The sequence below is a fragment of the Engystomops pustulosus genome, chromosome 7 (assembly GCF_040894005.1).
Source record: "Engystomops pustulosus chromosome 7, aEngPut4.maternal, whole genome shotgun sequence".
In the NCBI taxonomy this organism is placed as follows: Eukaryota; Metazoa; Chordata; class Amphibia; order Anura; family Leptodactylidae; genus Engystomops; species Engystomops pustulosus.
Genome location: NC_092417.1, coordinates 2787118 through 2931296, shown reverse-complemented (window position 1 = coordinate 2931296; position 144179 = coordinate 2787118). Strand labels below are relative to the sequence as shown.

General features: G+C 47.8%; 1 protein-coding gene across 3 annotated transcripts; it reads right to left on the bottom strand.

Moving 5' to 3' along the window:
• Positions 1–34817: 34817 nt before the first annotated feature.
• LOC140069124 (protein S100-A1-like) lies at positions 34818–111723 on the bottom strand. 3 transcript variants are annotated; one of them, XM_072114488.1, is made up of 3 exons: positions 111584–111647; positions 45710–45863; positions 34818–36738 (listed from the first exon to the last, which is right to left on the bottom strand). In XM_072114488.1, exons 2-3 carry the CDS (start codon positions 45845–45847, stop codon positions 36511–36513), a joined length of 366 nt encoding a protein of 121 aa, XP_071970589.1. In that variant the 5' UTR covers positions 45848–45863; positions 111584–111647; the 3' UTR covers positions 34818–36510. The 3 variants fall into 3 exon arrangements, with proteins under 3 accessions (XP_071970589.1, XP_071970588.1, XP_071970590.1); XM_072114487.1 differs by lacking the exon at positions 111584–111647 and adding an exon at positions 55499–55628; XM_072114489.1 differs by lacking the exons at positions 34818–36738; positions 45710–45863 and adding exons at positions 78296–80282; positions 90580–90733 and having other exon boundaries at positions 111584–111723.
• Between the last annotated feature and the right edge of the window lie 32456 nt (positions 111724–144179).

The window sequence follows — 144179 nt, the reverse complement described above, 5'->3', positions numbered from 1 at the left end:
ACAGGGGGGGGGATAGAAGATACAGGATACTGCAGATAGAGATGATACTGGGGGGGGGATAGAAGATACAGGATACAGCAGATAGAGATGATACAGGGGGGATAGAAGATACAGGAGACGGCAGATAGAGATGATACTGGGGGGGATAGAAGATACAGGATACGGCAGATAGAGATGATACAGTGGGGGATAGAAAATACAGGATACGGCAGATAGAGATGATACAGGGGGGGGTAGAAGATACAGGATACGGCAGATAGAGATGATACAGGGGGGGATAGAAGATACAGGATACGGCAGATAGAGATGATACAGGGGGGGATAGAAGATACAGGATACAGCAGATAGAGATGATACAGGGGGGGATAGAAGATACAGGATACGGCAGATAGAGATGATATAGGGGGGGATAGAAGATACAGGATACGGCAGATAGAGATGAAACAGGGGGGGATGGAAGATACAGGATACAGCAGATAGAGATGATACAGGGGGGGGATAGAAGATACAGGATACGGCAGATAGAGATGATACAGGGGGGGGATAGAAGATACAGGATACGGCAGATAGAGATGATACAGGGGGGGATAGAAGATACAGGATACAGCAGATAGAGATGATACAGGGGGGGGATAGAAGATACAGGATACGGCAGATAGAGATGATACAGGGGGGGATAGAAGATACAGGATACGGCAGATAGAGATGATACAGGGGGGGATAGAAGATACAGGATACGGCAGATAGAGATGATACAGGGGGGGATAGAAGATACAGGATACAGCAGATAGAGATGATACAGGGGGGGATAGAAGATACAGGATAGGGCAGATAGAGATGATACAGGGGGGGGGATAGAAGATACAGGATACTGCAGATAGAGATGATACTGGGGGGGGATAGAAGATACAGGATACAGCAGATAGAGATGATACAGGGGGGATAGAAGATACAGGATACGGCAGATAGAGATGATACTGGGGGGGATAGAAGATACAGGATACGGCAGATAGAGATGATACAGTGGGGGATAGAAGATACAGGATACGGCAGATAGAGATGATACAGGGGGGGATAGAAGATACAGGATACGGCAGATAGAGATGAGAGATGATACAGGGGGGGATAGAAGATACAGCAGATAGAGATGATACAGGGGGAGGATGGAAGATACAGGATACGGCAGATAGAGATGATACAGGGGGGGATAGAAGATACAGGATACGGCAGATAGAGATGATACAGGGGGGGATAGAAGATACAGGATACGGCAGATAGAGATGAGAGATGATACAGGGGGGGATAGAAGATACAGGATACGGCAGATAGAGATGATACAGGGGGAGGATGGAAGATACAGGATACGGCAGATAGAGATGATACAGGGGGGGATAGAAGATATAGGAAACGGCAGATAGAGATGATACAGGGGGGATAGAAGATACAGGATACGGCAGATAGAGATGATACAGGGGGGGGTAGAAGATACAGGATACGGCAGATAGAGATGATACAGGGGGGGATAGAAGATACAGGATACGGCAGATAGAGATGATACAGGGGGGGATAGAAGATACAGGATACAGCAGATAGAGATGATACAGGGGGGGATAGAAGATACAGGATACGGCAGATAGAGATGATATAGGGGGGGATAGAAGATACAGGATACGGCAGATAGAGATGATACAGGGGGGGATAGAAGATACAGGATACGGCAGATAGAGATGATACAGGGGGGGATAGAAGATACAGGATACGGCAGATAGAGATGATACAGGGGGGGATAGAAGATACAGGATACGGCAGATAGAGATGATACAGGAGGGGATAGAAGATACAGGATACAGCAGATAGAGATGATACAGGGGGGATAGAAGATACAGGATACAGCAGATAGAGATGATACAGGGGGGGATAGAAGATACAGGATACAGCAGATAGAGATGATACAGGGGGAATAGAAGATACAGGATACGGCAGATAGAGATGATACTGGGGGGGATAGAAGATACAGGATACAGCAGATAGAGATGATACAGGGGTGGATAGAAGATACTGGATACGGCAGATAGAGATGATACAGGGGGGGATGTAAGATACAGGATACAGCAGATAGAGATGATACAGGGGGAGATAGAAGATACAGGATACGGCAGATAGAGATGATACAGGGGGGGGATAGAAGATACAGGATACAGCAGATAGAGATGATACAGGGGGGGATAGAAGATACAGGATACGGCAGATAGAGATGATACAGGGGGGGATAGAAGATACAGGATACGGCAGATAGAGATGATACAGGGGGGGATAGAAGATACAGGATACGGCAGATAGAGATGATACAGGGGGGGATAGAAGATACAGGATACGGCAGATAGAGATGATACAGGGGGGGATAGAAGATACAGGATACGGCAGATAGAGATGATACAGGGGGGGATAGAAGATACAGGATACGGCAGATAGAGATGATACAGGGGGGGATAGAAGATACAGTATACGGCAGATAGAGATGATACAGGGGGGGATAGAAGATACAGGATACGGCAGATAGAGATGATACAGGGGGGGATAGAAGATACAGGATACGGCAGATAGGGATGATACAGGGGGGGATAGAAGATACAGGATACGGCAGATAGAGATGATACAGGGGGGGATAGAAGATACAGGATACAGCAGATAGAGATGATACAGGGGGGGGGATAGAAGATACAGGATACGGCAGATAGAGATGATACAGGGGGGGATAGAAGATACAGGATACGGCAGATAGAGATGATACAGGGGGGATAGAAGATACAGGATACGGCAGATAGAGATGATACAGGGGGGATAGAAGATACAGGATACGGCAGATAGAGATGATACAGGGGGGGATAGAAGATACAGGATACGGCAGATAGAGATGATACAGGGGGGGATAGAAGATACAGGATACAGCAGATAGAGATGATACAGGGGGGGATAGAAGATACAGGATACGGCAGATAGAGATGATACAGGGGGGGATAGAAGATACAGGATACGGCAGATAGAGATGATACAGGGGGGATAGAAGATACAGGATACGGCAGATAGAGATGATACAGGAGGGGATAGAAGATACAGGATACAGCAGATAGAGATGATACAGGGGGGATAGAAGATACAGGATACAGCAGATAGAGATGATACAGGGGGGATAGAAGATACAGGATACGGCAGATAGAGATGATACAGGGGGGATAGAAGATACAGGATACGGCAGATAGAGATGATACTGGGGGGGATAGAAGATACAGGATACAGCAGATAGAGATGATACAGGGGTGGATAGAAGATACTGGATACGGCAGATAGAGATGATACAGGGGGGGATGTAAGATACAGGATACAGCAGATAGAGATGATACAGGGGGAGATAGAAGATACAGGATACGGCAGATAGAGATGATACAGGGGGGGGATAGAAGATACAGGATACAGCAGATAGAGATGATACAGGGGGGGGATAGAAGATACAGGATACGGCAGATAGAGATGATACAGGGGGGGATAGAAGATACAGGATACGGCAGATAGAGATGATACAGGGGGGGATAGAAGATACAGGATACGGCAGATAGAGATGATACAGGGGGGGATAGAAGATACAGGATACGGCAGATAGAGATGATACAGGGGGGGATAGAAGATACAGGATACGGCAGATAGAGATGATACAGGGGGGGATAGAAGATACAGGATACGGCAGATAGAGATGATACAGGGGGGGATAGAAGATACAGTATACGGCAGATAGAGATGATACAGGGGGGGATAGAAGATACAGGATACGGCAGATAGAGATGATACAGGGGGGGATAGAAGATACAGGATACGGCAGATAGGGATGATACAGGGGGGATAGAAGATACAGGATACGGCAGATAGAGATGATACAGGGGGGGATAGAAGATACAGGATACGGCAGATAGAGATGATACAGGGGGGGATAGAAGATACAGGATACGGCAGATAGAGATGATACAGGGGGGATAGAAGATACAGGATACGGCAGATAGAGATGATACAGGGGGGATAGAAGATACAGGATACGGCAGATAGAGATGATACAGGGGGGGATAGAAGATACAGGATACGGCAGATAGAGATGATACAGGGGGGGATAGAAGATACAGGATACGGCAGATAGAGATGATACAGGGGGGATAGAAGATACAGGATACGGCAGTTAGAGATGATACAGGGGGGGATAGAAGATACAGGAAACGGCAGATAGAGATGATACAGGTGGGGATAGAAGATACAGAATACGGCAGATAGAGATGATACAGGGGGGGATAGAAGATACAGAATACGGCAGATAGAGATGATACAGGGGGGGATAGAAGATACAGGATACGGCAGATAGAGATGATACAGGGGGGATAGAAGATACAGGATACGGCAGATAGAGATGATACAGGGGGGGATAGAAGATACAGGATACAGCAGATAGACATGATACAGGGGGTGGATAGAAGATACAGGATACGGCAGATAGAGATGATACAGGGGGGGATAGAAGATACAGGATACGGCAGATAGAGATGATACAGGGGGGGATAGAAGATACAGGATACGGCAGATAGAGATGATACAGGGGGGGGATAGAAGATACAGGATACGGCAGATAGAGATGATACAGGGGGGGATAGAAGATACAGGATACGGCAGATAGAGATGATACAGGGGGGGATAGAAGATACAGGATACGGCAGATAGAGATGATACAGGGGGGGATAGAAGATACAGGATACGGCAGATAGAGATGATACAGGGGGGGATAGAAGATACAGGATACGGCAGATAGAGATGATACAGGGGGGATAGAAGATACAGGATACGGCAGTTAGAGATGATACAGGGGGGGATAGAAGATACAGGAAACGGCAGATAGAGATGATACAGGTGGGGATAGAAGATACAGAATACGGCAGATAGAGATGATACAGGGGGGGATAGAAGATACAGAATACGGCAGATAGAGATGATACAGGGGGGGATAGAAGATACAGGATACGGCAGATAGAGATGATACAGGGGGGGATAGAAGATACAGGATACGGCAGATAGAGATGATACAGGGGGGGATAGAAGATACAGGATACAGCAGATAGACATGATACAGGGGGTGGATAGAAGATACAGGATACGGCAGATAGAGATGATACAGGGGGGGATAGAAGATACAGGATACGGCAGATAGAGATGATACAGGGGGGGATAGAAGATACAGGATAGAGCAGATAGAGATGATACAGGGGGGGGATAGAAGATACAGGATACGGCAGATAGAGATGATACAGGGGGGATAGAAGATACAGGATACAGCAGATAGAGATGATACAGGGGGGGATCGAAGATACAGGATACGGCAGATAGAGATGATACAGGGAGGGGTAGACAATACAGGATACGGCAGATAGAGATGATACAGGGGGGATAGAAGATACAGGATACGGCAGATAGAGATGATACAGGAGGGGATAGAAGATACAGGATACAGCAGATAGAGATGATACTGGGGGGATAGAAGATACAGGATAAAGCAGATAGAGATGATACAGGAGGGGATAGAAGATACAGGATACAGCAGATAGAGATGATACAGGGGGGGATAGAAGATACAGGATACGGCAGATAGAGATGATACAGGGGGGATAGAAGATACAGGATACGGCAGATAGAGATGATACAGGGGGGATAGAAGATACAGGATACGGCAGATAGAGATGATACAGAGGGGGGTAGACAATACAGGATACGGCAGATAGAGATGATACAGGGGGGGATAGAAGATACAGCATACGGCAGATAGAGATGATACAGGAGGGGATAGAAGATACAGGATACAGCAGATAGAGATGATACAGGGGGGGATGGAAGATACAGGATACGGCAGATAGAGATGATACAGGGGGGATAGAAGATACAGGATACGGCAGATAGAGATGATACAGGGGGGATAGAAGATACAGGATACGGCAGATAGAGATGATACAGGGGGGGGTAGACAATACAGGATACGGCAGATAGAGATGATACAGGGGGGGATAGAAGATACAGCATACGGCAGATAGAGATGATACTGGGGGGGATAGAAGATACAGCATACGGCAGATAGAGATGATACAGGGGGGGGATAGAAGATACAGGATACAGGAGATAGAGATGATACTGGGGGGGATAGAAGATACAGGATACAGCAGATAGAGATGATACAGGAGGGGATAGAAGATACAGGATACAGCAGATAGAGATGATACTGGGGGGGATAGAAGATAGAGCATACGGCAGATAGAGATGATACTGGGGGGGATAGAAGATACAGGATACGGCAGATAGAGATGATACAGGGGGGATAGAAGATACAGGATACAGCAGATAGAGATGATACAGGGGGGGATAGAAGATACAGGATACAGCAGATAGAGATGATACAGGGGGGGGATAGAAGATACAGGATACGGCAGATAGAGATGATACTGGGGGGGATAGAAGATACAGGATACGGCAGATAGAGATGATACAGGGGGGGATAGAAGATATAGGATACGGCACATAGAGATAATACTGGGGGGGATAGAAGATACAGGATACGGCAGATAGAGATGATACAGGGGGGGGGATAGAAGATACAGGATACAGCAGATAGAGATGATACAGGGGGGGATAGAAGATACAGGATACAGCAGATAGAGATGATACAGGGGGGGATAGAAGATACAGGATACGGCAGATAGAGATGATACAGAGGGGGGATAGAAGATACAGGATACGGCAGATAGAGATGATACAGGGGGGGATAGAAGATACAGGATACAGCAGATAGAGATGATACAGGGGGGGATAGAAGATACAGGATACAGCAGATAGAGATTATACAGGGGGGGATAGAAGATACAGGATACGGCAGATAGAGATGATACAGGAGGGGATAGAAGATACAGGATACGGCAGATAGAGATGATACAGGAGGGGATAGAAGATACAGGATATGGCAGATAGAGATGATACTGGGGGGGATAGAAGATACAGGATACAGCAGATAGAGATGATACAGGGGGGGATAGAAGATACAGGATACGGCAGATAGAGATGATACAGGGGGGGATAGAAGATACAGGATACAGCAGATAGAGATGATACAGGGGGGGGATAGAAGATACAGGATACGGCAGATAGAGATGATACAGGGGGGGATGGAAGATACAGGATACAGCAGATAGAGATGATACAGGGGGGGGATAGAAGATACAGGATACGGCAGATAGAGATGATACAGGGGGGGGATAGAAGATACAGGATACGGCAGATAGAGATGATACAGGGGGGGATAGAAGATACAGCATACGGCAGATAGAGATGATACTGGGGGGGATAGAAGATACAGGATACAGCAGATAGAGATGATACTGGGGGGGATAGAAGATACAGGATACAGCAGATAGAGATGATACAGGAGGGGATAGAAGATACAGGATACAGCAGATAGAGATGATACTGGGGGGGATAGAAGATACAGCATACGGCAGATAGAGATGATACTGGGGGGGATAGAAGATACAGGATACGGCAGATAGAGATGATACAGGGGGGATAGAAGATACAGGATACAGCAGATAGAGATGATACAGGGGGGGATAGAAGATACAGGATACAGCAGATAGAGATGATACAGGGGGGGGATAGAAGATACAGGATACGGCAGATAGAGATGATACTGGGGGGGATAGAAGATACAGGATACGGCAGATAGAGATGATACAGGGGGGGGATAGAAGATACAGGATACGGCACATAGAGATAATACTGGGGGGATAGAAGATACAGGATACGGCAGATAGAGATGATACAGGGGGGGATAGAAGATACAGGATACAGCAGATAGAGATGATACAGGGGGGGATAGAAGATACAGGATACAGCAGATAGAGATGATACAGGGGGGGATAGAAGATACAGGATACGGCAGATAGAGATGATACAGGGGGGGGATAGAAGATACAGGATACGGCAGATAGAGATGATACAGGGGGGGATAGAAGATACAGGATACAGCAGATAGAGATGATACAGGGGGGGATAGAAGATACAGGATACAGCAGATAGAGATTATACAGGGGGGGATAGAAGATACAGGATACGGCAGATAGAGATGATACAGGGGGGGATAGAAGATACAGGATACAGCAGATAGAGATGATACAGGGGGGGATAGAAGATACAGGATACAGCAGATAGAGATTATACAGGGGGGGATAGAAGATACAGGATACGGCAGATAGAGATGATACAGGAGGGGATAGAAGATACAGGATACGGCAGATAGAGATGATACAGGAGGGGATAGAAGATACAGGATATGGCAGATAGAGATGATACTGGGGGGGATAGAAGATACAGGATACAGCAGATAGAGATGATACAGGGGGGGATAGAAGATACAGGATACGGCAGATAGAGATGATACAGGGGGGGATAGAAGATACAGGATACAGCAGATAGAGAGGATACAGGGGGGGGATAGAAGATACAGGATACGGCAGATAGAGATGATACAGGGGGGGATGGATGATACAGGATACAGCAGATAGAGATGATACAGGGGGGGGGATAGAAGATACAGGATACGGCAGATAGAGATGATACAGGGGGGGGATAGAAGATACAGGATACGGCAGATAGAGATGATACAGGGGGGGATAGAAGGTACAGGATACAGCAGATAGAGATGATACAGGGGGGGATAGAAGATACAGGATACAGCAGATAGAGATTATACAGGGGGGGATAGAAGATACAGGATACGGCAGATAGAGATGATACGGGGGGGGATAGAAGATACAGGATACAGCAGATAGAGATTATACAGGGGGGGATAGAAGATACAGGATACGGCAGATAGAGATGATATGGGGGGGATAGAAGATACAGGATACGGCAGATAGAGATGTTACAGGGGGGGATAGAAGATACAGGATACGGCAGATAGAGATGATACAGGGGGGGGGATAGAAGATACAGGATACGGCAGATAAAGATGTTACAGGGGGGGATAGAAGATACAGGATACGGCAGATAGAGATGATACAGGGGGGGATAGAAGATACAGGATACGGCAGATAGAGATGATACTGGGGGGGATAGAAGATACAGGATACGGCAGATAGAGATGATACAGGGGGGGATAGAAGATACAGGATACAGCAGATAGAGATTATACAGGGGGGGATAGAATATACAGGATACGGCAGATAGAGATGATACAGGAGGGGATAGAAGATACAGGATACGGCAGATAGAGATGATACAGGAGGGGATAGAAGATACAGGATATGGCAGATAGAGATGATACTGGGGGGGATAGAAGATACAGGATACAGCAGATAGAGATGATACAGGGGGGGATAGAAGATACAGGATACGGCAGATAGAGATGATACAGGGGGGTATAGAAGATACAGGATACAGCAGATAGAGATGATACAGGGGGGGGATAGAAGATACAGGATACGGCAGATAGAGATGATACAGGGGGGGATAGAAGATACAGGATACAGCAGATAGAGATGATACAGGGGGGGGGATAGAAGATACAGGATACAGCAGATAGAGATGATACTGGGGGGGATAGAAGATACAGGATACAGCAGATAGAGATGATACTGGGGGGGATAGAAGATACAGGATACAGCAGATAGAGATGATACAGGAGGGGATAGAAGATACAGGATACAGCAGATAGAGATGATACTGGGGGGGATAGAAGATACAGCATACGGCAGATAGAGATGATACTGGGGGGGATAGAAGATACAGGATACGGCAGATAGAGATGATACAGGGGGGATAGAAGATACAGGATACAGCAGATAGAGATGATACAGGGGGGGATAGAAGATACAGGATACAGCAGATAGAGATGATACAGGGGGGGATAGAAGATACAGGATACGGCAGATAGAGATGATACAGGGGGGGATAGAAGATACAGGATACGGCAGATAGAGATGATACAGGGGGGATAGTAGATACAGGATACGGCAGATAGAGATGATACAGGGGGGATAGTAGATACAGGATATGGCAGATAGAGATGATACAGGGGGTGGATAGTAGATACAGGATACGGCAGATAGAGATGATACAGGGGGGATAGTAGATACAGGATACAGCAGATAGAGATGATACAGGGGGGGATAGAAGATACAGGATATGGCAGATAGAGATGATACAGGGGGGGATAGAAGATACAGGATACGGCAGATAGAGATGATACAGGGGGGGATAGAAGATACAGGATACAGCAGATAGAGATGATACAGGGGGGGATAGAAGATACAGGATACGGCAGATAGAGATGATACAGGGGGGGATAGAAGATACAGGATACGGCAGATAGAGATGATACAGGGGGGGGATAGAAGATACAGGATACGGCAGATAGAGATGATACAGGGGGGGATAGAAGATACAGGATACGGCAGATAGAGATGATACAGGGGGGATAGAAGATACAGGATACGGCAGATAGAGATGATACAGGGGGGATAGTAGATACAGGATACGGCAGATAGAGATGATACAGAGGGGATAGTAGATACAGGATACGGCAGATAGAGATGATACAGGGGGGATAGTAGATACAGGATATGGCAGATAGAGATGATACAGGGGGGATAGAAGATACAGGATACGGCAGATAGAGATGATACAGGGGGGGGGGATAGAAACCCAAGAACTTGGGTCGAAACCCATTAGCAATCGGGAGAAACCCTTGCACCCGCATTATGTAAGTAGTAACATGAGTTCTGCATCGTCATTCATTATTACCCACCATAACGGCCGATGTCGCTGCAGGTGGTTTATGCCTTTTTATGCCCTTTCCAACATGTCACAAAGCTGCATAAATTTCAGGTAAGTACATGAAACGCGATGGCGGCACTCAAGTGATGGTAACACATGGGTGCCCCCATCTGGGATCTGGGTGGCGCCCCCTCTGATGTGTTGCTATGACAGCTTGAACCCTAACACAGGGTCCACACATGCAGTCAATGTACAGTACACTGCAATCCTGCTGCAGTATATTGTATAAGTGATCAGACTCCCTAGGGTTAAATACCCCAGGGAGTCTAGAAATACAGTAAAAAAAAATATAAAACTAAAAGTTCAAATTATCCTTTTCGCTAGAACGCAGAGGACGCAGAGGGTCTCAGTTAAGGTCGGATAAGAGATAATATGGGGGTGTCGGGGTGCAGAGCACATAGAGGGTCTCATTTAAGGTCAGATAAGATGGAGGTAAGTTGGGGGTCGGGGGTCAGAGGATGCAGAGGGTCTCAGTTAAGGTCAGATAAGAGATAAGATGGAGGTAAGTTGGGGGTCGGGGGGCAGAGGATGCAGAGGGTCTCAGTTAAGGTCGGATAAGAGATAAGATGGAGGTAAGTTGGGGGTCGGGGGTCAGAGCATGTAGAGGGTCTCAGTTAAGGTCGGATAAGAGATAAGATGGAGGTAAGTTGGGGGTCGGGGGTCAGAGGATGCAGAGGGTCTCGGCACTGCTCAGTGATTACGGGGGATTTTCATGATCAGTTATCATCTAGATTTTACTATGGAAAAGAATAACCAGTTGTCTCCCCGTCTGCTGCTGCAGTTTGGTGCAGATCCCTCAGCGTCTATAGGTGATGTGACTGCTGCAGCCCCCACCCCAGGACCGGGACATGAGCGACTTACCTGTGCAGGTATCTGCAGGTCTACGTGGAGCAGGTGAGGCAGAGGCAGCAGAGTGCTGAGCAGGGAGGGTGTCCTCATGTTATAAACACCGGAGGACCCAGGTGACACCCTGCACCTCCCCGTCCTGTAGGGACCTAACTATCAGCCGGGCCATGGGGTCACGCCCTGCCTGAATAACTCAATATCAGATCTGTAAGTCACTGCCCTCTGATCACAATGAAGAACCTCCATCCCCTGCTGCAGTCTAATCCCCGCAGCAGTGAATCATGACACAGAGTCATCAGCTTCTACCTGTGATCCCTACAAGAAGACCCTCTGACCCTCTCCTCCATGGAGCCCACCTGCTGCAGGATGGAGGACACTACTCCAACATGGAGGACCACCATGTCCTGACAGCTGAGACTCTCGGGTCACCAGAGAACCTGTTGTGGATCCGTTGTTGTCAATTATCAGTTGTTACTGTAACGCAGGGTCTGGGAACGGAGTAATGACACAGCTTGTGGGTCCTGATGCTAAACCCAGAGCCCAGCTTTCCCTACCTGTTTGCCTCACATACCCTAAACAGTAAGAGGACAACTAGGTGACATTCCCTTCATGCGCTGAAGTGCAAAACGCAGAGAAGAAGACAGGACAGGACGAGCTAATGTCACAACAAATCTATAGTCAGCGCTGAACTATGAGCAGATGATTTATGTGATACCAGAGTCCTGGCCCCAGGAATGATTGGAGCAAAGCTCTGTCTGCCACAGCGGGTTAACTGTTAATGAGCCGGAGCAGAGCTGCATAAGGAGATTAGTGTGTGGTGCAATTCAATACAAAATCAGCAATGCCAAGCCGTGTTCACACTGACAATGTACAAGAGAGACATAAGGACACAATCGGCGCCTCCTCAGATGCATTGCACGGACAGAGCGGTTACACTGTGATCCATTAGACCCCAATTATGGTGGAATCCAGAAAACTACTGATGTGTGTGATGCTTCTAGTCGATTTACAAACTTTGCATTTCTGCAACAAGGACGTCCTCCGACCTATGTCAATGAGGATTCTGATAAAATGTAACTTTTATTAATCATTTATTTCAACCATAAGGAATATTTTCCCAGTGTGTAGAAACAAAAGAAAAACTAAAAGTTGGAACGGTGGGAAAAGAAGTAGATTTTTCCTTCGGAGCAAGGAGAGGAACGTGAGGAGTTTGAGATGAGTTAACGTTTTAAGTGTGGAATAGGGAGTTAGGAACCCACAGGTAGGTATTGAGGGGTTTCGCTATGTTGCACACAGGTAGGTATTGTAGGGTTCGCTATGTTGCACACAGGTAGGTATTGAGGGGTTCGCTATGTTGCACACAGGTAGGTATAGAAAGGTTCGCTGTGCTGCGTGCGCTCTTTTTAGTATGGTTAGAGGCTACACAGTGATAGATTAGATAGCAAGTCCTGGCCACATCTGTATCAGGGGGAATATGGACTATTAGGAGTGTAATCCACGCTCTCAGACTACCCTCTCACTCCGGGGGGTATTTCCATATAATTTCCCAGGCTGCAGTCACTTGCTATGTGTGCGCAGTGTTTTATAGTGCTATCTTAGCCAGACGTGATAACATGCCATACCCTAAAGGTGGATCTATGCTAAACACTAGCTTTCTGTTTGGAGCAGGTAGGTGGCCCTGCAGTAAAATGGAATAGATTGAGTGCCTGTATGTGGCACTCACAAAAATTGTTTCAAACAGAGGACCGGGTAGGTGGCCCTGCAGAAAAATTAAATGCATGAAGTACTATAGCAAGAGCCAGTGGGCCCTGTCAAAAAATAGCCATTTTCCTCTGCTTTACTGTACAAAGAGGAGGAGAAGGAGGAAAATGAGGAGGAGGAGGAGTGGATCAATTATTCAGGTTGAGCTTCCTTCACCTGGTGGAGATTGGAAATTCTGAGAAATCCAGCCTTTATTCATTTTAATAAGCGTCAGCCTGTCAGCGCTGTCAGTCGACAGGCGTGTACGCTTATCGGTGATGATGCCACCAGCTGCACTGAAAACCCGCTCGGACAAGACGCTAGCGGCAGGGCAGGCAAGAACCTCCAAGGCGTACAGCGCCAGTTCGTGCCACATGTCCAGCTTTGAAACCCAGTAGTTGTAGGGAGCTGTGTGATCATTTAGGACGATGGTATGGTCAGCTACGTACTCCCTCACCATCTTTCTGTAAAGATCAGCCCTACTCTGCCGAGACTGGGGACAGGTGACAGTGTCTTGCTGGGGTGACATAAAGCTGGCAAAAGCCTTGTAAAGCGTACCCTTGCCAGTGCTGGACAAGCTGCCTGCTCGCCTACTCTCCCTCGCTACTTGTCCCGCAGAACTACGCACTCTGCCGCTAGCGCTGTCAGAAGGGAAATACTGTTTCAGCTTGTGCACCAGGGCCTGCTGGTATTCATGCATTCTCACACTCCTTTCCTCTCCAGGGATGAGAGTGGGAAGATTTTGCTTGTACCGTGGGTCCAGGAGAGTGAACACCCAGTAATCGGTGCTGGAATAAATTCTTTGAACGCGAGGGTCACGGGATAGGCAGCCTAGCATGAAATCTGCCATATGCGCCAGAGTACCAACGCGTAAGAATTCACTCCCCTCACTGGCCTGACTGTCCATTTCCTCCTCCTCCAACTCCTCCAACTCCTCTTCTTCTGCCCATACACGCTGAACAGTGAAGGACTCAACAATGGTCCCCTCTTGTGTCTCGCCAACATTCTCCTCCTCTTCCTCCTCATCCTCCTCCACCTCCACCTCCTCCGATATGCGCTGAGAAACAGACCTCAGGGTGCTTTGGCTATCAACAAGGGAATATTCTTCCCCCGTCTCTTGTGACGAGCGCAAAGCTTCCGACTTCATGCTGACCAGAGAGTTTTTCAACAGGCCAAGCAGCGGGATGGTGAGGCTGATGATGGCGGCATCGCCACTGACCATCTGTGTTGACTCCTCAAAGTTACTCAGCACCTGACAGATATCAGACATCCACGTCCACTCCTCATTGTAGACTTGAGGAAGCTGACTGACCTGACTACCAGTTCTGGTGGAAGTTGACATCTGGCAGTCTACAATCGCTCTGCGCTGCTGGTAAACTCTGGATAACATGGTCAGTGTTGAATTCCACCTCGTGGGCACGTCGCACAACAGTCGGTGAGCGGGCAGTTGGAGGCGGCGCTGCGCTGCCCTGAGAGTGGCAGCATCTGGGCTGGACTTCCTGAAATGCGCACAGATGCGGCGCACCTTCGTGAGCAAATCAGACAGATTGGGGTATGTCTTGAGGAAACGCTGCACTATCAGATTTAACACATGGGCCAGGCATGGCACATGTGTCAGTCTGCCGAGTTGCAGAGCCGCCACCAGGTTACGGCCGTTGTCACACACAACCATTCCCGGCTTGAGGTTCAGCGGTGCCAGCCACAGATCAGTCTGCGCCGTGATGCCCTGTAATAGCTCTTGGGCGGTGTGCCTTTTGTCGCCTAGGCTCAGCAGTTTGAGCACCGCCTGCTGTCGCTTAGCGACGGCACTGCTGCTGTGCCTAGAGCTACCGACTGATGGCGCCGTGCCCACGGATGGTAGTTCGGAGGAGGAGGTGGAGGAGGGGTGGGAGGAGGAGGAGGCATAGTAGGCCTGAAACACCTGGACCGAGGTAGGCCCCGCAATCCTCGGCGTCGGCAGTATATGAGCAGCCCCAGTGTCAGACTCGGTCCCAGCCTCCACCAAGTTAACCCAATGTGCCGTCAGCGATATATAGTGGCCCTGCCCGGCAGCACTCGTCCACGTGTCCGTGGTCAGGTGGACCTTGTCAGAAACGGCGTTGGTCAGGGCACGGATGATGTTGTCTGACACGTGCTGGTGCAGGGCTGGGACGGCACATCGGGAAAAGTAGTGGCGGCTGGGGACCGAATACCGAGGGGCGGCCGCCGCCATGAGGTTGCGAAAGGCCTCGGTCTCTACTAGCCTATAGGGCAGCATCTCCAGGCTAAGCAATCTGGAGATGTGCACATTAAGGGCTTGGGCGTGCGGGTGGGTTGCACTATATTTGCGTTTCCGCTCCAGCGTCTGGGGTATGGAGAGCTGAACGCTGGTGGATGCTGTGGAGGATCGTGGAGGCGACGATGGGGTTTTTGTGGCAGGGTCCTGGGCAGGGGGCTGACTAGCAGCTGACACAGGGGAAGGAGCAGTGGTGTGCACGGCCGGAGGTGAACGGGCTTGTTGCCACTGAGTGGGGTGTTTAGCATTCATATGCCTGCGCATACTGGTGGTAGTTAAGCTAGTAGTGGTGGAACCCCTGCTGAGCCTGGTTTGGCAAATGTTGCACACCACAGTCCGTCGGTCATCCGGTGTTTCCTTAAAGAACCTCCAGACTTCTGAAGATCTAGCCCTCGCCGCAGGAGCCCTCGCCACGGGAGCTTCACTAGTTGACACATTTGGCGCTGATGCACCAGCTCTGGCCCTGCCTCTCCGTCTGGCCCCACCACTGCCTCTTCCAACCTGTTCTGGTCGAGGACTCTCCTCCGTCTCAGAAGCACTGTGTTCACCCGGCCTCTCAACCCAGCTTGGGTCTGTCACCTCATCATCCTCCGATCCCTCAGTCTGCTCCCCCCTCGGACTTCCTGCCCTGACAACAACTTCCCCACTGTCTGACAACCGTGTCTCCTCATCGTCGGACACCTCTTTACACACTTCCACTACGTCAAGAAGGTCATCATCACCCACAGACTGTGACTGGTGGAAAACCTGGGCATCGGAAAATTGCTCAGCAGCAACCGGACAAGTGGTTTGTGACTGTGGGAAGGGTCCAGAAAACAGTTCCTCAGAGTATGCCGGTTCAAATGCCAAATTTTCCTGGGAGGGGGCAGACTGGGGGGGAGGAGGCTGAGGTGCAGGAGCTGGAGGAGTGGCGATTTCGGTGACATGGGTGGACTGCGTGGAAGACTGACTGGTGGTGGACAAATTGCTCGAAGCATTGTCAGCAATCCACGACATCACCTGTTCGCACTGTTCTGGCCTCAACAGTGCTCTACCACGAGTCCCAGTAACTTCAGACATGAACCTAGGGAGTGTAGCTCTGCGGCGTTCCCCTGCTCCCTCATCAGCAGGTGGTGTCTCACCCCGCCCAGGACCACGGCCTCTGACCCCTGCAGTAGTTGGACGCCCACGTCCCCGCCCTCGTCCTCTACCCCTAGCCCTCGGGTTAAACATTTTTAAAATGAGAGTTATAACTTTATTTTTTTTTTTACTTTTTTTTGTTTTTTTTTGTGTGTTTTTTTTTTTTTGTGTTTTTTGTTTTTTTTTGAGTTTTTAAAACCAAACAATGCTATCCTATTGCTATGGCTATTTTCTAGCCAAGTATCAAAGGAAGCACACTACTATGCCAGATGAGATGACACTGAGTTAGTGCCTAATTGAAATCCAACCCCTACTAAATTTTCCCACTTCGGTCTTTGCTATGGATATGTGCGTCACTAAGCGCAGAACACAGCGGTCGCAAGTCTCACTACAAATTGCTCAGAATTGGCTAGTACATGCACTGCAGAAAGTACAGCCACCAGCAGATCAACCAGAAATCAAATATATAGAACGCTACTGTATGCGTAAGTAAGCTCTTTGTATTCTCCTATGGCTATTTTCTAGCCAAGTATCAAAGCACACTACTATGCCAGATGAGATGACACTGAGTTAGTGCCTAATTGAAATCCAACCCCTACTAAATTTTCCCACTTCGGTCTTTGCTATGGATATGTGTGCCACTAAGCGCAGAACACAACGGTAGCAAGTCCCCCTGCTAATTCCTCACAAAATGGTACTAGATGCAAATTAAAATAAAAAAAGTAGAACGTTATTGTAGCCCTAAGAAGGGCTGTTGGGTTCTTTGAGAATCACTCCTGCCTAACAGTAAGCTAATAGAACACCCTAACGCTTTCCCTGAGCAGCAGCAGCTCTCTCCCTAGCGGCATCCAGACACAGAATGATCCGAGCAGCGCGGGCAGCGGCTAGTCTATCCCAGGGTCACCTGATCTGGCCAGCCAACCACTGCTATCGACGTGTAAGGGTACCACGTCATGCTGGGTGGAGTGCAGAGTCTCCTGGCTTGTGATTGGCTCTGTTTCTGGCCGCCAAAAAGCAAAACGGCGGGAGCTGCCATTTTCTCGAGCGGGCAAAGTATTCGTCCGAGCAACGAGCAGTTTCGAGTACCCTAATGCTCGACCGAGCATCAAGCTCGGACGAGCATGTTCGCTCATCTCTAATCACAGTGTAACTGCTCTGTCCGTGCAATGCATCTGAGGAGGCGCCGATTGTGTCCTTACGTCTCTCTTGTACATTGTCAGTGTGAACACGGGCTTGGGATTGCTGATTTTCGCTCATCTCTAGTCATTAAGAAATTGTTGGAAGAGTGTAGGAGCATGACACAACCCAAAGGGCGTCACCAGGTCTTCAACATGTCCTTCTGGGGTGATAAATGTCATCTGTCCCTCCTCCCTTTCTCTGATCCGGACTGTAGGCCCCGCAGAGTTTACTCTTACAGAACCAGTTCTCAGCCACTACCTGATCTGGAATCCAGAGAAAGTGGATGTGGAAGTTCATGATCATCTACACATGGTCTGGCTCCTCATCCTTCTTCTACAAGGTGGAAACCTGCCTCTATAGGAGAGTTAGAGGGGCGGATGTGTCCCCTTCTGTGGTCTCCCCTGGATCTATACATGCTGTCATCTTCTGGGGGAGACAACTTGATTTATCCTCCCCTTGGGATAGTCAGATACTCAGGTGAGGCAGAGGCGGCAGAGTGCGGAGCAGGGAGGGTGTCCTCGTGTGACACACTGCACCTCCCTGTCCAAAAAGTGCAAAACACAGAGAAGAAGACAGAACAGGACGAGCTAATGTCACAACAAATCTATAGTCAGCGCTGAACTATGAGCAGATGATTTATGTGATACCAGAGTCCTGGCCCCAGGAATGATTGGAGCAAAGCTCTGTCTGTCACAGCGGGTTAACTGTTAATGAGCCGGAGCAGAGCTGCATAAGGAGATTAGTGTGTGGTGCAATTCAATACAAAATCAGCAATCCCAAGCCCGTGTTCACACTGACAATGTACAAGAGAGACATAAGGACACAATCGGCGCCTCCTCAGATGCATTGCACGGACAGAGCAGTTACACTGTGATCAGGGCCGGTTCTAGACAAAGTGGGGCCCTGGGCAAAACTAAAAGTGGGGCCCCAAAATAAAACTATTTTATGACCAGTCACAGTCAGCAAGAGGCTCCTTTAGTCTGGTAAAACAAACTGTAATATGGGAGAATTTTATAGGAGATAGATAGATGATAGGGAGATTTATGGGAAGCATGGTGGCTCCGTGATAAGCACTACAGCCTTGCAGCGCTGGTCAACATCTGCAAAGATTTTGTATGTTTCTGCGTGGGTTTCATCCGGGTCCTCCGGTTTCCTCCCACACTCCAAAAAATTTGGGGAGGGGGACCGATATTTTCTGAAAGCAGACACTTGCCCCATTTTCAAAATTGCATGAAAAATTTTATAGACATAGGCGCCTTCATGCAATTTTGATTCAAATTGAAACATTTTATTAAAAATACTTAAAATTTGACTTTGATGGCAAAAAATTTGATCCAAACAGAAAATATTTACCTTCACATCTCCTAAATGTAATACATGGACATTTGTAGAGTTCACAAATGTGCCCTATTGATATGTTCACATGAATAAATCCACATAATAGCACTAAAACTGTAATAACTAGATATCTGCTTTTCAGCTAGACATTTTCCGACAGTCAAAACCTGCAAAATATATCAATAAAACAGAATAAAAAGTAAAGGCGCCATAAAACCTATAGAATTTTGAAAGCAGACAACCAGGCGATGCATTTGGCAATTAACATTCAAAATTTCCTCTAAAATATGTACAAATCCAGATACTTATATAAAGAAAATCTACTTTCCTAAACCAGTAAGATGTGAGGAGATCATACATACCCCACATGTGTATATTCACCAAAATATGCAGCAAAGGGAACTGCAGAAAATTCACACAGATCTATCATTGTCTGTTCCTTACACAATGGTCACCCAAATAAATAATTATATGTCCATAAACCCCTCTAATGAGATAATAAAAGTCACTATTAGATGTCGCCATTGTATTAGCCGCACAATAACAGAACCCTCCGCGCTTCATAAGAATGAGAGTGAGAACGTCATAACATCGGTGTAAGTAATGGAGGATGATGGGAAATAAACACTTTATTCCAGGACATGTCTGTGTGTTTGGTGTTACATATAACTTTATGGACATGTCCTGGTCGCGGTGTAGTCACATTAGGCGAAGAGGATTGAATGTTCATCGTATCAGTCAATTTTCCCAACAAAAAATAACTATCACAAAATAAAAGGGAATAAGAGAGAAAGGGCCACATTTATCACTTTTGTGCGCCTAAGTGTAGTAGTTGCGCCTAAATTCTGGCGCACTGTTTTCCCGAATTATCACAAGCTACAACCATCTGTGATAAGGTAATTTCCTGCCTCTTATTAATCACTTTACTTTAACTCAGTTTAGGCGCAATTTTGGCGCAGTTTTGGCGTAATGTTCCTCCTCTCTGCTTCTCCCACAGCCCAGAATGAAGATAACACTCACAGCAGCACCCAGGTGTGTGACACCCAGCACCCAGTGACCTCCTCAGCAGCACCCAGGTGTGTGACACCCTGCACCCAGTGACCTCCTCAGCAGCACCCAGGTGTGTGACACCCAGCACCCAGTGACCTCCTCAGCAGCACCCAGGTGTGTGACACCCTGCACCCAGTGACCTCCTCAGCAGGGGCTTCTCCTGGAGGGGATCCCCCAGTGCTGGTCTCCTGCTGCACCCCTGTAATCCTGCACAGTATCCCCCTCAGACACACTGGTGATACTGTGCAGAATGACATGGGGGACACTTGTCAGTACTATGTGCAACATTCTGTTACGTTCTCTTCTCTCTTGCTGTGAGCTCAGCGTTTTGCAGAATGTTTTGTAAATAGAAGGTGATGAAGTGTAAATAGAGTCTGCAGCTCCTGTCTGTAATGTATCTAATGTATCTATTATATGTACTAGTGTCTGCAGAGTATCTCATGTCTGTATGGTCTGTTCTAGTGTCTGCAGAGTATCTCATGTCTGTATGATCTGTTCTAGTGTCTGCAGAGTATCTCATGTCTGTATGATCTGTTCTAGTGTCTGCAGAGTATCTCATGTCTGTATGATCTGTTCTAGTGTCTGCAGAGTATCTCATGTCTGTATTATATGTTCTAGTGTCTGCAGTGTCTGGTTGAGCTTTTCTGCTAGAAATGAGCTCTTCTGCAAAGGGGCTCAGTGCTTTCTTCTCAGTTAACGCCAGCTCCGGGCTGGAGTGTTTTTGCGCCCATTTTTGCGCCTAAATGAAAAGTCGCAAGTGATGAATATCATTAGGCGCATCAAAACATCTGGATTGCTAGGATAAATGAGGGAAAGCTGGTTATTTTTTGCTGCGCAGCTAGCATTTAGTCACATTTAGTTGCAAATATGGCACAAAAAACGGTGCGCCTGAATGAAAAGGCGCAAAAACAACAGAAAAAAACGATTGATACATGTGGCCCAAAGTGTGTTCTTAGATTTGCATAGAGAAGGGTTAAAAACATGAATATTAGTTGATATTATTCCTTATCAGAATGTAGTAAGATATAAAGTGACTATTTCCATTATCTGTGAGGTGCAGCAGCTCCTGTGTGCAGCAAATGCTCCCGCAGCCTGATGGCTAAGAATCTGGAGGGGGGGGGGTGCACTTCAGGGGGCTGTATCTCTGGCTCTGTAACACATAGAACCTCACTTATTTCCTATGAAAGAAGAGAGTCTCCTCTTTTATATGAATCTAAATTTGTGTTTCTAGAATGCAGAAAAACGGAGATATAAACTGTTAAACTGCCGTCAGAAGTGATATTTATATATAAAAATGGCACCTGATATTCTCACTTTAAACCTGAATATCTCTGGATCCATAGCACCTAGAGACAAAATTCAAGATTCATTTGAAAGAAGAGATTCTCCCCTTTCTCCCTGGGGGCCCTGGGCAATTGCCACCTTTGCCTACCCATAGCGCCGGCCCTGACTGTGATCCATTAGACCCCAATTATTGTGGAATCCAGAAAACTACGGATGTGTGTGATGCTTCTAGTCAGACACCATCAATACTTTTCCTAGGTAGAGGTCATCAATAGTCACAGAATTTTCCAAAGAAACGCAGCAGAAAACAATGAGGCATAAAAGGTCTGACCTCTTGTATCTGTCCTCCGTGCAGGTCCACCAGGAACGTTACAAAGAGACCTGAGGAAACGTCCTCCAAGAACTTTGCCTCCCTGACATCAACTTCATGTAATCTGCCTCCGGTAAGAAGCAGGAGATCGACAGACCAGGGCCACCGTGCCCCTAAATTCCTACATTTTTAGAGACCCCTAAACTTGTAACTGGTTCCCTTCTGTTGACAAAACGTTTCCATAATCCGGTCCCTATCCTCCCCTCTGCCCCGATGTCCCATGTGTTACCCCCAGATGTGGTCCTGGTGCTTGTACTACGCTGCTGCCTGTGGGGTGTATGGAGGATGGTATATCGCTCTACGTTCTCCTCCGTGTCGTGTGGTTGATGTATAATTGTGGGTGGATGGAGGATGGTACATCGCTCTCCGTTCTCCTCCGTGTCGTGTGGTTGATGTATAATTGTGGGTGGATGTGAGGATCTGGCAGTGGAGGATGATCTATCCTGTATGTGAGGCTGTAAGAGTATTACATGACATGTCCAGACAGAATGTTATCCATTGTCCTGGATCTCTGCACGGCTCCGGAGTTCTGCACTGCGATGTCTGGAAGTGTCCAAATAGAGGACAATATAGTATTAGGTATACAGTATAGGATTATGTACAGACTGTACCACACAGACACACGTGGTAGGATTAGATACACAGCAGACAGTATCACACGAGGTAGGATTAGATACACAGCAGACAGTATCACACGAGGTAGGATTAGATACACAGCAGACAGTATCACACGAGGTAGGATTAGATACACAGCAGACAGTATCGCACATGATGTGTAGGCCTCTGGATGTTGAGGACAATGAGATACTTGTGTGTGACACGCACCTTGTTACTCAGCAGTATTATATGAGTAATGACCGGAGCTTACACTCAGGACAATGGCTGCTGTCACACTGTAATCTCCTCCAGGATCGACGCCTCCGGATCAGAACTTTCTCACTACTTTGTTGTAACTTGTGTCCTATCCACTGACTACAACAAGTGCAAGTCTGAGCATCCTGGGGGGATCCGGGGCAGCATCCTCATCTCTTACCCTCCATCAGCCCCTCTGCCTCTCTCGGTGGTGGTCTCGGACCCAGCCTTGTGCAGTATCCCCACAGGTCTAACGGCTCATACACTGATAGCAGAGGCCACTGTTCTCTTCTGTGGCTCACCCCACACACCTTCATGCTAGTACCACGCTCTGGTATGGGCCTCCTATACCCCGTCCTGCCGGATGTTATGGCTACTTGTGTCTTCTTCATGATATAATTCTCATCCAATCCTCTGACTTCAGGCTCAATACCAAATCTATACCAGATCCCGACTACAGCACAATGTATAACAATGTTCCTTAAGGTTTTAAGACAGTTTTTTAAAATCACATTATCACATTATTACTTTAATTATTAGAGGGGCGGATGTGTCCCTTCTGTAGACTCTCCTGGATCTATACCTGGTGTCATCTTCTGGGGGAGACAACTCGAATATCCTCCCCTGGGATACTCCGATCCTGGACGGAGATCAATCCTGACAGATATTTTATCAAAATGCAGAAGCAAAATCCAAGCTGTTCTCAGGGTCTTATCCTCCACACTCAGACACAAGTAATGAAGTGCAAAGAGATGAGCACTTAGGTATCCAGCTCTCCAATCAAAGACCGGGTGATGTGACGCTGATCATGGGAGACCCAAAATGACACCAGAGGGAAGGTTATTCAACACCAAATACTTTTACTGTATTGATCCGACCTGCCTAGAAATCTGGGGGAATTCTACCCCCTCTCCATTTAATCACTGAGATTAGTTACGGACTCGCAATCTATCAGGTCCAGACACAGACTTATCCCCAACACACAGAGAAAGCGAGAATAGAATCTCAGTAACCGACTCAGAAGAGACCTGATTGTCCGGGTGACTCTGCCGGGGGTCTGGTGGGACAATTTACTTCAGTCACTGCAGTAGAGACATAGAGACAACCTGTAGACGATGTTCTCCTCCGGCTTTACAGAACACAATGGCCGCGGTCCTTGACAGCAGGAGAAGGGACCGAGTTCTTAGGGGATAGAAGAGTAACATGGAGAGACGATTGGGGTCTGCTCCATCCTTGCATCTATCTCTGAGCCATCAGGATTAGCTGCCAGGGCCAGAATCAGACTCATCATCAGAATCATAGCTCCCAATCGTCCCGATTTTGCCGGGACAGTCCCGTTTTTCTTACCTCTGCCCCGCGTCACGGGCAACTGTCAGATTGTCATGGATTTTCCCTCCCGGCTCTGTAAATACTTTCAAAGCCTGAATTAATATTACTGAATGGTTTCTACAGACATTGGGCAGGGAATCCTTTTGAGAGATGTGTCGGGTTAGCGGAGAGCAGGGACCACGTCATCAGGTTCAGATCAGCATCTGTCCATATATGGTCTCCAGGTCTTCCCCAGACACAAGCTCTTTTTTTAGTTAAATTAAATACATTTTTGCCCAGTCTGGGATTCAGACCCCAGGCCCTCTGCATTAGAGATAGGAGCCTCTACCCACTGAGCTATGAGCCCAGTGATTACATAACTAAGGATTTTTTTTAACTAGGAAATGTTATCTGCTACTGTTACACTGTGACACAGACTTAATGCCCTGATATATAGAGAGGGATCTTCTCAGAGATTATTATTGTAATTATGGAGACTATTATTATTCTGAATTGTATTATTTTATTATTATGGAGACAATTATTAATAATAGTAAAAATAATAATAATCATCGCTATAATTATATTTATAGTTATAATTGTCTCAATAATTACAATAATAATCTCTGAGAAGATCCCTCTCTATATACCAAGGCATTAAATCTGTGTCACAGTGTAACAGTAGCAGTAACAGTTCTTAGTTACCATAATAGATGGAGGAAGCCACAGCACCCGGTACGGTTCAGTTCCAAATAGTCTTTATTATAACATCATCCAAGCATAAAAATTGCAACGTTTCGATTCCAGTTGAATCTTTCTCAAGCATGCTTGAGTAAGATTCAACTGGAATCGAAACGTTGGCTTCAGTTCTTAGTTACCAAAATTCCTCGTCTAGATCTTTTCTGGGCTCTTAGCTCAGTTGCTAGAGGTGCTGTGTCATTATCATCCATGGACACTGCAGGTTCTAGGTTCAAATCCCAATAAGGATAAAAAAAAAAAATTTATTATTGAGATAAATTTTATTATTGTTATATGGTTAAAATTTGGGGCGTGCCAGGGAGTGATTGGGGGGGGGGCCTAGGGGGATCACTACGCGTGCCGCCATTTTGTCCCTCTTTCCCTTTCACAAATGTTGGGAGGTATGGACAATCCCCATTAATGATGATCTTCATGGAAGGTTCACACCACTCACACATTGTATCGGGGATCTCCATGGGAAACTTCTTAGCAGAGCATTTACCTTGGAGAAAAAGGAGATAAGACTCCACCAGCACAATGTGATCTAGAAAGGGACCCCAAGGATTGGAAATGGGGGTTTCTCTGCCATCATCTCTGCTGGGAGGGAGGAGATTCCAAGAGAGGTTAAAGGTAAGTGATTTTCTGTGACTTGTTGTTCTTGTGCATCATCCATTGAGCGCCCAGACCTTGTGTCACTGCAGATCACAGGGAATCCAAGTATGTGCTGCCACTTACATTACTGAAAGTGGACGCAGACCTGGAGATGGGAAGAGGCTGCACAAAGTCCAGCAGGGGGCATCAAGGATTTCCTAATGTTGTGATGTAATTGTGAGGCTCATCCACCAGAGGGAACCGCTGCAGCTATGAGATATTCCTAAAATCACACACCCACACATCCTGTAGGAGAAGATATAACCTCCAGGAGAACATACAACCGCCAGGAGAACATACAACCTCCAGGAGAACACACAACCTCCAGGAGAACATACAACCTCCAGGAGAACATACAACCTCCCGGAGAACATACAACCTCCAGGAGAACATACAACCTCCAGGAGAACATACAACCTCCAAGAGAACATATAACCTCCAGGAGAACATACAACCTCCCAGAGAACATACAACCTCCAGGAGAACATATAACCTCCAGGAGAACATATAACCTCCAGGAGAACATACAACCTCCAGGAGAACATACAACCTCCAGGAGAACATACAACCTCCAAGAGAACATATAACCTCTAGGAGAACATACAACCTCCAGGAGAACATATAACCTCCAGGAGAACATACAACCTCCAGGAGAACATACAACCTCCAAGAGAACATATAACCTCTAGGACAACATACAACCTCCAGGAGAACATACAACCTCCAGGAGAACATATAACCTCCAGGAGAACATATAACCTCCAGGAGAACATATAACCTCCCGGATAACATACAATCTCCAGGAGAACATACAACCTCCAGGAGAACACACAACCTCCAGGAGAACATATAACCTCCCAGAGAACATACAACTTCCAGGAGAACACACAACCTCCAGGAGAACATATAACCTCCAGGAGAACACACAACCTCCAGGAGAACATATAACCTCCCAGAGAACATACAACTTCCAGGAGAACACACAACCTCCAGGAGAACATATAACCTCCAGGAGAACACACAACCTCCAGGAGAACATATAACCTCCAGGAGAACATACAACCTCCAGGAGAACATATAACCTCCCGGAGAACATACAACCTCCAGGAGAACATATAACCTCCCGGAGAACATACAACCTCCAGGAGAACATATAACCTCCCAGAGAACATACAACCTCCAGGAGAACACACAACCTCCAGGAGAACATACAACCTCCCGAATACCATACAACTTCCCAAATAACATACAACCTCCCGAATAACACACAACCTCCCGAATAACATACAACCTCCAGGAGAACATATAACCTTCCGAAGAACATACAACCTCCCGAATAACATACAACCTCCTGAACGACATACAACCTCCCGAATAACACACAACCTCCCGAATAACATACAAACTCCAGGAGAACATATAACCTCCAGGAGAACATATAACCTCCCGAATAACATACAACCTCCAGGAGAACATATAACCTCCAGGAGAACATATAACCTCCAGGAGAACATACAACCTCCAGAAGAACATATAACCTCCCGAATAAAATACAACCTCCAGGAGAACATACAACCTCCAGGAGAACATACAACCTCCGGGAGAACATACAACCTCCAGGAGAACATACAACCTCCAGGAGAACATACAACCTTCAGGATAACATACAACCTCCAGGAGAACATACAACCTCCCGAATAACATACAACCTCCTGAACGACATACAACCTCCCGAATAACATACAACCTCCTGAACGACATACAACCTCCAGGAGAACATATAACTTCCAGGAGAACTATTTACCTCTCGAATAACATACAACCTCCAGGAGAACATATAACCTGCAGAATAACATACAACCTCCCGGAGAACACACAACCTCTAGAAGAACATACAACCTCCCGAATAACACACAACCTCCCGAATAACATACAACCTCCAGGAGAACATACAACCTCCAGGAGAACATACAATCTCCACGAGAACATACAACCTCCAGGAGAACATACAACCTCCAGGAGAACATACAACCTCTAGGAGAACATATAAATTCAAGGAGAACATATAATCTCCCGAATAACAAATAACCTCCAGGAGAACATACAACCTCCCGAATAACATATAACCTCCCGAATAACATACAACCTCCAGGAGAACATACAACCTCCCCAATAACATACGACCTCCAGGAGAACATACAACCACCAGGAGAACATATAACCTCCAGGAGAAAATATAACCTCGAGGAGAACATACAACCTCCAGGAGAACATACAACCTCCAGGAGAACATATAACCTCCAAAATTACATACAACCTCCAGGAGAACATATAACCTCCAGGAGAACATATAACCTCCAGGAGAACATACAACCTCCAGGAGAACTTTTTACTTCTCGAATAACATACAACCTCCAGGAGAACATATAACCTGCCGAATAACATACAACCTCCCGGAGAACACACAACCTCTAGGAGAACACACAATCTCCAGAAGAACATACAACCTCCCCAATAACATACAACCTCTAGGAGAACATACAACCTCCAGGAGAACATACAACCTCTAGGAGAACATATAAATTCAAGGAGAACATACAACCTCCAGGAGAACATATAACCTCCAGGAGAACATATAACCTCCCGAATAACATACAACCTCCAGGAGAACATATAACCTCCAGGAGAACATATAACCTCCCGAATAACATATAACCTCCAGGAGAACATACAACCTCCAGGAGAACATACAACCTCCAGGAGAACATATAACCTCCCGAATAACAAATAACCTCCAGGAGAACATACAACCTCCCGAATAACATACAACCTCCAGGAGAACATATAACCTCCAGGAGAACATATAACCTCCCGAATAACATATAACCTCCAGGAGAACATACAACCTCCAGGAGAACATACAACCTCCAGGAGAACATATAACCTCCCGAATAACATATAACCTCCAGGAGAACATATAACCTCCAGGAGAACATATAACCTCCAGGAGAACATACAACCTCCCAAATAACATACAACCTCCAGGAGAACATACAACCTCCCGAATAACATATAACCTCCCGAATAACATACAACCTCCAGGAGAACATATCCTCCAGGAGAACATATAACCTCCAAAATAACATACAACCTCCAGGAGAACTTTTTACTTCTCGAATAACATACAACCTCCAGGAGAAAAGTAACCTGCCGAATAACATACAACCTCCCGGAGAACACACAACCTCTAGGAGAACACACAACCTCCAGAAGAACATACAACCTCCCCAATAACATATAACCTCCAGGAGAACTTTTTACCTCTTGAATAACATACAACCTACAGGAGAACAGAAAACCTCTAGGAGAACATATAACCTGCCGAATAACATACAACCTCCAGGAGAACATATAACCTAAAGGAGAACCTATAACCTCCAGGAGAACATATAACCTCCAGGAGAACATACAACCTCCCGTATAACATATAACCTCCAGGAGAACATACAACCTCCCGTATAACATATAACCTCCAGGAGAACATATAACCTCCAGGAGAACATATAACCTCCAGGAGAACTTTTTACCTATGGAATAACATACAACCTCCAGGAGAACACACAACCTCTAGGAGAACATATAACCTCCCGAATAACATACAACCTCCACGAGAACATATAACCTCCCGAATAACATACAACCTCCACGAGAACATATAACCTCCTGAATAACATACAACCTCTAGGAGAACATACAACCTCCAGGAGAACATATAACCTCTAGGAGAACATATAACCTCCAGGAGAACATATAACCTCCAGGAGAACATACAACCTCCAGGAGAACATACAACCTCCAGGAGAACATACAACCTCCAGGAGAACATATAACCTCTAGGAGAACATATAACCTCCAGGAGAACATATAACTTCCAGGAGAACATACAACCTCCAGGAGAACATATAACTTCCAGGAGAACATACAACCTCCAGGAGAACCTATAACCTCCAGGAGAACATACAACCTCCAGGAGAACATATAACCTCCAGGAGAACATACAACCTCCAGGAGAACATAACATTTCCACCATTCTGCCCTCCACTGATGCCCAGTCTACCTTAGCAACATCAAAGACCAGATTTAAGGGATAACAATACCCCTGCCAGCATACAGGCAGTCCAGACCTCATGCTCCTTCTCAGGAGTCTGTCCTTCAAAGTCTGTCAGCAGTCCAGACTACAGGAGTCTGAGAGTGAAGAGATAGTGGGGAGCACACCTTCAGTGCTAATACAGAAACCAATTTCGGGAACAAAGTCAGGAGACTCTAATCCAGAGCTGCAGCTTCCACAGTTTGGACACAGCTCCATCTCAATTATCCCAGCACCTACTGCCAGGCTGGAGCACTATTTCTGCGGACCACTCTCCACGACCACTCCAGTATCTGAATCTAGATCTTCTGTTTCACCGTTCTGGCCAGTTGGCTGCTACCTGTTCAATAAAGAACCGTGAGTTGATTTGCACAACGTTGCCTCCGTCTGATCCCTGGATACGGCTGTTACCACCACAGGCTCCCCATCCATCACCCAGGGACATATCTTACAGACACCACCTGCTGGAGACCTGCCAGGCTGTAGGACAGCCCTCCAGTCCCCATACTAAGCACCATGACCACAGCGCACCCTTGGCCGCCAGCCACTCCGGTATTCTGGGCCCCGGCGGCCTCCTCTGGATTCCAGATCCCAAGAGAAACGCCTACAAGGATCTGTACAATGAGGATTCCTGGCTGCATCTTTCATCTGTTCCCCAATCTGCAGTGCCCCAAATAGTGACCCCTGTGAGTGCCCCGTCTACCGCCATCATGAGCACAGGCCCCAATGCCATCCATGGACCAGGACTGGTCCAGGAAAACACTCTCCAGTTGCAAGTATGTGCGGCTCTCAAGGGTCTTCCATGGCCAAAGAAGCCGCTGAGGATGAAGCAGATCCAGAAGTTCCGGTGAGGGTTGACCTTCCAGCGATTCCTTCTCAGTGGGGTGATGACCCGGCTCCAGAAGAGTTGGAGGCTACAGATGGAGCAATGGCGCTAGCTCGAGGGCCCATCTACTTGTTCTTAGATCCGTCCATGAGGATGGGCTCTACAGATTCACCGGCTGATGAGGCTGATTCCCCCGGAGCTCAGCACAACTACCCCTGAGCCACTAAAAATGTAAAACCTCTTTCAGATAACGTACAGAACAGTTTCAACAAAGAAAACCAGCAGTTCAGTGTTCACCCAGCTTCATTAGCACTTAAACGATGAAGCAAAGGCTTCTTTCCCACTGTAGGCGATACATGGTGTGCCTTGCAACCCGAGGTAGCCGTGCTGCTTCCAGTAACGTCATGGTAACGTTTTAAAGGAAACCTACCAGTTAGAATGGTAGGGGTAAGCAGTAAGTACCGAGCACCAGCTCAGGGTGAGCTCAGGGTGAGCTGGTGCCGGTACTTACTTTCATTTGTGTTATTAACTGCTGTATCGCGGTTTTAACACTTTTTAAACTTTAGAGCAGAAGAGGCTTCGGCGCTGGGCGTGACCGTGCGCGTGCAATATCTCCAGCATTTCCTATGTAGGCGTGCCACGCAGCGCCGAAGCCTTTTCTGCTCTAAAGTTTAAAAAGTGTTAAAACCCTGATACAGCAGTTAATAACACATATGGAAGTGCACCCATTGGGCTGGTAAAGCCACTGTGATTGCTGTTTTTGCATATAACCTCTTTCTTTAGACTTAGCAGGGATGTAGCCAAGACTGTGTCAGAACGTCTTTATGTCAAACTCCACAGGCTTGCGCCTAAAACCTAGACGTCATACAGGAGGGTAAGACAGTCAGATGGCAGGTATACCGTATGTATTATACCTACCTGTTCAATAAAGATCCATAAGTTGATTTGCACAACGTTACCTCCATCTGAGGCCCTTGATACGGCTGTTACCACCACGGGCTCCCCATCCATTACCCAGGGATTCATCCTACAGACACTCAGGGGTTGCCCCAGGGAGATTCAGTACCTCAGCCTCTCCCTCCATATTTCTTGCACACACCACCTGCTGGAGAGCTGCCAGGCTGTAGGACAGGCCTCCGGTCCCCATACCAAGCACCGTGACCACAGCGTGCCCTAGGCCGCAACCGCCAGTCACTCCAGTATTCTGGGCCCCGGCTGCCTCCAGGCCCCAAGAAAAGGCCCCGGTGGGGGATGTTGCAGATGGCACTCAGGGCATGCGCCTTGGGACGTCGCCACTACAATGGGAATGGGGTCTCAAGAAGAGGTGCAAGATTGAACATATCAGCCTGCACCACCCTGGGTTCAGAGGCTACATCAGTCCCTAATGAAGCAAAAACAGAGCGGGCAGCTACTGTGTACATTTTAGTGGTAGAGATTATACTACACTGAGGACAGACTGGTGGTGATACTAAACTGAGGAACAATTGGTGGTAGTGATTATATGACACTGAGGACCGACTGGTGGTAGTGATGATACTAGACTGAGGACTAACTGATGGTAGCGATGATACTAGACTGAGGACTGACTGGTGGTAGTGTTCACACTACAATGAGGAGTGACTGGTGGTGATACTTAACTGAAGACCAATTGGTGGCAGTGATTATATAACACTAAGGACTGACTGGTGGTAGTGATGATACTAGACTGAGGACTGACTGGTGGTAGCGATGATACTAGACTGAGGACTGACTGGTGACTGTGATTATACTAGACTGAGAACTGACTGGTGACAGTGATAATACTAGACTGAGGACTGACTGGTGACTGTGATTATACTAGACTGAGGACTGACTGGTGACAGTGATTATACTAGACTGAGAACTGACTGGTGACAGTGATAATACTAGACTGAGGACTGACTGGTGACTGTGATTATACTAGACTGAGGACTGACTGGTGACAGTGATTATACTAGTCTGAGGACTGACTGGTGACTGTGATTAAACTAGACTGAGGACTGACTGGTGACAGTGATTATACTAGTCTGAGGACTGACTGGTGACTGTGATTATACTAGACTGAGGACTGACTGGTGACAGTGATTATACTAGTCTGAGGACTGACTGGTGACTGTGATTAAACTAGACTGAGGACTGACTGGTGGTAGTGATTAAACTAGACTGTGGACTGACTGGTGGAAGTGATTAAACTAGACTGAAGACTGACTGGTGGTAGCGATGATACTAGACTGAGGACTGACTGGTGGTAGTGATTATACTAGACTGAGGACTGACTGATGGTAGCGATGATACTAGACTGAGGACTGACTGGTGGGAGTGATTATACTAGACTGAGGACTGACTGGTGGCAGTGATTATACTAGACTGAGGACTGACTGGTAACAGTGATTATACTAGACTGAGGACTGACTGGTGACAGTGATTATACTAGACTGAGGACTGACTGGTGACAGTGATTATTTCACAATGAGGACTGACTGGTGGTAGAGATCACACTACACCAAGGAGTGACTGGTGGTGATACTAAACTGAGGACCAATTGATGGTAGTGATTATATATCACTGAGGACCGACTGGTGGTAGTGATGATACTAGACTGAGGACTGACTGGTGACAATGATTATACTAGTCTGAGGTCTGACTGGTGACAGTGATTATACTAGGCTAAGGACTGACTGGTGACAGTGATTATACTAGACTGAGGACTGACTGGTGACAGTGATTATACTAGACTGAGAACTGACTGGTGGTAGTGATTATACTAGACTGAGGACTGACTGGTGGTAGTGATTATACTAGTCTGAGGACTGACTGGTAACAGTGATTATAATAGACTGAGGACTGACTGGTGGCAGTGATTATACTAGACTGAGGACTGACTGGTGGCAGTGATTATACTAGACTGAGGACTGACTGGTGCCAGTGATTATACTAGACTGAGGACTGACTGGTAACAGTGATTATACTAGACTGAGGACTGACTGGTGACAGTGATTATACTAGACTGAGGACTGACTGGTGGCAGTGATTATACTAGACTGAGAACTGACTGGTGGTAGTGATTATACTAGTCTGAGGACTGACTGGTAACAGTGATTATAATAGACTGAGGACTGACTGGTGGCAGTGATTATACTAGACTGAGGACTGACTGGTGGCAGTGATTATACTAGACTGAGGACTGACTGGTGCCAGTGATTATACTAGACTGAGGACTGACTGGTAACAGTTATTATACTAGACTGAGGACTGACTGATGACAGCGATTATACAAACACCAAGGACTGACTGGTGACAATGATTATACTAGACTGATGACTGACTGGTGGTAGTGATTATAATAGACAGAGGACTGACTGGTGCCAGTGATTATACTAGACTGAGGACTGACTGGTGCCAGTGATTATACTAGACTGAGAACTGACTGGTGACAATGATTATACTAGACTGATGACTGACTGGTGGTAGTGATTATACTAGACAGAGGACTGACTGTTGCCAGTGATTATACTAGACTGAGGACTGACTGTTGCCAGTGATTATACTAGACTGCGGACTGACTGGTGACAATGATTATACTAGACTGATGACTGACTGGTGGTAGTGATTATACTAGACAGAGGACTGACTGGTGCCAGTGATTATACTAGACTGAAGACTGACTGGTGGCAGTGATTATACTAGACTGAGAACTGACTGGTGACAATGATTATACTAGACTGATGACTGACTGGTGGTAGTGATTATACTAGACAGAGGACTGACTGGTGCCAGTGATTATACTAGACTGAGGACTGACTGGTGCCAGTGATTATACTAGACTGAGAACTGACTGGTGGTAGTGATTATACTAGACTGAGAACTGACTGGTGGTAGTGATTATACTAGTCTGAGGACTGACTGGTAACAGTGATTATAATAGACTGAGGACTGACTGGTGGCAGTGATTATACTAGACTGAGGACTGACTGGTGCCAGTGATTATACTAGACTGAGGACTGACTGGTAACAGTTATTATACTAGACTGAGGACTGACTGATGACAGCGATTATACAAACACCAAGGACTGACTGGTGACAATGATTATACTAGACTGAGGACTGACTGGTAACAGTTATTATACTAGACTGAGGACTGACTGATGACAGTGATTATACAAGCACCAAGGACTGACTGGTGACAGTGATTTTATTAGACTGAGATGGGTCTTCTTTTTTGTTGGGTCTTTTTTCTGAGTTGGGTCTTCCTTTTGGTTTGGGTCATCTTTTTGGATCCTTCTTCAGTGTCCACTTGTTTCTGACCCCGGTCTTCTCTTTGCTTCGGTCCCCTTTCAGAGCTGGGTCCACTTTCATTAGTCTATTTTTCTGAATAATCAGGTCTTTTCTTTGGTTGGGTCTTGTTGCTGAGTCGGGTCTTCTGTTTTGGTAGGGTGTTGTTTCTGAGTTGGGTTTTCCACTTTGGTCGGGTCATTTTTCAGAGCTTGGTCTTCTGTTTCGGTTGTTTCTAGCTTCTGAGCTTGTTTTTGTTTTTTTGTTTGTGCTTCTTGTGCTAAGTGTTGTTTTTGTTTTTTCTGTTGGTTCTTGTTTTTGGCTGGAATCTTATTTCTTGGTGGAGACTTGTTCATTGGTTCAGTTTTTGGGTTGGGTCTTGATGGGTCTTTTTTCTGATCTTAATTTTCTGTTTTGGTTGTTTTTTTGCTTTTGAGTTGGGTTTTCTATTTTGGTTGGTTCATTTTTCTGAGCTTAATCTTCTGTTTTGTTTGGGTCATCTTTTTGGATTGGATCCTGCTTTAATGTCCAGTCCTGCTTCTGGGTCATATCTTGCATGAGGGCTGAACATTGCTTCTTTGTTGGATCTGGTTTCTGCTTTGGATCTTTTTGTACAGAGCATTGGTTCTGAGCTGTGTCTTCTTTCTTGCTTAGGTCTTCACTCAGAGCGCCGACCTCTTTTTTTAGTCCTATTTAGAGTCAGGATCTTTATGATGGGGTCTTGCTTTTGAATTGGGTCTCCTTTTTTGAGTCTTTTATCTTAGATGGATTTTCCATTTTGGTTGGGTTTTTCTGGGTTAGGGTCTTGCTTCAAAGTTTGGTCAATTTGATTGGATTCTTGTTCCTGTTTCTCAGGTAGATTTTCTTTTTGTGACTTCTCTTCTTTTTGGGTTTGGCCCAGTTTTAGGGTCAGGCCATGCTTGATTTTCACATTCGGCTGAACAGCTGAATCATGTTTTCAGTTAGATGAGTTGAGTCTTGTTTGGTTGGATCTTCTTTTGGGTTGGAGCCAGTTTGAGGGTCAGGCTCATGAGCTGAATTATGCTTTTGGTTTGGCTGAGTGGAGTCTTCCTTCCTTATAAAGTGTTATTTCTGGTTTGGGTCTTTCTTCTCGATTTGTCCTTGTTTCTGAGCTGGATCTTGTTTTTGGATAGGTTCTTGTTTCTCGGTTGGGTCTTGTTTTTTGGGTCTGATCTTGCAGAAGAACTGAACATTGTTTTTTGTTTGTTGCTTCTTTCTAAGTTTGTGCTTCTTGTGCTTCAGTGTTTTATCTCTGTTGGTTCTTGTTTTTGGCTGGAATCTTGTTTCTTGGTCGAGACTTGTTCCTTGGTTTGTTCTGTTTTTTGGGTTGGGTCTTATTTTTGGAATGAATCAGGTTTTGGAGCCGAATCTTGTTTTTCGGTTTGATCTTGTTTGTGGATTGGGTTTTGTTTCTCTCTTGGGTCCTGTTTCAGTATTGGGTCCTTCGTCTGACTTGGGTCTTGTTTTTGGGTTAGAGCTTGTTTTTGAGTTGGCTCACTTTTCTCAGTTGGATCTTCTTTCTGGGTTTTGTCATGTTTGAGGATTTGAGCTTGGGTTGAGCCCTCTCTCTTGGTTCAATCTTGTTTTGGGGTTAATTCACATGTTTTTGAGGATGTTGATGGGTGCAGCATTGAACCTTTTTGGGATGCAGAGATCTGACCTTTCTTGGACCTCGGAGCTTCAAAATAAGCAACAGCAACTTTTGCTACAAGTTCTAAAAATTCCTTAAAGTCAATCTCTCCATCATTGTTTTCAGCAGGTGCTCGCAGTATAGCTTCAATTGTGTGGGGATCTCCGGAATCCTAAGGAGACAGAAACAACAACCAAATTATGAAAAGCTCTTCAGGAGTAAAGTGTTGGTGGATACACCTAACTGAATGTTATGTTTTTTCTTTGTATTTTATATTTAATTTCAAGTCACAGCAGGCAGAATGGTGGAAGATTTGAGATTTGAGGTGTTCACTCGGTTGGCCGACTTACTAGCTGGGAGTGCAGCTGGGCATACAGCTTCCAGGGCTCAAAAATGTGTGATACTTTCCCAAGTGCCTGATTTTTGGATATATTAATGATATTTGTGTTCCAAGTCAATTACCTATGTCATGGATATATGTAACATGTTATTTTGGTCTAGAAGACGAGTCTCTACATGTATGATGTCACCGGTAGCTTACATTTACATTTACTTGGCAGCTGTGATGATGGATTATTTCTGAGAGTCTTAGCTCCAAGTCAGAACTTTTTAATAGTTTTCAGAACATGTCTTTTAATCCACCCTGAACCCATATCCTAATGTCCCCACACAATAATACCTTCCTCCCCTTACAACCTACAAACTGTCTTTGGCCACCCCTAGGGACTTCCACTTGGTATAATGTCTACTTATGGCCTATCCACACAGTATAATGCCCCTTCCTCTACTCCCACACAATATAATGCCCCAATTATTGTAACTTGCATGTTATAGAATGCCCCTAAACTGTAAAATGACCACGAGATTGTCACGCACCCGTCCTTAATTGGAAGATGGGAGAAGTTCTCCGTTGGGGTCCGGACTGTCAGTCTCATTGCCTAGAACAGTGGTGGCGAACCTATGGCACAGGTGCCAGAGGTGGCACTCAGAGCCATCTCTATGGGCACCCTTACTATCACCCAAGGGCAGTGTTCGTCATCCTCTTGCAGCCCAGGACCCTAGAAGGAAGCTACAAAGATAATCCAAACTTTTTCTCCTTATTTCTACTGTATTGGTGTCCTCAGATGCCTATACAATTCAAACCTGCGAAAAAGCAGGGAGCAATAAGTTACGGCTTAAATTGTCGCATTGGCACTTTGCGAAAAAAAATACATGGGTTTTGGTTGTAGTTTGGGCACTCTGTGTCTAAAAGGTTTGCCATCACTGGCCTAGAAGTTCCTCACCTAGTATCTGTCTTGCCAACTACCCGGGTTGACAAGCCTCTAAAGAATCTTCCAGCATGCTACCGAGACTACGCCGATGTTTTTTCTCAGAAACAAGCGGAGGTCCTGCCTCCACACCGCCCCTATGACTGTCCCATTGACCTGCTGCCGGGTATGTCTCCTCCACGAGGACGAGTATACCCATTGTCGGTGCCTGAGACCGATGCTATGTCTGCCTATATTAAGGAGAATTTGCAAAAGGGTTTCATCCGGAAGTCTTCTTCTCCCACTGGTGCTGGCTTCTTCTTTGTATCCAAGAAGGATGGTTCCCTTCGTCCGTGCATAGATTACCGCGGTCTCAATAAAGTCATGGTGAAAAACCGCTACCCGTTACCTCTCATCACTGAACTCTTTGACCGACTCCGGGGTGCCAAGGTTTTCACCAAGCTGGATCTGCGAGGGGCATACAACCTCATCCGTATTCGGGAAGGCGACGAGTGGAAGACAGCTTTCAATACCCGTAACGGACATTTTGAGTATCTGGTAATGCCCTTTGGACTCTGCAATGCTCCAGCTGTTTTCCAATAATTTGTTAATGACATCTTCAGAGACTTACTCTATTCTTGTGTCATAGTCTACCTGATTGACATTTTGGTGTTTTCCCCAGATCTTCAGTCTCACCAGATCCATGTCCTCAGGCGCTTAAGGTCCAACTGTTTATAAACCGAACTCTAGAAATGCTTATTTCACCAGAGTAGTCTTCCATTTCTGGGATATGTCATTTCTGATAAAGGCCTTCAAATGGATCCTTCCAAGTTGGGAGCTGTACTTCAGTGGCGTCGCCCAGTGGGGTTACGTGCCATACAGAGATTTTTGGGCTTCGCCAACTATTATCGACAATTTATTCCCCACTTCTACTCTCTTGTGGCTCCCATCGTGACATTGACTAAGAAGAATGCTAATGCAATACAATGGCCTCCGGCTGCTGAAGATGCCTTCACTAGGTTGAAGTCTGCTTTTGCCTCTGCGCCTGTACTCACAAGGCCTGACACGGAAAAGCCTTTCCAGTTAGAGGTTGATGCCTCATCCGTTGGTGCTGGGGCTGTCCTTACCCTGATGGGGCCCAAAGGTTGTACCTTCACCAGCGGTTTCTTCTCAAAGACGTTCACACCTGCCGAAAGGAATTATTCCATTGGAGATCGGGAACTCTTGGCCATAAAGCTAGCTTTGGAGGAATGGCGCTATCTTCTGGAAGGAGCTCGTCATCCGGTCCATATTTATACTGACCACAAGAATCTCCTGTATCTACAGACTGCTCAGCGTCTTAATCCTCGTCAGGTTCGTTGGTCTCTTTTCTTCCCCCGATTTGATTTTCTCATACATTTCCGCCCTGCAGAGAAGAACATTAAAGCCGATGCTCTTTCTCGTGCTTCAGATGTGGTTGGAGAAGATCCTACTCCTAGTCATATTGTTCCTCCGGAACGGATGGTTCTTGCTGCTCCAGGGGTACAGCGTTCTATTGCCCTCATTTCCCATTACTATTGGTGGCCAGACCTGGCCAAAGATGTGTGAGATTTCGTGGGTTCGTGTATTTCCTGTGCTCATAACAAGCCATCACGCCTAAAACCTGCTGGTCTCCTGATGCCGTTGCCGATACCCAGTAGCCCGTGGACTCATGTGGCCACGGACTTTATTACAGACCTTCCACTGTCCTCTGGGAATACTGTCATCTGGGTGGTAACCAACCGGTTCTCAAAAATGTCCCATTTCATTCCGCTGCCTGGTCTGCCGTCTGCTCCGCGCCTTGCCAGTCTATTCTTCATCCACATCTTTCGGCTACATGGACTTCCGTTGCAAATTATTTCGGATCGAGCGGTTCAGTTTGTCTCTTGCTTCTGGCGATCTCTGTGTAATCAGCTACAGGTGAAACTGGACTTCTCTTCTGCGTACCATCCGCAGTCTAATGGACAGGTAGAGAGAGTCAACCAAACTCTAGGCTTCTACCTTCGCCATTTCGTCTCGGCTCGCCAAGATGACTGGTCCGCTTTATTGCCATGGGCGGAGTTCTTATACAATTCCCCGAACTCTGAAACTTCTGGTGCTTCTCCCTTCTTCATCGTTTATGGACAATATCCACGTCCTCCTCTTCCTCTGCCTGTGCCTACGGATGTTCCTGCTGTTGATGAGTTGATACACGATCTGAAGACCATCTGGGAGCAGACTCGCCTTTCATTGCGGCAGGCTTCCGCTCGTACCAAGCTCCAGGCTGACAAGAAACGCAGGCCTCCTCCCATCTTCTCTCCAGGTGATAAAGTGTGGCTGTCTTCAAAATATGTCCAGCTGAAGATTCCCAGCTACAAGCTTGGCCCTCACTATCTGGGTCCATTTGAGGTGCTGAAGCGTATCAACCCCGTGGCCTACAAGCTCCACCTTCCTCCATCTATGCGCATCCCAAACACCTTCCATGTCTCCATCCTGAAGCCAGTCATCTTTAACTACTTCTCCCAGCAATCCCCTCCTCCTGCTCCTGTAGCGGTTTCCCCAGATGTCTATGAAGTTAAGGAAGTTCTGGACATAAAGATCATGAGGGGTAAGTGGTTCCATCTTGTATACTGGAAGGGGTTCGGGCCGGAGTATAGATCTTGGGAGCCCGAAGAGAACATCGTGGATCGGACTCTCCTCCAGAGATTTCTTGGGACCAAGAAGAAGAGGGGGAGGCCAAAGGGGAGGGGGGGGTTACTGTCACGGGTGCTCCCGCGATCCCTGTCTCGGATCGCGGGTGCACCCATGCCTCTCCAGGGTCCGGTGGCCGGCTTCACTCACCTTCCCCGGCTCCAGCCGTCTCTGTACTTCAACCTTGGCCGCCACTGCAGACATGTCACGCCTGAGGAACGACCTGGTGGTACCACTTCGCAGCTTGTCTAACTCGCTTTGCGGCGGGCTCTGGTGTAGACCGGGCACCCCTTAGACTCTGGTCCCAGGTAGTGGCTTGTGTCATCGTCTGCAGTGGTCCAGAGGATCCACACCCGCTAGCCGGACAGCGTCATTGTCCTGTTTGCTGGATCAACAAACCAGAAGTGATTGTGTTACTTTCTCCAGTCCAGGAGGGATCTACAGCACGGACCTTGAACCATCTTGCTGTGAATCGGTGAGCAGACTTTTTTCTCATCTTTTGCATGATGTCACAGAATCCGGGTAACTGCTTGTACAGAGATCTAGTGCACAACAAGGCAGGGGAGACACAGAGCTGAGAGCACAGAGCACTGGATCTCTGCATCATACAGGAATCTACTACATCACAAAGAGGACAATATATAAAAACATGTCCAACTACACTATACAACACCTACACAGGAATAACAAGATGAACACATGGCAGCATCACAGGATGTGCACATATATATAAATGTGCAACACCCCCCACCGGGCCTTTTCTTTAGGCCTGGAGGCAGCCGGGACCCAGAATACCGGAGTGGCTGGTGGTTGCAGCCTAGGCACGCTAGTGTCACGGTGCTTAGTATGGGGACCGGAGGACTGTCCTACAGCCTGGCAGGTCTCCAGCAGGTGGTGTATGCAAGAAAGATGGAGGGAGAGGCTGATGTACTTGTTCTCCATGGGGCAACCCCTGAGGTGTCTATAGGATGAGTTTCTGGGTGATGGATGGGGAGCCCGTGGTGGTAACAGCCATATCCAGGGATCAGACAGTGAATAAATACCAATATTTCTAAAAAGATAGAAAGCATCAACAATTCATAAGAAACCTTCAGGACTTCAAAGAGAATAGGGTTTATTGCATATTGAGCCAAAGACATCAACCCTGTGCCACTGATACGGAGGTCTCTTCAACAGAGGCGGGAGTATCAGATAGTGAAGGGTCCTATAAAGATAAAAAAAGGACATAGTACCAAAAGAGGTGGGAGGGGGACAAGAAGGGACTCAGGGGCCCGTATTTTTAGAGAACACATACCCCCAGAGGAACAGAAACGTGGGGGACCGGATGAGTTTGGCAACTTTGTAAATTCACTCAACCAGAATCATATAGGCATTTTACATCAGAGATTTATAAAACAAACCTTCCGTTCCTAGACACGCTGATCACGAAATTACCGGATGGTACACTACACTCGTCCATTTATCGCAAACCAACAGCAACCAATTCACTATTAAGATGGGACAGTCATCACCCATTTCCCCTACGTAAAGGAATGCCCAAGGGGTGATACCTGCGGGTACACTGAAACTACCGTTCAGAAAACGAGTTCCGGTGGCAAACGACAGATTCCTTGAGCGTGGGTCTCCTGATAGGTTCCTCAGAGGCTTATCAGGACAGTTTAAGTAAAAGTCATACTGATCTTCTACATGGTCCACCAAAAGAAAAGAAGGAATCAGATGATAAACTGAAGGTCATAGCCACTTTTGACAATGGGTCGGAGGATGCCAGGAAGATCCTGGAGAGACATTGGCCCATTCTGTTGATGAACAAAGATTTAAAAAAATCTGGTAGGCCTAAGCCCTTCAATCACTTCTCACAAAAGAGGTTCCACTCGAGATCGTCTAGTGAATAGCCATTACGTAGCCCCCAAACCGAAAGGCACATGGTTGGACAGGCGGGTGACTGGGAGTTATTGCCTGCCCTTACATTCACAAGTAGCGTTACCGGAAACGTTAGACCATTAGAGACTACATAGACTGCACGAGCACTGGTGTCATGTACAAAGTTACACGTAGGTGGGGTACTGAGTATGTGGGTAAGACCTACAGGGAGCTGCGTAGAAGAGTGGGGGAACATCTTGGAGACCCACAAAAAAGACAAACCAATATCAATCCATGTCTGGACGTACCATAACGGTGATGCGGCAGCGATGCGGTTTCATACCCTGAGCACAGCGGCAAGTGGCACAAGATGATCCTCCAGAAGGAGGCAGGTTGGATCGTTACATTGGATACCATCTCTCCCAAAGGCCTCAATGACCAATTGGTTTTTACACCATTCCTTTAAATTTACTGATCTTGAGGCCAGCACAGCCCCCTACAAAAGCCTCCCAGTTATGTCACCCCTATAAAGACACAGATGTATATGCCAGGATTGTCATCCGGCTGTTGGTGGCAATTGGATGTGTGACCTCGTAAACGCTCGATTTCTCTCTAACTTTATGTGTAATGTAATTCTAGGTCTCCTCTACTGGAAGGGGGTCTCTTTATATAGACACATCGCACGGATAATGGGTAGAATTTAGAGATATGGTCGGACCTTGTTATCATATTATCTCTGGATCTAAAGATATTTACTCGGGGCAGTTGCGTCCGGATGTGGACGTGCTGGGCCTATAGGAGCAACTGTATAGGGGGGTCCGCCCAATCAGATACATAAGGGGGTGGGGCTTTAGACCATCTATCTGGCACAAACGGAACGCCAGCCGCATATTGTATCTCCTAGTCCAGCCCCAGAACTGGAGATGAGCAGTTTTTTCACCAGGGTGTAGCCTACGATAAGCCCGATTTGACCTGCAAGCCACTGGATGTCTGGCCCATGCTAAGCCACCTCGATGGACGGCCAGTACCATCGATGCACTTTATTCCCTTTGAGGAGCCAGAGGACGAAATGCGCCAGGGTAATTGGCGTGTATAGGGGGCAGGCTATTTTTTTACAGGGAAAGCTGTGGACTGCTCTTGTCAGGGCGGGGGTTAAAGGGGACTCCATAGGGACAACATATTTACCTGCCACCTCCCACCCCAGCCCGTAAGCGAAATATGTCTGAGTTACGAATTGGCAAATGGACAGCAGACGATTATGCCCTTTGAGACAATTTCAGATTGTATACTTCTGCAAGGTAACTATATCTGATTACACAATTTTTGTGGTTTTCTGTGATTTGGAATATCACAGATATCACCAGTCTGCTATTTGTCTGAGAACCATCAGTTCTGTGGACTGCCGTGCGCTCACCAGAAGACCATGTCCTCTCACCCAGCAGGGGTTATATACCCCCCCCCCCTGGTCAGGTGGTGGCTCCTCTCCAATCACCTTCCAGCTAACAATACAGCTGCAACACCCTCGCCGATGCAAGGCGAGGGAGTGTTTGCGAATACGCCCCACAAGATGTCACAACATTACACTACATGGTCCTTATAGGACATAGGGGATATTGCAGTGGTGAATCCTGCCTGGCAAGGCAGAAGTTAACTTTTGTGTGATGTAAGATCATCCAATGATCTGTATTACATCCGGTCCTATGTAAGCTGAGATGTGATTGGAGGAGCAGCCACCACCTGACCAAGGGGAAGTTACAAAACCCCCTGGCCAGGAATGTTCCAGAGCTTCTAGTCTGGGCTCAGTTCCAAAGAAAAGCTTAGTCTGAGCTCAGCTCAGATCAGAACTTCTAGAGCTCAGTTCCAGAGGACCAGCTCAGTGAGTTATAGAGAAGAGACCAGCTCAGTTAGTGCGTAATCTCAGTCTAGCCCATACCAGAGCAGGAAGAGCCTAGCCCCTGCCTCTGAAGAGTGGAGCAAGAAGACTAGAGTTAGTGTAGTGAGTAAAGGGGTATCATCTTACCTCTAAAGGTGATACCTGAAGCCCCAAAGGACAAGCTGAAGCTTCCTATTAGGACACAGCTGCCTTCCCAGCCTGCCCTCTACATCCAGGCTGGTGATCTATCTCCTGAGGCTCCCTCCAAAAGCATCTCAGCACTCCACCACCCTGTTAAAGGCACGTTGCTGCGGTTCCTGCCGGTTCCAATAAAGAACTGTAAGTTGTTTTCGTTCAACCTCTGCCTCCGTCTGGTCCCTGCTACTACGGCTGTCACCATCATGGGCACCCTGTCCACTACACAGAGACTCACACTCTGGACACTAAAGGGTTGCCCCAGGGAGATCCGCTATAGCAGCCTCTCCCTCATCATTTCTTGCCAACACCACCCTGCTGGAGACCTGCCAGGCTGTAGGACAGCCCTCCGGTTCCCCATACCAAGCACCGTGACAACAGCGTGCCTAGGCCGCCACCGCCAGCCACTCGGGTACTGCGGGCCCCGGCTGACTCCAGGCCCCAAGAAGAGGCTAGGCCCCGGTGGAGGATGTTGCACAGCCACATCATTGTATTTAGCTGTTGCCTTGCCAGGCAGAATCTACAGCTGCAATTACATAAGATTCAGATTCCAGAACCTTTCTAGAGAGGTGATCAACAGCTCCTGACCTGAGGAGGGCGCTATTATCAACTACCAGCCTGGAAATGCATTGGCAGGGGTGTTTCCCCCTCCCTGCCATTATACTTTATGGAAGCTGTGGACCACCCTTTCCTGTACAGAGAGGGGTCGCTGTCTATACAATGCGTTGTGTGTGCAGGATCTAGAACTGATGTGGGGCCTGAGCTCAGTCACATGCGCGTGACATCATTTTTTCATGTTGCCAGTAATTATCAGGACTGATATTCTCCTGCACCCAGCAGCTACAGTTTGGGAGCCGCACCTCTGCTAGGGCCCCTCCCAACAAGATCCCACCCACCCTCCGCTCCAGCTACAGATATGGATTCCCATGGCGACCACGATAACAAAGGCAGGGAGAGCAGCCAGGGGGACAAGGTAAAAGCCCTGCTAGCAGGCAAGTGGCTGCAGGTGGTTCATGAGTGTAAATTAGAGAATTGCTTATTTTAGCTTAATGCAGAGCCAGGCAAAAGTTTTTATACTTTACAGTTGTTCTTTAATCATTCCCTGAGGGGCAGAAGGCAGTAAACACAGGACCTAAGAAGTAGAGCGGACCTGTCTAGTAATAGCCACTCCCTCCCGGGTCTATCCTTCATTGTAATTCATGGAAATCCAAAAAAGACGCCTCATCTTCACGAGCAGCTCCGAAGCACAAAGTGCTGGGAACCTCCATGTAGGATCTTACCTCAATCACTTCTGCAAACTCCGTCTGGATGAGGCTCTTGAATTGCGCCTTGTCCAGTTTATCGCAAGGGCCGCTGCGGCAGCTGTAGCGGTGGAAGGTGTCGATGATCCTGCGGATGGCGCTCAGGAGATAGGCCATGGCTGCTGGATGGGAACTGGAAGAGGAAAGGAAGAAGCCAGTCAGGACCATGGAAGGTCACAACCCAGAGATGACCTCTTCTATGGGGGGCACCATGTCCTGTGTATGGCGCCCCCAATGTCATAGTATAGGTATTACAATGGAACAAGTAAAAATTGTGAGCTCCTCAGAACAGAATCTGATCACATGTTACCTCTCGGGGTGTAACCCACCATATACCTGTACATAAAGGGTGTAACAGCCCTCGCCAGCCCCTTCAGAGCAGCCCCACAGATGTAATAATAGAGATTATGCAACTATTCTAATCCTGGAGGTCGTCAGATCCTTCTACTCGCACCTCTTGGGCAGGAAGGATCTAGATCGGGATGTGATGTCGGCTTTCCTGGCTGAAACTGTCTCTGAGCCAGGAGTAGACTCATCACTAAAGGATTAGGGAGGAGGAAGTCAGCCGGGAGATTGAAGGGCTCGCCCTCAAGAAATCGCCAGGTCCGGATGGCTTAACATCTGAGTTTTATAAGACCTTTAAGGACGCCTTGGTTCCCCTCTTGACTGAGGTATTCAATGAGTGTCTTTCCTCGGGCGCTCTGCCGAAGTCAATGAGGAGGTCAGCCCTGATCATCCTGTCAAAGGGTAAGGACCGATCTCGTATTGAGAACTGGCGGCCCATAGCGCTTCTAAATACGGACAGAAAGGTTTTGGCAAAGGTGCTGTTTAATCGGCTGGTGCAGTTTGTGCCCCGGCTCCTTTCGGGGACCCAGCACTGCTCTGTTCCAGGCCGCAGTACATTTAGTGCTGTGCTTTGTGCCCGGGAGGCAGTGGAGCAGGGCAGGGCTGGTAACTGGAAGGGGTACTTGCTGTCCTTGGATCAGGTTCCAGAACCCCTCTGGCTAATTATTATATTTTAAAAGTTGATTTTATCAGGAACGAGGCCATGGATAACAAATGTAAGAAGATTCCCACAGTCACGGTGCCTGGATCTATGAGTAAGTGTCCATGGTTTATCAAGATGAAATTTTTGATGGTAGATTTCCTTTAAGATCAATGTTTCTAACCTCTGGAAAGAGAGGGCTCCTCCGTGGGTATACTCCTGCAGGGGATGGGCTCCTCCGTGGGTATACTCCTGCAGGGGATGGGCTCCTCCGTGGGTATACTCCTGCAGGGGATGGGCTACTCCGTGGGTATACTCCTGCAGGGGATGGGCTCCTCCGTGGGTATACTCCTGCAGGGGATGGGCTCCTCCGTGGGTATACTCCTGCAGGGGATGGGCTCCTCCGTGGGTATACTCCTGCAGGGGATGGGCTCCTCCGTGGGTATACTCCTGCAGGGGATGGGCTCCTCCGTGGGTATACTCCTGCAGGGGATGGGCTCCTCCGTGGGTATACTCCTGCAGGGGATGGGCTCCTCCGTGGGTATAGTCCTGTAGGGGATGGTTTTGGCCTTTCTTCCAGGAATGGGAGACAAGAGGATTCAGAGGCCTGGGTGGCCGGGACCGGTGGTTGCTCGGTTGGCCGACTTGTCAGCTGGGAGTCCATCTGGGCATACAGCTTTCAGGGCTCAAAAATGTGACTCTATCCCAAGTAAATATGTGTGTATAGGTTAGTGTTGTGGTGTAGGTGTTAGGTTGGTGGGGGGAAGGGAATGGAGGGGACTTGGACATGATGCATTGAACTGATCCCAGACTCTGGTGTCGTCTGGTCTGGACATATATACACTAGCTGTAGCTCCCTGCATTGGGAGATAATGAATAACTTCTCTTAGCTATAACAAAATAGAACGGGTTAACAAATAATATTTTATATGTATCTATAGTCTCATCTCTGTCACTAACCATCCCTTTTTTTATAAACTATTTTGACCGTCTCTATCAGTGACTGTCTGTCTCTGACACTCTCATTCCAGGGACTGTCTCTGACATTCTCGTTCAGGTGACTATGTGTGATAGAAGATACAGGATACGGCAGATAGAGATTATACAGGGGGGATAGACGATACAGGATACGGCAGATAGAGATTATACGGGGGGGGATAGAAGATACAGGATACGGCAGATAGAGATTATACAGGGGGGGATAGAAGATACAGGATACGACAGATAGAGATGATACAGGGGGGGATAGAAGATACAGGATACAGGAGATAGAGATGATACAGGAGGGGATAGAAGATACAGGATACAGCAGATAGAGATTATACAGGGGGGGGATAGAAGATACAGGATACGGCAGATAGAGATGATACAGGGGGGGATAGAAGATACAGGATACAGGAGATAGAGATGATACAGGAGGGGATAGAAGATACAGGATACAGCAGATAGAGATGATACAGGGGGGGGATAGAAGATACAGGATACGGCAGATAGAGATGATACAGGGGGGGATAGAAGATACAGGATACGGCAGATAGAGATGATACAGGGGGGGATAGAAGATACAGGATACGGCAGATAGAGATGATACGGGGGGGGGGATAGAAGATACAGGATACGGCAGATAGAGATGATACAGGGGGGATAGAAGATACAGGATACGGCAGATAGAGATGATACAGGGGGGGATAGAAGATACAGGATACGGCAGATAGAGATGATACAGGGGGGGATAGAAGATACAGGATACGGCAGATAGAGATGATACAGGGGGGGATAGAAGATACAGGATACGGCAGATAGAGATGATACAGGGGGGGATAGAAGATACAGGATACGGCAGATAGAGATGATACAGGGGGGGATAGAAGATACAGGATACGGCAGATAGAGATGATACGGGGGGGGGGATAGAAGATACAGGATACGGCAGAGAGATGATACAGGGGGGGATAGAAGATACAGGATACGGCAGATAGAGATGATATAGGGGGGGATAGAAGATACAGGATACGGCAGATAGAGATGATACAGGGGGGGGATAGACGATACAGGATACAGCAGATAGAGATGATACAGGGGGGGATAGAAGATACAGGATACAGCAGATAGAGATGATACAGGGGGGGGATAGAAGATACAGGATACGGCAGATAGAGATGATACAGGGGGGGGATAGAAGATACAGGATACAGCAGATAGAGATGATACAGGGGGGGATAGAAGATACAGGATACGGCAGATAGAGATTATACAGGGGGGATAGAAGATACAGGATACGGCAGATAGAGATGATACTGGGGGGGATAGAAGATACAGGATACTGCAGATAGAGATGATACAGGGGGGGATAGAAGATACAGGATACGGCAGATAGAGATGATACAGGGGGGGGGATAGAAGATACAGGATACGGCAGATAGAGATGATACGGGGGGGGGATAGAAGATACAGGATACGGCAGATAGAGATGATACAGGGGGGATAGAAGATACAGGATACGGCAGATAGAGATGATACAGGGGGGATAGAAGATACAGGATACGGCAGATAGAGATGATACAGGGGGGGATAGAAGATACAGGATACTGCAGATAGAGATGATACAGGGGGGGATAGAAGATACAGGATACGGCAGATAGAGATGATACAGGGGGGATAGAAGATACAGGATACGGCAGATAGAGATGATACAGGGGGGGATAGAAGATACAGGATACAGCAGATAGAGATGATACAGGGGGGGATAGAAGATACAGGATACGGCAGATAGAGATGATACAGGGGGGGATAGAAGATACAGGATACGGCAGATAGAGATGATACAGGGGGGATAGAAGATACAGGATACGGCAGATAGAGATGATACAGGGGGGGATAGAAGATGCAGGATACAGCAGATAGAGATTATACAGGGGGGGATAGAAGATACAGGATACGGCAGATAGAGATGATACAGGGGGGGATAGAAAATACAGGATACGGCAGATAGAGATGATACAGGGGGGATAGAAGATACAGGATACGGCAGATAGAGATGATACAGGGGGGATAGAAGATACAGGATACGGCAGATAGAGATGATACAGGGGGGGATAGAAGATACAGGATACTGCAGATAGAGATGATACAGGGGGGGATAGAAGATACAGGATACGGCAGATAGAGATGATACAGGGGGGGATAGAAGATGCAGGATACAGCAGATAGAGATGATACAGGGGGGGATAGAAGATACAGGATACGGCAGATAGAGATGATACAGGGGGGGATAGAAGATGCAGGATACAGCAGATAGAGATGATACAGGGGGGGATAGAAGATACAGGATACGGCAGATAGAGATGATACAGGGGGGGATAGAAGATACAGGATACTGCAGATAGAGATGATACAGGGGGGGATAGAAGATACAGGATACGGCAGATAGAGATGATACAGGGGGGGATAGAAGATACAGGATACGGCAGATAGAGATAATACAGGGGGGGATAGAAGATACAGGATACGGCAGATAGAGATTATACTGGGGGGGGGATAGAAGATACAGGATACGGCAGATAGAGATGATATAGGGGGGATAGAAGATACAGGATACGGCAGATAGAGATAATACAGGGGGGGATAGAAGATACAGGATACAGCAGATAGAGATTATACTGGGGGGGGATAGAAGATACAGGATACGGCAGATAGAGATGATATAGGGGGGATAGAAGATACAGGATACAGCAGATAGAGATGATACAGGGGGGGATAGAAGATACAGGATACGGCAGATAGAGATGATACAGGGGGGGATAGAAGATACAGGATACGGCAGATAGAGATGATACGGGGGGGGGATAGAAGATACAGGATACGGCAGATAGAGATGATACAGGGGGGGATAGAAGATACAGGATACGGCAGATAGAGATGATACAGGGGGGGATAGAAGATACAGGATACGGCAGATAGAGATGATACGGGGGGGGTAGAAGATACAGGATACAGCAGATAGAGATGATACAGGGGGGGATAGAAGATACAGGATACAGCAGATAGAGATGATACAGGGGGGGATAGAAGATACAGGATACGGCAGATAGAGATGATACAGGGGGGGGATAGAAGATACAGGATACGGCAGATAGAGATGATACAGGGGGGGATAGAAGATACAGGATACGGCAGATAGAGATGATACAGGGGGGGATAGAAGATACAGGATACGGCAGATAGAGATGATACAGGGGGGGATAGAAGATACAGGATACGGCAGATAGAGATGATACAGGGGGGGATAGAAGATACAGGATACGGCAGATAGAGATGATACAGGGGGGGATAGAAGATACAGGATACGGCAGATAGAGATGATACAGGGGGGGATAGAAGATACAGGATACAGCAGATAGAGATGATACAGGGGGGGGATAGAAGATACAGGATACGGCAGATAGAGATGATACAGGGGGTTATAGAAGATACAGGATACAGCAGATAGAGATGATACAGGGGGGGGATAGAAGATACAGGATACGGCAGATAGAGATGATACAGGGGGGTATAGAAGATACAGGATACAGCAGATAGAGATGATACAGGGGGGGGTAGAAGATACAGGATACAGCAGATAGAGATGATACAGGGGGGGGATAGAAGATACAGGATACGGCAGATAGAGATGATACAGGGGGGGATAGAAGATACAGGATACGGCAGATAGAGATGATACAGGGGGGGATAGAAGATACAGGATACAGCAGATAGAGATGATACAGGGGGGGATAGAAGATACAGGATACGGCAGATAGAGATGATATAGGGGGGATAGAAGATACAGGATACGGCAGATAGAGATGATACAGGGGGGGGTAGAAGATACAGGATACGGCAGATAGAGATGATACAGGGGGGATAGAAGATACAGGATACGGCAGATAGAGATGATACAGGGGGGATAGAAGATACAGGATACGGCAGATAGAGATGATACAGGGGGGGGGGATAGAAGATACAGGATACGGCAGATAGAGATGATACAGGGGGGGATAGAAGATACAGGATACGGCAGATAGAGATGATACAGGGGGGGATAGAAGATACAGGATACGGCAGATAGAGATGATACAGGGGGGGATAGAAGATACAGGATACAGCAGATAGAGATGATACAGGGGGGGGATAGAAGATACAGGATACGGCAGATAGAGATGATACAGGGGGGGATAGAAGATACAGGATACAGCAGATAGAGATGATACAGGGGGGGATAGAAGATACAGGATACAGCAGATAGAGATGATACAGGGGGGGATAGAAGATACAGGATACAGCAGATAGAGATGATACAGGGGGGGGATAGAAGATACAGGATACGGCAGATAGAGATGATACAGGGGGGGATAGAAGATACAGGATACAGCAGATAGAGATGATACAGGGGGGGATAGAAGATACAGGATACAGCAGATAGAGATGATACAGGGGGGGATAGAAGATACAGGATACAGCAGATAGAGATGATACAGGGGGGGATAGAAGATACAGGATACAGCAGATAGAGATGATACAGGGGGGGGATAGAAGATACAGGATACGGCAGATAGAGATGATACAGGGGGGGATAGAAGATACAGGATACGGCAGATAGAGATTATACAGGAGGGGGGGATAGAAGATACAGGATACAGCAGATAGAGATGATACTGGGGGGGATAGAAGATACAGGATACAGCAGATAGAGATGATACAGGGGGGGATAGACGATACAGGATACAGCAGATAGAGATGATACAGGGAGGGATAGAAGATACAGGATACAGCAGATAGAGATGATACAGGGGGGGATAGAAGATACAGGATACGGCAGATAGAGATGATACAGGGGGGGATAGAAGATACAGGATACGGCAGATAGAGATGATACAGGGGGGGGGATAGAAGATACAGGATACAGCAGATAGAGATGATACAGGGGGGGATAGAAGATACAGGATACGGCAGATAGAGATGATACAGGGGGGGATAGAAGATACAGGATACGGCAGATAGAGATGATACAGGGGGGGGGATAGAAGATACAGGATACGGCAGATAGAGATGATACAGGGGGGGGTAGAAGATACAGGATACAGCAGATAGAGATGATACAGGGGGGGGATAGAAGATACAGGATACAGCAGATAGAGATGATACAGGGGGGGATAGAAGATACAGGATACAGCAGATAGAGATGATACAGGGGGGGGATAGAAGATACAGGATACAGCAGATAGAGATGATACAGGGGGGGATAGAAGATACAGGATACGGCAGATAGAGATGATACAGGGGGGGATAGAAGATACAGGATACGGCAGATAGAGATGATACAGGGGGGGGATAGAAGATACAGGATACGGCAGATAGAGATGATACAGGGGGGGATAGAAGATACAGGATACAGCAGATAGAGATGATACAGGAGGGGATAGAAGATACAGGATACGGCAGATAGAGATGATACAGGGGGGATAGAAGATACAGGATACAGCAGATAGAGATGATACAGGGGGGGATAGAAGATACAGGATACGGCAGATAGAGATGATACAGGAGGGGATAGAAGATACAGGATACGGCAGATAGAGATGATACAGGGGGGGATAGAAGATACAGGATACGGCAGATAGAGATGATACAGGGGGGGATAGAAGATACAGGATACGGCAGATAGAGATGATACTGGGGGGGATAGAAGATACAGGATACGGCAGATAGAGATGATACAGGGGGGGGGTAGAAGATACAGGATACGGCAGATAGAGATGATACTGGGAGGGATAGAAGATACAGGATACAGCAGATAGAGATGATACAGGGTGGGATAGAAGATACAGGATACGGCAGATAGAGATGATACAGGGGGGGGATAGAAGATACAGGATACGGCAGATAGAGATGATACAGAGGAGCATAGAAGATACAGGATACGGCAGATAGAGATGATACAGGGGGGATAGAAGATACAGGATACGGCAGATAGAGATGATACAGGGGGGATAGAAGATGCAGGGTACGGCAGATAGAGATGATACAGGGGGGGATAGAAGATACAGGATACGGCAGATAGAGATGATACAGGGGGGGGATAGAAGATACAGGATACGGCAGATAGAGATGATACAGGGGGGGATAGAATATACAGGATACGGCAGATAGAGATGATACAGGGGGGGGATAGAAGATACAGGATACGGCAGATAGAGATGATACAGGGGGGGATAGAAGATACAGGATACGGCAGATAGAGATGACACTGGGGGGGATAGAAGATACAGGATACGGCAGATAGAGATGATACAGGGGGGATAGAAGATACAGGATACGGCAGATAGAGATGATACAGGGGGGGATAGAAGATACAGGATACGGCAGATAGAGATGATACAGGGGGGGATAGAAGATACAGGATACAGCAGATAGAGATGATACAGGGGGGATAGAAGATACAGGATACAGCAGATAGAGATGATACAGGGGGGGATAGAAGATACAGGATACAGCAGATAGAGATGATACAGGGGGGGATAGAAGATACAGGATACAGCAGATAGAGATGATACAGGGGGGATAGAAGATACAGGATACAGCAGATAGAGATGATACAGGGGGGATAGAAGATACAGGATACGGCAGATAGAGATGATACAGGGGGGGATAGAAGATACAGGATACGGCAGATAGAGATGATACAGGGGGGGATAGAAGATACAGGATACGGCAGATAGAGATGATACAGGGGGGGGGTAGAAGATACAGGATACGGCAGATAGAGATGATACAGGGGGGATAGAAGATACAGGATATGGCAGATAGAGATGATACAGGGGGGGGGGATAGAAACCCAAGAACTTGGGTCGAAACCCATTAGCAATCGGGAGAAACCCTTGCAACGTGCGCTTGTGCTGTTGATGCATCAGAAACAATGGTGTAATAATCCACCCGCATTATGTAAGTAGTAACATGAGTTCTGCATCGTCATTCATTATCACCCACCATAACGGCCGATGTCGCTGCAGGTGGTTTATGCCTTTTTATGCCCTTTCCAACATGTCACAAAGCTGCATAAATTTCAGGTAAGTACATGAAACGCGATGGTGGCATTCAAGTGATGGTAACACATGGGTGCCCCCATCTGGGATCTGGGTGGCGCCCCCTCTGATGTGTTGCTATGACAGCTTGAACCCTAACACAGGGTCCACACATGCAGTCAATGTACAGTACACTGCAATCCTGCTGCAGTATATTGTATAAGTGATCAGACTCCCTAGGGTTAAATACCCCAGGGAGTCTAGAAATACAGTAAAAAAATATATAAAACTAAAAGTTCAAATTATCCTTTTCGCTAGAACCTAGAGGACGCTGAGGGTCTCGGTTAAGGTCGGATAAGAGATAATATGGGGGTCGTGAGGCAGAGGACGCAGAGGGTCTCAGTTAAGGTCGGATAAGAGATAAGATGGAGGTAAGATGGGGGTCGGGGTGCAGAGGATGCAGAGGGTCTCAGTTAAGGTCGGATATAGAGATAAGATGGAGGTAAGATGGGGGGTCTGGGGGTCAGAGGATGCAGAGGGTCTCGGCACTGCTCAGTGATTACGGGGGATTTTCATGATCAGTTATCATCTAGATTTTACTATGGAAAAGAATAACCAGTTGTCTCCCCGTCTGCTGCTGCAGTTTGGTGCAGATCCCTCAGCGTCTATAGGTGATGTGACTGCAGCACCCCCCACCCCAGGACCGGGACATGAGCGACTTACCTGTGCAGGTGTCTGCAGGTCTACGTGGAGCAGGTGAGGCAGAGGCAGCAGAGTGCTGAGCAGGGAGGGTGTCCTCATGTTATAAACACCGGAGGACCCAGGTGACACCCTGCACCTCCCCGTACTGTAGGGACCTAACTATCAGCCGGGCCATGGGGTCACGCCCTGCCTGAATAACTCAATATCAGATCTGTAAGTCACTGCCCTCTGATCACAATGAAGAACCTCCATCCCCTGCTGCACTCTAATCCCCGCAGCAGTGAATCATGACACAGAGTCATCAGCTTCTACCTGTGATCCCTACAAGAAGACCCTCTGACCCTCTCCTCCATGGAGCCCACCTGCTGCAGGATGGAGGACACTACTCCAACATGTAGGACCACCATGTCCTGACAGCTGAGACTCTCGGGTCACCAGAGAACCTGTTGTGGATCCGTTGTTGTCAATTATCAGTTGTTACTGTAACGCAGGGTCTGGGAACGGAGTAATGACACAGCTTGTGGGTCCTGATGCTAAACCCAGAGCCCAGCTTTCCCTACCTGTTTGCCTCACATACCCTAAACAGTAAGAGGACAACTAGGTGACATTCCCTTCATGCGCTGAAGTGCAAAACGCAGAGAAGAAGACAGGACAGGACGAGCTAATGTCACAACAAATCTATAGTCAGCGCTGAACTATGAGCAGATGATTTATGTGATACCAGAGTCCTGGCCCCAGGAATGATTGGAGCAAAGCTCTGTCTGCCACAGCGGGTTAACTGTTAATGAGCCGGAGCAGAGCTGCATAAGGAGATTAGTGTGTGGTGCAATTCAATACAAAATCAGCAATGCCAAGCCGTGTTCACACTGACAATGTACAAGAGAGACATAAGGACACAATCGGCGCCTCCTCAGATGCATTGCACGGACAGAGCGGTTACACTGTGATCCATTAGACCCCAATTATGGTGGAATCCAGAAAACTACTGATGTGTGTGATGCTTCTAGTCGATTTACAAACTTTGCATTTCTGCAACAAGGACGTCCTCCGACCTATGTCAATGAGGATTCTGATAAAATGTAACTTTTATTAATCATTTATTTCAACCATAAGGAATATTTTCCCAGTGTGTAGAAACAAAAGAAAAACTAAAAGTTGGAACGGTGGGAAAAGAAGTAGATTTTTCCTTCGGAGCAAGGAGAGGAACGTGAGGAGTTTGAGATGAGTTAACGTTTTAAGTGTGGAATAGGGAGTTAGGAACCCACAGGTAGGTATTGAGGGGTTTCGCTATGTTGCACACAGGTAGGTATTGTAGGGTTCGCTATGTTGCACACAGGTAGGTATTGAGGGGTTCGCTATGTTGCACACAGGTAGGTATTGAGGGGTTCGCTATGTTGCACACAGGTAGGTATAGAAAGGTTCGCTGTGCTGCGTGCGCTCTTTTTAGTATGGTTAGAGGCTACACAGTGATAGATTAGATAGCAAGTCTTGGCCACATCTGTATCAGGGGGAATATGGACTATTAGGAGTGTAATCCACGCTCTCAGACTACCCTCTCACTCCGGGGGGTATTTCCATATAATTTCCCAGGCTGCAGTCACTTGCTATGTGTGCGCAGTGTTTTATAGTGCTATCTTAGCCAGACGTGATAACATGCCATACCCTAAAGGTGGATCTATGCTAAACACTAGCTTTCTGTTTGGAGCAGGTAGGTGGCCCTGCAGTAAAATGGAATAGATTGAGTGCCTGTATGTGGCACTCACAAAAATTGTTTCAAACAGAGGACCGGGTAGGTGGCCCTGCAGAAAAATTAAATGCATGAAGTACTATAGCAAGAGCCAGTGGGCCCTGTCAAAAAATAGCCATTTTCCTCTGCTTTACTGTACAAAGAGGAGGAGAAGGAGGAAAATGAGGAGGAGGAGGAGTGGATCAATTATTCAGGTTGAGCTTCCTTCACCTGGTGGAGATTGGAAATTCTGAGAAATCCAGCCTTTATTCATTTTAATAAGCGTCAGCCTGTCAGCGCTGTCAGTCGACAGGCGTGTACGCTTATCGGTGATGATGCCACCAGCTGCACTGAAAACCCGCTCGGACAAGACGCTAGCGGCAGGGCAGGCAAGAACCTCCAAGGCGTAGAGCGCCAGTTCGTGCCACATGTCCAGCTTTGAAACCCAGTAGTTGTAGGGAGCTGTGTGATCATTTAGGACGATGGTATGGTCAGCTACGTACTCCCTCACCATCTTTCTGTAAAGATCAGCCCTACTCTGCCGAGACTGGGGACAGGTGACAGTGTCTTGCTGGGGTGACATAAAGCTGGCAAAAGCCTTGTAAAGCGTACCCTTGCCAGTGCTGGACAAGCTGCCTGCTCGCCTACTCTCCCTCGCTACTTGTCCCGCAGAACTACGCACTCTGCCGCTAGCGCTGTCAGAAGGGAAATACTGTTTCAGCTTGTGCACCAGGGCCTGCTGGTATTCATGCATTCTCACACTCCTTTCCTCTCCAGGGATGAGAGTGGGAAGATTTTGCTTGTACCGTGGGTCCAGGAGAGTGAACACCCAGTAATCGGTGCTGGAATAAATTCTTTGAACGCGAGGGTCACGGGATAGGCAGCCTAGCATGAAATCTGCCATATGCGCCAGAGTACCAACGCGTAAGAATTCACTCCCCTCACTGGCCTGACTGTCCATTTCCTCCTCCTCCAACTCCTCCAACTCCTCTTCTTCTGCCCATACACGCTGAACAGTGAAGGACTCAACAATGGTCCCCTCTTGTGTCTCGCCAACATTCTCCTCCTCTTCCTCCTCATCCTCCTCCACCTCCACCTCCTCCGATATGCGCTGAGAAACAGACCTCAGGGTGCTTTGGCTATCAACAAGGGAATATTCTTCCCCCGTCTCTTGTGACGAGCGCAAAGCTTCCGACTTCATGCTGACCAGAGAGTTTTTCAACAGGCCAAGCAGCGGGATGGTGAGGCTGATGATGGCGGCATCGCCACTGACCATCTGTGTTGACTCCTCAAAGTTACTCAGCACCTGACAGATATCAGACATCCACGTCCACTCCTCATTGTAGACTTGAGGAAGCTGACTGACCTGACTACCAGTTCTGGTGGAAGTTGACATCTGGCAGTCTACAATCGCTCTGCGCTGCTGGTAAACTCTGGATAACATGGTCAGTGTTGAATTCCACCTCGTGGGCACGTCGCACAACAGTCGGTGAGCGGGCAGTTGGAGGCGGCGCTGCGCTGCCCTGAGAGTGGCAGCATCTGGGCTGGACTTCCTGAAATGCGCACAGATGCGGCGCACCTTCGTGAGCAAATCAGACAGATTGGGGTATGTCTTGAGGAAACGCTGCACTATCAGATTTAACACATGGGCCAGGCATGGCACATGTGTCAGTCTGCCGAGTTGCAGAGCCGCCACCAGGTTACGGCCGTTGTCACACACAACCATTCCCGGCTTGAGGTTCAGCGGTGCCAGCCACAGATCAGTCTGCGCCGTGATGCCCTGTAATAGCTCTTGGGCGGTGTGCCTTTTGTCGCCTAGGCTCAGCAGTTTGAGCACCGCCTGCTGTCGCTTAGCGACGGCACTGCTGCTGTGCCTAGAGCTACCGACTGATGGCGCCGTGCCCACGGATGGTAGTTCGGAGGAGGAGGTGGAGGAGGGGTGGGAGGAGGAGGAGGCATAGTAGGCCTGAAACACCTGGACCGAGGTAGGCCCCGCAATCCTCGGCGTCGGCAGTATATGAGCAGCCCCAGTGTCAGACTCGGTCCCAGCCTCCACCAAGTTAACCCAATGTGCCGTCAGCGATATATAGTGGCCCTGCCCGGCAGCACTCGTCCACGTGTCCGTGGTCAGGTGGACCTTGTCAGAAACGGCGTTGGTCAGGGCACGGATGATGTTGTCTGACACGTGCTGGTGCAGGGCTGGGACGGCACATCGGGAAAAGTAGTGGCGGCTGGGGACCGAATACCGAGGGGCGGCCGCCGCCATTAGGTTGCGAAAGGCCTCGGTCTCTACTAGCCTATAGGGCAGCATCTCCAGGCTAAGCAATCTGGAGATGTGCACATTAAGGGCTTGGGCGTGCGGGTGGGTTGCACTATATTTGCGTTTCCGCTCCAGCGTCTGGGGTATGGAGAGCTGAACGCTGGTGGATGCTGTGGAGGATCGTGGAGGCGACGATGGGGTTTTTGTGGCAGGGTCCTGGGCAGGGGGCTGACTAGCAGCTGACACAGGGGAAGGAGCAGTGGTGTGCACGGCCGGAGGTGAACGGGCTTGTTGCCACTGAGTGGGGTGTTTAGCATTCATATGCCTGCGCATACTGGTGGTAGTTAAGCTAGTAGTGGTGGAACCCCTGCTGAGCCTGGTTTGGCAAATGTTGCACACCACAGTCCGTCGGTCATCCGGTGTTTCCTTAAAGAACCTCCAGACTTCTGAAGATCTAGCCCTCGCCGCAGGAGCCCTCGCCACGGGAGCTTCACTAGTTGACACATTTGGCGCTGATGCACCAGCTCTGGCCCTGCCTCTCCGTCTGGCCCCACCACTGCCTCTTCCAACCTGTTCTGGTCGAGGACTCTCCTCCGTCTCAGAAGCACTGTGTTCACCCGGCCTCTCAACCCAGCTTGGGTCTGTCACCTCATCATCCTCCGATCCCTCAGTCTGCTCCCCCCTCGGACTTCCTGCCCTGACAACAACTTCCCCACTGTCTGACAACCGTGTCTCCTCATCGTCGGACACCTCTTTACACACTTCCACTACGTCAAGAAGGTCATCATCACCCACAGACTGTGACTGGTGGAAAACCTGGGCATCGGAAAATTGCTCAGCAGCAACCGGACAAGTGGTTTGTGACTGTGGGAAGGGTCCAGAAAACAGTTCCTCAGAGTATGCCGGTTCAAATGCCAAATTTTCCTGGGAGGGGGCAGACTGGGGGGGAGGAGGCTGAGGTGCAGGAGCTGGAGGAGTGGCGATTTCGGTGACATGGGTGGACTGCGTGGAAGACTGACTGGTGGTGGACAAATTGCTCGAAGCATTGTCAGCAATCCACGACATCACCTGTTCGCACTGTTCTGGCCTCAACAGTGCTCTACCACGAGTCCCAGTAACTTCAGACATGAACCTAGGGAGTGTAGCTCTGCGGCGTTCCCCTGCTCCCTCATCAGCAGGTGGTGTCTCACCCCGCCCAGGACCACGGCCTCTGACCCCTGCAGTAGTTGGACGCCCACGTCCCCGCCCTCGTCCTCTACCCCTAGCCCTCGGGTTAAACATTTTTAAAATGAGAGTTATAACTTTATTTTTTTTTTTACTTTTTTTTGTTTTTTTTTGTGTGTTTTTTTTTTTTTGTGTTTTTTGTTTTTTTTTGAGTTTTTAAAACCAAACAATGCTATCCTATTGCTATGGCTATTTTCTAGCCAAGTATCAAAGCACACTACTATGCCAGATGAGATGACACTGAGTTAGTGCCTAATTGAAATCCAACCCCTACTAAATTTTCCCACTTCGGTCTTTGCTATGGATATGTGTGCCACTAAGCGCAGAACACAACGGTAGCAAGTCCCCCTGCTAATTCCTCACAAAATGGTACTAGATGCAAATTAAAATAAAAAAAGTAGAACGTTATTGTAGCCCTAAGAAGGGCTGTTGGGTTCTTGGAGAATCACTCCTGCCTAACAGTAAGCTAATAGAACACCCTAACGCTTTCCCTGACCAGCAGCAGCTCTCTCCCTAGCGGCATCCAGACACAGAATGATCCGAGCAGCGCGGGCAGCGGCTAGTCTATCCCAGGGTCACCTGATCTGGCCAGCCAACCACTGCTATCGACGTGTAAGGGTACCACGTCATGCTGGGTGGAGTGCAGAGTCTCCTGGCTTGTGATTGGCTCTGTTTCTGGCCGCCAAAAAGCAAAACGGCGGGAGCTGCCATTTTCTCGAGCGGGCGAAGTATTCGTCCGAGCAACGAGCAGTTTCGAGTACCCTAATGCTCGACCGAGCATCAAGCTCGGACGAGCATGTTCGCTCATCTCTAATCACAGTGTAACTGCTCTGTCCGTGCAATGCATCTGAGGAGGCGCCGATTGTGTCCTTACGTCTCTCTTGTACATTGTCAGTGTGAACACGGGCTTGGGATTGCTGATTTTCGCTCATCTCTAGTCATTAAGAAATTGTTGGAAGAGTGTAGGAGCATGACACAACCCAAAGGGCGTCACCAGGTCTTCAACATGTCCTTCTGGGGTGATAAATGTCATCTGTCCCTCCTCCCTTTCTCTGATCCGGACTGTAGGCCCCGCAGAGTTTACTCTTACAGAACCAGTTCTCAGCCACTACCTGATCTGGAATCCAGAGAAAGTGGATGTGGAAGTTCATGATCATCTACACATGGTCTGGCTCCTCATCCTTCTTCTACAAGGTGGAAACCTGCCTCTATAGGAGAGTTAGAGGGGCGGATGTGTCCCCTTCTGTGGTCTCCCCTGGATCTATACATGGTGTCATCTTCTGGGGGAGACAACTTGATTTATCCTCCCCTTGGGATAGTCAGATACTCAGGTGAGGCAGAGGCGGCAGAGTGCGGAGCAGGGAGGGTGTCCTCGTGTGACACACTGCACCTCCCTGTCCAAAAAGTGCAAAACACAGAGAAGAAGACAGAACAGGACGAGCTAATGTCACAACAAATCTATAGTCAGCGCTGAACTATGAGCAGATGATTTATGTGATACCAGAGTCCTGGCCCCAGGAATGATTGGAGCAAAGCTCTGTCTGTCACAGCGGGTTAACTGTTAATGAGCCGGAGCAGAGCTGCATAAGGAGATTAGTGTGTGGTGCAATTCAATACAAAATCAGCAATCCCAAGCCCGTGTTCACACTGACAATGTACAAGAGAGACATAAGGACACAATCGGCGCCTCCTCAGATGCATTGCACGGACAGAGCAGTTACACTGTGATCAGGGCCGGTTCTAGACAAAGTGGGGCCCTGGGCAAAACTAAAAGTGGGGCCCCAAAATAAAACTATTTTATGACCAGTCACAGTCAGCAAGAGGCTCCTTTAGTCTGGTAAAACAAACTGTAATATGGGAGAATTTTATAGGAGATAGATAGATGATAGGGAGATTTATGGGAAGCATGGTGGCTCCGTGATAAGCACTACAGCCTTGCAGCGCTGGTCAACATCTGCAAAGATTTTGTATGTTTCTGCGTGGGTTTCATCCGGGTCCTCCGGTTTCCTCCCACACTCCAAAAAATTTGGGGAGGGGGACCGATATTTTCTGAAAGCAGACACTTGCCCCATTTTCAAAATTGCATGAAAAATTTTATAGACATAGGCGCCTTCATGCAATTTTGATTCAAATTGAAACATTTTATTAAAAATACTTAAAATTTGACTTTGATGGCAAAAAATTTGATCCAAACAGAAAATATTTACCTTCACATCTCCTAAATGTAATACATGGACATTTGTAGAGTTCACAAATGTGCCCTATTGATATGTTCACATGAATAAATCCACATAATAGCACTAAAACTGTAATAACTAGATATCTGCTTTTCAGCTAGACATTTTTAGACAGTCACAAACTGCAAAATATATCAATAAAACAGAATAAAAAGTAAAGGCGCCATAAAACCTATAGAATTTTGAAAGCAGACAACCAGGCGATGCATTTGGCAATTAACATTCAAAATTTCCTCTAAAATATGTACAAATCCAGATACTTATATAAAGAAAATCTACTTTCCTAAACCAGTAAGATGTGAGGAGATCATACATACCCCACATGTGTATATTCACCAAAATATGCAGCAAAGGGAACTGCAGAAAATTCACACAGATCTATCATTGTCTGTTCCTTACACAATGGTCACCCAAATAAATAATTATATGTCCATAAACCCCTCTAATGAGATAATAAAAGTCACTATTAGATGTCGCCATTGTATTAGCCGCACAATAACAGAACCCTCCGCGCTTCATAAGAATGAGAGTGAGAACGTCATAACATCGGTGTAAGTAATGGAGGATGATGGGAAATAAACACTTTATTCCAGGACATGTCTGTGTGTTTGGTGTTACATATAACTTTATGGACATGTCCTGGTCGCGGTGTAGTCACATTAGGCGAAGAGGATTGAATGTTCATCGTATCAGTCAATTTTCCCAACAAAAAATAACTATCACAAAATAAAAGGGAATAAGAGAGAAAGGGCCACATTTATCACTTTTGTGCGCCTAAGTGTAGTAGTTGCGCCTAAATTCTGGCGCACTGTTTTCCCGAATTATCACAAGCTACAACCATCTGTGATAAGGTAATTTCCTGCCTCTTATTAATCACTTTACTTTAACTCAGTTTAGGCGCAATTTTGGCGCAGTTTTGGCGTAATGTTCCTCCTCTCTGCTTCTCCCACAGCCCAGAATGAAGATAACACTCACAGCAGCACCCAGGTGTGTGACACCCAGCACCCAGTGACCTCCTCAGCAGCACCCAGGTGTGTGACACCCTGCACCCAGTGACCTCCTCAGCAGCACCCAGGTGTGTGACACCCAGCACCCAGTGACCTCCTCAGCAGCACCCAGGTGTGTGACACCCTGCACCCAGTGACCTCCTCAGCAGGGGCTTCTCCTGGAGGGGATCCCCCAGTGCTGGTCTCCTGCTGCACCCCTGTAATCCTGCACAGTATCCCCCTCAGACACACTGGTGATACTGTGCAGAATGACATGGGGGACACTTGTCAGTACTATGTGCAACATTCTGTTACGTTCTCTTCTCTCTTGCTGTGAGCTCAGCGTTTTGCAGAATGTTTTGTAAATAGAAGGTGATGAAGTGTAAATAGAGTCTGCAGCTCCTGTCTGTAATGTATCTAATGTATCTATTATATGTTCCAGTGTCTGCAGAGTATCTCATGTCTGTATGATCTGTTCTAGTGTCTGCAGAGTATCTCATGTCTGTATGATCTGTTCTAGTGTCTGCAGAGTATCTCATGTCTGTATTATATGTTCTAGTGTCTGCAGTGTCTGGTTGAGCTTTTCTGCTAGAAATGAGCTCTTCTGCAAAGGGGCTCAGTGCTTTCTTCTCAGTTAACGCCAGCTCCGGGCTGGAGTGTTTTTGCGCCCATTTTTGCGCCTAAATGAAAAGTCGCAAGTGATGAATATCATTAGGCGCATCAAAACATCTGGATTGCTAGGATAAATGAGGGAAAGCTGGTTATTTTTTGCTGCGCAGCTAGCATTTAGTCACATTTAGTTGCAAATATGGCACAAAAAACGGTGCGCCTGAATGAAAAGGCGCAAAAACAACAGAAAAAAACGATTGATACATGTGGCCCAAAGTGTGTTCTTAGATTTGCATAGAGAAGGGTTAAAAACATGAATATTAGTTGATATTATTCCTTATCAGAATGTAGTAAGATATAAAGTGACTATTTCCATTATCTGTGAGGTGCAGCAGCTCCTGTGTGCAGCAAATGCTCCCGCAGCCTGATGGCTAAGAATCTGGAGGGGGGGGGGTGCACTTCAGGGGGCTGTATCTCTGGCTCTGTAACACATAGAACCTCACTTATTTCCTATGAAAGAAGAGAGTCTCCTCTTTTATATGAATCTAAATTTGTGTTTCTAGAATGCAGAAAAACGGAGATATAAACTGTTAAACTGCCGTCAGAAGTGATATTTATATATAAAAATGGCACCTGATATTCTCACTTTAAACCTGAATATCTCTGGATCCATAGCACCTAGAGACAAAATTCAAGATTCATTTGAAAGAAGAGATTCTCCCCTTTCTCCCTGGGGGCCCTGGGCAATTGCCACCTTTGCCTACCCATAGCGCCGGCCCTGACTGTGATCCATTAGACCCCAATTATTGTGGAATCCAGAAAACTACGGATGTGTGTGATGCTTCTAGTCAGACACCATCAATACTTTTCCTAGGTAGAGGTCATCAATAGTCACAGAATTTTCCAAAGAAACGCAGCAGAAAACAATGAGGCATAAAAGGTCTGACTTCTTGTATCTGTCCTCCGTGCAGGTCCACCAGGAACGTTACAAAGAGACCTGAGGAAACGTCCTCCAAGAACTTTGCCTCCCTGACATCAACTTCATGCAATCTGCCTCCGGTAAGAAGCAGGAGATCGACAGACCAGGGCCACCGTGCCCCTAAATTCCTACATTTTTAGAGACCCCTAAACTTGTAACTGGTTCCCTTCTGTTGACAAAACGTTTCCATAATCCGGTCCCTATCCTCCCCTCTGCCCCGATGTCCCATGTGTTACCCCCAGATGTGGTCCTGGTGCTTGTACTACGCTGCTGCCTGTGGGGTGTATGGAGGATGGTATATCGCTCTACGTTCTCCTCCGTGTCGTGTGGTTGATGTATAATTGTGGGTGGATGTGAGGATCTGGCAGTGGAGGATGATCTATCCTGTATGTGAGGCTGTAAGAGTATTACATGACATGTCCAGACAGAATGTTATCCATTGTCCTGGATCTCTGCACGGCTCCGGAGTTCTGCACTGCGATGTCTGGAAGTGTCCAAATAGAGGACAATATAGTATTAGGTATACAGTATAGGATTATGTACAGACTGTACCACACAGACACACGTGGTAGGATTAGATACACAGCAGACAGTATCACACGAGGTAGGATTAGATACACAGCAGACAGTATCACACGAGGTAGGATTAGATACACAGCAGACAGTATCACACGAGGTAGGATTAGATACACAGCAGACAGTATCACACGAGGTAGGATTAGATACACAGCAGACAGTATCGCACATGATGTGTAGGCCTCTGGATGTTGAGGACAATGAGATACTTGTGTGTGACACGCACCTTGTTACTCAGCAGTATTATATGAGTAATGACCGGAGCTTACACTCAGGACAATGGCTGCTGTCACACTGTAATCTCCTCCAGGATCGACGCCTCCGGATCAGAACTTTCTCACTACTTTGTTGTAACTTGTGTCCTATCCACTGACTACAACAAGTGCAAGTCTGAGCATCCTGGGGGGATCCGGGGCAGCATCCTCATCTCTTACCCTCCATCAGCCCCTCTGCCTCTCTCGGTGGTGGTCTCGGACCCAGCCTTGTGCAGTATCCCCACAGGTCTAACGGCTCATACACTGATAGCAGAGGCCACTGTTCTCTTCTGTGGCTCACCCCACACACCTTCATGCTAGTACCACGCTCTGGTATGGGCCTCCTATACCCCGTCATGCCGGATGTTATGGCTACTTGTGTCTTCTTCATGATATAATTCTCATCCAATCCTCTGACTTCAGGCTCAATACCAAATCTATACCAGATCCCGACTACAGCACAATGTATAACAATGTTCCTTAAGGTTTTAAGACAGTTTTTTAAAATCACATTATCACATTATTACTTTAATTATTAGAGGGGCGGATGTGTCCCTTCTGTAGACTCTCCTGGATCTATACCTGGTGTCATCTTCTGGGGGAGACAACTCGAATATCCTCCCCTGGGATACTCCGATCCTGGACGGAGATCAATCCTGACAGATATTTTATCAAAATGCAGAAGCAAAATCCAAGCTGTTCTCAGGGTCTTATCCTCCACACTCAGACACAAGTAATGAAGTGCAAAGAGATGAGCACTTAGGTATCCAGCTCTCCAATCAAAGACCGGGTGATGTGACGCTGATCATGGGAGACCCAAAATGACACCAGAGGGAAGGTTATTCAACACCAAATACTTTTACTGTATTGATCCGACCTGCCTAGAAATCTGGGGGAATTCTACCCCCTCTCCATTTAATCACTGAGATTAGTTACGGACTCGCAATCTATCAGGTCCAGACACAGACTTATCCCCAACACACAGAGAAAGCGAGAATAGAATCTCAGTAACCGACTCAGAAGAGACCTGATTGTCCGGGTGACTCTGCCGGGGGTCTGGTGGGACAATTTACTTCAGTCACTGCAGTAGAGACATAGAGACAACCTGTAGACGATGTTCTCCTCCGGCTTTACAGAACACAATGGCCGCGGTCCTTGACAGCAGGAGAAGGGACCGAGTTCTTAGGGGATAGAAGAGTAACATGGAGAGACGATTGGGGTCTGCTCCATCCTTGCATCTATCTCTGAGCCATCAGGATTAGCTGCCAGGGCCAGAATCAGACTCATCATCAGAATCATAGCTCCCAATCGTCCCGATTTTGCCGGGACAGTCCCGTTTTTCTTACCTCTGCCCCGCGTCACGGGCAACTGTCAGATTGTCATGGATTTTCCCTCCCGGCTCTGTAAATACTTTCAAAGCCTGAATTAATATTACTGAATGGTTTCTACAGACATTGGGCAGGGAATCCTTTTGAGAGATGTGTCGGGTTAGCGGAGAGCAGGGACCACGTCATCAGGTTCAGATCAGCATCTGTCCATATATGGTCTCCAGGTCTTCCCCAGACACAAGCTCTTTTTTTAGTTAAATTAAATACATTTTTGCCCAGTCTGGGATTCAGACCCCAGGCCCTCTGCATTAGAGATAGGAGCCTCTACCCACTGAGCTATGAGCCCAGTGATTACATAACTAAGGATTTTTTTTAACTAGGAAATGTTATCTGCTACTGTTACACTGTGACACAGACTTAATGCCCTGATATATAGAGAGGGATCTTCTCAGAGATTATTATTGTAATTATGGAGACTATTATTATTCTGAATTGTATTATTTTATTATTATGGAGACAATTATTAATAATAGTAAAAATAATAATAATCATCGCTATAATTATATTTATAGTTATAATTGTCTCAATAATTACAATAATAATCTCTGAGAAGATCCCTCTCTATATACCAAGGCATTAAATCTGTGTCACAGTGTAACAGTAGCAGTAACAGTTCTTAGTTACCATAATAGATGGAGGAAGCCACAGCACCCGGTACGGTTCAGTTCCAAATAGTCTTTATTATAACATCATCCAAGCATAAAAATTGCAACGTTTCGATTCCAGTTGAATCTTTCTCAAGCATGCTTGAGTAAGATTCAACTGGAATCGAAACGTTGGCTTCAGTTCTTAGTTACCAAAATTCCTCGTCTAGATCTTTTCTGGGCTCTTAGCTCAGTTGCTAGAGGTGCTGTGTCATTATCATCCATGGACACTGCAGGTTCTAGGTTCAAATCCCAATAAGGATAAAAAAAAAAAATTTATTATTGAGATAAATTTTATTATTGTTATATGGTTAAAATTTGGGGCGTGCCAGGGAGTGATTGGGGGGGGGGCCTAGGGGGATCACTACGCGTGCCGCCATTTTGTCCCTCTTTCCCTTTCACAAATGTTGGGAGGTATGGACAATCCCCATTAATGATGATCTTCATGGAAGGTTCACACCACTCACACATTGTATCGGGGATCTCCATGGGAAACTTCTTAGCAGAGCATTTACCTTGGAGAAAAAGGAGATAAGACTCCACCAGCACAATGTGATCTAGAAAGGGACCCCAAGGATTGGAAATGGGGGTTTCTCTGCCATCATCTCTGCTGGGAGGGAGGAGATTCCAAGAGAGGTTAAAGGTAAGTGATTTTCTGTGACTTGTTGTTCTTGTGCATCATCCATTGAGCGCCCAGACCTTGTGTCACTGCAGATCACAGGGAATCCAAGTATGTGCTGCCACTTACATTACTGAAAGTGGACGCAGACCTGGAGATGGGAAGAGGCTGCACAAAGTCCAGCAGGGGGCATCAAGGATTTCCTAATGTTGTGATGTAATTGTGAGGCTCATCCACCAGAGGGAACCGCTGCAGCTATGAGATATTCCTAAAATCACACACCCACACATCCTGTAGGAGAAGATATAACCTCCAGGAGAACATACAACCGCCAGGAGAACATACAACCTCCAGGAGAACACACAACCTCCAGGAGAACATACAACCTCCAGGAGAACATACAACCTCCCGGAGAACATACAACCTCCAGGAGAACATACAACCTCCAGGAGAACATACAACCTCCAAGAGAACATATAACCTCCAGGAGAACATACAACCTCCCAGAGAACATACAACCTCCAGGAGAACATATAACCTCCAGGAGAACATATAACCTCCAGGAGAACATACAACCTCCAGGAGAACATACAACCTCCAGGAGAACATACAACCTCCAAGAGAACATATAACCTCTAGGAGAACATACAACCTCCAGGAGAACATATAACCTCCAGGAGAACATACAACCTCCAGGAGAACATACAACCTCCAAGAGAACATATAACCTCTAGGACAACATACAACCTCCAGGAGAACATACAACCTCCAGGAGAACATATAACCTCCAGGAGAACATATAACCTCCAGGAGAACATATAACCTCCCGGATAACATACAATCTCCAGGAGAACATACAACCTCCAGGAGAACACACAACCTCCAGGAGAACATATAACCTCCCAGAGAACATACAACTTCCAGGAGAACACACAACCTCCAGGAGAACATATAACCTCCAGGAGAACACACAACCTCCAGGAGAACATATAACCTCCCAGAGAACATACAACTTCCAGGAGAACACACAACCTCCAGGAGAACATATAACCTCCAGGAGAACACACAACCTCCAGGAGAACATATAACCTCCAGGAGAACATACAACCTCCAGGAGAACATATAACCTCCCGGAGAACATACAACCTCCAGGAGAACATATAACCTCCCGGAGAACATACAACCTCCAGGAGAACATATAACCTCCCAGAGAACATACAACCTCCAGGAGAACACACAACCTCCAGGAGAACATACAACCTCCCGAATACCATACAACTTCCCAAATAACATACAACCTCCCGAATAACACACAACCTCCCGAATAACATACAACCTCCAGGAGAACATATAACCTTCCGAAGAACATACAACCTCCCGAATAACATACAACCTCCTGAACGACATACAACCTCCCGAATAACACACAACCTCCCGAATAACATACAAACTCCAGGAGAACATATAACCTCCAGGAGAACATATAACCTCCCGAATAACATACAACCTCCAGGAGAACATATAACCTCCAGGAGAACATATAACCTCCAGGAGAACATACAACCTCCAGAAGAACATATAACCTCCCGAATAAAATACAACCTCCAGGAGAACATACAACCTCCAGGAGAACATACAACCTCCGGGAGAACATACAACCTCCAGGAGAACATACAACCTCCAGGAGAACATACAACCTTCAGGATAACATACAACCTCCAGGAGAACATACAACCTCCCGAATAACATACAACCTCCTGAACGACATACAACCTCCCGAATAACATACAACCTCCTGAACGACATACAACCTCCAGGAGAACATATAACTTCCAGGAGAACTATTTACCTCTCGAATAACATACAACCTCCAGGAGAACATATAACCTGCAGAATAACATACAACCTCCAGGAGAACATATAACCTGCAGAATAACATACAACCTCCCGGAGAACACACAACCTCTAGAAGAACATACAACCTCCCGAATAACACACAACCTCCCGAATAACATACAACCTCCAGGAGAACATACAACCTCCAGGAGAACATACAATCTCCACGAGAACATACAACCTCCAGGAGAACATACAACCTCCAGGAGAACATACAACCTCTAGGAGAACATATAAATTCAAGGAGAACATATAATCTCCCGAATAACAAATAACCTCCAGGAGAACATACAACCTCCCGAATAACATATAACCTCCCGAATAACATACAACCTCCAGGAGAACATACAACCTCCCCAATAACATACGACCTCCAGGAGAACATACAACCACCAGGAGAACATATAACCTCCAGGAGAAAATATAACCTCGAGGAGAACATACAACCTCCAGGAGAACATACAACCTCCAGGAGAACATATAACCTCCAAAATTACATACAACCTCCAGGAGAACATATAACCTCCAGGAGAACATATAACCTCCAGGAGAACATACAACCTCCAGGAGAACTTTTTACTTCTCGAATAACATACAACCTCCAGGAGAACATATAACCTGCCGAATAACATACAACCTCCCGGAGAACACACAACCTCTAGGAGAACACACAATCTCCAGAAGAACATACAACCTCCCCAATAACATACAACCTCTAGGAGAACATACAACCTCCAGGAGAACATACAACCTCTAGGAGAACATATAAATTCAAGGAGAACATACAACCTCCAGGAGAACATATAACCTCCAGGAGAACATATAACCTCCCGAATAACATACAACCTCCAGGAGAACATATAACCTCCAGGAGAACATATAACCTCCCGAATAACATATAACCTCCAGGAGAACATACAACCTCCAGGAGAACATACAACCTCCAGGAGAACATATAACCTCCCGAATAACAAATAACCTCCAGGAGAACATACAACCTCCCGAATAACATACAACCTCCAGGAGAACATATAACCTCCAGGAGAACATATAACCTCCCGAATAACATATAACCTCCAGGAGAACATACAACCTCCAGGAGAACATACAACCTCCAGGAGAACATATAACCTCCCGAATAACATATAACCTCCAGGAGAACATATAACCTCCAGGAGAACATATAACCTCCAGGAGAACATACAACCTCCCAAATAACATACAACCTCCAGGAGAACATACAACCTCCCGAATAACATATAACCTCCCGAATAACATACAACCTCCAGGAGAACATATCCTCCAGGAGAACATATAACCTCCAAAATAACATACAACCTCCAGGAGAACTTTTTACTTCTCGAATAACATACAACCTCCAGGAGAAAAGTAACCTGCCGAATAACATACAACCTCCCGGAGAACACACAACCTCTAGGAGAACACACAACCTCCAGAAGAACATACAACCTCCCCAATAACATATAACCTCCAGGAGAACTTTTTACCTCTTGAATAACATACAACCTACAGGAGAACAGAAAACCTCTAGGAGAACATATAACCTGCCGAATAACATACAACCTCCAGGAGAACATATAACCTAAAGGAGAACCTATAACCTCCAGGAGAACATATAACCTCCAGGAGAACATACAACCTCCCGTATAACATATAACCTCCAGGAGAACATACAACCTCCCGTATAACATATAACCTCCAGGAGAACATATAACCTCCAGGAGAACATATAACCTCCAGGAGAACTTTTTACCTATGGAATAACATACAACCTCCAGGAGAACACACAACCTCTAGGAGAACATATAACCTCCCGAATAACATACAACCTCCACGAGAACATATAACCTCCCGAATAACATACAACCTCCACGAGAACATATAACCTCCTGAATAACATACAACCTCTAGGAGAACATACAACCTCCAGGAGAACATATAACCTCTAGGAGAACATATAACCTCCAGGAGAACATATAACCTCCAGGAGAACATACAACCTCCAGGAGAACATACAACCTCCAGGAGAACATACAACCTCCAGGAGAACATATAACCTCTAGGAGAACATATAACCTCCAGGAGAACATATAACTTCCAGGAGAACATACAACCTCCAGGAGAACATATAACTTCCAGGAGAACATACAACCTCCAGGAGAACCTATAACCTCCAGGAGAACATACAACCTCCAGGAGAACATATAACCTCCAGGAGAACATACAACCTCCAGGAGAACATAACATTTCCACCATTCTGCCCTCCACTGATGCCCAGTCTACCTTAGCAACATCAAAGACCAGATTTAAGGGATAACAATACCCCTGCCAGCATACAGGCAGTCCAGACCTCATGCTCCTTCTCAGGAGTCTGTCCTTCAAAGTCTGTCAGCAGTCCAGACTACAGGAGTCTGAGAGTGAAGAGATAGTGGGGAGCACACCTTCAGTGCTAATACAGAAACCAATTTCGGGAACAAAGTCAGGAGACTCTAATCCAGAGCTGCAGCTTCCACAGTTTGGACACAGCTCCATCTCAATTATCCCAGCACCTACTGCCAGGCTGGAGCACTATTTCTGCGGACCACTCTCCACGACCACTCCAGTATCTGAATCTAGATCTTCTGTTTCACCGTTCTGGCCAGTTGGCTGCTACCTGTTCAATAAAGAACCGTGAGTTGATTTGCACAACGTTGCCTCCGTCTGATCCCTGGATACGGCTGTTACCACCACAGGCTCCCCATCCATCACCCAGGGACATATCTTACAGACACCACCTGCTGGAGACCTGCCAGGCTGTAGGACAGCCCTCCAGTCCCCATACTAAGCACCATGACCACAGCGCACCCTTGGCCGCCAGCCACTCCGGTATTCTGGGCCCCGGCGGCCTCCTCTGGATTCCAGATCCCAAGAGAAACGCCTACAAGGATCTGTACAATGAGGATTCCTGGCTGCATCTTTCATCTGTTCCCCAATCTGCAGTGCCCCAAATAGTGACCCCTGTGAGTGCCCCGTCTACCGCCATCATGAGCACAGGCCCCAATGCCATCCATGGACCAGGACTGGTCCAGGAAAACACTCTCCAGTTGCAAGTATGTGCGGCTCTCAAGGGTCTTCCATGGCCAAAGAAGCCGCTGAGGATGAAGCAGATCCAGAAGTTCCGGTGAGGGTTGACCTTCCAGCGATTCCTTCTCAGTGGGGTGATGACCCGGCTCCAGAAGAGTTGGAGGCTACAGATGGAGCAATGGCGCTAGCTCGAGGGCCCATCTACTTGTTCTTAGATCCGTCCATGAGGATGGGCTCTACAGATTCACCGGCTGATGAGGCTGATTCCCCCGGAGCTCAGCACAACTACCCCTGAGCCACTAAAAATGTAAAACCTCTTTCAGATAACGTACAGAACAGTTTCAACAAAGAAAACCAGCAGTTCAGTGTTCACCCAGCTTTATTAGCACTTAAACGATGAAGCAAAGGCTTCTTTCCCAGTGTAGACAATACATGGTGTGCCTTGCAACCCGAGGTAGCCGTGCTGCTTCCAGTAACGTCATGGTAACGTTTTAAAGGAAACCTACCAGTTAGAATGGTAGGGGTAAGCAGTAAGTACCGAGCACCAGCTCAGGGTGAGCTCAGGGTGAGCTGGTGCCGGTACTTACTTTCATTTGTGTTATTAACTGCTGTATCGCGGTTTTAACACTTTTTAAACTTTAGAGCAGAAGAGGCTTCGGCGCTGGGCGTGACCGTGCGCGTGCAATATCTCCAGCATTTCCTATGTAGGCGTGCCACGCAGCGCCGAAGCCTTTTCTGCTCTAAAGTTTAAAAAGTGTTAAAACCCTGATACAGCAGTTAATAACACATATGGAAGTGCACCCATTGGGCTGGTAAAGCCACTGTGATTGCTGTTTTTGCATATAACCTCTTTCTTTAGACTTAGCAGGGATGTAGCCAAGACTGTGTCAGAACGTCTTTATGTCAAACTCCACAGGCTTGCGCCTAAAACCTAGACGTCATACAGGAGGGTAAGACAGTCAGATGGCAGGTATACCGTATGTATTATACCTACCTGTTCAATAAAGATCCATAAGTTGATTTGCACAACGTTACCTCCATCTGAGGCCCTTGATACGGCTGTTACCACCACGGGCTCCCCATCCATTACCCAGGGATTCATCCTACAGACACTCAGGGGTTGCCCCAGGGAGATTCAGTACCTCAGCCTCTCCCTCCATATTTCTTGCACACACCACCTGCTGGAGAGCTGCCAGGCTGTAGGACAGGCCTCCGGTCCCCATACCAAGCACCGTGACCACAGCGTGCCCCAGGCCGGAACCGCCAGTCACTCCAGTATTCTGGGCCCCGGCTGCCTCCAGGCCCCAAGAAAAGGCCCCGGTGGGGGATGTTGCAGATGGCACTCAGGGCATGCGCCTTGGGACGTTGCCACTACAATGGGAATGGGGTCTCAAGAAGAGGTGCAAGATTGAACATATCAGCCTGCACCACCCTGGGTTCAGAGGCTACATCAGTCCCTAATGAAGCAAAAACAGAGCGGGCAGCTACTGTGTACATTTTAGTGGTAGAGATTATACTACACTGAGGACAGACTGGTGGTGATACTAAACTGAGGAACAATTGGTGGTAGTGATTATATGACACTGAGGACCGACTGGTGGTAGTGATGATACTAGACTGAGGACTAACTGATGGTAGCGATGATACTAGACTGAGGACTGACTGGTGGTAGTGTTCACACTACAATGAGGAGTGACTGGTGGTGATACTTAACTGAAGACCAATTGGTGGCAGTGATTATATAACACTAAGGACTGACTGGTGGTAGTGATGATACTAGACTGAGGACTGACTGGTGGTAGCGATGATACTAGACTGAGGACTGACTGGTGACTGTGATTATACTAGACTGAGGACTGACTGGTGACAGTGATTATACTAGTCTGAGGACTGACTGGTGACTGTGATTAAACTAGACTGAGGACTGACTGGTGACAGTGATTATACTAGTCTGAGGACTGACTGGTGACTGTGATTATACTAGACTGAGGACTGACTGGTGACAGTGATTATACTAGTCTGAGGACTGACTGGTGACTGTGATTAAACTAGACTGAGGACTGACTGGTGGTAGTGATTAAACTAGACTGTGGACTGACTGGTGGAAGTGATTAAACTAGACTGAAGACTGACTGGTGGTAGCGATGATACTAGACTGAGGACTGACTGGTGGTAGTGATTATACTAGACTGAGGACTGACTGATGGTAGCAATGATACTAGACTGAGGACTGACTGGTGGGAGTGATTATACTAGACTGAGGACTGACTGGTGGCAGTGATTATACTAGACTGAGGACTGACTGGTAACAGTGATTATACTAGACTGAGGACTGACTGGTGACAGTGATTATACTAGACTGAGGACTGACTGGTGACAGTGATTATTTCACAATGAGGACTGACTGGTGGTAGAGATCACACTACACCAAGGAGTGACTGGTGGTGATACTAAACTGAGGACCAATTGATGGTAGTGATTATATATCACTGAGGACCGACTGGTGGTAGTGATGATACTAGACTGAGGACTGACTGGTGACAATGATTATACTAGTCTGAGGTCTGACTGGTGACAGTGATTATACTAGGCTAAGGACTGACTGGTGACAGTGATTATACTAGACTGAGGACTGACTGGTGACAGTGATTATACTAGACTGAGAACTGACTGGTGGTAGTGATTATACTAGACTGAGGACTGACTGGTGGTAGTGATTATACTAGTCTGAGGACTGACTGGTAACAGTGATTATAATAGACTGAGGACTGACTGGTGGCAGTGATTATACTAGACTGAGGACTGACTGGTGGCAGTGATTATACTAGACTGAGGACTGACTGGTGGCAGTGATTATACTAGACTGAGGACTGACTGGTAACAGTGATTATACTAGACTGAGGACTGACTGGTGACAGTGATTATACTAGACTGAGGACTGACTGGTGGCAGTGATTATACTAGACTGAGAACTGACTGGTGGTAGTGATTATACTAGTCTGAGGACTGACTGGTAACAGTGATTATAATAGACTGAGGACTGACTGGTGGCAGTGATTATACTAGACTGAGGACTGACTGGTGGCAGTGATTATACTAGACTGAGGACTGACTGGTGCCAGTGATTATACTAGACTGAGGACTGACTGGTAACAGTTATTATACTAGACTGAGGACTGACTGATGACAGCGATTATACAAACACCAAGGACTGACTGGTGACAATGATTATACTAGACTGATGACTGACTGGTGGTAGTGATTATAATAGACAGAGGACTGACTGGTGCCAGTGATTATACTAGACTGAGGACTGACTGGTGCCAGTGATTATACTAGACTGAGAACTGACTGGTGCCAGTGATTATACTAGACTGAGGACTGACTGGTGGTAGTGATTATACTAGACTGAGAACTGACTGGTGACAATGATTATACTAGACTGATGACTGACTGGTGGTAGTGATTATACTAGACAGAGGACTGACTGTTGCCAGTGATTATACTAGACTGAGAACTGACTGGTGACAATGATTATACTAGACTGATGACTGACTGGTGGTAGTGATTATACTAGACAGAGGACTGACTGTTGCCAGTGATTATACTAGACTGAGGACTGACTGTTGCCAGTGATTATACTAGACTGCGGACTGACTGGTGACAATGATTATACTAGACTGATGACTGACTGGTGGTAGTGATTATACTAGACAGAGGACTGACTGGTGCCAGTGATTATACTAGACTGAGAACTGACTGTTGCCAGTGATTATACTAGACTGAAGACTGACTGGTGGCAGTGATTATACTAGACTGAGAACTGACTGGTGACAATGATTATACTAGACTGATGACTGACTGGTGGTAGTGATTATACTAGACAGAGGACTGACTGGTGCCAGTGATTATACTAGACTGAGGACTGACTGGTGCCAGTGATTATACTAGACTGAGAACTGACTGGTGACAATGATTATACTAGACTGATGACTGACTGGTGGTAGTGATTATACTAGACTGAGAACTGACTGGTGGTAGTGATTATACTAGTCTGAGGACTGACTGGTAACAGTGATTATAATAGACTGAGGACTGACTGGTGGCAGTGATTATACTAGACTGAGGACTGACTGGTGCCAGTGATTATACTAGACTGAGGACTGACTGGTAACAGTTATTATACTAGACTGAGGACTGACTGATGACAGCGATTATACAAACACCAAGGACTGACTGGTGACAATGATTATACTAGACTGAGGACTGACTGGTAACAGTTATTATACTAGACTGAGGACTGACTGATGACAGTGATTATACAAGCACCAAGGACTGACTGGTGACAGTGATTTTATTAGACTGAGGTTGAGTCTTCTTTTTAGTTGGGTCTTTTTTCTGAGTTGGGTCTTCCTCTTGGTTTGGGTCATCTTTTTGGATCCTGCTTCAGTGTCCACTTGTTTCTGACCCCGGTCTTCTCTTTGCTTCGGTCCTCTTTCAGAGCTGGGTCCACTTTCATTAGTCTATTTTTCTGAATCATCAGGTCTTTTTTTTTATTGGGTCTTGTTGCTGAGTCTTCTGGTTTGGTAGGGTGTTGTTTCTGAGTTGGGATTTCCACTTTGGTTAGGTCTTTTTTCTGAACTACATCTTCTGTTTTGGTTGTTTTTTGCTTTTGAGTTGGGTCTTATTTTTGGTTTGGTCTCTTTTCTGAGTTTGATCTTCTGTTTCGGTTGTTTCTAGCTTCTGAGCTTGTTTTTGTTTTTTTGTTTGTGCTTCTTGTGCTAAGTGTTGTTTTTGTTTTTTCTGTTGGTTCTTGTTTTTGGCTGGAATCTTATTTCTTGGTGGAGACTTGTTCATTGGTTCAGTTTTTGGGTTGGGTCTTGATGGGTCTTTTTTCTGATCTTAATTTTCTGTTTTGGTTGTTTTTTTGCTTTTGAGTTGGGTTTTCTATTTTGGTTGGTTCATTTTTCTGAGCTTAATCTTCTGTTTTGTTTGGGTCATCTTTTTGGATTGGATCCTGCTTTAATGTCCAGTCATGCTTCTGGGTCATATCTTGCATGAGGGCTGAACATTGCTTCTTTGTTGGATCTGGTTTCTGCTTTGGATCTTTTTGTACAGAGCATTGGTTCTGAGCTGTGTCTTCTTTCTTGCTTAGGTCTTCACTCAGAGCGCCGACCTCTTTTTTTAGTCCTATTTAGAGTCAGGATCTTTATGATGGGGTCTTGCTTTTGAATTGGGTCTCCTTTTTTGAGTCTTTTATCTTAGATGGATTTTCCATTTTGGTTGGGTTTTTCTGGGTTAGGGTCTTGCTTCAAAGTTTGGTCAATTTGATTGGATTCTTGTTCCTGTTTCTCAGGTAGATTTTCTTTTTGTGACTTCTCTTCTTTTTGGGTTTGGCCCAGTTTTAGGGTCAGGCCATGCTTGATTTTCACATTCGGCTGAACAGCTGAATCATGTTTTCAGTTAGATGAGTTGAGTCTTGTTTGGTTGGATCTTCTTTTGGGTTGGAGCCAGTTTGAGGGTCAGGCTCATGAGCTGAATTATGCTCTTGGTTTGGCTGAGTGGAGTCTTCCTTCCTTATAAAGTGTTATTTCTGGTTTGGGTCTTTCTTCTCGATTTGTTCTTGTTTCTGAGCTGGATCTTGTTTTTGGATAGGTTCTTGTTTCTCGGTTGGGTCTTGTTTTTGGGTCTGATCTTGCAGAAGAACTGAACATTGTTTTTTGTTTGTTGCTTCTTTCTAAGTTTGTGCTTCTTGTGCTTCAGTGTTTTATCTCTGTTGGTTCTTGTTTTTGTCTGGAATCTTGTTCCTTGGTTGGTTCTGTTTTTTGGGTTGGGTCTTGATTCTGGGTTGGGTCTTATTTTTGGAATGAATCAAATTTTGGGGCTGCATCTTGTTTTTCGGTTTGATCTTGTTTGTGGATTGGGTTTTGTTTCTCTGTTGGGTCCTGTTTCAGTATTGGGTCCTTCATCTGGTTTGGGTCTTGTTTTTGGGTTAGAGCTTGTCTTTGAGTTGGCTCACTTTTCTCAGTTGGATCTTCTTTCTGGGTTTTGTCATGTTTGAGGATTTGATCTTGGGTTGAGCCCTCTCTCTTGGTTCAATCTTGTTTTGGGGTTAATTCACATGTTTTTGAGGATGTTGATGGGTGCAGCATTGAACCTTTTTGGGATGCAGAGATCTGACCTTTCTTGGACCTCGGAGCTTCAAAATAAGCAACAGCAACTTTTGATACAAGTTCTAAAAATTCCTTAAAGTCAACCTCGCCATCATTGTTTTCAGCAGGTGCTCGCAGTATGGCTTCAATTGTGTGGGGATCTCCGGAATCCTAAGGAGACAGAAACAACAACCAAATTATGAAAAGCTCTTCAGGAGTAAAGTGTTGGTGGATACACCTAACTGAATGTTATGTTTTTTCTTTGTATTTTATATTTAATTTCAAGTCACAGCAGGCAGAATGGTGGAAGATTTGAGATTTGAGGTGTTCACTCGGTTGGCCGACTTACCAGCTGGGAGTGCAGCTGGGCATACAGCTTCCAGGGCTCAAAAATGTGTGATACTTTCCCAAGTGCCTGATTTTTGGATATATTAATGATATTTGTGTTCCAAGTCAATTACCCATGTCATGGATATATGTAACATGTTATTTTGGTCTACAAGACGAGTCTCTACATGTATGATGTCACCGGTAGCTTACATTTACATTTACTTGGCAGCTGTGATGATGGATTATTTCTGAGAGTCTTAGCTCCAAGTCAGAACTTTTTAAAAGTTTTCAGAACATGTATTTTAATCCACCCTGAACCCATATCCTAATGTCCCCACACAATAATACCTTCCTCCCCTTACAAGCTACAAACTGTCTTTGGCCACCCCTAGGGACTTCCACTTGGTGTAATGTCTATTTATGGCCTATCCACACAGTATAATGCCCCTTCCTCTACTCCCACACAAAATAATGCCCCAATTATTGTGACTTGCATGTCATAGAATGCCCCTAAACTGTAAAATGTCCAATTCTTATTTGTCACCACCCTAAACAACACCATAATGTGCCCCCCACTTAAAATACTCACTATTGTGCCCCCCCCCCTCGGATAATGTACAACTTTTGTGCACCCAATTCTTATAATGCCCCCATTTCATGTACCCCCTTCATAACCAAAAACTAATACCCACCTAGGCCCGGTAACCCCCTGCCACTTCTGTGTGTGGCTCAGAGGGCAGTAATATATTGGTGTCATCACTCCTGCTCAATGGTGAAGTGGGAAACTGAGGCTCCCTTCTCCACACAGAACGGTGGAATGGACCCTAAGGATTTGGACTGTTCCTCAGAAACCAGGACTGTTGGGGGAAATCCCTACATATATATATACATGGCCATGAATATGTAAACAACATTCTCCAATGTTCATATTTCTACCCTAAAAAATAGTCTTGTCGTGACTGTCCCTTCATAATGAGCCACGTTCCCGGTTTGAACAGTTAAACCCAATGTCAGCTACACCCAACACCACCGGGAGACACCCAACCAGCTCCTGAAAACACTAAGATTTCTCATGTGAAGAGGAAGATCCATTACCATAATGATTAACCCTTCATGTGCCGCTGCCTCTGTGCGCTGATTGGCCATAGAGTTCAGCAGGAGGATTCTCTGTGGGCCGTAGCCCTCAAACAGCTGATGGGCCGGTCTCTCCCTCCATGCTGTGCCGGGCTGTGATCCCTGTATACAGGCTCCTGCACTGCCCTCATTCCCATACGTATCCATATGATAATCTAACCTTATTATATGGATGCAAACCGGGAGTGGAGGGCGGTGCAGTAGCCTGTTCTCCTCTGCAGTGATACCTGTATCCTGCTGCCGACTTATTCCTATTCTGAGATACAGTCTCATATATCTAGCAGCCCTATCTGTAAAATCCTCTCCGCTTCTCCTGCAGTGGGCAGGACTTCATGGTTGTGACATCAGCTAAGGGCACTGAGGCAATGAGGGCATCCACATGAATGTGCACAAACAGCCCAGCCAATCAGGACACAGAATCAGATCAACACAATCACTTCTGGTTTGTTGATCCAGCAAACAGGACAATGATGCTCAAACACTTTGTCAAATAAAAATTTCTTCTCGCTTTATTTCAGGACCATATCCAACTTTACAATATTCCATGTAACAGCTTAAAAAATCGCATCACAGCATTTAAGCTGTTACATGGAATATTGTAAAATTGTATATGGTCCGGTTGCCGGCTTCACTCACCTTCCCCGGCTCCAGCGGCGTCCTCTGCAGCTCCCGCGGCTTGGCGCGTGCGTCCCCTTCTTCTAGGGCGCGCGAGCGCCGTCTCGCTAAGATTTAAAGCGCTGGCCATTTCATTAACTCTATATAAGCCTGCCTCTTCCTGCAAGCCCTTGCCGGATCTTTGTGCCTCACAGCCTGAGAGAAAGCTATTCTGCAATTTGCTTGAGATTCCTGTGCCCCTGCGTTCCTGTGTCTCCTGCGTTCCTGAGTCCCTCTGTGTTCCAGTGTTACCTGAGCTCCTCCGTGTTCCCTGGTACCAGTGTTCCTCCGTGCTGCTGTCCTGTGTGCTGTGTTCCCATAACCTTCCGCTTGGACCTCCTGTTGCTGACCCCGGACCGGAGTCTGACTTTGCATCTCTGCCGCCTGCCCTGACCTTGTGCCTGGACTTCGACCACGAGATTGTCACGCACCCGTCCTTAATTGGTAGACGGGAGAAGTTCTCCATTGGGGTCTGGACTGTCAGTCTCATTGCCTAGAAGTTCCTCACCCAGTATCTGTCTTGCCAACTACCCGGGTTGACAAGCCTCTGAAGAATCTTCCAGCATGCTACCGAGACTATGCTGATGTTTTTTCTGAAAAACAAGCAGAGGTCCTGCCTCCACACCGCCCCTATGACTGTCCCATTGCCCTGCTGCCGGGTATGTCTCCTCCACGAGGACGAGTATACCCGTTGTCGGTGCCTGAGACCGAGGCTATGTCTGCCTATATTAAGGAGAATTTGCAAAAGGGTTTCATCCGGAAGTCTTCTTCTCCCACTGGTGCTGGCTTCTTCTTTGTATCCAAGTAGGATGGTTCCCTCCGTCTGTGCATAGATTACCGCGGTCTCAATAAAGTCACGGTAAAAAACCACTACCCGTTACCTCTCATCACTGAACTCTTTGACCGACTCCGGGGTGCCAAGGTTTTCACCAAGCTGCATCTCCGAGGGGCATACAACCTCATCCGTATTCGGGAAGGCGACGAGTGGAAGACAGCTTTCAATATCCGTGACAGACCTTTTGAGTATCTGGTAATGCCCTTTGGACCCCGCAATGCTCCAACTGTTTTCCAAGAATTTGTTAATGACATCTTCAGAGACTTGCTCTACTCTTGTGTCATAGTCTACCTGGACTACATTTTAGTTTTTTCCCCAGACCTACAGTCTCACCACATCCATGTCTGACAGGTCCTCAGGCGCAACCGTTTATATGCCAAACTCGAGAAATGCTTATTTCACCAGAGTAGTCTTCCGTTTCTGGGATATGTAATTTCTGATAAAGGCCTTCAAATGGATCCTTCCAAGTTGGCAGCTGTACTTCAGTGGCCTCGCCCAGTGGGGTTACGTGCCACACAGAGATTTTTGGGCTTCGCCAACTATTATCAACAATTTATTCCCCACTTCTCCTCTCTTGTGGCTCCCATCGTGACATTGACTAAGAAGAATGCTAATCCAAGACAATGGCCTCCGGCTGCTGAAGATGCCTTCACTAGGTTGAAGTCTGCTTTTGCCTCTGCGCCTGTACTCACAAGGCTTGACACGGAAAAGCCTTTCCAGTTAGAGGTTGATGCCTCATCCATTGGTGCTGGGGCCGTCCTTACCCAGAAGGGGCCAAAAGGTCGTACCTTCACATGCGGTTTCTTCTCAAAGACGTTCACACCTCCCGAAAGGAATTATTCCATTGGAGATCGGGAACTCTTGGCCATAAAGCTAGCTTTGGAGGAATGGCGCTATCTTCTGGAAGGAGCTCGTCATCTGGTCCATATTTATACTTGACCCGATTTGATTTTCTCATACATTTCCACCCTGCAGAGAAGAACATTAAAGCCGATGCTCTTTCTCGTGCTTCAGATGTGGTTGGAGAAGATCCTGCTCCTAGTCATATTGTTCCTCCGGAACGGCTGGTTCTTGCTGCTTCAGTGGACCTCTGGCAGCTTCCACCAGGCAAGACATATGTTCGACCTGCCCTACGTAGGAGAATTCTGACTTGGGGATATTGCTCTCGTGTGGCTGGACACCCTGGGGTACAGTGTTCTATTGCCCTCATTTCCCATTACTATTGGTGGCCAGACCTGGCCAAAGATGTGCGAGATTTCGTGGGTTCCTGTATTTCCTGTGCTCATAACAAGCCATCACACCTCAAACCTGCTGGTCTCCTGATGCCGTTGCCGATACCCAGCAGCCCGTGGACTCACATGGCCATGGACTTTATTACAGACCTTCCACTGTCCTCTGGGAATACTGGCATCTGGGTGGTAACCGACCGGTTCTCAAAAATGTCCCATTTCGTTCCATTGCCTGGTCTGCCGTCTGCTCCGCACCTTGCCAGCCTATTCTTCTTCAACATCTTTCGGCTGCATGGACTTCCGTTGCTCATCATTTCGGATCGAGGGGTTCAGTTTGTCTCTTGCTTCTGGCGATCTCTGTGTAATCAGCTACAGGTGAAACTGGACTTCTCTTCTGCATACCATCCGCAGTCTAATGGACAGGTAGAGAGAGTCAACCAAACTCTAGGCTGCTACCTTCGCCATTTCGTCTCTGCTCGCCAAGACGACTGGTCCGCTTTATTGCCATGGGCGGATTTCTTATACAATTCCCCGAACTCTGAAAATTCTTGTGCTTCTCCCTTCTTCATCGTTTATGGACAATATCCACGTCCTCCTCTTCCTCTACCTGTGCCTACGGATGTTCCTGCTGTTGAATAGTTGATACGCGATCTGAAGACCATCTGGGAGCAGACTCGCCTTTCATTGCGGCAGGCTTCCACTCGTACCAAGCTCCAGGCTGACAAGAAACGCAGGCCTCCTCCCATCTTCTCTCCAGGTGATAAAGTGTGGCTGTCTTCAAAATATGTCCAGCTGAAGATTACCAGCTACAAGCTTGGCCCTCGCTATCTGGGTCCATTTGAGGTGCTGAAGCGTATCAACCCCGTGGCCTACAAGCTCCGCCTTCCTCCATCTATGCGCATCCCAAACTCCTTCCATGTCTCCCTCCTGAAGCCAATCATCTTGAATCACTTCTCCCAGCAATCCCCTCCTCCTGCTCCTGTAGCGGTTTCCCCAGATGTCTATGAAGTTAAGGAAGTTCTGAAGATGAAGATCATGAGGGGTAAGCGGTTCTATCTTGTAGACTGGAAGGGGTTCGGGCCGGAGGATAGATCTTGGGAGCCTGAAGAGAACATTTTGGATCGGACTCCCCTCCAGAGATTTCTTGGGACCAAGAAGAAGAGGGGGAGGCCAAAGGGGAGGGGGGGTACTGTCACGGGTGCTCCCGCGATCCCTGTCTCGGATCGCGGGTGCACCCATGCCTCTCCAGGGTCCAGTGGCCGGCTTCACTCACCTTCCCCGGCTCCAGCCGTCTCTGTACTTCAACCTTGGTCGCCACTGCAGACATGTCACGCCTGAGGAACGACCTGGTGGTACCACTTTGCAGCTTGTCTAACTCGCCTTGCGGCGGGCTCTTGTGTAGACCGGGCACCCCTTAGACTCCGGTCCCAGGTAGTGGCTTGTGTCATCGTCTGCAGTGGTCCAGAGGATCCACACCCACTAGCCGGACAGCGTCATTGTCCTGTTTGCTGGATCAACAAACCAGAAGTGATTGTGTTACTTTCTCCAGTCCAGGAGGGATCTACAGCACGGACCTTGACCCATCTTGCTGTGAATCGGTGAGCAGACTTTTTTCTCATCTTTTGCATGATGTCACAGCATCCGGGTAACTTCTTGTACAGAGATCTAGTGCACAACAAGGCAGGGGAGACACAGAGCTGAGAGCACAGAGCACTGGATCTCTGCATCATACAGGAATCTACTACATCACAAAGAGGACAATATATAAAAACATGTCCAACTACACTATACAACACCTACACAGGAATAACAAGATGAACACATGGCAGCATCACAGGATGTGCACATATATATAAATGTGCAACACCCCCCACCGGGCCTTTACTTGAGGCCTGGAGGCAGCCGGGACCCAGAATACCGGAGTGGCTGGTGGTTGCAGCCTAGGCACGCTAGTGTCACGGTGCTTAGTATGGGGACCGGAGGACTGTCCTGATGTACTTGTTCTCCATGGGGCAACCCCTGAGGTGTCTATAGGATGAGTCCCTGGGTGATGGATGGGGAGCCCGTGGTGGTAACAGCCATATCCAGGGATCAGACAGTGAATAAATAACAATATTTCTAAAAAGATAGAAAGCATCAACAATTCATAAGAGACCTTCAGGACTTCAAAGAGAATAGGGTTTATTGCATATTGAGCCAAAGACATCAACCCTGTGCCACTGATACGGAGGTCTCTTCAACAGAGGCGGGAGTATCAGATAGTGAAGGGTCCTATAAAGATAAAAAAAGGACATAGTACCAAAAGAGGTGGAAGGGACTCAGGGGCCAGTATTTTTAGAGAACACATACCCCCAGAGGAACAGAAACGTGGGGGACCGGATGAGTTTGGCAACTTTGTAAATTCACTCAACCAGAATCATATAGGCATTTTATATCAGAGATTTATAAAACAAACCTTCCGTTCCTAGACGCGCTGATCACGAAATTACCGGATGGTACACTACACTCGTCCATTTATCGCAAACCAACAGCAACCAATTCACTATTAAGATGGGGCAGTCATCACCCATTTCCCCTACGTAAAGGAATGCCCAAGGGGTGATACCTGCGGGTACACTGAAACTACCGTTCAGAAAACAAGTTCCGGCGGCAAACGACAGATTCCTTGAGCGTGGGTCCCCTAATTCCTCAGATGCTTATCAGGACAGTTTAAGTAAAAGTCATACTGATCTTCTACATGGTCCACCAAAAGAAAAGAAGGAATCAGACGATAAACTGAAGGTCATAGCCACTTTTGACAATGGGTCGGAGGATGCCAGGAAGATCCTGGAGAGACATTGGCCCATTCTGTTGATGAACAAAGATTTAAAAGAATCTGGTAGGCCTAAGCCCCTCAATCACTTCTCACAAAAGAGGTTCCACTCGAGATCATCTAGTGAATAGCCATTATGTAGCCCCCAAACCGAAAGGCACATGGTTGGACAGGTGGGTGACTGGGAGTTATTGCCTGCCCTTACATTCACAAGTAGCGTTACCGGAAACGTTAGACCATTAGAGACTACATAGACTGCACGAGGACTGGTGTCATGTACAAAGTTACACGTAGGTGGGGTCCTGAGTATGTGGGTAAGACCTACAGGGAGCTGCGTAGAAGAGTGGGGGAACATCTTGGAGACATAATGCACAAAAAAGACAAACCAATATCAATCCATGTCTGGACGTACCATAACGGTGATGCGGCAGCGATGCGGTTTCATACCCTGAGCACAGCGGCAAGTGGCACAAGATGATCCTCCAGAAGGAGGCAGGTTGGATCGTTACATTGGATACCATCTCTCCCAATGGCCTCAATGACCAATTGGTTTTTACACCATTCCTTTAAATTTACTGATCTTGAGGGCAGCACAGCCCCCTACAAAAGCCTCCCAGTTATGTCACCCCCTATAAAGACACAGATGTATATGCCAGGATTGTCATCCGGCTGTTGGTGGCAATTGGATGTGTGACCTCGTAAACGCTCAATTTCTCTCTAACTTTATGTGTAATGTAATTCTAGGTCTCCTCTACTGGAAGGGGGTCTCTTTATATAGACACATCGCACGGATAATGGGTAGAATTTAGAGATATGGTCGGACCTTGTTATCATATTATCTCTGGATCTAAAGATATTTACTCGGGGCAGTTGCGTCCCGATGTGGACGTGCTGGGCCTATAGGAGCAACTGTATAGGGGGGTCCGCCCAATCAGATACATAAGGGGGTGGGGCTTTAGACTTGAAGAGGCGGAAGTACCATCTATCTGGCACAAACGGAACGCCAGCCGCATATTGTATCTCCTAGTCCACCCCCAGAACTGGAGATGAGCAATTTTTTTCACCAGGGTGTAGCCTACGATAAGCCCGATTTGACCTGCAAGCCACTGGATGTCTGGCCCATGCTAAGCCACCCCGATGGACGGCCAGTACCAGCATCGATGCACTTTATTCCCTTTGAGGAGCCAGAGGACGAAATGCGTCAGGGTAATTGGCGTGTATAGGGGGCAGGCTATTTTTTTACAGGGAAAGCTGTGGACTGCTCTTGTCAGGGCGGGGGTTAAAGGGGACCCCATAGGGACAACATATTTACCTGCCACCTCCCACCCCAGCCCGTAAGCGAAATATGTCTGAATTACGAATTGGCAAATGGACAGCAGACGATTATGCCCTTTGAGACAATTTCAGATTGTATACTTCTGCAAGGTAACTATATCTGATTACACAATTTTTGTGGTTTTCTGTGATTTGGAATATCACAGATATCACCAGTCTGCTATTTGTCTGAGAACCATCAGTTCTGGGACTGCCGTGCGCTCACCAGAAGACCATGTCCTCTCACCCAGCAGGGATTATATATCCCCCCCCCCTGGTCAGGTGGTGGCTCCTCTCCAATCACCTTCCAGCTAACAATACAGCTGCAACACCCTCGCCGATGCAAGGCGAGGGAGTGTTTGCGAATACGCCCCACAAGATGTCACAACATTAAACTACATGGTCCTTATAGGACATAGGGGATATTGCAGTGGTGAATCCTGCCTGGCAAGGCAGAAGTTAACTTTTGTGTGATGTAAGATCATCCAATGATCTGTATTACATCCGGTCCTATGTAAGCTGAGATGTGATTGGAGGAGCAGCCACCACCTGACCAAGGGGAAGTTACAAAACCCCCTGGCCAGGAATGTTCCAGAGCTTTTAGTCTGGGCTCAGTTCCAGAGAACAGCTTAGTCTGAGCTCAGCTCAGATCAGAACTTCTAGAGCTCAGTTCCAGAGGACCAGCTCAGTGAGTTATAGAGAAGAGACCAGCTCAGTTAGTGCGTAATCTCAGTCTAGCCCATACCAGAGCAGGAAGAGCCTAGCCCCTGCCTCTGAAGAGTGGAGCAAGAAGACTAGAGTTAGTGTAGTGAGGAAAAGGGGTATCATCTTACCTCTAAAGGTGATACCTGAAGCCCCAAAGGACAAGCTGAAGCTTCCTATTAGGACACAGCTGCCTCCCAGCCTGCCCTCTATATCCAGGCTGGTGAACTATCTCCTGTGGCTCCCTCCAAATGCATCTCAGCACTCCACCACCCTGTTAAAGGCACGTTGCTGCGGTTCCTGTCGGTTCCAATAAAGAACTGTAAGTTGTTTTCATTCAACCTCTGTCTCCGTCTGGTCCCTGCTACTACGGCTGCCTTTATCACCGGCACCCTGTCCATCACCCAGAGACTCACACTCGGGACATTAAGGGGTTGCCCCAGGGAGATCCGCTATAGCAGCCTCTCCCTCATCATTTCTTGCCAACACCACCCTGCTGGAGACCTGCCAGGCTGTAGGACAGCCCTCCGGTTCCCCCGTACCAAGCACCGTGACAATAGCGTGCTTAGGCCGCAACCGCCAGCCACTCCGGTACTGCGGGCCCTGGCTGCCTCCAGGCCCGAGAAAAGGCTAGGCCCCGGTGGGGGATGTTGCACAGCCACATCATTGTATTTAACTGTTGCCTTGCCAGGCAGAATCTACAGCTGCAATTACATAAGATTCAGATTCCAGAACCTTTCTAGAGAGGTGATCAACAGCTCCTGACCTGAGGAGGGCGCTATTATCAACTACCAGCCTGGAAATGCATTGGCAGGGGTGTTTCCCCCTCCCTGCCATTATACTTTATGGAAGCTGTGGACCACCCTTTCCTGTACAGAGAGGGGTCGCTGTATATACAATGCGTTGTGTGTGCAGGATCTAGAACTGATGTGGGGCCTGAGCTCAGTCACATTCGCGTGACATCATTTTTTCATGTTGCCAGTAATTATCAGGACTGATATTCTCCTGCACCCAGCAGCTACAGTTTGGGAGCCGCACCTCTGCTAGGGCCCCTCCCAACAAGATCCCACCCACCCTCCGCTCCAGCTACAGATATGGATTCCCATGGCGACCACGATAACAAAGGCAGGGAGAGCAGCCAGGGGGACAAGGTAAAAGCCCTGCTAGCAGGCAAGTGGCTGCAGATGGCTAATGAGTGTAAATTAGAGAATTGCTTATTTTAGCTTAATGCAGAGCCAGGCAAAAGTTTTTATACTTTACAGTTGTTCTTTAATCATTCCCTGAGGGGCAGGAGGCAGTAAACACAGGACCTAAACAGTAGAGCGGACCTGTCTAGTAATAGCCACTCCCTCCCGGGTCTATCCTCTATTGTAATTCATGGAAATCCAAAAAAGACGCCTCTGCTTCACAAGCAGCTCCGAAGCACAAAGTGCTGGGAACATCCATGTAGGATCTTACCTCAATCACTTCTGCAAACTCCGTCTGGATGAGGCTCTTGAATTGCGCCTTGTCCAGTTTATCGCAAGGGCCGCTGCGGCAGCTGTAGCTGTGGAAGGTGTCGATGATCCTGCGGATGGCGCTCAGGAGATAGGCCATGGCTGCTGGATGGGAACTGGAAGAGGAAAGGAAGAAGCCAGTCAGGACCATGGAAGGTCACAACCCAGAGATGACCTCTTCTATAGGGTGCACCATGTCCTGTGTATGGCGCCCCCAATGTCATAGTATAGGTATTACAATGGAACAAGTAAAAATTGTGAGCTCCTTAGAACAGAATCTGATCACATGTTACCTGTCGGGGTGTAACCCACCATATACCTGTACATAAAGGGTGTAACAGCCCTCGCCAGCCCCTTCAGAGCAGCCCCACAGATGTAATAATAGAGATTATGCAACTATTCTAATCCTGGAGGTCGTCAGATCCTTCTACTCGCACCTCTTGGGCAGGAAGGATCTAGATCAGGATGTGATGTCGGCTTTCCTGGCTGAAACTGTCTCTGAGCCAGGAGTAGACTCATCACTAAAGGATTAGGGAGGAGGAAGTTAGCCGGGCGATTGAAGGGCTCACCCTCAAGAAATCGCCGGGTCCGGATGGCTTAACATCCGAGTTTTATAAGACCTTTAAGGACACCTTGGTTCCCCTCTTGACTGAGGTATTCAATGAGTGTCTTTCCTCGGGCGCTCTGCCAAAGTCAATGAGGAGGTCTGCCCTGATCATCCTGTCAAAGGGTAAGGACCGATCTCGTATTGAGAACTGGCGGCCCATAGCGCTTCTAAATACGGACAGAAAGGTTTTGGCAAAGGTGCTGTTTAATCGGCTGGTGCAGTTTGCACCCCGGCTCCTTTCGGGGACCCAGCACTGCTCTGTTCCAGGCCGCAGTACATTTAGTGCTGTGCTTTGTGTCCGGGAGGCAGTGGAGCAGGGCAGGGCTGGTAACTGGAAGGGGTACTTGCTGTCCTTGGATCAGGCAAAAGCATTTGATCGGGTTGACCACGAGTACCTCTGGTCTGTCCTTCTGAAGTATGGCCTGCCGGGGGAGTTTGAAATTGGCTGAAGGTTTCTCTGCAGGGGCAGAGAGTTTCCCGCTTGTGAACGGCTGGATTGGCCGCTCTTTTGAGGTTGGATCTGGTGTTCGCCAGAGTTGTCCTCAGGGCTGATTGTGGGCAGTTGGTGGGAATCAGTGCTCCTCCCGCACACAGGGGCTCTGGTAACACTTCCAGAACCATTCTGGCAAATTATTATATTTTAAAAGTTGATTTTATCAGGAACGAGGCCATGGATAACAAATGTAAGAAGATTGCCACAGTCACGGTGCCTGGATCTATGAGTAAGTGTCCATGGTTTATCAAGATGAAATTTTTGATGGTAGATTTCCTTTAAGATCAATGTTTCTAACCTCTGGAAAGAGAGGGCTCCTCCGTGGGTATACTCCTGTAGGGGATGGGCTCCTCCGTGGGTATACTCCTGCAGGGGATGGGCTCCTCCGTGGGTATACTCCTGCAGGGGATGGGCTCCTCCGTGGGTATACTCCTGCAGGGGATGGGCTCCTCCGTGGGTATACTCCTGCAGGGGATGGGCTCCTCCGTGGGTATACTCCTGTAGGGGATGGTTTTGGCCTTTCTTCCAGGAATGGGAGACAAGAGGATTCAGAGGCCTGGGTGGCCGGGACCGGTGGTTGCTCGGTTGGCCGACTTGTCAGCTGGGAGTCCATCTGGGCATACAGCTTTCAGGGCTCAAAAATGTGACTCTATCCCAAGTGAATATGTGTGTATAGGTTAGTGTTGTGGTGTAGGTGTTAGGTTGGTGGGGGGAAGGGAATGGAGGGGACTTGGACATGATGCATTGAACTGATCCCAGACTCTGGTGTCCTCTGGTCTGGACATATATACACTAGCTGTAGCTCCCTGCATTGCCAGTGATAATAAATAACTGCTTTTAGCTATAACAAAATAGAACGGGTTAACAAATAATATTTTATATGTATCTATAGTCTCATCTCTGTCACTAACCGTCCCTTTTTTTATAAACAATTTTATCAGTGACTGTCTGTCTCTGACACTCTCATTACGGTGACTGCCTCTGACACTCTCATTCCAGGGACTGTCTCTGACATTCTCGTTCAGGTGAATGTCTCTGACGCTCTTGTTCAGGTGACTATGTGTGATAGAAGATACAGGATACAGCAGATAGAGATGATACTGGGGGGGATAGAAGATACAGGATACGGCAGATAGAGATTATACAGGGGGGGATAGAAGATACAGGATACGGCAGATAGAGATGATACAGGGGAGGATAGAAGATACAGGATACGGCAGATAGAGATGATACGGGGGGGATAGAAGATACAGGATACGGCAGATAGAGATGATACGGGGGGGATAGAAGATACAGGATACAGCAGATAGAGATTATACGGGGGGGGGGGGATAGAAGATACAGGATACAGCAGATAGAGATGATACGGGGGGGATAGAAGATACAGGATACAGCAGATAGAGATGATACAGGGGGGATAGAAGATACAGGATACAGCAGATAGAGATGATACAGGGGGGATGGAAGATACAGGATACAGCAGATAGAGATGATACAGGGGGGGGATAGAAGATACAGGATACGGCAGATAGAGATGATACGGGGGGGATAGAAGATACAGGATACGGCAGATAGAGATGATACAGGGGAGGATAGAAGATACAGGATACGGCAGATAGAGATGATACCGGGGGGGGATAGAAGATACAGGATACAGCAGAAAGAGATGATACTGGGGAGGATAGAAGATACAGGATACGGCAGATAGAGATGATACAGGGGGGATAGAAGATACAGGATACGGCAGATAGAGATTATACAGGGGGGGATAGAAGATACAGGATACAGCAGAAAGAGATGATACTGGGGAGGATAGAAGATACAGGATACAGCAGATAGAGATGATACTGGGGGGGATAGAAGATACAGGATACGGCAGATAGAGATGATACAGGGGGGGGGATAGAAGTTACAGGATACAGCAGATAGAGATGATACAGGGGGGGATAGAAGATACAGGATACGGCAGATAGAGATGATACAAGGGGGGGATAGAAGATACAGGATACAGCAGATAGAGATGATACAGGGGGGGATAGAAGATACAGGATACGGCAGATAGAGATGATACAGGGGGGATAGAAGATACAGGATACGGCAGATAGAGATGATACAGGGGGGGATAGAAGATACAGGATACGGCAGATAGAGATGATACAGGGGGGATAGAAGATACAGGATACAGCAGATAGAGATGATACAGGGAGGGATAGAAGATACAGGATACGGCAGATAGAGATGATACAGGGGGGGATAGAAGATACAGGATACGGCAGATAGAGATGATACAGGGGGGATAGAAGATACAGGATACAGCAGATAGAGATGATACAGGGAGGGATAGAAGATACAGGATACAGCAGATAGAGATGATACAGGGGGGGATAGAAGATACAGGATACGGCAGATAGAGATGATACAGGGGGGATAGACAATACAGGATACGGCAGATAGAGATGATACAGGGGGGGATAGAAGATACAGGATACAGCAGATAGAGATGATACAGGGGGGGATAGAAGATACAGGATACGGCAGATAGAGATGATACAGGGGGGATAGACAATACAGGATACGGCAGATAGAGATGATACTGGGGGGATAGAAGATACAGGATACGGCAGATAGAGATGATACAGGGGGGGATAGAAGATACAGGATACAGCAGATAGAGATGATACAGGGGGGATAGAAGATACAGGACACAGCAGATAGAGATGATACTGGGGGGGATAGAAGATACAGGATACGGCAGATAGAGATGATACAGGGGGGATAGAAGATACAGGATACGGCAGATAGAGATGATACAGGGGGGATAGAAGATACAGGATACGGCAGATAGAGATGATACAGGGGGGATAGACAATACAGGATACGGCAGATAGAGATGATACTGGGGGGATAGAAGATACAGGATACGGCAGATAGAGATGATACAGGGGGGGATAGAAGATACAGGATACAGCAGATAGAGATGATACAGGGGGGATAGAAGATACAGGACACAGCAGATAGAGATGATACAGGGGGGGATAGAAGATACAGGATACGGCAGATAGAGATGATACAGGGGGGATAGAAGATACAGGATACGGCAGATAGAGATGATACAGGGGGGATAGAAGATACAGGATACGGCAGATAGAGATGATACGGGGGGGGGGATAGAAGATACAGGATACAGCAGATAGAGATGATACAGGGGGGATAGACAATACAGGATACGGCAGATAGAGATGATACAGGGGGAGGATAGAAGATACAGGATACGGCAGATAGAGATGATACAGGGGGGGATAGAAGATACAGGATACGGCAGATAGAGATGATACAGGGGGGGATAGAAGATACAGGATACAGCAGATAGAGATGATACAGGGGGGATAGAAGATACAGGATACAGCAGATAGAGATGATACTGGGGGGGATAGAAGATACAGGATACGGCAGATAGAGATGATACAGGGGGGATAGAAGATACAGGATACGGCAGATAGAGATGATACAGGGGGGATAGAAGATACAGGATACGGCAGATAGAGATGATACAGGGGGTGGATAGAAGATACAGGATACAGCAGATAGAGATGATACAGGGGGGATAGAAGATACAGGATACGGCAGATAGAGATGATACAGGGGGTGGATAGAAGATACAGGATACGGCAGATAGAGATGATACAGGGGGGGGGATAGAAGATACAGGATACGGCAGATAGAGATGATACAGGGGGGATAGAAGATACAGGATACAGCAGATAGAGATGATACAGGGGGGGATAGAAGATACAGGATACAGCAGATAGAGATGATACAGGGGGGGATAGAAGATACAGGATACAGCAGATAGAGATGATACTGGGGGGATAGAAGATACAGGATACGGCAGATAGAGATGATACAGGGGGGGATAGACGGTACAGGATACGGCAGATAGAGATGATACAGGGGGGGATAGAAGATACAGGATACGGCAGATAGAGATGATACAGGGGGGGATAGAAGATACAGGATACAGCAGATAGAGATGATACTGGGGGGATAGAAGATACAGGATACAGCAGATAGAGATGATACAGGGGGGGATAGAAGATACAGGATACGGCAGATAGAGATGATACAGGGGGGATAGAAGATACAGGATACGGCAGATAGAGATGATACAGGGGGGATAGACAATACAGGATACGGCAGATAGAGATGATACAGGGGGGATAGAAGATACAGGATACGGCAGATAGAGATGATACAGGGGGGATAGAAGATACAGGATACGGCAGATAGAGATGATACAGGGGGGGATAGAAGATACAGGATACAGCAGATAGAGATGATACAGGGGGGATAGAAGATACAGGATACAGCAGATAGAGATGATACAGGGGGGGATAGAAGATACAGGATACGGCAGATAGAGATGATACGGGGGGGGGGTAGAAGATACAGGATACAGCAGATAGAGATGATACAGGGGGGATAGACAATACAGGATACGGCAGATAGAGATGATACAGGGGGGGATAGAAGATACAGGATACAGCAGATAAAGATGATACAGGGGGGATAGAAGATACAGGATACAGCAGATAGAGATGATACAGGGGGGGGGGATAGAAGATACAGGATACGGCAGATAGAGATGATACTGGGGGGGATAGAAGATACAGGATACGGCAGATAGAGATGATACTGGGGGGGATAGAAGATACAGGATACAGCAGATAGAGATGATACAGGGGGGATAGAAGATACAGGATACAGCAGATAGAGATGATACAGGGGGGATAGACAATACAGGATACAGCAGATAGAGATGATACAGGGGGGGATAGAAGATAAAGGATACAGCAGATAGAGATGATACAGGGGGGATAGAAGATACAGGATACAGCAGATAGAGATGATACAGGGGGGGATAGAAGATACAGGATACGGCAGATAGAGATGATACAGGGGGGATAGAAGATACAGGATACGGCAGATAGAGATGATACAGGGGGGGATAGAAGATACAGGATACAGCAGATAGAGATGATACAGGGGGGATAGAAGATACAGGATATGGCAGATAGAGATGATACAGGGGGGATAGAAGATACAGGATACAGCAGATAGAGATGATACAGGGGGGGGATAGAAGATACAGGATACTTCAGATAGAGATGATACAGGGGGAGGATAGAAGATACAGGATACGACAGATAGAGATGATACAGGCGGGGATAGAAGATACAGGATACAGCAGATAGAGATGATACAGGGGGGGATAGAAGATACAGGATACGGCAGATAGAGATGATACAGGGGGGGATAGAAGATACAGGATACAGCAGATAGAGATCATACAGGGGGAGGATAGAAGATACAGGATACGGCAGATAGAGATGATACAGGCGGGGATAGAAGATACAGGATACGGCAGATAGAGATGATACAGGGGGGGATAGAAGATACAGGATACGGCAGATAGAGATGATACAGGGGGGGATAGAAGATACAGGATACGGCAGATAGAGATGATACAGGGGGGGATAGAAGATACAGGATACAGCAGATAGAGATGATACAGGGGGGGGGGGATAGAAGATACAGGATACGGCAGATAGAGATGATACAGGGGGGATAGAAGATACAGGATACAGCAGATAGAGATGATACAGGAGGGGATAGAAGATACAGGATACGGCAGATAGAGAAGATACAGGATACGGCAGATAGAGATGATACTGGGGGGGATAGAAGATACAGCATACGGCAGATAGAGATGATACTGGGGGGGATAGAAGATACAGCATACGGCAGATAGAGGTGATACAGGGGGGGATAGAAGATACAGGATACGGCAGATAGAGATGATACTGGGGGGGGATAGAAGATACAGGATACGGCAGATAGAGATGATACAGGGGGGGGGGATAGAAGATACAGGATACGGCAGATAGAGATGATACAGGGGGGGATAGAAGATACAGGATACAGCAGATAGAGATTATACTGGGGGGGGGATAGAAGATACAGGATACGGCAGATAGAGATTATACAGGGGGGGATAGAAGATACAGGACACGGCAGATAGAGATGATACAGGGGGGATAGAAGATACAGGATACGGCAGATAGAGATGATACAGGGGGGGATAGAAGATACAGGATACGGCAGATAGAGATGATACTGGGGGGATAGAAGATACAGGATACGGCAGATAGAGATGATACAGGGGGGGGATAGAAGATACAGGATACGGCAGATAGAGATGATACAGGGGGGGATAGAAGATACAGGATACGGCAGATAGAGATGATACAGGGGGGGATAGAAGATACAGGATACGGCAGATAGAGATGATACAGGGGGAGGATAGAAGATACAGGATACGGCAGATAGAGATGATACTGGGGGGGGATAGAAGATACAGGATACAGCAGATAGAGATGATACAGGGAGGGATAGAAGATACAGGATACGGCAGATAGAGATGATACAGGGGGGGATAGAAGATACAGGATACGGCAGATAGAGATGATACAGGGGGGGGGATAGAAGATACAGGATACGGCAGATAGAGATGATACAGGGGGGATAGAAGATACAGGATACGGCAGATAGAGATGATACAGGGAGGGATAGAAGATACAGGATACGGCAGATAGAGATGATACAGGGGGGGATAGAAGATACAGGATACGGCAGATAGAGATGATACAGGGGGGATAGAAGATACAGGATACAGCAGATAGAGATGATACAGGGGGGGGGATAGAAGATACAGGATACGGCAGATAGAGATGATACAGGGGGGATAGAAGATACAGGATACGGCAGATAGAGATTATACAGGGGGGGATAGAAGATACAGGACACGGCAGATAGAGATGATACAGGGGGGGATAGAAGATACAGGACACAGCAGATAGAGATGATACAGGGGGGGATAGAAGATACAGGATACGGCAGATAGAGATGATACAGGGGGGGGGATAGAAGATACAGGATACGGCAGATAGAGATGATACAAGGGGGGGATAGAAGATACAGGATACGGCAGATAGAGATGATACAGGGGGGGATAGAAGATACAGGATACGGCAGATAGAGATGATACAGGGGGGGGATAGAAGATACAGGATACGGCAAATAGAGATGATACAAGGGGGGGATAGAAGATACAGGATACGGCAGATAGAGATGATACAGGGGGGATAGAAGATACAGGACACGGCAGATAGAGATGATACAGGGGGGGATAGAAGATACAGGATACGGCAGATAGAGATGATACAGGGGGGGGATAGAAGATACAGGATACGGCAGATAGAGATAATACAGGGGGGGATAGAAGATACAGGATACTGCAGATAGAGATTATACAGGGGGGGGGATAGAAGATACAGGATACGGCAGATAGAGATTATACAGGGGGGGATAGAAGATACAGGATACGGCAGATAGAGATGATACTGGGGGGGATAGAAGATACAGGACACGGCAGATAGAGATGATACAGGGGGGGATAGAAGATACAGGATACGGCAGATAGAGATTATACAGGGGGGGATAGAAGATACAGGACACGGCAGATAGAGATGATACAGGGGGGGATAGAAGATACAGGATACAGCAGATAGAGATGATACAGGGGGGGATAGAAGATACAGGATACGGCAGATAGAGATGATACAGGGGGGGATAGAAGATACAGGATACGGCAGATAGAGATGATACAGGGGGGGATAGAAGATACAGGATACGGCAGATAGAGATTATACAGGGGGGGATAGAAGATACAGGATACAGCAGATAGAGATGATACAGGGGGGATAGAAGATACAGGATACAGCAGATAGAGATGATACAGGGGGGGATAGAAGATACAGGATACAGCAGATAGAGATGATACAGGGGGGGGATAGAAGATACAGGATACAGCAGATAGAGATGATACAGGGGGGGATAGAAGATACAGGATACAGCAGATAGAGATGATACAGGGGGGGGATAGAAGATACAGGATACAGCAGATAGAGATGATACAGGGGGGGATAGAAGATACAGGATACGGCAGATAGAGATGATACAAGGGGGGAATAGAAGATACAGGATACGGCAGATAGAGATGATACAGGGGGGGGATAGAAGATACAGGATACGGCAGATAGAGATAATACAGGGGGGGATAGAAGATACAGGATACGGCAGATAGAGATGATACAAGGGGGGGATAGAAGATACAGGATACGGCAGATAGAGATGATACAGGGGGGGGATAGAAGATACAGGATACAGCAGATAGAGATGATACAGGGGGGGGGATAGAAAATACAGGATACGGCAGATAGAGATGATACAGGGGGGATAGAAGATACAGGATACGGCAGATAGAGATGATACAGGGGGGGATAGAAGATACAGGATACGGCAGATAGAGATGATACAGGGGGGGATAGAAGATACAGGATACGGCAGATAGAGATGATATAGGGGGGGATAGAAGATACAGGATACGGCAGATAGAGATGATACAGGGGGGGATAGAAGATACAGGATACGGCAGATAGAGATGATACAGGGGGGATAGAAGATACAGGATACGGCAGATAGAGATAATACAGGGGGGATAGAAGATACAGGATACGGCAGATAGAGATGATACAGGGGGGGATAGAAGATACAGGATACAGCAGATAGAGATGATATAGGGGGGGATAGAAGATACAGGATACGGCAGATAGAGATGATACAGGGGGGGATAGAAGATACAGGATACGGCAGATAGAGATGATACAGGGGGGATAGAAGATACAGGATACGGCAGATAGAGATAATACAGGGGGGATAGAAGATACAGGATACGGCAGATAGAGATGATACAGGGGGGGATAGAAGATACAGGATACAGCAGATAGAGATGATACAGGGGGGGATAGAAGATACAGGATACAGCAGATAGAGATGATACAGGGGGGGATAGAAGATACAGGATACAGCAGATAGAGATGATACAGGGGGGGATAGAAGATACAGGATACGGCAGATAGAGATGATACAGGGGGGGGATAGAAGATACAGGATACGGCAGATAGAGATGATACAGGGGGGAATAGAAGATACAGGATACGGCAGATAGAGATGATACAGGGGGGGGATAGAAGATACAGGATACGGCAGATAGAGAAGATACAGGGGGAGGATAGAAGATACAGGATACAGCAGATAGAGATGATACTGGGGGAGGATAGAAGATACAGGATACGGCAGATAGAGAAGATACAGGGGGAGGATAGAAGATACAGGATACGGCAGATAGAGATGATACGGGGGGGATAGAAGATACAGGATACGGCAGATAGAGATGATACAGGGGGGATAGAAGATACAGGATACGGCAGATAGAGATGATACAGGGGGGGATAGAAGATACAGGATACAGCAGATAGAGATGATACAGGGGGGGGGATAGAAGATACAGGATACAGCAGATAGAGATGATACAGGGGGGGATAGAAGATACAGGATACGGCAGATAGAGATGATACAGGGGGGATAGAAGATACAGGATACGGCAGATAGAGATGATACAGGGGAGGATAGAAGATACAGGATACGGCAGATAGAGATGATACAGGGGGGGATAGAAGATACAGGATACAGCAGATAGAGATGATACAGGGGGGGATAGAAGATACAGGATACAGCAGATAGAGATGATACAGGGGGGGGATAGAAGATACAGGATACAGCAGATAGAGATGATACAGGGGGGGATAGAAGATACAGGATACAGCAGATAGAGATGATACAGGGGGGGATAGAAGATACAGGATACGGCAGATAGAGATGATACAGGGGGGGATAGAAGATACAGGATACGGCAGATAGAGATGATACAGGGGGGGGGGATAGAAGATACAGGATACGGCAGATAGAGATGATACAGGGGGGGATAGAAGATACAGGATACAGCAGATAGAGATGATACAGGGGGAGGATAGAAGATACAGGATACGGCAGATAGAGATGATACAGGGGGGGATAGAAGATACAGGATACGGCAGATAGAGATGATACAGGGGGGGATAGAAGATACAGGATACGGCAGATAGAGATGATACAGGGGGGATAGAAGATACAGGATACGGCAGATAGAGATGATACAGGGGGGGATAGAAGATACAGGATACGGCAGATAGAGAAGATACAGGGGGAGGATAGAAGATACAGGATACAGCAGATAGAGATGATACAGGGGGGGATAGAAGATACTGGATACAGCAGATAGAGATGATACAGGGGGGGATAGAAGATACAGGATACAGCAGATAGAGATGATACAGGAGGGGATAGAAGATACAGGATACAGCAGATAGAGATGATACAGGAGGGGATAGAAGATACAGGATATGGCAGATAGAGATGATACAGGAGGGGATAGAAGATACAGGATACGGCAGATAGAGATGATACAGGGGGGGATAGAAGATACAGGATACAGCAGATAGAGATGATACAGGGGGGGATAGAAGATACAGGACACAGCAGATAGAGATGATACAGGGGGGATAGAAGATACAGGATACGGCAGATAGAGATGATACTGGGGGGGGATAGAAGATACAGGATACGGCAGATAGAGATGATACGGGGGGGATAGAAGATACAGGATACGGCAGATAGAGATGATACAGGGGGGATAGAAGATACAGGATACGGCAGATAGAGATGATACAGGGGGGGGGATAGAAGATACAGGATACAGCAGATAGAGATGATACAGGGGGGATAGAAGATACAGGATACGGCAGATAGAGATGATACAGGGGGGATAGAAGATACAGGATACGGCAGATAGAGATGATACAGGGGGGGATAGAAGATACAGGATACGGCAGATAGAGATGATACAGGGGGGGATAGAAGATACAGGATACGGCAGATAGAGATGATACAGGGGGGATAGAAGATACAGGATACAGCAGATAGAGATGATACAGGGGGGATAGAAGATACAGGATACAGCAGATAGAGATGATACAGGGGGGATAGACAATACAGGATACGGCAGATAGAGATGATACAGGGGGGGATAGAAGATACAGGATACGGCAGATAGAGAAGATACAGGGGGAGGATAGAAGATACAGGATACAGCAGATAGAGATGATACAGGGGGGGATAGAAGATACTGGATACAGCAGATAGAGATGATACAGGGGGGGATAGAAGATACAGGATACAGCAGATAGAGATGATACAGGAGGGGATAGAAGATACAGGATACAGCAGATAGAGATGATACAGGAGGGGATAGAAGATACAGGATATGGCAGATAGAGATGATACAGGAGGGGATAGAAGATACAGGATACGGCAGATAGAGATGATACAGGGGGGGATAGAAGATACAGGATACAGCAGATAGAGATGATACAGGGGGGGATAGAAGATACAGGACACAGCAGATAGAGATGATACAGGGGGGATAGAAGATACAGGATACGGCAGATAGACATGATACTGCGGGGGGATAGAAGATACAGGATACGGCAGATAGAGATGATACAGGGGGGGATAGAAGATACAGGATACGGCAGATAGAGATGATACAGGGGGGATAGAAGATACAGGATACGGCAGATAGAGATGATACAGGGGGGGGGATAGAAGATACAGGATACAGCAGATAGAGATGATACAGGGGGGATAGAAGATACAGGATACGGCAGATAGAGATGATACAGGGGGGATAGAAGATACAGGATACGGCACATAGAGATGATACAGGGGGGGATAGAAGATACAGGATACGGCAGATAGAGATGATACAGGGGGGGATAGAAGATACAGGATACGGCAGATAGAGATGATACAGGGGGGATAGAAGATACAGGATACGGCAGATAGAGATGATACAGGGGGGGATAGAAGATACAGGATACGGCAGATAGAGATGATACAGGGGGGGATAGAAGATACAGGATACAGCAGATAGAGATGATACAGGGGGGATAGAAGATACAGGATACAGCAGATAGAGATGATACAGGGGGGGATAGAAGATACAGGATACGGCAGATAGAGATGATACAGGGGGGGATAGAAGATACAGGATACGGCAGATAGAGATGATACAGGGGGGGATAGAAGATACAGGATACGGCAGATAGAGATGATACAGGGGGGATAGAAGATACAGGATACGGCAGATAGAGATGATACAGGGGGGGATAGAAGATACAGGATACGGCAGATAGAGATGATACAGGGGGGATAGAAGATACAGGATACAGCAGATAGAGATGATACAGGGGGGGGATAGAAGATACTGGATACTGCAGATAGAGATGATACAGGGGGGGGATAGAAGATACAGGATACAGCAGATAGAGATGATAAAGGGGGGGATAGAAGATACAGGATACGGCAGATAGAGATGATACTGGGGGGGATAGAAGATACAGGATACAGCAGATAGAGATGATACAGGGGGGATAGAAGATACAGGATACAGCAGATAGAGATGATACAGGGGGGGGGATAGAAGATACAGGATACGGCAGATAGAGATGATACAGGGGGGGATAGAAGATACAGGATACAGCAGATAGAGATGATACAGGGGGGGATAGAAGATACAGGATACAGCAGATAGAGATGATACAGGGGGGGGATAGAAGATACAGGATACAGCAGATAGAGATGATACAGGGGGGGGGATAGAAGATACAGGATACAGCAGATAGAGATGATACAGGGGGGGATAGAAGATACAGGATACGGCAGATAGAGATGATACAGGGGGGGATAGAAGATACAGGATACGGCAGATAGAGATGATACAGGGGGGGATAGAAGATACAGGATACGGCAGATAGAGATGATACAGGGGGGGATAGAAGATACAGGATACGGCAGATAGAGATGATACAGGGGGGATAGAAGATACAGGATACGGCAGATAGAGATGATACAGGGGGGGATAGAAGATACAGGATACGGCAGATAGAGATGATACAGGGGGGGGGGATAGAAGATACAGGATACGGCAGATAGAGATGATACAGGGGGGGATAGAAGATACAGGATACGGCAGATAGAGATGATACTGGGAGGGATAGAAGATACAGGATACAGCAGATAGAGATGATACAGGGGGGATAGAAGATACATGATACAGCAGATAGAGATGATACAGGGGGGGATAGAAGATACAGGATACGGCAGATAGAGATGATACAGGGGGGGATAGAAGATACAGGATACAGCAGATAGAGATGATACAGGGGGGGGATAGAAGATACAGGATACGGCAGATAGAGATGATACAGGGGGGGATAGAAGATACAGGATACGGCAGATAGAGATGATACAGGGGGGGATAGAGGATACAGGATACGGCAGATAGAGAAGATACAGGGGGAGGATAGAAGATACAGGATACAGCAGATAGAGATGATACAGGGGGGGATAGAAGATACAGGATACGGCAGATAGAGATGATACAGGGGGGGGATAGAAGATACAGGATACGGCAGATAGAGATGATACAGGGGGGAATAGAAGATACAGGATACGGCAGATAGAGATGATACAGGGGGGGGGGATAGAAGATACAGGATACGGCAGATAGAGATGATACAGGGGGGGGATAGAAGATACAGGATACGGCAGATAGAGAAGATACAGGGGGAGGATAGAAGATACAGGATACAGCAGATAGAGATGATACTGGGGGAGGATAGAAGATACAGGATACGGCAGATAGAGAAGATACAGGGGGAGGATAGAAGATACAGGATACGGCAGATAGAGATGATACGGGGGGGATAGAAGATACAGGATACGGCAGATAGAGATGATACAGGGGGGATAGAAGATACAGGATACGGCAGATAGAGATGATACAGGGGGGGATAGAAGATACAGGATACAGCAGATAGAGATGATACAGGGGGGGGGATAGATGATACAGGATACAGCAGATAGAGATGATACAGGGGGGGATAGAAGATACAGGATACGGCAGATAGAGATGATACAGGGGGGGATAGAAGATACAGGATACAGCAGATAGAGATGATACAGGGGGGGGATAGAAGATACAGGATACGGCAGATAGAGATGATACAGGGGGGATAGAAGATACAGGATACGGCAGATAGAGATGATACAGGGGGGGGATAGAAGATACAGGATACGGCAGATAGAGATGATACAGGGGGGATAGAAGATACAGGATACGGCAGATAGAGATGATACAGGGGAGGATAGAAGATACAGGATACGGCAGATAGAGATGATACAGGGGGGGATAGAAGATACAGGATACAGCAGATAGAGATGATACAGGGGGGGATAGAAGATACAGGATACAGCAGATAGAGATGATACAGGGGGGGGATAGAAGATACAGGATACAGCAGATAGAGATGATACAGGGGGGGATAGAAGATACAGGATACAGCAGATAGAGATGATACAGGGGGGGATAGAAGATACAGGATACGGCAGATAGAGATGATACAGGGGGGGATAGAAGATACAGGATACGGCAGATAGAGATGATACAGGGGGGGGGATAGAAGATACAGGATACGGCAGATAGAGATGATACAGGGGGGGATAGAAGATACAGGATACAGCAGATAGAGATGATACAGGGGGAGGATAGAAGATACAGGATACGGCAGATAGAGATGATACAGGGGAGGATAGAAGATACAGGATACGGCAGATAGAGATGATACAGGGGGGGATAGAAGATACAGGATACGGCAGATAGAGATGATACAGGGGGGATAGAAGATACAGGATACGGCAGATAGAGATGATACAGGGGGGGATAGAAGATACAGGATACGGCAGATAGAGAAGATACAGGGGGAGGATAGAAGATACAGGATACAGCAGATAGAGATGATACAGGGGGGATAGAAGATACTGGATACAGCAGATAGAGATGATACAGGGGGGGATAGAAGATACAGGATACAGCAGATAGAGATGATACAGGAGGGGATAGAAGATACAGGATACAGCAGATAGAGATGATACAGGAGGGGATAGAAGATACAGGATATGGCAGATAGAGATGATACAGGAGGGGATAGAAGATACAGGATACGGCAGATAGAGATGATACAGGGGGGGATAGAAGATACAGGATACAGCAGATAGAGATGATACAGGAGGGGATAGAAGATACAGGATACAGCAGATAGAGATGATACAGGAGGGGATAGAAGATACAGGATATGGCAGATAGAGATGATACAGGAGGGGATAGAAGATACAGGATACGGCAGATAGAGATGATACAGGGGGGGATAGAAGATACAGGATACAGCAGATAGAGATGATACAGGAGGGGATAGAAGATACAGGACACAGCAGATAGAGATGATACAGGGGGGATAGAAGATACAGGATACGGCAGATAGAGATGATACTGGGGGGGGATAGAAGATACAGGATACGGCAGATAGAGATGATACGGGGGGGATAGAAGATACAGGATACGGCAGATAGAGATGATACAGGGGGGATAGAAGATACAGGATACGGCAGATAGAGATGATACAGGGGGGGGGATAGAAGATACAGGATACAGCAGATAGAGATGATACAGGGGGGATAGAAGATACAGGATACGGCAGATAGAGATGATACAGGGGGGATAGAAGATACAGGATACGGCAGATAGAGATGATACAGGGGGGGATAGAAGATACAGGATACGGCAGATAGAGATGATACAGGGGGGGATAGAAGATACAGGATACGGCAGATAGAGATGATACAGGGGGGATAGAAGATACAGGATACGGCAGATAGAGATGATACAGGGGGGGATAGAAGATACAGGATACGGCAGATAGAGATGATACAGGGGGGGATAGAAGATACAGGATACAGCAGATAGAGATGATACAGGGGGGATAGAAGATACAGGATACAGCAGATAGAGATGATACAGGGGGAGGATAGAAGATACAGGATACGGCAGATAGAGATGATACAGGGGGGGATAGAAGATACAGGATACGGCAGATAGAGATGATACAGGGGGGGATAGAAGATACAGGATACGGCAGATAGAGATGATACAGGGGGGGATAGAAGATACAGGATTCGGCAGATAGAGATGATACAGGGGGGATAGAAGATACAGGATACGGCAGATAGAGATGATACAGGGGGGGATAGAAGATACAGGATACGGCAGATAGAGATGATACAGGGGGGATAGAAGATACAGGATACGGCAGATAGAGATGATACAGGGGAGGATAGAAGATACAGGATACGGCAGATAGAGATGATACAGGGGGGGATAGAAGATACAGGATACAGCAGATAGAGATGATACAGGGGGGGATAGAAGATACAGGATACAGCAGATAGAGATGATACAGGGGGGGGATAGAAGATACAGGATACAGCAGATAGAGATGATACAGGGGGGGATAGAAGATACAGGATACAGCAGATAGAGATGATACAGGGGGGGATAGAAGATACAGGATACGGCAGATAGAGATGATACAGGGGGGGATAGAAGATACAGGATACGGCAGATAGAGATGATACAGGGGGGGGATAGAAGATACAGGATACGGCAGATAGAGATGATACAGGGGGGGATAGAAGATACAGGATACAGCAGATAGAGATGATACAGGGGGAGGATAGAAGATACAGGATACGGCAGATAGAGATGATACAGGGGAGGATAGAAGATACAGGATACGGCAGATAGAGATGATACAGGGGGGGATAGAAGATACAGGATACGGCAGATAGAGATGATACAGGGGGGATAGAAGATACAGGATACGGCAGATAGAGATGATACAGGGGGGGATAGAAGATACAGGATACGGCAGATAGAGAAGATACAGGGGGAGGATAGAAGATACAGGATACAGCAGATAGAGATGATACAGGGGGGGATAGAAGATACTGGATACAGCAGATAGAGATGATACAGGGGGGGATAGAAGATACAGGATACAGCAGATAGAGATGATACAGGAGGGGATAGAAGATACAGGATACAGCAGATAGAGATGATACAGGAGGGGATAGAAGATACAGGATATGGCAGATAGAGATGATACAGGAGGGGATAGAAGATACAGGATACGGCAGATAGAGATGATACAGGGGGGGATAGAAGATACAGGATACAGCAGATAGAGATGATACAGGGGGGGATAGAAGATACAGGACACAGCAGATAGAGATGATACAGGGGGGATAGAAGATACAGGATACGGCAGATAGAGATGATACTGCGGGGGGATAGAAGATACAGGATACGGCAGATAGAGATGATACAGGGGGGGATAGAAGATACAGGATACGGCAGATAGAGATGATACAGGGGGGATAGAAGATACAGGATACGGCAGATAGAGATGATACAGGGGGGGGGATAGAAGATACAGGATACAGCAGATAGAGATGATACAGGGGGGATAGAAGATACAGGATACGGCAGATAGAGATGATACAGGGGGGATAGAAGATACAGGATACGGCACATAGAGATGATACAGGGGGGGATAGAAGATACAGGATACGGCAGATAGAGATGATACAGGGGGGGATAGAAGATACAGGATACGGCAGATAGAGATGATACAGGGGGGATAGAAGATACAGGATACGGCAGATAGAGATGATACAGGGGGGGATAGAAGATACAGGATACGGCAGATAGAGATGATACAGGGGGGGATAGAAGATACAGGATACAGCAGATAGAGATGATACAGGGGGGATAGAAGATACAGGATACAGCAGATAGAGATGATACAGGGGGGGATAGAAGATACAGGATACGGCAGATAGAGATGATACAGGGGGGGATAGAAGATACAGGATACAGCAGATAGAGATGATAAAGGGGGGGATAGAAGATACAGGATACGGCAGATAGAGATGATACTGGGGGGGATAGAAGATACAGGATACGGCAGATAGAGATGATACAGGGGGGGATAGAAGATACAGGATACAGCAGATAGAGATGATACAGGGGGGATAGAAGATACAGGATACAGCAGATAGAGATGATACAGGGGGGGGGATAGAAGATACAGGATACGGCAGATAGAGATGATACAGGGGGGGATAGAAGATACAGGATACAGCAGATAGAGATGATACAGGGGGGGATAGAAGATACAGGATACAGCAGATAGAGATGATACAGGGGGGGGGATAGAAGATACAGGATACAGCAGATAGAGATGATACAGGGGGGGGGATAGAAGATACAGGATACAGCAGATAGAGATGATACAGGGGGGGATAGAAGATACAGGATACGGCAGATAGAGATGATACAGGGGGGGATAGAAGATACAGGATACGGCAGATAGAGATGATACAGGGGGGGATAGAAGATACAGGATACGGCAGATAGAGATGATACAGGGGGGGATAGAAGATACAGGATACGGCAGATAGAGATGATACAGGGGGGATAGAAGATACAGGATACGGCAGATAGAGATGATACAGGGGGGGATAGAAGATACAGGATACGGCAGATAGAGATGATACAGGGGGGGGGGGGATAGAAGATACAGGATACGGCAGATAGAGATGATACAGGGGGGGATAGAAGATACAGGATACGGCAGATAGAGATGATACTGGGAGGGATAGAAGATACAGGATACAGCAGATAGAGATGATACAGGGGGGATAGAAGATACATGATACAGCAGATAGAGATGATACAGGGGGGGATAGAAGATACAGGATACGGCAGATAGAGATGATACAGGGGGGGATAGAAGATACAGGATACAGCAGATAGAGATGATACAGGGGGGGGATAGAAGATACAGGATACGGCAGATAGAGATGATACAGGGGGGGATAGAAGATACAGGATACGGCAGATAGAGATGATACAGGGGGGGATAGAGGATACAGGATACGGCAGATAGAGAAGATACAGGGGGAGGATAGAAGATACAGGATACAGCAGATAGAGATGATACAGGGGGGGATAGAAGATACAGGATACGGCAGATAGAGATGATACAGGGGGGGGGGATAGAAACCCATTAGCAATCGGGAGAAACCCTTGCACCCGCATTATGTAAGTAGTAACATGAGTTCTGCATCGTCATTCATTATTACCCACCATAACGGCCGATGTCGCTGCAGGTGGTTTATGCCTTTTTATGCCCTTTCCAACATGTCACAAAGCTGCATAAATTTCAGGTAAGTACATGAAACGCGATGGCGGCACTCAAGTGATGGTAACACATGGGTGCCCCCATCTGGGATCTGGGTGGCGCCCCCTCTGATGTGTTGCTATGACAGCTTGAACCCTAACACAGGGTCCACACATGCAGTCAATGTACAGTACACTGCAATCCTGCTGCAGTATATTGTATAAGTGATCAGACTCCCTAGGGTTAAATACCCCAGGGAGTCTAGAAATACAGTAAAAAAATATATAAAACTAAAAGTTCAAATTATCCTTTTCGCTAGAACCTAGAGGACGCTGAGGGTCTCAGTTAAGGTCGGATAAGAGATAAGATGGAGGTAAGTTGGGGGTCGGGGTGCAGAGCATGTAGAGGGTCTCAGTTAAGGTCGGATATAGAGATAAGATGGAGGTAAGATGGGGGTCGGGGGTCAGAGGATGCAGAGGGTCTCGGCACTGCTCAGTGATTACAGGGGATTTTCATGATCAGTTATCATCGAGATTTTACTATGGAAAAGAATAACCAGTTGTCTCCCCGTCTGCTGCAGCAGTTTGGTGCAGATCCCTCAGCGTCTATAGGTGATGTGACTGCTGCAGCCCCCCACCCCCACCCCAGGACCGGGACATGAGCGACTTACCTGTGCAGGTATCTGCAGGTCTACGTGGAGCAGGTGAGGCAGAGGCAGCAGAGTGCTGAGCAGGGAGGGTGTCCTCATGTTATAAACACCGGAGGACCCAGGTGACACCCTGCACCTCCCCGTCCTGTAGGGACCTAGCTATCAGCCGGGCCATGGGGTCACGCCCTGCCTGAATAATTCATTATCAGATCTGTAAGTCACTGCCCTCTGATCACAATGAAGAACCTCCATCCCCTGCTGCAGTCTAATCCCCGCAGCAGTGAATCATGACACAGAGTCATCAGCTTCTACCTGTGATCCCTACAAGAAGACCCTCTGACCCTCTCCTCCATGGAGCCCACCTGCTGCAGGATGGAGGACACTACTCCAATATGTAGGACCCCCATGTCCTGACAGCTGAGAGTCTCAGGTCACCGGAGAACCTGTTGTGGATCCGTTGTTGGCAATTATCAGTTGTTACTGTAACGCAGGGTCTGGGAACGGAGTAATGACACAGCTTGTGGGTCCTGATGCTAAACCCAGAGCCCAGCTTTCCCTACCTGTTTGCCTCACATACCCTAAACGGTAAGAGGACAACTAGGTGACATTCCCTTCATGTGCTAAAGTGCAAAACGCAGAGAAGAAGACAGGACAGGACGAGCTAATGTCACAACAAATCTATAGTCAGCGCTGAACTATGAGCAGATGATTTATGTGATACCAGAGTCCTGGCCCCAGGAATGATTGGAGCAAAGCTCTGTCTGCCACAGCGGGTTAACTGTTGATGAGCCGGAGCAGAGCTGCATAAGGAGATTAGTGTGTGGTGCAATTCAATACAAAATCAGCAATCCCAAGCCCGTGTTCACACTGACAATGTACAAGAGAGACATAAGGACACAATCGGCGCCTCCTCAGATGCATTGCACGGACAGAGTGGTTACACTGTGATCCATTAGACCCCAATTATGGTGGAATCCAGAAAACTACTGATGTGTGTGATGCTTCTAGTCGATTTACAAACTTTGCATTTCTGCAAACAAGGACGTCCTCCGACCTATGTCAATGAGGATTCTGATAAAATGTAACTTTTATTTATCATTTATTCAAACCATAAGGAATATTTTCCCAGTGTGTAGAAACAAAAGAAAAACTAAAAGTTGGAACGGTGGGAAAAGAAGTAGATTTTTCCTTCGGAGCAAGGAGAGGAACGTGAGGAGTTTGAGATGAGTTAACGTTTTAAGTGTGGAATAGGGAGTTAGGAACCCACAGGCAGGTATTGAGGGGTTCGCTTTGTTGCACACAGGTAGGTATTGAGGGGTTTCGCTATGTTGCACACAGGTAGGTATAGAAAGGTTCGCTGTGCTGCGGGCACTCTTTTTAGTATTGTTAGAGGCTACACAGTGATAGATTAGATAGCAAGTCTTGGCCACATCTGTATCAGGGGGAATATGGACTATTAGGAGTGTAATCCACGCTCTCAGACTACCCTCTCACTCCGGGGGGTATTTCCATATAATTTCCCAGGCTGCAGTCACTTGCTATGTGTGCGCAGTGTTTTATAGTGCTATCTTAGCCAGACGTGATAACATGTGATACCCTAAAGGTGGATCTATGCTAAACACTAGCTTTCTGTTTGTAGACACACATTCAAACAGCCCCCCCCCCCCCGACATGTTTTGCCATGAGATGGCGTCTTCAGGGGGTAAGCCTCAGATCAGCCCCGTTACCCCCTGAAGACGCCATCTCATGGCGAAACATGTCGGGGGGGCTGTCTGAATGTGTGTTGATTTTAGATTTTAGAGTGGTGTTCATGGATTAGATAGTTATTAGCAATGTCAGAAAATCGAGGCATTGAATAGTAGCAATAACTGGAAAAACACCCAAGGGAGCGAACGCAATGTGTGTCTCCAAACAGAAAGCTAGTGTTTAGCATAGATCCACCTTTAGGGTATGGCATGTTATCACGTCTGGCTAAGATAGCACTATAAAACACTGCGCACACATAGCAAGTGACTGCAGCCTGGGAAATTATATGGAAAAAGCCCCCCGGAGTGAGAGGGTAGTCTGAGAGTGTGGATTAAACTCCTAATAGTCCATATTCCCCCTGATACAGATGTGGCCAAGACTTGCTATCTAATCTATCACTGTGTAGCCTCTAACCATACTAAAAAGAGCGCACGCAGCACAGCGAACCTTTCTATACCTACCTGTGTGCAACATAGCGAACCCCTCAATACCTACCTGTGTGCAACAAAGCGAACCCCTCAATACCTGCCTGTGGGTTCCTAACTCCCTATTCCACACTTAAAACGTTAACTCATCTCAAACTCCTCACGTTCCTCTCCTTGCTCCGAAGGAAAAATCACCTTCTTTTCCCACCATTCCAACTTTTAGTTTTTCTTTTGTTTGTTTCTACACACTGGGAAAATATTCCTTATGGTTGAAATAAATGATTAATAAAAGTTACATTCTAGCAGAATCCTCATTGACATAGGTCGGAGGACGTCCTTGTTGCAGAAATGCTAAGTTTGTAAATTGTTAGTAACACTATAGGTCCAGACCTCGCACGTGGCCCTAAGTATATCTAATCCCTGTGTGTGTGATGCTTCTAGTCGGACGCCATCAATACTTTTCCTAGGGAGAGGTCATCGATAGTCACGGAATTCTCCAAAGAAACGCAGCAGAAAACAATCAGGCATAAAAGATCCGACCTCTGGTATCCAAGAGGATAAGAGGATTCCAGGACTTTTAGAGGTCCCTAAACTTGTAACTGGTTCCCTTCTGTCTACAAAACTTTTCCATAATCCGGTCCCTATCCTCCCCTCTGCCCCGATGTCCCATGTGTTACCCCCAGATGTGGTCCTGGTGCTTGTACTACACTGCTGCCTGTGGGGTGTATGGAGGATGGTATATCGCTCTCCGTTCTCCTCCGTGTCGTGTGGTTGATGTATAATTGTGGGTGGATGTGAGGATCTGGCAGTGGAGGATGATCTATCGTGTATGTGAGGCTGTAAGAGTATTACATGACATGTCCAGACAGAATGTTATCCATTGTCCTGGATCTCTGCACGGCTCCGGAGTCCTGCACTGCGATGTCTGGTGGTGCTGAGAGGTGACCACCTGCAGGGTCCTTGGTCGAGGACAATATAGGATTAGTTAGAGACAGTATCACACAGGACAGGATGAGATACACAGCTCTTGGAATTGAACTTGTAAGTACAGGAGAACGACGATATCTTGGTTGAGGAGCTGCAGAATAAGTGTAAATGACAGAGATTTCCAAATGCCCTCAGAATCCTCTCCAAAATGTAGAGTTCAAACTGAATTGCAAGTTATAGGAATCCCTGTAGTAATCTCGGGACACCTCACTCCTGTCACACACCCCACAAGCTTCCGCAAAGTCTTGAGAGACCATGATGGCCACCAGGAAGATTTAACCAACAGATATTTGGTTCCGGCAATCCCATGGTGTCCCGCCAGAACAATGAACTTCTTGTAGGAGGCGGAGACAAGGGGGACAAACATGTTATCCCTGGGAGTGTTACTAGGTGCTGGGTCTTCAGAGTTATCAAAAGTGGCTCGATCATAATCAATCTCGACCAACACCACATCATGGACAGGATTTTCCAGAGCATTCTGTGGGGTATTACTGGTAAAAAAAACGACATTTTTCCTCCCAGAACTAAGGGAAGCATAATGCCCAGAATGTCACTCAGCGCTATTAAAATATGGTAGATGTTATGGTCAGTAGTCACACGACTCTGGGGCAGATTTACTTACCCGGTCCGTTCGCGATCCGGCGGCGCGTACTCTGCGCTGGATTCGGGTCCGGACGGGATTCATTAAGGCAGTTCCTCTGACGTCCACCAGATGTCGCTGCTGCGCTGAAGTTCCCCGGAACGCCCTGGAATACACCGAGCCAAGCTGAGTGAAGGTAAGTGCAAGCTCCGCGACACATTTTTTTTTTAAATGCGGCGTTTTTTCCGAATCCGTCGGGTTTTCGTTCGGCCACGCCCAGGATTTCTGTCGCGTGCATGCCAGCGCCAATGCGCCACAATGCGATAATGTGCGCCAAAATCCCGGGGCAATTCAGGGGAAAACGGCGCAAATCGGAAATATTCAGGTAACACGTCAGGAAAACGCGAATCAGGCCCTTAGTAAATGACCCCCTCTGTGTTTACTCCCCTCAACTCCAATTTCATAGCCAATAGTTCCCAATTACCCACATCGAAGCCCAGAAGTCAGGGATTCAGTGCCCTACACCAGAAGCATAAACCAATAGAAATGGAGCATTTAAACCAGTGATGGCCAACCTATGACACGCGTGTCAGCACTGACACACGTAGCCATTTTCAGTGACACACGGCTGCTGGAGAAAAATTGCTGGAGTGCAGTTTCCTGGGGCCGGTCAGGCCGTCGGTCGGTGATGTGGTCTGCAGCGAGCGGCTGCATCTCAGTCAGAGAGATCACAGCTGCTGCTCCTGTCCTCCAGTCCTGCTCTGCGGAGGCCGCGCAATGACTCCAGAGTGGAGCAGTCCCAGCTTGCAAAGACGCAACCTATGCTGTGCCTCCGCGGGAACATCTACACAGGAGCTGAAGCGGCCTGAAGAGGAGTAACAGAGGTCCGTGGTGTCGTTGGAGCCTGTGCCAGTTAGGTAAGTTAATTTATTGAGTTGAGCTCTGCCGGGATGGGCTGTGATGTACACTCTTTGGGGGGCACTTCTCAGGACACAAATGTCCTTAAAACTAGCTGTTGCTGGACTGCCACAGGCTCCCCATCACTGGAATAATTCCCCCTCCCCCTCACTTAGTTCATGGCACCCCACACAAGTTAAATAACAGCAAGACCAACAAAAGAAACCAACTGACAGATTAACAAAGAAGTCACTAAGCAGATAAGTTAAAGAACTATACATATTTGTTATTTAAACTCTAAATATCACAAAATAAGTTTTTTTTTCTAAAGGTGACACACCACCCGAGTTATGGATGGTTTTTTGGCGAATTTTGACACACCAAGTTCAAAAGGTTGCCCATCACTGATTTAAACCTTTCTGAATAGGGACTGGGGCATTTCTTATACTGTACAAATGCTACTTCAGCTTCTGGGGTCCTGTTGGTCACATCAGCACCTTATTTTTAGATCATTCAATGGGGAAATCGCTGGGAGACCCGACGAAAATGCGCTCCGCGGACCCTTAGTAAATGAGCCCCAATGTCTCAGCCACAGATGCATTTTTAACAAACTTTGGGACCGGTGCAACATTCCTAGTTCTTGACTTTGGGTGGAGCCACACAACAAGGTTCAGGGGCGAGGATGTAACCAAGGAAAGTGATTTATTATTTTATACTCCAAACAAACACTTGGACGGTTTAGTAAAGAGGAGGAAATATTAGGATATCATCCAAGTAAACCACAACCCAGGAGATCTCGAAAAATGTCATTAAGAAATTGTTGGAAGAGTGTAGGAGCATGACACAACCCAAAGGGCGTCACCAGGTCTTCAACCTGTCCTTCTGGGGTGATAAATGTCTTCTGTCCCTCCTCCCTTTCTCTGATCCGGACTGTAGGCCCCGCAGAGTTTACTCTTACAGAACCAGTTCTCAGCCACTACCTGATCTGGAATCCAGAGAAAGTGGATGTGGAAGTTCATGATCATCTACACATGGTCTGGCTCCTCATCCTTCTTCTACAAGGAGGACACCTGCCTCCATAGGAGAGTTAGAGGGGCGGATGTGTCCCCTTCTGTGGTCTCCCCTGGATCTATACATGGTGTCATCTTCTGGGGGAGACAACTTGATTTATCCTCTCCTTGGGATAGTCAGATACGCAGGTGAGGCAGAGGCAGCAGAGTGCGGAGCAGGGAGGGTGTCCTCGTGTGACACACTGCACCTCCCTGTCCAAAAAGTGCAAAGCGCAGAGAAGAAGACAGGACAGGACGAGCTAATGTCACAACAAATCTATAGTCAGTGCTGAACTATGAGCAGATGATTTATGTGATACCAGAGTCCTGGCCCCAGGAATGATTGGAGCAAAGCTCTGTCTGGAGCCGGAGCAGAGCTGCATAAGGAGATTAGTGTGTGGTGCAATTCAATACAAAATCAGCAAACCCAAGCCCGTGTTCACACTGACAATGTACAAGGACACAATCGGCGCCTCCTCAGATGCATTGCACGGACAGAGCGGTTACACTGTGATCCATTAGACCCCAATTATGGTGGAATCCAAAAAACTACTGATGTGTGTGATGCTTCTAGTCAGACACCATCAATACTTTTCCTAAGGAGAGGTCATTAGAGATGAGCGACCATACTTGTTCGAGCATTAGCGTACTGGAAACTGCCAGGAGCCAATCACAAGCCAGGAGACTCTGCACTCCACCCAGCATGACGTGGTACCCTTACACGTAGATAGCAGTGGTTGGCTGGCCAGATCAGGTGACCCTGGGATAGGCTAGCCGCTGCCCGCGCTGCTCGGATCATTCTCTGTCTGGATGCCGCTAGGGAGAGAGCTGCTGCTGGTCAGGGAAAGCGTTAGGGTGTTCTATTAGCTTACTGTTAGGCAGGAGTGATTCTACAAGAACCCAACAGCCCTTCTTAGGGCTACAATAACGTTATACTTTATTTGCTTGTGGCTGGGCTTGCTGGCACTAGTAGTGCAGCTAGTACCATATTATGACGAATTTGCAGGGAGACTTGCGAACGTTATTTTTGGCTCTTAGTGACACGCATATCCACCTCAAACACCGAAGTGGGACAATTTATTAGGGGTTTGATTGAATTAGGCACAGACTGACGATTTTTTTATTTTTTTTTTCAAAAGTGAAAGTGAAAGTCACAGCACAAAATCCTTTTGTGAGCTGTCAGTGGTGCAAATGCAATTTCATCTAGCTTAGTCTGCCTGCTACTGATTAGCAAGCTAGTCTCCAGAAATCCCAATCCACATTCTCTCTGCTGGTGAAGCGTACTGTACGTCACGTGTGGCGTAATCTAATATGGTCTTTTGTTCACATCAATACCGGGACATTTAAAAAAATTTACTGTGTGGGTTAGAAACTAACCATAGCAATCATCTTCTGAGGTTGCTGTCTGATTTCTTCTGCACGTTTGAAAAATTTACAGACGGAGAGGCAGGGCCAGAGCTGGTGCATCAGCGCCAAATGTTTCACGTAGTGAAGCTCCCGTGTTGAGGGCTAGATTTTCGGAAGTCTGGAGGTTCTTTAAAGAAACACCGGATGAACGACGGACTGTTGTGTGCAAACTGTGCCACACCAGGATCAGCAGGGGTTCCACCACTACTAGCTTAACTACCACCAGTATGCGCAGGCATATGAATGCTAAACACCCCACTCAATGGCACCAAGCCCGTTCACCTCCGGCCGGGCACACCACTGCTCCTTCACCTTTGTCATTTGCTGCCTCTGCTAGTCAGCCCCCTGCCCAGGACCCCGGCATAAACACCTTCAGCTTGAAAACCACACCTTCGCCTCCACGATCCTCCGCAGCATCAACCAATGTCTCCATGCGCAGCGTTCAGCTGTCTATACCCCAGACGCTGGAGCGCAAGAGGAAATACAATGCAACCCACCCACACGCCCAAGCCCTCAACGTCCACATCTCCAAATTACTCAGCCTAGAGATGCTGCCCTATAGGCTGGTAGAGACCGTGGCCTTTCGCAACCTCATGGCAGCGGCCGCCCCTCGGTATTTGGTCCCCAGCCGCCACTACTTTTCCCGATGTTGTCCCAGCCCTGCACCAGCACGTGTCAGACAACATCATCCGTGCCCTGACCAATGCCATTTCTGACAAGGTCCACCTAACCACTATATATCGCTGATGGCACATTGGGTTAACTTGGTGGAGGCTGAGACCAAGTCTGACCCTGGGGCCGCTCATATACTGCCGACACCGGGGATTGCGGGGCCTACCTCGGTCCAGGTGTTTCAGGCCTACTATGCCTCCTCCTCCTCCCACCCCTCCTCCACCTCCTCCTCCGAATTACCATCCGTTGGCATGTCGCCATCAGTCGGTAGCTCTAGGCGCAGCAGCAGTGCCGTCGCTAAGCGACAGCAGGCGGTGCTCAAACTGCTGAGCCTAGACGATAAAAGGCACACCGCCCAAGAGCTATTACAGGGCATCACGGCGCAGACTGATCTGTGGCTGGCACCGCTGAACCTGAAGCCAGGCATGGTTGTGTGTGACAACGGCCGTAACCTGGTGGCGGCTCTGCAACTCGGCAGACTGACACATGGGCCATGCCTGGCCCATGTGTTCAATCTCATAGTTCAGCTGTTCCTCAAGACATACCCCAATCTGTCTGATTTGCTCACGAAGGTGCACCACATCTGTGTGCACTTCAGAAAGTTGACTACAGATGCTGCCACTCTCAGGGCAGCGCAGCGCCGCCTCCAACTGCCCGCTCACCGACTGTTGTGCGACGTGCCCACAAGGTGGAATTCAATATTAACCATGTTATACAGAGTCCAAAGTCTACAATGAGGAGTGGATGTGGGTGTCTGATATCTGTCAGGTGCTGAGTAACTTTGGGGAGTCAACACAGATGCCGCCATCATCAGCCTCACCATCCCGCTGCTTGGCCTGTTGAAAAACTCTCTGGTCAGCATGAAGTCAGAAACTTTGTGCTCGTCACAAGAGATGGGGGAAGAAGATTCCCTTGTTGATAGCCAAAGCACCCTTAGGTCTGTTTCTCAGCGCATATCGGAGGAGGTGGAGGAGGATGAGGAGGAAGAGGAGGAGAATGTCGGCGAGACAGAAGAGGGGACCATTGTTCAGTCCTTCACTGTTCAGCGTGTATGGGCAGAAGAAGAGGAGTTGGAGGAGTTGGAGGAGGAGGAAATGGACAGTCAGGCCAGTGAGGGGAGTGAATTCCTGCGCGTTGGGACTCTGGCGCATATGGCAGATTTCATGCTAGGCTGCCTATCCCGTGACCCTCGCGTTCAAAGAATTTTTTCCAGCACCAATTACTGGGTATTCACTCTCCTGGACCCACGGTACAAGCAAAATCTTTCCACTCTCATCCCTGGAGAGGAAAGGAGTGTGAGAATGCATGAATACCAGCAGGCCCTGGTGCACAAGCTGAAACAGTATTTCCCTTCTGACAGCGCTAGCGGCAGAGGGCGTAGTTCTGCGGGACAAGTAGCGAGGGAGAGTAGGCGAGCAGGCAGCTTGTCCAGCACTGGCAAGGGTACGCTTTACAAGGCTTTTGCCAGCTTTATGTCACCCCAGCAAGACACTGTCACCTGTTCCCAGTCTCGGCAGAGTAGGGCTGATCTTTACAGAAAGATGGTGAGGGAGTACGTAGCTGACCATACCATCGTCCTTAATGATCACACAGCTCCCTACAACTACTGGGTTTCAAAGCTGGACATGTGGCACGAACTGGCGCTGTACGCCTTGGAGGTTCTTGCCTGGCCTGCTGCTAGCGTGTTGTCAGAAAGGGGTTTCAGTGCAGCTGGTGGCATCATCACCGATAAGCGTACACGCCTGTCGACTGACAGCGCTGACAGGCTGACGCTTATCAAGATGAATGAAGCCTGGATTTCTCAAGATTTCCATTCTCCACCAGGTGAAAGAAGCTCAACCTGAATAATTCTCATGTATGCACTCCTCCTCCTCATTCTCCTCCATCTTCTCCTCTAAAGCAGAGGCAGCTGGCTATTTTTTGCCAGGGCCAAACGGCTCTAGCTATAGTACTCTATGTATTACATTTTTCTTGAGGGCCACCTACCCGGTCCTCTGTTTTGAAAACTTTTTTGGACTGCCATATACAGGCACTATCCAAATTTAATTGTCTCCATAGCAGCCTCCAAACATTGTCTTTATAGCTGCCTCCACATGTTGTCTCCATAGATGCCTCCACACGTCGTCTCTATAGCTGCCACCACACATTGTCTCCATAGCAGCCTCCAAACGTTATCTCCTTGGCAGCCTCACATGTCGTCTCCATAGCTGCCTCCACATGTTGTCCCCTTAGCAAACGGGCTGTTTCAGGCTCATTTTTCTCATACCGTGTTTCACTAGATACGTTATGGAACCTGGTCACTATGTCCCCACCATGCTGTGTTATCGACTAAATATCCCGTCAACCTTTTATGCACATAGGAAATCATTTCAGCGCTTCTTGCTCACCTCCTTTGGTTCCTCTCTGCCGCCATAACCAGGCCAAATACTGATACATACAGTGCTACACGTTATCCTCGCCAAAAGGAATTTTTTAAATTGGTTTGAATCCATTTGGGGTATGTCGCCATGACACTCTCTAGCCTGCCGCTGCTGCCGCTGCCTCTGCATGCCGCCCCCTAGAGTGTCAGGGTCAATTATTGGGTGTTTTAGATGCTATCTAGCTTCATTCTGTCACTCTGTCATGGCCATGCTGTTGCCCATAATTTTGGCATAATGGTGCGATTAAGCAGCCTCAGAGGCATCCATGCATGCCGCCCCTTCTGTTTCCTGTCCATTTCCGTGGTGTTTCCATCCTTTTCTGAGGTTCCCAGGTGTTTGGCCAAGCTTCCCTGTGCAGAGCCTTGGTCCCCTTAAAAATTGCTTGAGTCTCCCATTGACTTCAATGGGGCTCGTTATTTGAGATGAGCACTCGAGTATCGGAAAAAGTTTGACTCGAATAACGAGCACTCGAGCATTTTAGTGCTCGCTCATCTCTAACACATGGCCTGGTTCCTCATCCATCTTCTACAAGGAGGAAACCTGCCTCCATAGGAGAGTTAGAGGGGCGGATGTGTCCCCTTCTGTGGTCTCCCCTGGATCTATACATGGTGTCATCTTCTGGGGGAGGAGGAGGAAATGGACAGTCAGGCCAGTGAGGGGAGTGAATTCTTACGCGTTGGTACTCTGGCGCATATGGCAGATTTCATGCTAGGCTGCCTATCCCGTGACCCTCGCGTTCAAAGAATTTATTCCAGCACCGATTACTGGGTGTTCTCTCTCCTGGACCCACGGTACAAGCAAAATCTTTCCACTCTCATCCCTGGAGAGGAAAGGAGTGTGAGAATGCATGAATACCAGCAGGCCCTGGTGCACAAGCTGAAACAGTATTTCCCTTCTGACAGCGCTAGCGGCAGAGTGCGTAGTTCTGCGGGACAAGTAGCGAGGGAGAGTAGGTGAGCAGGCAGCTTGTCCAGCACTGGCAAGGGTACGCTTTACAAGGCTTTTGCCAGCTTTATGTCACCCCAGCAAGACACTGTCACCTGTCCCCAGTCTCGGCAGAGTAGGGCTGATCTTTACAGAAAGATGGTGAGGGAGTACGTAGCTGACCATACCATCGTCCTAAATGATCACACAGCTCCCTACAACTACTGGGTTTCAAAGCTGGACATGTGGCACGAACTGGCGCTGTACGCCTTGGAGGTTCTTGCCTGCCCTGCCGCTAGCGTGTTGTCAGAAAGGGGTTTCAGTGCAGCTGGTGGCATCATCACCGATAAGCGTACACGCCTGTCGACTGACAGCGCTGACAGGCTGACGCTTATCAAGATGAATAAAGCCTGGATTTCTCAGGATTTCCATTCTCCACCACGTGAAAGAAGCTCAACCTGAATAATTCTCATGTATGCACTCCTCATTCTCCTCCTCTAAAGCAGAGGCAACTGGCTAATTTTTGCCAGGGCCAACCGGCTCTAGCTATAGTACTATATGTATTACATTTTTCTTGAGGGCCACTTACCGACTTCTCTGTTTTGAAAACTTTTTTGGACTACAACATACAGGCACTATCCAAATTTAGTTTACTGCATAGCAGCCTCCAAACGTTGTCTTTATAGCTGCCTCCACACATTGTCTCCATTGCTGTCTCCACACATCGTCTCCATAGCAGCCTCCAGACGCCGTCTCCATAGCAGCCTCCAGACGCCGTCTCAATAGCTGCCTCCACATGCTGTCTCTATAGCTGCCTCCACATGCTGTCTCCATAGCTGCCTCCACACGTTTTCTCTATAGCTGCCTCCACACGTTGTCTCCATAGCAGCCTCCACATGTCGTCTCCATAGCTGCCTCCACACGTTGTCTCCATAGCTGCCACCACACGTTGTCTCCATAGCAGCCTCCACACATTGTCGCCACAGCTGCCTCCACATGTCGCCTCCATAGCTGCCACCAAACGTTGTCTCCTTGGCAGCCTCACATGTCATCTCCATAGCTGCCTCCACACGTTGTCTCCATAGCAGCCTCCACATGTCGTCCCCTTAGTAAACAAGCTGTTTCAGGCTCATTTTTCGGGTGTTTCACCAGATACGTTATGGAACTTGGTCACTATGTCCCCACCATGCTGTGTTATCGACTAAATATCCCGTCAACCTTTTGTTCATGTAACACCCCTTCAGGCCTACCTCTGCTGGAAGGGTGTATGGTGACTTCAAACTCAATATGGCGCAGTGCCTCCACCCGAATCTTGCTTGAAGCTCTGTAGGTAAGCAGGAGGCTTTCCTCTTCTGCCAGGGGTTGACTCGGGAAACCCCTGCCTAAGCTTAACACACACTCACAATAGGTAAGGGTAAAACAACTTGGCAGGTTTATTGTGAGGGAAGGAATTAGGGATGAGCCAAGTGCAATGACTGCAAACAGGGAAAAGCATAAACCAGGATAAAGTATTTACAGAGGCAGATTTTCTACTAAAATGTACTGCTAGTGGCAATAAAGGGTAACTGCACTCCCCAGGCCTGGTTGGGATAGTGGTGCAGAGGGGTCCCTTTAAATAATGAGCTTTGTGAGCAACAGAGGGGATAAATCAGAACACAACAGAAATGACACGTGTCACTATCACACACTCAGGTGACAACACGCACTCTCTACCAGCACAGATTATACTCTTATACTGCAGCTATGCATAATACACAGTCCAATCGTTGGGGCCCAGTTGCCGCGGACGATGGCACGCTTTCTGTAATGTTGGTGCACTTAATACTTTCAGTACTCTTGGAAATTATTTTCCTGCAAACTCCTTACTAACAACAAAGTCTACTCACAACTCTGAGTAACTGCACCCAGGCTTCTGCTTGTAGCTGGGACCAGGCACCTGGATGGTAATGGAGGGGCAGGCAGGAACCTAGTGTGTGGTGGATGAGGAGATCTCGTGGGGATCAGGCTGTGGTGCAGAGGTGGAGCTCCTCCAGCAGGTCCTCTTCTCCTCTGGGGCTGTGGTGCAGAGGTGGAGCTTCTCCAGCAGGTCCTCTTCTCCTCTGGGGCTGTGGTGCAGAGGTGGAGCTTTTCCAGCAGGTCCTCTTCTCCTCTGGGGCTGTGGTGCAGAGGTGGAGCTTCTCCAGCAGGTCCTCTTCTCCTCTGGGGCTGTGGTGCAGAGGTGGAGCTCCTCCAGCAGGTCCTCTTCTCCTCTGGGGCTGTGGTGCAGAGGTGGAGCTTCTCCAGCAGGTCCTCTTCTCCTCTGGGGCTGTGGTGCAGAGGTGGAGCTCCTCCAGCAGGTCCTCTTCTCCTCTGGGGCTGTGGTGCAGACGCGGGGCTTCTCCAGCAGGTCCTCTTCTCCTCTGGGGCTGTGGTCTAGACGCGGGGCTTCTCCAGCAGGTCCTCTTCTCCTCTGGGGCTGTGGTGCAGAGGTGGAGCTCCTCCAGCAGGTCCTCTTCTCCTCTGGGGCTGTGGTCTAGACGCGGGGCTTCTCCAGCAGGTCCTCTTCTCCTCTGGGGCTGTGGTGCAGAGGTGGAGCTCCTCCAGCAGGTCCTCTTCTCCTCTGGGGCTGTGGTGCAGACGCGGGGCTTCTCCAGCAGGTCCTCTTCTCCTCTGGGGCTGTGGTCTAGACGCGGGGCTTCTCCAGCAGGTCCTCTTCTCCTCTGGGGCTGTGGTGCAGAGGTGGAGCTCCTCCAGCAGGTCCTCTTCTCCTCTGGGGCTGTGGTCTAGACGCGGGGCTTCTCCAGCAGGTCCTCTTCTCCTCTGGGGCTGTGGTGCAGAGGTGGAGCTCCTCCAGCAGGTCCTCTTCTCCTCTGGGGCTGTGGTGCAGACGCGGGGCTTCTCCAGCAGGTCCTCTTCTCCTCTGGGGCTGAGCTGCTGGTCTGTCTCTAGTCCTCTGCTGTGTCACTCTCAGTGCAGGACTCTCTACACTCTGCCATGTGCTGTCAGTCCTCTCTGCTGCACATGAGGTCTCTCTCCCTTCTCCTCCCCACAATCCCTTGTTTTTCCCATCAGCCCTTTCTCCAGCAACTCCTCCTATCAGTGTCAGTGGCACAGAGCAGCAGTGATTGCTGGGAGATGTAGTCCAGTCTGCTCCTGAGGTGTAGGTGCTGGTAACTGCTGGTCTTAACCCCTGCTGCCCAGCAATTACATTGTCCTGTTCACATGTTGTGCTCTTAGCAGGGGTTACATTCACATAGGAAATAATTTCAGCGCTTCTTGCTCACCTCCTTTGGTTCCTCTCTGCCACCCATTGGTTTGAAGCCTGAGTCCATTTGGGGTATGTCGCCATGCCACTCTCTAGCCTGCCGCTGCTGCCGCTGCCTCTGCATGCCGTCCCCTATAGTGTCAGGGTCAATTATTGGATGTTTTAGATGCTATCTAGCCTCATTCGGTCACTCTGTCATGGCCATGCTGTTGCCCATAATTTTGGCATAATGGTGCGATTAAGCAGCCTCAGAGGCATCCATGCATGCTGCCCCTGCTGTTTCCTGTCCATTTCCGTGGTGTTTCCATCCTTTTCTGAGGTTCCCAGGTGTTTGGCCAAGCTTCATGCTTTTTAGTAGACTTGGATCCAGCTACAGGATTTGGACATCAATGCTTGAAAGTTTAAAACTTCATGCTTTTATTAACGGACCTTGGTCACGAATACAAAAAGAATCTCTTTCAGCGTAACAGTTTAAAAGGTATATACATCAGCAACGCGTTTCAAACGCACTATGCGTCCTTCCTCATGGCTGTATAATGTACAGCCATGAGGAAGGACGCATAGTGCGTTTGAAACGCGTTGCTGATGTATATACCTTTTAAACTGTTACGCTGAAAGAGATTCTTTTTGTATTCGTGACCAAGGTCCATTAATAAAAGCATGAAGTTTTAAACTTTCAAGCATTGATGTCCAAATCCTGTAGCTGGATCCAAGTCTACTAAAAAGCATGCAGCAAATCCTCCTGGTCCAGGAGGGGATTTTCAGCACGGAAAAGACATCTACATGCAACACTCGGTGAGCAGATTTTGTACTTTTTATCATTCATTTGTTTGGCCAAGCTTCCCTGTGCAGAGCCTTGGTCCCCTTAAAAATTGCTTGAGTCTCCCATTGACTTCAATGGGGCTCGTTATTTGAGACGAGCACTCGAGCATCGGGAAAAGTTTAACTCGAATAACGAGTACCTGGGCATTTTAGTGCTCGCTCATCTCTAACACATGGCCTGGCTCCTCATCCTTCTTCTACAAGGAGGAAACCTGCCTCCATAGGAGAGTTAGAGGGGCGGATGTGTCCCCTTCTGTGGTCTCCCCTGGATCTATACATGGTGTCATCTTCTGGGGGAGACAACTTGAATATCTTCCCCTTGGGATAGTCAGATACTCAGGTGAGGCAGAGGCAGCAGAGTGCGGAGCAGGGAGGGTGTCCTCGTGTGACACGCTGCACCTCCCTGTCCAAAATGTGCAAAACACAGAGAAGAAGACAGGACAGGACGAGCTAATGTCACAACAAATCTATAGTCAGCGCTGAACTATGAGCAGATGATTTATGTGATACCAGAGTCCTGGCCCCAGCAATGATTGGAGCAAAGCTCTGTCTGCCACAGCGGGTTAACTGTTAATGAGCCGGAGCAGAGCTGCATAACGAGATTAGTGTGTGGTGCCATTCAATACAAAATCAGCAAACCCAAGCCGTGTTCACACTGACAATGTACAAGAGAGACATAAGGACACAATCGGCGCCTCCTCAGATGCATTGCACGGACAGAGCGGTTACACTGTGATCCATTAGACCCCAATTATGGTGGAATCCAAAAAACTACTGATGTGTGTGATGCTTCTAGTTGGACACCATCAATACTTTTCCTAAGGAGAGGTCATTAGAGCATTAACGTACTGGCAACTGCCAGGAGCCAATCACAAGCCAGGAGACTCTGCACTCCACCCAGCATGACGTGGTACCCTTACACGTGGATAGCAGTGGTTGGCTGGCCAGATCAGGTGACCCTGGGATAGACTAGCCGCTGCCCGCGCTGCTCGGATCATTCTGTGTCTGGATGCCGCTAGGGAGAGAGCTGCTGCTGGTCAGGGAAAGCGTTAGGGTGTTCTATTAGAATAGTGTTAGGCAGGAGTGATTCTACAAGAACCCAACAGCCCTTCTTAGGGCTACAATAACGTTATATATATATTTTGTTGATTTGCTTGTGGCTGGGCTTGCTGGCACTAGTAGTGCAGCTAGTACCATATTATGACGAATTTGCAGGGAGACTTGCGAACGTTATTTTTGGCTCTTAGTGACACGCATATCCACCTCAAACACCTAAATGGGACAATTTATTAGGGGTTGGATTGAATTAGGCACAGACTGACGTTTTTTTTATTTTTTTTTTCAAAAGTGAAAGTGAAAGTCACAGCACAAAATCCTTTTGTGCGCTGTCAGTGGTGCAAATGCAATTTCATCTAGCTTAGTCTGCCTGAAACTGATTAGCACGCTAGTCTCCAGAAATCCCAATCCACATTCTCTTTGCCGCTGAAGCGTACTGTACGTCACATGTGGCGTAATCTAATACGGTCTTTTGTTCACATCAATACCGGGACATTTAAAAAAATTGACTGTGTGGGTTAGAAACTAACCATAGCAATCATCTTCTGAGGTTGCTGTCTGATTTTTTCTGCACGTTTGAAAAATTTACAGTTTATATTTCTCTTTTGTCTATAAAATAGACTTTTACTTGGAAAATGTTGAACCCGAGGACTAGGGGTAGAGGACGAGGGCGTGGGCATCCAATTACTGCAGGGGTCAGAGGCCGTGGTCCTGGGCGGGGTGAGACACCACCTGCTGATGAGGGAGCAGGGGAACGCCGCAGAGCTACACTCCCTAGGTTCATCATGTCTCAAGTTACTGGGACTCGTGGTAGAGCACTGTTGAGGCCAGAACAGTGCGAACAGGTGATGTCATGGATTGCGGACAATGAAAATCATTTGTCCACCAGTCAGTCTTCCACGCAGTTTACCCACCTTACCCAAGTGAGCACTCCTCCAGCTCCTCCACCTCAACCTCCTTCCCCCCAGTCTGCCCCCTCCCAGGAAAATTTGGCATTTGAACCGGCATACTCTGAGGAACTGTTTTCTGGACCCTTCCTACAGTCACAAACCACTTGTCCGGTTGCTGCTGAGCAATTTTCCGATGCCCAGGTTTTCCACCAGTCGCAGTCTGTGGGTGATGATGACATTGTTGACGTAGTGGAAGTTGGTGTAAAGAGGTGTCGGACGATGAGGAGACACGGTTGTCAGACAGTGGTGAAGTTGTTGTCAGGGCAGGAAGTCCGAGGGGGGAGCAGACTGAGGGATCGGAGGATGATGAGGTGACAGACCCAAGCTGGGTTGATAGGCCGGGTGAACACAGTGCTTCTGAGACGGAGGAGAGTCCTCGACCAGAACAGGTTGGAAGAGGCAGTGGTGGGGCCAGACGGAGAGGCAGGGCCAGAGCTGGTGCATCAGCACCGAATGTTTCACATAGTCAAGCTCCCGTGTTGAGGGCCAGATTTTCTGAAGTCTGGAGGTTCTTTAAAGAAACACCGGATGAACGACGGATGCTGTCTCTATAGCTGCCTCCACATGCTGTCTCCATAGCTGCCTCCACACGTTTTCTCTATAGCTGCCTCCACACGTTGTCTCCATAGCAGCCTCCACATGTCATCTCCATAGCTGCCTCCACACGTTGTCTCCATAGCTGCCACCACACGTTGTCTCCATAGCAGCCTCCACACATTGTCGCCATAGCTGCCTCCACATGTCGCCTCCATAGCTGCCACCAAACATTGTCTCCTTGGCAGCCTCACATGTCGTCTCCATAGCTGCCTCCACACGTTGTCTCCATAGCAGCCTCCACATGTCCCCTTAGCAAACGAGCTGTTTCAGGCTCATTTTTCGGGTGTTTCACCAGATACGTTATGGAACTTGGTCACTATGTCCCCACCATGCTGTGTTATCGACTAAATATCCCGTCAACCTTTTGTTCATGTAACACCCCTTCAGGCCTACCTCTGCTGGAAGGGTGTATGGTGACTTCAAACTCAATATGGCGCAGTGCCTCCACCCGAATCTTGCTTGAAGCTCTGTAGGTAAGCAGGAGGGCTTTCCTCTTCTGCCAGGGGTTGACTCGGGAAACCCCTGCCTAAGCTTAACACACACTCACAATAGGTAAGGGTAAAACAACTTGGCAGGTTTATTGTGAGGGAAGGAATTAGGGATGAGCCAAGTGCAATGACTGCAAACAGGGAAAAGCATAAACCAGGATAAAGTGGGTGATGATGACATTGTTGACGTAGTGGAAGTTGGTGTAAAGAGGTGTCGGACGATGAGGAGACACGGTTGTCAGACAGTGGTGAAGTTGTTGTCAGGGCAGGAAGTCCGAGGGGGGAGCAGACTGAGGGATCGGAGGATGATGAGGTGACAGACCCAAGCTGGGTTGATAGGCCGGGTGAACACAGTGCTTCTGAGATGGAGGAGAGTCCTCGACCAGAACAGGTTGGAAGAGGCAGTGGTGGGGCCAGACGGAGAGGCAGGGCCAGAGCTGGTGCATCAGCGCCGAATGTTTCACGTAGTCAAGCTCCCGTGTTGAGGGCCAGATTTTCTGAAGTCTGGAGGTTCTTTAAAGAAACACCGGATGAACGACGGATGCTGTCTCTATAGCTGCCTCCACATGCTGTCTCCATAGCTGCCTCCACACGTTTTCTCTATAGCTGCCTCCACACGTTGTCTCCATAGCAGCCTCCACATGTCATCTCCATAGCTGCCTCCACACGTTGTCTCCATAGCTGCCACCGGACGTTGTCTCCATAGCAGCCTCCACACATTGTCGCCATAGCTGCCTCCACATGTCGCCTCCATAGCTGCCACCAAACGTTGTCTCCTTGGCAGCCTCACATGTCGTCTCCATAGCTGCCTCCACACGTTGTCTCCATAGCAGCCTCCACATGTCCCCTTAGCAAACGAGCTGTTTCAGGCTCATTTTTCGGGTGTTTCACCAGATACGTTATGGAACTTGGTCACTATGTCCCCACCATGCTGTGTTATTGACGAAATATCCCGTCAACCTTTTGTTCATGTAACACCCCTTCAGGCCTACCTCTGCAGGAAGGGTGTATGGTGACTTCAAACTCAATATGGCGCAGTGCCTCCACCCGAATCTTGCTTGAAGCTCTGTAGGTAAGCAGGAGGGCTTTCCTCTTCTGCCAGGGGTTGACTCGATAAACCCCTGCCTAAGCTTAACACACACTCACAATAGGTAAGGGTAAAACAACTTGGCAGGTTTATTGTGAGGGAAGGAATTAGGGATGAGCCAAGTGCAATGACTGCAAACAGGGAAAAGCATAAACCAGGATAAAGTATTTACAGAGGGAGATTTTCTACTAAAATGTACTGCTAGTGGCAATAAAGGGTAACTGCACTCCCCAGGCCTGGTTTGGATAGTGGTGCAGAGGGGTCCCTGTAAATAATGAGCTTTGTGAGCAACAGAGGGGATAAATCAGAACACAACACAAATGACACCTGTCACTATCACACACTCAGGTGACTACACGCACTCTCTCTACCTGCACAGATTATACTCTTATACTGCAGCTATGCATAATACACAGTCCAATCGTTGGGGCCCTGTTGCCGCGGACGATGGCACGCTTTCTGTAACGTTGGTGCACGTAATACTTTCAGTACTCTTGGAAATTATTTTCCTGCAAACTCCTTACTAACAATAAAGTCTACTCACAACTCTGAGTAACTGCACCCAGGCTTCTGCTTGTGGCTGGGACCAGGCACCTGGATGGTAATGGAGGGGCAGGCAGGAACCTCCTGTGTGGTGGATGTGGAGATCTCGTGGGGATCAGGCTGTGGTGCAGAGGTGGAGCTCCTCCAGCAGGTCCTCTTCTCCTCTGGGGCTGTGGTGCAGAGGTGGAGCTTCTCCAGCAGGTCCTCTTCTCCTCTGGGGCTGTGGTGCAGAGGTGGAGCTCCTCCAGCAGGTCCTCTTCTCCTCTGGGGCTGTGGTGCAGAGGTGGAGCTCCTCCAGCAGGTCCTCTTCTCCTCTGGGGCTGTGGTGCAGAGGTGGAGCTTCTCCAGCAGGTCCTCTTCTCCTCTGGGGCTGTGGTGCAGACGCGGGGCTTCTCCAGCAGGTCCTCTTCTCCTCTGGGGCTGTGGTCTAGACGCGGGGCTTCTCCAGCAGGTCCTCTTCTCCTCTGGGGCTGTGGTGCAGACGCGGGGCTTCTCCAGCAGGTCCTCTTCTCCTCTGGGGCTGAGCTGCTGGGCTGTCTCTAGTCCTCCGCTGTGTCACTCTCAGTGCAGGACTCTCTACACTCTGCCATGTGCTGTCATTCCTCTCTGCTGAGGCATCCATGCATGCTGCCCCTGCTGTTTCCTGTCCATTTCCGTGGTGTTTCCATCCTTTTCTGAGGTTCCCAGGTGTTTGGCCAAGCTTCCCTGTGCAGAGCCTTGGTCCCCTTGAAAAATGCTCGAGTCTCCCATTGACTTCAATGGGGCTCATTATTCAAGACGAGCACTCGAGCATCGGGAAAAGTTCGTCTCGAATAACGAGTACCCGAGCATTTTAGTGCTCGCTCATCTCTAACACATGGTCTGGCTCCTCATCCTTCTTCTACAAGGAGGAAACCTGCCTCCATAGGAGAGTTAGAGGGGCGGATGTGTCCCTTCTGTGGTCTCCCCTGGATCTATACATGGTGTCATCTTCTGGGGGAGACAACTTGAATATCCTCCCCTTGGGATAGTCAGATACTCAGGTGAGGCAGAGGCAGCAGAGTGCTGAGCAGGGAGGGTGTCCTCGTGTGACACGCTGCACCTCCCTGTCCAAAAAGTGCAAAACACAGAGAAGAAGACAGGACAGGACGAGCTAATGTCACAACAAATCTATAGTCAGCGCTGAACTATGAGCAGATGATTTATGTGATACCAGAGTCCTGGCCCCAGCAATGATTGGAGCAAAGCTCTGTCTGGAGCCGGAGCAGAGCTGCATAAGGAGATTAGTGTGTGGTGCAATTCAATACAAAATCAGCAATCCCAAGCCCGTGTTCACACTGACAATGTACAAGAGAGACGTAAGGACACAATCGGCGCCTCCTCAGATGCATTGCATGGACAGAGCAGTTACACTGTGATCCATGATTAGACCCCAATTATGGTGGAATCCAGAAAACTACTGATGTGTGTGATGCTTCTAGTCTGACACCATCAATACTTTTCCTAAGGAGAGGTCATCAATAGTCACAGAATTTTCCAAAGAAACGCAGCAGAAAACAATCAGGCATAAAAGGTCTGACCTCTGGTATCTGTCCTCCGTGCAGGTCCACCAGGAACGTTACAAAGAGACCTGAGAGACCCCCAAGAACTTTGCCTCCCTGACATCAACTTCATGCTGTTACCCCCCATATGTGGGGTGTATGGAGGATGGTATATCGCTCTACGTTCTCCTCCATGTTGTGTGGTTGATGTATAATTGTGGGTGGATGTGAGGATCTGGCAGTGGAGGATGATCTATCGTGTATGTGAGGCTGTAAGAGTATTACATGACATGTCCAGACAGAATGTTATCCATTGTCCTGGATCTCTACACGGCTCCGGAGTTCTGCACTGCGATGTCTGGTGGTGCTGAGAGGTGACCTCCTGCAGGGTCCTTGGTTGAGGACAATATAGGATTAGGTACAGGCTGTACCACACAGACAGTATCGCACATGATGTGTAGGCCTATGGATGTTGAGGACAATGAGATACTTGTGTGTGACACGCACCTTGTTACTCAGCAGTATTATATGAGTAATGACCGGAGCTTACACTCAGGACAATGGCTGCTGTCACACAGTAATCTCCTCCAGGATCGGCGCCTCCAGATCAGAACCTTCTCACTACTTTGTTGTAACTTGTGTCCTATCCACTGACTACAACAAGTGCAAGTCTGAGCATTCTGAGGGGGGTCCGGGGCAGCATCCTCATCTCTTACCCTCCATCAGCCCCTCTGCCTCTCTCGGTGGTGGTCTCGGACCAAGCCTTGTGCAGTATCCCCACAGGTCTAACGGCTCATACACTGAGAGCAGAGGCCACTGGTATCTTCTGTGGCTCACCCCACACATCAGGCTCAATGCCGAATCTGTACCAGATCCCGACTACAGCACAATGTATAACAATGTTCCTTAAGGTTTTAAAATCACATTATCACATTATTACTTTAATTATTAGAGGGGGCGGATGTGTCCCCTTCTGGAGACTCTCCTGGATCTATACCTGGTGTCATCTTCTGGGGGAGACAACTCGAATATCCTCCCCTGGGATACTCCGATCCTGGATGGAGATCAATCCTGACAGATATTTTATCAAAATGCAGAAGCAAAATCCAAGCTAAATCAATGAGATCTATCAGGTCCTGTCCAGACACAGACCTAGGTCCAGCACATAAAGAAACCGAGAACAGAATCCAGTGGGCGTGAAAGGATCCGGTGACGCCGGGCTGCCGGAAAATCGTTCCCACTATGGCACCAGAGGAAGACTCTAAGCATGCATCAGGCCTGCTAATAAGGAGAACTCTGGATCCCATTACCTATGACTGGCTGTATCATGTGATCCACAGGAGGGATGCCAAGATAGTGCTGGATATGTACCACAACCAATCCAGGCATTTTGGCACTCGGAGGCTGAAGCTACTCCCGACATCGAAGGAGCCTGTGCCAACATAATCAAACCCCATTGTGAGTCAGTGCCCTCTGGGATTGTGGCCCTAGCCACGTGAAGTTGGAGCCCAGTTGGAACGGTCATGTAAATGCGATGACTATCCTCAACCATTATACCACGTTTGTGGTGATAGTGCCAGTCAGGGACCTGTCCGCTAGAAGCACTGCGGCGGCCATATGGAAAAGCTTCATACTACATTATGGATGCCCGGAAAAGGTTCTTACGGACCAGAATTTGAGTCCCAAGTATTCCAAGAGTTGTGTACCCTCTATGGCTGCAAGAAGTTGAGGACCACAGTGTACCACCCGCAGGACAATGAACCAGACCCTCATCAATATGCTGAGGGCTGACTGGCCGGAGCTCCTACCTGAGTTGTTGTATCTGTATAACAACAACACTCACTGCTCTACTGGATACACCCCTATTACCTAATGTTTGGGAGGCATGGACATCTTCCCACGGATATGGCCTTGGACACGGAAACCCCTGATTCCCAATCTCTGCTCCCCCAGACTGATTGGGTCCAAGAACACCTGAGGCACCTGGCAGATGCCAGAGAAATTGTGGATCTATGGGTAGAAGAGGCCCACGATAAACGGAAGAGAAACTTTGACCGCCATGCCTGTGCAGAGCCTCTTGTCCCCGGGGAACGAGTGTGGCTGCAGAACAACCAACCTCACAGTAACTTAGATGGGTGATGGGAACATGAGCCATACCTAGTTAGCGACTGTCTCTCCCCTGAAGTCTATGAGATTTCAATAGAGGACCATCCCATACTTCGGGTACACAGGAAATGGCTGAATAGATGCCTTCGCTCCTTTACCCCTCTGCCAAGATCTGTTCTGTGTGCTTGTTTCCACACCAGTGAGATCTAGTCCGGAGGATCCACCATCCCGGCAACAGTCACCGGTACTGATGCCCTGGAGGATGACCCTGTTTCTGAGTATGTTGCCCCCATCGAACATGAGGCACCTGCATCCCCTATTCCAGTGCCTGACATCGTGGACGATGGCGACGCGACGGCGATCTTCTCTCAACAGGCCCTCCATAGATCTAAGCGTGAAACAAAAGGAAAGGCAGCGGAGAATCCACCATCCATATCTGCAGGAGTACCAGCTTTCCCAAAGCATGGGCTGTAACCCTAATTAGGTGCATTTTTCTGACCCTGAGGTCCTGACGCCAGAAGAAGGTCAAGCAAAGAATAATCACCTGATGGGCTGCAGCCCCCTACAAGGTACTTCTGTTTGTACTTATGATTTTTGCTTTCTCCCAGTTGTGCTTAGCCCATAATCCCTGAAGGAGCCAGAGACTCTCCTGGACTCCTTTATTTGTTCATAAGCCAGAAACTGTCCTGGACCCCAGATGTGCTTTGAAAGCACCCCTCTCTGCTGAACGCACAGCTACTCCTTCCACAAAGGACTGTGTCCTTCATATCAAGAGGAGACCCTTCGCTTTTTTCACCTTTTTCCCCTTTGTCAAGGTCTGTGCCCAGAGAATAGACTCTAATGTATTTGAGCCCTCTGAGAGACTGATAGTCGCTACAATGTGAGGAAAAAGCACAGTCTTACTATTGCTGCTTTCAATATTATGCCTTCTTTTGCAGGAAATGGACATTTGATATTGATTGCAATGCACTTTATACTTTACCTTTCAGGTTAAAAGGACTTTCATGTAATAGTCATGAGGACTATCATACATATTATGCCTTTCTTTTACAGGAAAAGGACATTCCTATTTGCCACTAGTAGCTATATTGTGACGTTATGTGACATTTGCCAAAGCTGTTTACACAATGTGCTACCTACTGCCAATCAGAAGTGTGCACTATTATAGTAACAATACTATAGATGAGTTTGCACTAACCTTTTGATCGGCTTTGCAGCTGTGTGGATAAGACTGTGTCATGCTGTCTATTCATTTGTATTTACAGTATGTCATTATCTGACCGCTGGCTTATGCCTCAAATCAGAGCTCCGTACTTGTGTGCTCTTTGGAAACCGTGGGTCTTTAGGGGACCTAGGGTAAGACCATCAGACAGCATGGATACCATGTGTTCTATATGTCTATGATGATGCCACCTGGGTGATGTGTCTTCAGACAAATTTCAGGCCTTGGTGCAAGGAGTGGATTACAGCACATGACAACGCGCCTTACCTAAGAAAAAAAGTTGCTTTAAGGGTGATAGCTACCAAATGTATGGTCCTCATTTGTGTCCTTTAGTCCGACACCAACCCAGTTCCTAAACCCAGGACCATGGGCAGTTTGTCTCCCCTACACTGCACATAGCCAAGCACTTCACCCAAAGTGCACAACCTACATGTTGTAGTGTACATGGACCATCTGGAGGCTCTATAGTGCTAGCCAGCTCCAGAATATATTCCAAACTGGTCCATAGCCGAGCCATGGGCGGCTCGTTCAATTACCAGGGGGCCACGCAACACCCCTACCAATGCATAGGCAAGGTGCTAGTTGTGAATAGCACCTTCTCCATGCCAGGAGCTGTTAGGGAAACTGATCACCTCTCTAGAGGTACTGAATGAACTTTGTAATTGCAGCTGTAGCCACTGCCTGGTAAGGTAAGAGTAAGGAATGCTAAATGTTATTGTCCAATAATATTCAATGTGATATAGTAAAGCAAGCTGGAAGCTGATTGGAGAGGGCTACCCCCTGGCCAAGGGAGTATATAAACCCCTGGAGGGCAGGAGCATCGGAAGAGAACCAGACCTCATGGTCTGTCTAAGCAGTCAGAGTGAGAGACTCCATCTTGGAGCACATGTCAGCTCCAGTGAGTAGAGGAGTGAGCAGCACATGTCCGCTGCACTAGCAAGTGTCCTAATACAAGGAAGCAGAGGTACCGCAGGCCATTGCCTGATACCTTAGGGCAAGTCAGGAGACTTAAGTCCCAGAGGTTAGATCCACCACCCGGACTCAGCTTCATCTCTACCCTTCCAGCCTGAAGCTACTATCAGGCTGTATGTAACCTTCCTGAGCACCGGCTCTCCATGACTCTTCCAGCTCGAAAATCTGCTGTAAGTTGATTTGCACAACGTTGCCTCTGTCTTATTCCTGGATCCAGGCTACTTACCAAAGGGGCTTCCCCATCCATCACCCAGGGACTCATCCTCCAGACACCTCAGGGGCTACCCCAGGGAGAAACCATTGCATCAGCCTCTCCCTCCATATTTCTTGCACAGATCACCTGCTGGAGACCTGCCAGGCTGTAGGACAGCCCTCTGGTCCCCATACCAAGCACCGTGACACTAGCGTGCCTAGGCCGCAACCGCCAGCCAGTCCGGTATTCTGAGCCCCGGCTGACTTCCGGCCCCAAGGAAAGGCCCCGGTGGGGGATGTTTTTGCTTTCTATAATGTAACACAGGATCTGGGAGCCATCAGATGACTGTGGATCCTGGCATTAAACTCCCTTCCAGCTGTCCCTGCCTGATTACCGCACCTACCCCAGGCAGTTAGGGACAACTAGTCAATGTTTCCCTCCTATGCCAAAGTGTAAAACACGGAGACAAAGTATCCCATCATTATTTTTTATATGATAATAAATTTTATTTACAAACATGGGGCACGGCCATGGGGACCAAGTTGGCTCCGTGCTATGCTAATCTGTGTGTAGGCCGATGGGAGGAATCTGCCATCTATGCCGATATGACGGCACGGACACACTTGGCCTATGGCCCCGTTTTATAGACGATATTGTTTTTATATGGAAAGGAGGTGAACAGTCTTTATTACAATTTTTTTATGAAATTAATAAAAATGAGTTTTATCTATTTACCCCAACATACAGTAAAGAATCAGTTAACTTTCTGGATCAAGGATGGAAAAATCCTCACAAAATCATACAGAAAACCCACGGACAGCCACAGTTACATACCACTAGACGGCTGTCACTACCCTGTTTGGCTACAAAACATCCCCCAAGGCCAATTTACAAGAATGGGGGTCATTTACTAAGGGCCCGATTCGCGTTTTCCCGACGTGTTACCTGAATATTTCCAATTTACGCCGATTTTCCCTGAATTGCCCCAGGATTTTGGCGCACGTGATCGGATTGTGGCGCATCGGCGCTGGCATGCACGCGATGGAAATCGGGGGGCGTGGCCGAACGAAAACCCGACGGATTCGGAAAAAACGCCGCATTTAAAACAAAAAAAGGGTTGCGGAGCTTGCACTTACCTTCACTCAGCCCGGCTCGGTGTATTCCAGTGCGTTCCGATGCTCTTCAGCGCAGCAGCGCCACCTGGTGGACGTTGGAGGAACTGTCTTAGTGAATCCCGGCCGGACCCGAATCCAGCGCAGAGAACGCGCCGCTGGATCGCGAATGGGCCGGGTAAGTAAATCTGCCCCAATATGTCGGAATTGCACAGACATTGAGGACTATTGGAAGGAGGCTGAGGTTCCATCAAAAAAGTTTGAGGAGAAAGAGTATAATGAAAAAGAACTAGAAAAAAACAAAGTATAAAATAGCAGACATTACAAGAGAAAAAACACCAAAAGCACAGACCGAATCCCCAGAAATGAAGATCCCCTATATAATGAATCATACGGTACATGGGGGCTTATTTAAGAAGATCATCATAAGACACTGGGACATCCTTAAGGAGGATAAGGTTATAGGTGAGATAATTCCTGAAAACCCCTCCTTCACTTTTAAAAAAGCAAAAAATTTAGGAAATCTAATAGCCCCGACCATCAAGAATAAAAAGGTGCTACCAAAAAATACAAACAAAACCATCTCTGAGACGCAAATGCCAAATGGATTCTTCCAAGGTGTTCTATGTGTAAAACCTTAAAATGAAAAGATCCAGTCCTGCAGAGTCTACAGGAAAGTCAGATCAGCTGTGGAAATCCCCGAGCATCAAAACAAGACAGGTGGGGAAAACCCCCCAAAGACAAGTAGACTCCCAGGAAGAAGGGGGCTCAAGGTCTGAGGGAGAAGAGGTAGAGCCAAACCCCATCCGTAGGGAAATGTTGGCAAATGTCCAGAAACTTCATTCCAGATACTGGGGATGTTAAATCAGATGTTTCCCTTATCCGAGGGCACCTGTGTAAAATCCGGGATTCCTAAGCAGATACCAGGGCACAAGTAAAAAACTTAGAAAAAGAGCAGAGAGCACGAGGAAAAACAGCAGAAAAATTAGAGAAGGAAGGAGGGAAAGAAAGAGGGAAAAATTAGCAGACCTGGAAGACAGGTCAAGAAGATCTAATCTCCGGATAGTGGGGACTCAGGGGACAAGGATCTAGAAACATTTGTGGAAAAATGGATATCCGATATACTGAAAGTAGAGGGGCTCTCCAAGACCTTCTCCTTCTCGATAGAAAGGGCCCATAGGGTCCCAGGAAAGCCCCCCCCCCCCCTCCGGTAGGCTCCCCCCTCTCCAAGACCTTCTCGATAGAAAGGGCCCATAGGGTCCCAGGAAAGCCCCCCCCCCTCCGGTAGGCTCCCCCCCTCTCCAAGACCTTCTCGATAGAAAGGGCCCATAGGGTCCCAGGAAAGCCCCCCCCCCTCCGGTAGGCTCCCCCCCTCTCCAAGACCTTCTCGATAGAAAGGGCCCATAGGGTCCCAGGAAAGCCCCCCCCTCCGGTAGGCTCCCCCCCTCTCCAAGACCTTCTCGATAGAAAGGGCCCATAGGGTCCCAGGAAAGCCCCCCCCCCCCTCCGGTAGGCTCCCCCCCTCTCCAAGACCTTCTCGATAGAAAGGGCCCATAGGGTCCCAGGAAAGCCCCCCCCCCCTCCGGTAGGCTCCCCCCCTCTCCAAGACCTTCTCGATAGAAAGGGCCCATAGGGTCCCAGGAAAGCCCCCCCCCTCCGGTAGGCTCCCCCCCCCCTCTCCAAGACCTTCTCGATAGAAAGGGCCCATAGGGTCCCAGGAAAGCCCCCCCCCCCCTCCGGTAGGCTCCCCCCCCCTCTCCAAGACCTTCTCGATAGAAAGGGCCCATAGGGTCCCAGGAAAGCCCCCCCCTCCGGTAGGCTCCCCCCCCTCTCCAAGACCTTCTCGATAGAAAGGGCCCATAGGGTCCCAGGAAAGCCCCCCCCTCCGGTAGGCTCCCTGCCCTCTCCAAGACCTTCTCGATAGAAAGGGCCCATAGGGTCCCAGGAAAGCCCCCCCCCCCTCCGGTAGGCTCCCCCCCTCTCCAAGACCTTCTCGATAGAAAGGGCCCATAGGGTCCCAGGAAAGCCCCCCCCCTCCGGTAGGCTCCCCCCCTCTCCAAGACCTTCTCGATAGAAAGGGCCCATAGGGTCCCAGGAAAGCCCCCCCCCCTCCGGTAGGCTCCCCCCCTCTCCAAGACCTTCTCGATAGAAAGGGCCCATAGGGTCCCAGGAAAGCCCCCCCCCCCTCCGGTAGGCTCCCCCCCTCTCCAAGACCTTCTCGATAGAAAGGGCCCATAGGGTCCCAGGAAAGCCCCCCCCCCCCTCCGGTAGGCTCCCCCCCTCTCCAAGACCTTCTCGATAGAAAGGGCCCATAGGGTCCCAGGAAAGCCCCCCCCCCCCCTCCGGTAGGCTCAACCCCCCCCCCCCCCCATAGTGATACTAGCAAAACTCTTAAACTCGAAAGTTAGAGAAACCATCCTGAGGGCTTTAAGAGATAAAAAGGATGTGACATACAATGGCAACAAAATGTTCATTTTTTTCAGATTACTCTACGGATACACAACAAAAGAGGGTTAAATTTAAAGAAGTTAAAAAAAAAATGTCTACATGAAGCAAAGCTGAAATTTTCACTACTGTACCCGGCGAAGCTAAGGATGATCCATAATGAAAAATCGCACTTCTTTTACAATAGTGAGGAAGCTTTAGATTGGCTGGAGAGAATAGGAACGGAAAGGATTAGGAGGAGCGAGGGCGGGGTAGGAGGGGGAGACCTGCAGAACAGGAAGGGAAGTAGGTCAAGGGGGGGAAGGGGGGAGGGCTGGGTTTGGGTGTGGCGGGAGGAGGGTGGGGGGAACTCGTGGCTGTAGACTTCTTTTTGTTTTTTTTCCCCCTTTTTTTTTTTTTTTTTTTTCTCCCTCTTTTTTTAGTTAAATGGAATTACAGATAGTTACTTGGAACGTTAGGGGGTTGGGGGACCAAACAAAAAGATGTATGGTAGAGGACCTTATAAAAAGGCCCCTCCCATCCATAGTTTAGTCTAGTGGAAACCCATCTCACCTTACAAACAAAACAATGGTTGGAGAAAAAAATGGGCATCAAAAGTATTTCGTTCATTTGGTTCCTCATATTCTAGAGGGGTAACGCTCCTGTTTCATAGCAGAAATCGATAAATTGGGGAGGTATATTTTCTTTCATGGGTCCTGGAGAGATCAGGGTAATATCTTGGCATTCGTTTATATCCCGTACCAAAGGGGTGATATATGGACTAAAATGTAAGTGCGAAAAATTATACGTAGGGAGAACAATACGCCCCCTTTATAAGAGAATAAATGAACACATACGGAACATAAGGAAAAAGAACAAAGGGCACCCGGACACTCCATGGAGAAACACTCAGGACAAATACCCAGAATATCCATCTTCAGTATTGAAATGATCCCCCCTGATCAAAGGGGGGGAACTTCATCAACAAAATGTCAAGAGCTGAAAGTAGATGGATCTCCAACCTCAATACCCTTGCTCCGGTGGGACTAAACAGCGAGATAGAAATATTTGCTTTTTAGAGACCTACCCCTGATGGGTGCACTCAGGAGCAGCTGTGAGAAGTAGTAGCTATAAGAGGATACCTCTGAGCGAGTGTAACGATCCCTGGCGAAGGAGACTGTTCCTGTCTCCAAAACGCGTAGGAAATGTGTTCCTCGTTTGTTCCCGTAGCTCCAGTCGTGACGTCACCGAAGCAAATACCGGAGAACTTCAAACAGCGTCCACGCACATCCGAACGCGGTCACCGACCGGGGCTGCTCCGGATCCGTGGCAGAAGAAACAGTTTATCTATCCCTCACTTCCCCTCCAGGTTGTTGTTTGAAACCAACATTTGTTTGAAAAAAAAGAATAGTTGCCAGAACCGCCACAGAACCTAAAGGAAAAACACAGTACAAAATCACAAGGCAAAAGGGATAGTCTGAATACTGGCCAAAGGTCAAAATACCAAGATACAAAGTCCAAGCCTATAGCGAACAAAGAACTTTAGGTCCAACTGATAATCAGAACATCCTCCACTAATAGACAGACAGAGGATGGCACAGGCACAGATGTAACACATCCCCCCGGGGGCAGGATCTTAGTGACTCCCCGCACAGCACATTATACACGGACAATGCACTTACATGCACCAGGAAGAAGGTGAATTCCAGGGACCTGAGCGGGGAAGAGACACATGCAGGATATCGGGTGCACGATCTTAGTGACTCCCCGCACAGCGCATTATACACGGACAATGCACTTACATGCACCAGGAAGAAGGTGAATTCCAGGGACCTGAGCGGGGAAGAGACACATGCAGGATATCGGGTGCACGATCTTAGTGACTCCCCGCACAGCGCATTATACACGGACAATGCACTTACATGCACCAGGAAGAAGAAGGTGAACTCCGCGGACCTGAGCGGGGAAGCGACACATGCAGGATATCGGGTGCAGGATCTTAGTGACTCCCCGCACAGCGCATTATACACGGACAATGCACTTACATGCACCAGGAAGAAGAAGGTTAACTCCGGGGACCTGAGCGGGGAAGCGACACATGCAGGATATCGGGCGCAGGATCTTAGTGACTCCCCGCACAGCGCATTATACACGGACAATGCACTTACATGCACCAGGGAGAAGAAGGTGAACTCCAGGGACCTGAGCGGGGAAGCGACACATGCAGGATATCGGGCGCAGGATCTTAGTGACTCCCCGCACAGCGCATTATACACGGACAATGCACTTACATGCACCAGGGAGAAGAAGGTGAACTCCAGGGACCTGAGCGGGGAAGCGTCACATGCAGGATATCGGACGCAGGATCTTAGTGACTCCCTGCACAGCGCATTATACACGGACAATGCACTTACATGCACCAGGGAGAAGAAGGTGAACTCCAGGGACCTGAGCGGGGAAGCGTCACATGCAGGATATCGGGCGCAGGATCTTAGTGACTCCTCGCACAGCGCATTATACACAGACAATGCACTTACATGCACCAGGAAGAAGAAGGTGAACTCCGGGGACCTGAGCGGGGAAGTGACACATGCAGGATATCGGGGGCATGATCTTAGTGACTCCCCGCACAGCGCATTATACACGGACAATGCACTTACATGCACCAAGAAGAAGAAGGTGCACTCCGGGGACCTGAGCGGGGAAGTGACACATGCAGGATATCGGGTGCAGGATCTTAGTGACTCCCCGCACAGCGCATTATACACGGACAATGCACTTACATGCACCAGGAAGAAGAAGGTGAACTCCGGGGACCTGAGCGGGGAAGTGACACATGCAGGATATCGGGGGCAGGATGTTAGTGACTCCCCGCACAGCACATTATACACGGACAATGCACTTACATGCACCAGGAAGAAGAAGGTGAACTCCGGGGACCTGAGCGGGGAAGCGACACATGCAGGATATCGGGCGCACGATCTTAGTGACTCCCCGCACAGCGCATTATACACGGACAATGCACTTACATGCACCAGGAAGAAGAAGGTGAACTCCGGGGACCTGAGCGGGGAAGTGACACATGCAGGATATCAGGTGCAGGATCTTAGTGACTCCCCGCACAGCACATTATACACGGACAATGCACTTACAAGGACCAGGAAGAAGAAGGTG

Bases quoted from the DNA above. Each gene is read 5' to 3' on its own strand.
- LOC140069124 (XM_072114489.1), bottom strand. From the start codon at position 90,717: ATGGCCTATCTCCTGAGCGCCATCCGCAGGATCATCGACACCTTCCAC. The intron at 80,283-90,579 runs GTAAGATCCTAC...CTGTCTCCTTAG, and splicing joins AGTTTGCAGAAGTGATTGAG to GATTCCGGAGATCCCCACAC.